The 144,179-nt window shown below is 46.6% G+C and overlaps 3 protein-coding genes and 3 pseudogenes across 4 annotated transcripts; all 6 read right to left on the bottom strand.

Moving 5' to 3' along the window:
* Positions 1–32,774: 32,774 nt before the first annotated feature.
* Positions 32,775–34,285, bottom strand: LOC136453928 (uncharacterized protein At4g15970-like). Its single transcript, XM_066454477.1, has 3 exons — positions 33,974–34,285; positions 33,505–33,873; positions 32,775–33,365 (listed from the first exon to the last, which is right to left on the bottom strand). Exons 1-3 carry the CDS (start codon positions 34,178–34,180, stop codon positions 32,865–32,867), a joined length of 1,077 nt encoding a protein of 358 aa, XP_066310574.1. The 5' UTR covers positions 34,181–34,285; the 3' UTR covers positions 32,775–32,864.
* A 31,481-nt stretch (positions 34,286–65,766) lies between these two features.
* On the bottom strand, positions 65,767–81,855 carry LOC136455526 (uncharacterized protein At4g15970-like; annotated as a pseudogene).
* Positions 81,856–95,253: 13,398 nt separating this feature from the next.
* On the bottom strand, positions 95,254–96,969 carry LOC136453927 (uncharacterized protein At4g15970-like). Of its 2 annotated transcripts, none has more exons than XM_066454475.1 (3): positions 96,750–96,892; positions 96,080–96,659; positions 95,254–95,993 (listed from the first exon to the last, which is right to left on the bottom strand). In XM_066454475.1, exons 1-3 carry the CDS (start codon positions 96,758–96,760, stop codon positions 95,487–95,489), a joined length of 1,098 nt encoding a protein of 365 aa, XP_066310572.1. In that variant the 5' UTR covers positions 96,761–96,892; the 3' UTR covers positions 95,254–95,486. The 2 variants fall into 2 exon arrangements, with proteins under 2 accessions (XP_066310572.1, XP_066310573.1); XM_066454476.1 differs by having other exon boundaries at positions 95,257–95,993; positions 96,080–96,442; positions 96,750–96,969.
* Positions 96,970–97,226: 257 nt separating this feature from the next.
* On the bottom strand, positions 97,227–99,283 carry LOC136455525 (F-box/kelch-repeat protein At2g43270-like; annotated as a pseudogene).
* Positions 99,284–104,415: 5,132 nt separating this feature from the next.
* On the bottom strand, positions 104,416–126,577 carry LOC136455524 (uncharacterized protein At4g15970-like; annotated as a pseudogene).
* A 7,948-nt stretch (positions 126,578–134,525) lies between these two features.
* LOC136453926 (uncharacterized protein At4g15970-like) lies at positions 134,526–136,282 on the bottom strand. Its single transcript, XM_066454474.1, has 3 exons — positions 135,959–136,282; positions 135,123–135,485; positions 134,526–135,036 (listed from the first exon to the last, which is right to left on the bottom strand). The coding sequence occupies exons 1-3, from the start codon at positions 136,196–136,198 to the stop codon at positions 134,530–134,532; spliced, it is 1,110 nt and encodes a 369-aa protein (XP_066310571.1). The 5' UTR covers positions 136,199–136,282; the 3' UTR covers positions 134,526–134,529.
* Positions 136,283–144,179: the final 7,897 nt, after the last annotated feature.

Here is a 144,179-nt window from a genome sequence, read left to right as displayed (position 1 = left end):
CAGCGTCGATGATGATCAGGTCAGTCCACATACATGCCAATGACTGAGCTCCTCCTTCCCCCATCTCCGTGTGTAGAGCGCATGCTCGGTCACACACCTTTGAAACCCACGCTCGCCTAGCGTGGCGTCAAGCTTGGCGTTCCATGCTCGTGGGGCCTTGTCGCAGCCTGTAGGGCGCCTTGCGCATTCAGAGCACCCTGTGCTCCCCTCCCTTGACAACAAAACCTGGAGGTTGCCTGACGAAGACCGTCTCTGCCAGCTCACCATTGAGTAAGGCCGATTTAACGTCCAATGATGGGTGTGCTAGTCTTTTGCTTGCTACCAAAGCAAGTAGCAAATGGACCGACATCATGCGCGCTAGTGGCGCAAAGACCTCCTCGAAGTCTATGCCCTCACGCTGAACAAAGCCTCGGGCGATGAGGCGCGCCTTGTGCTTGACAATGGCGCCGAGCTCGTCTCGCTTGACCTTGTACACCCACTTTAGACTGATTGAATGGCATCCTAGAGGTGGATCGACGAGCTGCCAAGTCTCGTTTTCTTTGATCGCCTTCATCTCCTCCAGCATCACCGTCGCCAGTTTCCATCGTGCTCGGCTAGCGCAAATGTGGGTGGTTCCTCTGCACTGACTAGTAGCAGCTCTATGTCATTGAGCAGCCAACTAGCTAGTCCTAAGGGTCCTGTGCCGTCGATGATGTCGTCCAGCCTGTGGAACCGCACCTCCTCACCTTCGTGGAAGGCATCCACAAACTCAGTGATGTCACTTGGAGGTGAGGCAAACTCGATCTACGTTGATGGAGTTCCCTATTCCACCGGAGTGCTTGGTACATTACCTAAAGTGCTCGGCACCCTAGGTTTAGTGCTTGGCACCACTTCTGGATTTCTCGTCATTACTCCTGTAGTGTTCGACCACACTATAGGAGTGCCTAGCATTAGTCTTGGAGTGGTCGACACCACTACAAGACGTCTTGGCTCCGCCATGGGAGTGCTCGGTACCCGTCTTGGAGTGGTCGCCACCACTACAGAACCTCCCAGCACCACTCCTAGCATGCTCGGCATCCCTCCAGGAGTGCTCGACACTCCTCCCAGAGTGCTCGGCATCTCTTCTGAAGTGGTCAGCACTGCCCTAGAAGTGCTCGGCTCTACCACCGGAGTGCTCGGCACTCCTCCCGAAGTGCTCGGCATCTCTTCCCGAGCATCTCCACCACCGTGGATGACCAAGTGCTCGATGACAAAGGTGCTGGTGAAGCTGCCAGCTTCCCCTGTGCTCGGACTGCTCTAGTCCCAAGCCACCTCCTCGTCGAACACGACATCGCACGAGACAAGCACCTTGTCTCCACATGGGTCATAGAGCCGATATGCCTTGGTACCCTCTGTGTAGCCTAGGAACACCATCGATGTGCTCCTGTCCTCCAGCTTGGTGAGTTTTGGCTTTGTATTCCTGACGTGGCTGATGCAGTCCGAATGTCCAAAGGAAGGGCACGCTCGGCTTGTGCCCATACCAAGCTTTGAATGGTGTCTTGCCCGTCAGGACCTTGGTCGGAGCACGGTTGAGGATGAACACCGCCATGGTCACCGTCTCTCCCTAGAACCTTGCCGGCATGCCTTTGGCCTTCATCATGGATCGGGCCACGCCGACCACCTTCTGGTTCCATCGCTCCACCACGCCATTCTGTTGTGGTGAGTATGGCGCGGTGTGGTGTTGCCCCATACCCTTGATCCACGCAGTACGCTAGTGAACTCTATCGAAGTGAATTCGCCGCCGCAATCAGTCTTTAGCACGCAGAGCTTCTTGCCTGCTCTTGGCCTTCGCGTGCATCTTGAACTTCTTGATCGCCGGCGTCGCTTCATCCTTGCTCGTTAGGAGTTGTAGCCACATGTAGCGACTACAGTCATCCATGAGTAGGAGGAAGTACCGCCGACCACCATTTGTAGCAGGCATGATCGGACCGCAGAGGTCGCCGTGGACGAGCTCGAGAGTGTCCTTCGCACGATACTTGGCTGCCTTTGGGAAAGGTAGCCTCCTCTATCCCCGGCCAGGTAGCTGTCACATAGCTTGCCTCCGTGCTTGATGTTGGGTAGCCCTCGAACCATCTTTTCCAGCCGACCAAGCGCGTCGAAGCTGAGATGTCCGAACCGGGCATGCCACATCCACGGTTCCTCGGAGTGCCTTGCCATCAGGCACACTAGCTGCTCTACTCCAGGTCGAGTAGGTACAACCGATTCAAGGACCTCTTCACCTTGGTGAGAAGTCACTGCTCCCGGTCCCTAATCCTAAGGACTCCGTCCTTGATCAGTATCTCGCTACCACGCTCATCCAGCTAACCAATGCTGATGATGCTAGAACACAGCTGCGGGATGTAGTATACATCTGTTAGCATGCGGTGCTCTCCATTCTGGCACCTGAAGATGATGGTGTCGCACCCTTGGATAGCCATCCTTGAGCCATCATCAAACTTCACTGTACCGGTAACATCGTCGTCGAGCTTGGAGAAGGATGCCTTGGAGCCCGTCATGTGGTTGCTGGCACCAGAGTCCAGATACCACTACTGCTCCTAGTCGGCACCCACATGTCCGAGGTGAACTTGGGCGCATGGTTCATCGAGGTTGACAGTCTTTAGGGCCTTCCTAGGTCCTTCCACCGTCGTCGCCTCTTCCCTCTCCTTAGCCTCAATGTTGTGCAGTGCACAGAACATCGCCATCAGGATAGTGGCCTCATCCTCATCATCGGCTTGTGCCAGGTGAGCCTGAGTCTTCTTCTCCTGCTTGCGATTTGGGCACTCTCATGCCCAATGGTCCATCTTCCCACAACGCCAATAAGCATTGGGGTCGACCTACTTCTTCTTCTCCAAAGAAGCCCTGCCGGGGCGCTTGCCATTGCCACCACGGCTGGAGGAGGCTACCTTCCTAGAGTTCCTCTGACCAGCCCACTCCTCTTCTGTTAGTAGGAGTTTTCCGCTGTCCTTCATTGCTGTCGCCTACTCTAGGCGCTCGTCCACCGCCCGTAGACGGCCTGTCACATCCTCAATGGCGAGGGTGGACAAGTCCACCATCGTCTCTATGGAGAGAGCGATCTAGATGTACTTTACCAGCACGGAGTGGAGGTACTTGGAGATCGCCTCCTCTTCGTCGATGGTGATGCCGTGGCTCTTCAGCTTGTTGATGAGTGTCTGCAGGGGGAGGGAGAAGTCCTCCACTATTTCACCATCCTTGAACTTGAGGTTTGCATACTCCTGCTTCAGAAACTAGGTCGTCGCCTTCTTTGCGTGGTCGAAACCGACGCGCATCGCCGCAATAGCCTCCCACTGCCTCCTTAGCCGAGCTCTTCGCCCCCAACGGCTCCCTGTACTCTGTCAGTACAGCAGCGAGGATAGCCTCCAACACTGACATGTCATCCTCCTCATTGCCCTTGTCAACAACATTCCAGAGCCGTCGGGTTCTGAGCTTGACCTTCATGGTCATCGACCACTCCATAGTTGGTGCGAGTTAGCGTCGATCAACTAGTGCTGCTGACCTCTCACACCGTGCGAACAACGACCTCCCATCGTGGCTAGATAGCCACAGCAGTGCCACTATTGTCGCCCATCTCTGAACCACCCGTCATCGCCAACGGTTAGTCTGGCGATGGCACTTGTACGGCTCCGATACCACTTGTTGGCCCACAGGATCACCGGCTTAGGTGAGTGAACCACTCACCAGTCTTGCCGAGCACCCGCTAGTATTGCCGAGCACCCACTAGCCGTGCCGACCATGAACAAGCGTTGTCTGTCCCCACACACTATGGCTAGAGCTAGAGGAAGAAGGGAGAATAGAGCATGCATACACAATACAAGACACCAGCGTTGGCCGAAGCCCTACCTGTGAGATGGTAAATCTGAACTCTTTTTATTGAGTTGTCTTGGTAGTCTATTTATACAACTCTATCTATCTGGTCCTAGTACAACGCACATGCTGTTATAGTAACTAGATAACATACAGAGCTGACTCTACGCCAGCCTCTGCATGTGCCTACAGTGCTACAGGTGAGCCGTGCGGTGCCTGTACCTGCAGCGGCTATAGTATCAAAGCAGGGGGCCTTTAGACACCTCCTTCCCTTGTTGTGTTCACACAAGGTAGCAGTAGATAATCTAACAATCACATCCTGTTTTTTCCTACTCAGTTCATGTATTGTCTCATGCAGTATAACCACTCCTTCCATAATGTATCTACCAGGCAAGAAGGCTGTCTAGGATGGTTTTATCACTTTATTAGTCACCAGGGAAAATCTAATAGCCATTACCTTCGTAAAGATTTTGAAGCTAACATTTAACATGCGGATTGGCCTATATTGCTGGATCATCTTGACTTCCTTCAATTTTGGGATTAAAGTGATAATTCCAAAATTTAAACTATACAAAGGTAACTTATCCCTATGGAAATCCTCAAACATGGCCATTAGGTCACCTTTGATGAGGCTCCAAAACACCTGATAAAACTCAACTGGGAATCCATCTGGACCTGGGGCTTTGTTATGATTCATTTGGAAAATGGCTTCTCTAACTTCTTTTTTTTAGAGTTCAAGGGCAAAAACGCCCTGGCCTTTCAACATTATCAAAAGACCAAAGTTTCACAGCGCAGTTAGCTCAAAGAGCATCTAATCCCCAACTGGCAGACGGTGAACACTCACCCAGCCACTACCAGGCAACCAACCAAAAAAAGACAAAGTACAAAGAAAACTCCAGAAGCAGACACTAAGACCATTACTAAAGACCCACACCCTATTACATCTCTAAAAGATTTTAGCTCCTTCATCAGGTAAGACTCGGCAGCACCAGCAACCTTGAACAGTTCCCTAGGTAACTGATCACCTTCAACATTGGCCACCGATGTCATGCTTCTGAAGAACTTGGCATTGCGTTTTTGGTGAAATCGGGAAGCCAGTAAATCATCTTTGCTGCAGTCTTCAAATCCTCCAGGAAACCATCCAGCCGCTTCTTTTTGTTCACCGGGCATAAAACTATCCAGTTCTGTAGCAGCCCCAAGATCTTGTAGAACAATACCTTCCATACTTTTCCACCCAGACCTTTGAAAACAAAGCTCATTCCTGAGTTTCCAAATCGACCACAACACAGCAGAAGTTATCATGTTAATAACACTATACTTTTTTTCACTCAACCACAACTGCCCTACACTAACTATGTCTCCACCTACTTGTATTCCTAACAACTCAGTGACAACTGACCAACATCTCCTAGCAACCACACAACCAAAAAATAAATGATGGCAGCTTTCATTCTCCACATAGAAAAGACAAGAAGCATCATCTACTTTTCTACGCTTGGCTAAATTATCTCTAGTTAAAGTTCTATTATTAATCAATAGCCATAAAAACATATGGACTCTAGGAGGAACTTTAATCCCCCAAACAGCCGATACATGCACTTGCTTAATCCCTCTAAAATTAATAACTTTGTACAGCGATTGAGAAGAGTAAGATCCTTTAGAAGAAAACTTCCAGATCATCTCATCTTCCTCATCCGAAAGATTAACTGTTGAAACTAGTTCAACTACTTCTAACCATAACTGATAAAGATCATCACATACTAGTTCTCCTAAAGGTACATTTCAAATGTGATCCATCCCACAAATCTGCAACTGTCTTCCCATGTTCATTGATGATTCGGTAAATAGGCCAAAACTGTATGGCCAAACTAGACGAACCTAACCAAGTATCCTCCCAAAACCTAACCTTCCTCCCATTCCCAACCTTCCATAGAAAACCCATCTTAGCAGCCTGTGCTGCCCACATAAAACCCTTAAAAAACTAGAAGCAAAAGAGGATCTAGTGAGCAGAACATGAGGATTCAAAGTATCATACTTGAAATCTATTAACTCTTTCCAGAGTTTATCTCTATCTACATTATATCTCTTAAGCCACGAAGCCAAAAGACACAGATTTAGATCTCTCAGATTAGGGATCCCAAGACCACCAAAATCCTTATGCATAGAAACTAACTCCCAGTTGGCTAAGTGATATCTATGGTTATTCTCACAATCATCCCATAGAAAATTAGCCATATGGGTATTTAACATTTTAATAGCCCATTTAGGAAACTTGATAAAAGATAGAAGATAAACAGGTATACTAGAAAGACAGGATTTGATTAAAACTACCCTAGTAGCCTAGGGACATCAGCTTTCCTCTCCACCCTGCAATTTTATTCATCATTTTATCCACTAAAGATTGTATGTCATCTCTGGTCAGAACATCAAAATGCAGCGGAATACCTAGGTACTTAAAAGGGAATTTGCCAACAGGGCAGGAGAGAATATGGGCTAAACTATGTACTTCATGATCTCCTAAGTTGATTGGGATCATTTCACTTTTGTTAAAATTGATCCTCATACTCGAAATTTGTTCGTACCACATAAGAATACATTTAAGATTTTCTAACACAGCCTCCTCAGCTTTGGAAAATAAAATAGTGTCATCTGCATACTGCAGAGCCACAATACCCCCTTGCCTAAATCCCTCTAGGAGCCCTGTCACAATCCCTGTATGAACTGCTTTTTTCAACATTCTAGACAGACCATCTCCCACCAAGTTGAAAAGAAACGGGGACAACGGATCTCCCTGTCTTAGGCCCTTGCCAGGCTTGAAATAGGAACTTTCCTCCCCATTAACCATAATACCCAAAGATCCTCCCACCACAACTTGTCTAATCCAGTTTATCCAAACTGGATCAAAACCTCTGGCTTCTAACATATCAAAGAGAAAACTCCAAGACACTCTATCATAAGCTTTTTCATAATCCACTCTAATGCACACTATGAACCAACTCATGAGCCACTACTACACTTTCTAAAATAAATCTTCCTTTTATAAAAGCTGATTGAGTTGGAGCCACTATCCTTTGAACCACAGAGTTCAACCTAAGAGTTAGCACCTTAGAAAAATTTTGAAGCTGCAATTTAACAAACTGATAGGTCTGAATTGCTTCATATTTGTTGCCTCCCCTACTTTTGGAATTAGAGAAACCAAGGCAAAATTAAGTCTCTTAAGTTCTAAGTCACCCCTATGAAAAGCATCAAAAAGATGCATCACATCATTTTTAATGAGATTCCAAAACTTTTGGTAAAAGAAAAAGGATAAACCATCTGGCCTAGGAGCACCTTCTGCATAACAGCTAAAAATAGGCGTTTTTGATCTCTAACTCAGAAAAAGGTGCTATGAGTAACTCATTTTCATTCCTCGAGACCTTATCCTCCTCTTCCCAAAAATTTTGTCCCAACTTAAAGCCAGGCTCAGAGTCCTTAGCAAATAAACCTTTGTAAAAATCTACTGCCACTCTTATCATCCCTTTCTGATCATAAACCAAACCAGTAGGGCTTTCAAGGCATTCTATTTTCTTTTTTCTACTCCGTTGGTTAGCAACCGCCTGAAAATATGCCGTATTCTTATCACCCTCAAGAATGTTTCTATCCCTAGAACGTTGTCTAAGTCTAATCTCTTCTAAAGACCAAATCTTTTCTAACTTATCTTCAATGTGCGCTAACTCTTGTCTCTCAACACTAGACAACTCCCTGATTTCAGCTAGACTTTCCAGTCTAGTGAACTCTTTAGACAAAGCCACTTTATCTCTATTCTGGACAGCTACCTCATTTGCTGCCCACCCCCTAATCATCCTTCTTAAGGTCCTCACTCTAAATTGCCATCTGTCCATACAGTTAGACATGGTGCAAGGGGTTCCCCAAGCTTTCTCCACTATACTATAAAAGGACTCCTTTTCCAGCCACCATTTCTCAAAATGAAACCTCTTTTTGCTAAAGCAACTATTCATCCCAGAATCTAAAACTAGAGGGTTATGATCACTTGGAAATCTATCTAGAGTTCTCTAACTTCTTTCTCTGTAAACTTTTCTGTCAATATCTTATTTTCCTCCCTTGTTACTTGAGGAATATCCTCTACCAAGGACTCATTCATAGAACAATTGTTACTCATTTGTGGTCCAAATAAACTTTTATAGTACTATGTGATATACTTTTTAAGATTCTCTTCCCCTTCAATAATCCCCTCTTCCTGTTCAAGCCTGAAAACTCTAGTTTTTCTATGCTTGCCATTAGCTATCATATGGAAGTATTTTGTGTTGTTATCACCTTTCAGCATCTTAGTACTCTTTGCTCTTTGATACCATTTGACTTCTTCTTCTCTCAGAAGTTGAACTAACCTATCATGGATACATTGCTTTAAATCACATTCTTGCTGACTTAGCAGCTGTGATTCTGCCTTTTTGACTAATTCATCTGCCCTTTTAAGGAGCTCCTGTTTAGTGGAAGACCAGTGTTTTTCTCAGTTGGCCGCTCTTTCAGTTCATCGTCAAAGTCACTGTGTTTTTAGGAAATTTAGATCTCAGGTACTTTGGTTCCATTATTTCAGGTACTGGGGTCTCTAAGGTAGACCTTCCAGAAGACCAACCCCTGCCAAGAGCTAAATATTTACATGTTTCCTTGACATAATATGTAATTTTTGGACAGTGCTTCTTATATAAGTTTCTTTGAATTAGAGTTTTATTACAACCTACATAGGTTTCTGCAGTTGCATGTAGGCTAGCCACCTACCAACAAAATCAGCAAAAAAAAAAAAGTTTGCATTAAGAAAGAATCTCATCAGCTAGAAAAAATGGTCTTTTTCGTAGAGGAAGAAACTTGTCTTTTTGAAACACAACAAAGTCTTAGAAACTTTCACATGATGAAATCCATACCCTTGAGCACAGAGGACAAGCTCTGCACAAGCTCTGCTCAGAAGCCGCTCCCAAGTACGGGTGTTGTCGACAAAGCTGACAAGGGGGGAAAAGCTGGAGGTAGAAGGTGATCTCATTCTGCACTTCACGGAGCAGATCAGCCTGCTTCCCTCCCATACAGCAGCTATGCAGGTAGCCACTATCACGACAGGACACGATGAGAATGTATGCTTGCCGAAGCGTCTCCTCCAGCTACTCAACTGGGTTCCTCGTCTCCATGTGCTGCATCAGCTGTGTCCTTTTGAGCTGCTGCAGAAGGTCCCCGATCATCCTTGCACGGCGTGCAAGCAGCTGGCAGGTCTACCGGTTCCTCTTAACCGTCCGCGCAGCCTCCACAATCATCGAGATGAGCCCATAAGCATCCACCCCTGCAAGCTGCGCGACGCTGGCCAGCTGACTATCGTCCACAATGTATGCACAGTTTGTAGCGTGATATGAGGCAACGGGGCAGGTGAACTGACTTAAAGAAGTTCATACCCGGTTTGAAGGTGGTTGAGTTATACTGCGATTATAATCTGACAGTACAGTATGCTCACAATATAATTCAAGTGGTGCTGCCAAACACATTGACACAGAGTATTATGTTGTGATAGATAAAGTCCAGGATCAAGTCATAAGTCTTGAGCATATAAGTATAGAAAAGATGTTCGCGGATCCATTTACAAAAGGCTTACCACCTAACATATTCAGAGAACTATGGTGTTCAGAGAACATGTAGCTAGCATGGGTTTAAGGGAAAGCCTAAAATTCCTGGACAAAAGAAGGTCCAAAGATAAGTATCTATTTCAGAACAGAGTACTATGTTGTAGCTGTTAAATCTATCGTGATGTGCACCAGCGGGTTCCGGAACCACGCCACGTCCATGTCCTGCGTGAACGGAACGCCTCGTGAAGCACTCATCGATTAGATATTGATTGATTGATGCATTCATCGATGAATGAATGGTGACGGAAATAAAAATACTGCGTGCGTTGTGTACGGGGTTTCGTGCCGTGAAGAGCAGGTTGTAGCCAAGCTCGAGGATGCGCTGCTGCAGCTTGAGCTTGCTCCACATGAGGTCGAGGTAGTAGTCCTTGGTCATGTAGCTCTTGGCGCCAGGAGAGGTCGAGGACCCTCCTTCTCCGGTCGGAGGAGTTGGCACTGCGGGTGTACGGCCTGGCACCGCCAGAACGCGTCGCCGTCCATGACCACCACCACGATGTGCTTCACGAAGTGCGATACGTTCTCGCCCACGCGGAAGCTCTCCAGGAACGAGTCCAGCAGCAATCCCTGGTGCCGCTCACGCCTCGTTCACCGACGTCATGATCACCGTCCGGTCCTCCATCGCCGCCCGACACAACATCTACTATTTTCTCATGCGAACACACAGCAAGAGAAGACGATGCCAAAAAGGCTCCCTGCTGTGATACCGTAACCGCTGTAGAGGCACGCGCCGTAGCCACATGTAGGGACAGGCGCTGAAGTCAGTCCTGCTGTGTTATCTAATCACTGTTACAGTAGTGCAACTGTACTAGGACTAGATGGATACCACTATAACTCAGTAAAGAGTGTTCAGATTTGCTATCTCCTATATAGGGCTTCGGCCAACGCTGGTGCTTGAACTGTGTGCGTGCCCTGTTCTCCCTCTTCTTCTACCTTTGACCATAGTGTGTAGTCGAACAACGTCTATCGTGCTCGACCGTACTCGGTAAGACTGGTGAGTGGTCTACTCACCTGAGCCAGGTGATTTTGTGGGCTAACAAGTGGTAGCGGAGACGTACAAGCGCCGTCGCCGGACTAACCACTAGCGATGACGAACGGTTCAAAGATGAACGATAGCAGTGGCACTGCTGTGGCTACCCAACCACGACAGGAAATCGTTGTTCCCATGGTACAGGAGGTCAGCGGCACCAGTTGGCCGACGCTGACTCGCACCAACTATGAAGAGTGGTCGGTGACCATGAAGGTCAAGCTCAGAGCCCGACTGCTCTGTAATGTTGTTGACAAAGGCACCTGACAATGAGGAAGATAACATGTCAGCGTTGGAGGCTATCCTCACTGCTGTACCGACAGAGTACAGGGAGCCAGTTGGGAGCGAAGAGCTCTACTAAGGAGACATGGGAGGCTATTGTGGCGATGTACGTCGGTTCCGACCGCGCAAAGAAGGCGACGGCCCAGCTTCTAAAGCAGGAGTATGCCAACCTCAAGTTCAAGGATGGTGAAATGGTGGAGGACTTCTTCCTCCGCCTAGTAGACGCTCATCAGCAAGCTGAAAGAGCCACGACGTCACCATCGACGAAGAGGAGGCGGTCTCCAAGTACCTCCACTTCGTGCCAACAAAGTACATCTAGATCGCTCTCTCCATAGAGACGATGCTAGATTTGTCCACCCTCACCATTGAGGATGTGACAGGCCGTCTATGGGCGGTGGACGAGCACCTAGAGCAGGCGATAGCAATGAAGGATAGGGGCAAACTGCTACTGATAGAGGAGGAGTGGGCTGCTTGGAGAAACCTCTGGGGTAGCCTCCTCAGCCGTAGTGGCGATGGCAAACACCGCAACAAGGTTTCTTTAGTGAAGAAGAAGCAGGTCGACCCCAACGCCTATCGGCGCTGCGGGAAGACGGGTCATTGGGCACGGGAGTGCCCAAACTACAATTAGGAGAAGAAGGCTGAGGCTCATCTGGTGCAAGCTGATAATGATGATGAGGCCACTATCCTGATGGCGACGTTCTGTGCACTACACGACAGTCAAGGCCGAGAAAAAGGAAGAAGTGACGACGGTGGAAGGACCTAGAAAGGCCCTGAAAGCTGTCAACCTCGACAAACCACGTGCCCAAGTACACCTTAGACATGTGGTCGCCGACCAGGAACAATGGTGGTACCTGGACTCTGGTGCCAGCAACCACATGACAAGCTCTAAGGCATCCTTCTCTGAACTCGACGACGATGTTACCGGTATGGTAAAGTTTGATGACGGCTCAAGGGTGGCTATCCAAGGGCAGGCACCATCATCTTTAGGTGCCAGAACGGGAAGCATCGTGCGCTAACGGATGTATATTATATCCCACAGCTATGTTCCAGCATCATCAGCATTGGTCAGTTGGATGAGCGTGGTAGCGAGGTACTGATCAAGGACGGAGTCCTTAGGATCAGGGACTGGGAGTAGCTACTTCTCACCAAGGTGAAGAGGTCCCAGAACCGGTTGTACCTGCTCTACCTTGCCTGGTGGCAAGGCACGCCGAGGAACCGTGGCTGTGGCATGCCCAGTTCGGATATCTCAGCTTCGACGCGCTTGGTCGGCTAGAGAAGATGGTCCGAGGGCTACCCCACATCAAGCACGAAGGCGAGCTATGTGATAGTTGCCTAGCCAGGGAAGCAGAGGAGGCTACCATTCCCAAGTATCACATGCAGGACGCTCTCGAGCTCATCCACGGCTGACCTCTGTGGGCCGATCACGCTAGCCACAAACGGTGGTCGGTGGTACTTTCTCCTGCTCATGGATGATCACAGTCGCTATATGTGGCTGCAACTCCTAACGAGCAAGGACGAAGTGGCAGGTGACGATCAAGAAGTTCAAGATGCGTGCAGAGGCCGACAGCGGCAAGAAGCTCCACACGTTGAGGACTGATTGCGGTGGTGAATTCACTTCGGTGGAGTTCGCTGTATACTGCACAGATTCAGGGTGTGGTGCGACACCACACCGTGCCATACTCGCCACAATAGAATGGCGTGGTGGAGAGGCGGAACCAGACTGGTGGTCGACATGGCTCAATCCATGATGAAGGCCAAAGGCATGACGACAAGGTTCTAGGGTGAGGCTGTGACCACGACGGTGTTCATCCTCAACCGCGCTCTGACCAAGGCCCTGATGGGCAAGACGTCGTTTGAAGCTTGGTATGGGCGCAAGCTGAGCATGTCCTTCCTCCGGACATTCAGCTGCATCGGCCACGACAGGAAGACAAAGCCGATCCTCACCAAGCTGAAGGATAGGAGCACACTGATGGTGTTCCTGGACTACGTGGAGGGTATCAAGGCATACCAGCTCTACTACCCACGCGGAGACAAGGTACTTGTCTCGCGCGACGTCGTGTTCGACGAGCAGATGGCTTGGGACTGGACCAGTCTGAGCACGGGGGAAGCTGGCGGCTTCACCAGCACATTCATCATCGAGTTATCCATGGTGGTGGAGACGCTAGGGAAGAGGTACCGAGCCCTCTAGGAGGGGTGTCGAGCACTCCAGCAACAGAGCCGAGCACTCCTAGGGTGGTGCCAAGCACTTCAGGAGAGATGCCGAGCACTCAGGGAGGAGTGCTGAGCACTCCTAGAGGGATGCCGAGCACTGCCAGGAGTGGTGCCAGGGAGGTTCTGCAGTGGTGGCGACCACTCCAGGATGGGCGCCGAGCACTCCCATAGCGGAACCGAGGGGTCTTGCAGTGGTGCCGACCACTGCAAGACGTGTGCCGAGCACTTCGAGAGGGGTGCATACCACTCCAGGAGTGGTGACGAGCTGTCTAGGAGTAGTGCCGAGCACTACAACCGAGGGTGCCGAGCACTCCACGTACTGTGACGAGCACTCAGGTAGAACAGGGAACTCCATCGATGCCGATCGAGTTCGTCTCACCTTCAAGTGACATCACTGAGTTCGTGGACGCCTTCCACGAAGGTGAGGAGGTGCGGTTCCGCAGGCTGGATGACATCATCGACAACACAGGGCCCTTAGGCCTAGCTAGTCGGCTGCACAATGATCAAGAGCTGCTACTCGTCAGTGCAGAGGAACCACCCATATTCGCGTTGGCAGAACACGACGGAAACTGGAGACGGGCGATGCTAGAGGAGATGAAGGCGATCGAGGAAAACGAGACATGGCAGTTCATCGATCCACTTCTAGGATGCCATTCGATCAGCTTGAAGTGGGTGTACAAGGTCACACGGGACGAGCTCAGCGCCACTGTCAAGCACAAGGTGTGCCTCGTCGCCCGAGGCTTTGTTCAGCGCGAGGGCATCGACTTCGAGGAAGTCTTTGCGTCAGTAGCGCGCATGGAGTCTATTCGTTTGCTACTAGCCTTGGCAGCAGCAAAGGACTGGCGCGCCCATCACTTGAACGTTCAATCGACCTTCCTCAATGGTGAGCTGGCAGAGATGATCTTCATCAGGCAACCACCAGGTTTCACCGTTAAGGGAGAGGAGCACAGGGTGCTCCGACTGCACAAGGAGCTCTACGAGTTTCGGCAAGCCCCACGAGCGTAGAAAGCCAAGCTTGATGCCACGCTGGGCGAGCTTAGGTTTCAACGGTGCGCAACCGAGCACGTGCTCTACACGCTGCAACGGGGGAAGGAGCTCATCGTTGGCGTGAATGTGGACGACTTGATCATCACGGGTGCGCGTACGGAGGATATCAACAGCTTCAAGCGCGAGATGACGGCTCGTTTCCTAATGAGCGATCTTGGCGCACTCTCCTACTACCTCGGCATCAAGGTGAGACAGGGGAAAGAGGAACTCACGATCGATCAGAGCACGTATGCCTCGAAGCTGTTGGAGCGGAGCGGCATGGCTGAGTGCAAGCCATGCGTGACTCCGATGGAGGAGCGGCTGAAGCTGACGAAGGCCAGCACCGCGGCGAAGGTGGATGCAACACTCTACTAGAGCATCGTCAGCGGTCTGCGCTACCTAGTCCACACGAGGCTAGACATTGCGTTCGCCGTGGACTACAGTCAGTCGCTTCATGGAGGATCCTAGAGAGGATCACTGGGCTAGCAGTGAAGCGGCTACTGCACTACGTCAAAGGGACGGTGGATCAGGGGATCGTCTTTCCCAAGACCGGCGGGAGTAGACTGCAGCTCACTGTGTTTAGCGATGCAAACATGGCGGAGGACATCGACGGACGGTGAAGCACCTCTGGAGTGCTCGTCTTCCTCGGGTCGGCTCTAATTTTATGACAGTCGCTGAAACAGAAGGTGGTGGCGCTATCTACGTGCGAGGTAGAGTACGTAGTGGCGGCCATAGTGGCATGCCAAGTTGTGTGGCTGCGCCGGCTGCTGGGCGAGCTGACCTGGTGTGGAAGCTCACCCACCAGCACTGATGGTGGATAACCAGCCCGCCATTGCCCTCGCGAAGAATCCGGTTATCCACGCTCGGAGCAAGCACATCGACGTGAAGTTCTACTTCCTCAGGGATTGTATCGATGAAGGGCAGATCGTCATCCGAGTTCGTCGAAAACTGGTCAATAACTCGCGGACGTCATCACCAAGCTGCTCGACGTCCTCGACTCACGGAGCTGAAGAAGATGATCGGTATAGAGGGGTACAAGGGATAGCAGTAGGATTAGGGAAAAAATTGTTAGATAATCTACTCCTTTCTTGTGTGAACACACAGGAAGAGAAGACGACGCCGAAAAGGCTCCCTGTTGTGGTATTGTAGCCGCTGTAGAGGCAGGCGCCGAACGGCTCACCTGTCGTACTATAGCCACATGTAGGGACAGATGCAGAAGTCAGTCACTAGGACTATATAGATAGAGTTGTATAAACAGTTTACCACTGCAACTCAGTAAAGAGAATTCAGATTTGCTATCTCCTATATAGGGCTCCGACAAACACTGGTACTTATGCTGTGTGTACGCTCTGTTCTCTCTCTATCTCTGACCATAGTGTGTGATCAGACAACATCTGTCATGCTCGGCCGTACTCGACAAGACTCGTGAGTTACCTGCTCACCTGAGCCGGTCTATTCCGTGGGCTAACAGCATCCGTGCAAACTCATCCGCATCGTCATCGGACGCGAGCGTCTGGAAGAAAAACAACGACGACATCAGTTGATCATTTATGATCGACCGAGCATGTAGTATATGCTCTGCTCGGCCCCAAGAACAAGGAAGAATGGAGGAGCTCTTACTCCGGCGTGTTGCTCTGCAGCGACGACGACCGTGCCTTTTGCTCCTGGAGTACTGCAGCGCATGTTACCTGAAGCAGGCACCTCCCCACTTATTTGAATACCGGTCTCCAGCACAGGTCATGCGGGCCTCGCCGTCGCCGACAGGAAGAAGAGGAGCAGCACGGTGGCCGAAGCCGCCCCGAGGAGGAAGACAACCAGCGGAGACAGAGACGGGCTGTTCTTGGAGGTGGCGATGCCTGGCGCGAGCGAAATAATGCTACTACTACTGGGCACTAGCTAGCTTGTCCCGAATCCCAACTTGCATATACTAGTAAGCCTAAAATCTCTACAATCATGCCAATCTGTTCCGAAATTGACTTCTCTTGGAGATTGATGATGACGATGGATGTGCCAGTTTGTGCTGCCCAACTCTCGTGTTTCATGCAACAATTTTCTTCAGTTATTCTACCTGTCTGGTATCACTTGTGCTTGTTGTGCCAAACGCAGGTAGGTGTATGTTTTAGGACCTTTGTACTCGCCAACATGAACAGGGAAAGGATCTGGATCTCATGGCTTTGAATTTTACATTGCGGAGCGTTTGGAACGCAAGAATTTCACATAAATCATATCATATATGGAAATTTCACACTAATCAGTTCAGTTTTATATATAGAAAAAAAATGCATGAACACACAAACAGACACTAAGTGATACCATATAGGCTATAGCAGATTCTGCCCTCCAGAGCACGTGTTCGTGTGTTTCACCGTTAGATTTGTTTTGACCTTTGAGTGCATAAAAACAAGAAACACTTTGAGCACACGAATGTAGTATGCAGATGTAAACGGTAAAAATTGTAAGAGCATCAGTCACCCCCACGCCCCACCCCCTAGCCGGAGCTGTTAATCAAGCAAAGAAAGGTAGAACTTCAATCAATAACTAATGACCTAGACATTGCTACGGAGACTGAACCTGAACAAGAAAAACTTGCTCAATCTCAGAATCAACTGACCTAATTACTTAGAGAAGAGGAAATCAAGTACTATCAAAGGGCAAAGGTAAAAGATGTCCTTTTGGGAGATAACAACACTAGATACTTTCAAATGGTTGCCAATGGTAAACATCGGAAAAAAAAGAATTTTTTTCCTTGACCATGCAAATGGCATTGTTGAGGGTCAGGGAAACCTAAAAGCCTATATCACTAGGTTTAATAAGGAACTTAAAACCTATATCACTAGGTTTTATAAGGAATTTTTTGGAGAACCTGAGGTTAGTTCCTTTACTCTGGAGGAGGACAGGATCTTCGATATTCCTCAGGTTACACAGACTGAGAATGACGTTCTAACCGCACCCTTTACCGAGCAAGAAGTGATTTTTGATATGGAACATAATAAAGCACCTGGTCTAGATGGTTTTCCAGCTGAATTTTATCAGAAATTCTAGAATACCATCAAAGGGGATCTAATGCAAATGTTCCATGACCTATATGCAGGGGATTTATCGCTTTTTAGTTTGAACTTTGGGGTAATTACCCTTATCCCAAAAGTCCAAGAAGCGAATGTGATTCAACAATATTGGCCGATCTGCGTGCTTAATAGGAGCTTCAAAATTTTCACAAAAGTTGCAGCCAATAGGCTAAATTCAGTGGCAGATCATGTTATTAGTCCAACTCAAACAGTGTTTATGCGAGGACGAAATATTCTAGACAGTGTTGTCATCTTGCATGAGACTGTTCATGAGTTGCATCAAAAGAAACAGAGTGGGGTAGTCCTCAAGATAGATTTTAAAAAGGCGTATGATAAAGTTAAATGGCTCTTTCTCTTTCAAGCACTACGAATGAAAGGGTTTCCTCCCAAGTGGATAAATTGGGTTAAAACTTTCATTTCGGGTGGGAGTGTAGCAATTAATGTTAATGACGATGTCGGGCATTTCTTTCAAACTAGGAAAGGTCTTTGACAGGGCGATCCTTTATTCCATTGCTTTTTAACATTGTAGCATATATGCTAGCTATTCTTATGAATATGGGCAAAGTAGATGGGCAGATTAGTGGAGTAGTGCCTCGTCTCATCGATGGTGGATTATCTATTCTACAATACGCTGATGATACAATTCTTTTTATGGATCATGACCTTGAGAAAGCCCGAAACATGAAGCTGCTGCTTAGTGCCTTTGAGCAAGTATCAGGTTTAAAAATCAATTTTCATAAGAGTGAATTGTTCTATTTCGGAAATGCCCAAGACCACCTTGATCAATACGTCGAACTTTTTGGCTGTAAGTCTGGTGATTTTCCAATTCGGTATTTGAGAATTCCTATACATTTTAGGAAGTTTAGGAATGTTGAGTGAAGGAAGGTTGAGGAACATTTTGAGAGGCGACTGGGTAGTTGGAAAGGAAAACATCTTTCAATTGGGGGATGCTTAACATCGATAAATTCAGTGCTTAGCAGCCTAACAATGTATATGATGTCCTTCTGTGCCTTGACAAAAGGAGTCCAAAAGAAATTGGATTATTTCCGGTTTAAATTTTACTGACAAGAAGATAAGCAAAAAAAGAAATATCATTTAGCTAAATGGAGCATATTATGTAAGCCCAAAGACCAAGGAGGTCTTGGAATTCATGATCTGCATATTAAAAATATTGCTCTACTTAGTAAATGGTTGTTCAAGTTACTTACCACAGAGGGGACTTGACAGCAATTACTCCGCAATAAATATTTAGGATTGAAACCATTAATACAAATGGTTGTTCAAGTTACTTACCACAGAGGGGTCTAGTCTTATGAAGGTGAAGCGAGACTTTTTCCGCTTTGGATCCTTCATTGTAAAAGACGGAACACAAGTATGTTTTTGGAAAACAAATGGCTAGAGAATTCGTCTTTATAGGAACAGTACCCATATCTTTACAACATTGCTAAACCTAAACACGTTACCATTGCGGAGGTTCTTTCTGGTCCTTCACCAAACCTATCTTGACGAAGAGACCTCATTGGTCCCAAATTAGTAGCGTGGAACAATTTGTTGCCCCGTATTGCTAATATAGAGTTGGCCCATGAACAAGATGAGTTTCCCTGGAATTTAAATCCAAATGAAAAATTCTTGGTGAAGTCACACTATCAAGCGTTATTACATATTGATATCCCAAATATTAACAAACTCATTTGGAAAGTGAAAGCCCCACTGAAAATAAAAATTTTCCTGTGGTACCTAAGACGAGGAGTTATATTGATAAATGATAACCTAGTAAAGCGTAATTGGCAAGGTAGTAAAACTTGTTGCTTTTGTTACAAAGAAGAGACAATTAAGCACTTATTCTTTGACTGCCGGTTTGCTTGTTCAATTTGGTCTTTTATTCATGTTGCGACATGTCTTTTAAAAGCCCACAGTATAGGTCATATGTTCAATGGCAAGCTAAGAGGTGTCAACAAAGATGTCAAGCTTTTACTCCTGCTAGGAGGAGCTGCGACTTGTTGGTCTATTTGGCTCAGCAGGAATGATATTGTTTTTGAAAAGAAACAAATTGTTTCTCCTGTGCAGGTTATCTATTTGGTGACCCACTGGCTACGTACTTGGGCTATCCTGGAGAAGCCTAATTTACAGGATACAGTTGTAGCGGTATCACAACATTTGACGCAGGTGGCCAAGGATTTTTTTTCTCCCAGGCACATGGGTGGCGGTCTAGTTTACGAATTAATAGTCATTAGATTGTGCTAGGTTTCTTCTCTTTCTTTGGCTATGTGCCTCATGTTAGGCAGAGGCAGAAGTTGCCCTCTTTCGCTTTGTATCAACTCGAAGTATTGCTTCTGAGGTTTTAATAAAAGCTTCCTTTATAAAAAAAAGTGAATGACTCGAGCATTGGGCACATAAAGAAGGGATCGGGTACAGTACAGATTGCAAGTGTTTAATAATTAATTTTCTCTCTTTTTTAAGTATGCAGAGGAGATAGACCTATGACCTATCGGTCGAATCACAAGCGATCAGTTTCATAATACATGAGAGCTCCATCATTAGCATATGGTGCCCTTTTCTATTCTACTTTTATATAGCTGCGATGAAACTTCTGCAGCGGAGACTATAATACGCGTCTCAAATATTCAGACTTCAAATTGCAGGGTTGTTAGAGATTTATCTATGCCTGGAATCCATACGGAAGAACAGAAAAATAGAGATCTATCAGCATCAAGTGAGATGCTTGACGATTTTGACGTGCAACTACTCGAATTGAAGCGCGATACACGTGCATAGGTCAGATGGTCACTCCGAACAAGAAACCTCACCAAAAATGAAGGCCATCCGTCCGTTGTTCCGGAGAGGAAAGAAACTGACGCGAATAAGGCTTGAGCTTGACAATGACAAGTGTTCCCCTACCCGGCCCATTCTTCGCTTCCATTTAAAGCGAGAAAGGTTTCTGAAAGAACCTGTCGGTTTTGCACCGAAACTGCAATGTTTCCCCCTCTGAAACAATGGGGTGATCAAACAGCACTACAGTTAGCAGTTTGGGGAAGGACAATGGACAACATGGTCACCCATTCTGACCTCTTCATAAACTGTAATCCTGCTTCAGTCATCAGCTAAACATATATGTACTAGTATTTGGATTTTTTTCTAGATGATCGAGGTAACCTCCAACCTTTATTTGGACTAAGCCACAAAGTAGGGATACACACGCCCCATTTTGTCTATCTAACTGTAAGACTGATGAGCGGAGTCGTGTAAGAACATTTCGTGGATCCTGCAAAAATTGGGCGAGAAACTATTTAATTTTCGAAGGAATAGGAAATCCAAATAGGCCTAGCTTGCCGGCCTTCGCCCATGGCACCATAGGCCCGCGAGTAGTTTAGGTTGATCCCAATGGATCCCAAGGTAGTCATAGTCAAAATGTAGCCCCTTTGTGGTAACTACCTGGCCAGGAACGATTTCTCTTGTATTTTAAAACTTCTATCACATTTTGAATTTTTTTTAAAAAAATTATTTGCCGAGCGTCAACCCGGAAGGCACTCGGCAAAGAGCTTTTATTTTTTTTGGAAATTTTCTTTGCCGAGTGCCAACACGGCAGGCACTCGGCAAAGTTTAAATTTTTTTTTAAATTTCTTTGCCGAGTGTTATAGTCACAGCACTCGGCAAAGCTGGAAAATCTATTTTCTGGTCGCCCATTTTGCCAGCTTTGCCGAGTGTTGTGACCATTGCGCTCGGCAAAGGGGTCCTTTGCCGAGTGCAACACTCGGCAAAGTGACCCAAAACGGCAAATATTTTTTTTTACATTCCATCATGACAAATACATTCATACAAACATATATCACATATATATCTCATCCAATCACATATATATCTCATCCATCGCATATATATCTCATCAACACATATATATCTCATCCATCCACACATCCATCCGCCCATATCACATCCATCACAATATATAATAATAAGTGCTCAAGTCCATCCAATAAGTTTATAAGTCCATCAAAGTCCACAAGTGCATCACAAGTCCATCACCAATGAACAACAAATGTAAAAAATACAACATGCACTCATCTCAGCCACTGCGACTGTGGTGAAGGCCCAGATACATCATTCGTAGGTGCATGAGGTGGATTATTCGAACCACCGTCAGATGGAGACTGCACAAAGGAGAAAAGATTGCATGTGAGACAAGATTATTTTGATAGCTAATCTAGGACGATAGAGGCCATACAAGCAAAGCACAAGTGAAAGTAAAAAACTTTGATACTCACAGGAGTAGCTGCAGCTGCAGGACGCGGAGGCGGAGGTGGAACCAACAGCCCAGGTGGCAGAGACAAGCCCATACGTTGCCCAAGCCCTTGTAGGAAATCTGTAATGTCCATCAGCCTCTGCGCCTGGGCCTGCCGCTCGGCCTCCAACTGGGCCCCCAGCTCCTGACGTTCTTTCATTTCTTGTTCCAGCCAGGCCTGCAATATTTCACTCCAATGTTTCAGTAATGCAAAGCTAATTAAGGTGTGTAAAGATCAATGTATGACGAGTAAAACAGGAATAACCTCGAGTGCGTCGACCTGGTGCTATGCAACGGTCGGCCGTGTGCGAATGGCCGGGCTCTCGCTCGTGCTCCATGCTCGGATCTGGGAGAGAGAGGGAGTAGAGGCCATGTCGATGACGCCGTCGCCAAGCCAGAACCGTCCATGCTTCTTGCCTTGCCCCGCCCTCATGACGGCCTCTCCATCGAAGTCCTGGATGCTCGGATCGTGGTCTGCCCCATAGAGCGACCTCGCCACCTCAGTGTACTCACTGATGCGGGAGTGGACGCTCGGGTTTGTGTATGCCTCGGGCAGGTCCTCCAGGTTGAAGGAGACGTCGGACGTCGCCTTACCCTTGTGGGCCATACACCATGCCTGGAAGTTCCGAGCAAGCCTGGCCACTATGTGACGCCGACTGCGAGAAAGACAGCACGATGATTAGAAATCAGACTAGAACTGAGCGTGACAATAGATAAATCAATTCGCGTACCCATGCTTGTTTGTATCCGGCGAGGTTGCGGCTGCCTTGATGGTGTGCTGGACCTTGCATCAGTAAACGACAGTCCCAGGCATCCCTGTGCATCTTGAGGTACTCCTCCAGTGAACCACCTGTCCACCATCATCGCCAGCACTCGGGATACGCTTGGCACCACCAGGGAATCACCTACACATCATCAAGTATTGGACATATAAGAAGATCAAATTAAACCAACTTAATCTCAAATCGAATCAATGTTGATGTTCTTCATTTACCTTAAGGTACTGCTCCCGGGTCAGCTGCATCTCTCTTGCGTCTTTCTTGGTTTTCCTCTCTCCAAGCTTCGACCCGTAGTAGGTTATGATGGCCTGGATGCGCGCCTCGTGATGCATGTCGGTGATGAGTTTTTTACAGGCTTTGGTAGTCGCCTGCTCTGCCCTGGCCTCAAATCCCTCCTCGCATCTGTAATAAGTCTGCATACAAAAGCGATGTATCGATTCATTATTTCAAGAAAAGTCTAATGAATGCGACGTATTGAGCAATATTGTGCAAGGGAGACTTACCCAAAACTCTGCCTTCACCCGCGCCGCCTTATTGGGGTACTCCGCATCGGAGGCGACGACGTAGTGGTCAAACGAGTAGGCCGGCTCCGTCTTCAATGCGTACGTGACAATGCCGGGGAAGTGCTGCCTACACAGAAGACCCAGGATGCCATTGACTAGCCATGCGCTACCACCCAACACAACCACCCAGTTCCTGCACAAGTAATTAAGAAAAATTATTAGTTTTTTTCATCATATCATATGAAGTAGTGGTGATAACATATACAGTTACTTACTTTTGTCCTTCGGGGCGAATCAGTGGGCATTGGTGACGAAGCGGAACCTGTGGGAGGCTCACGGGACCTCGCAAGTAGACACTCGAAGAGGAGTTGGAGGAAGCGGAACCCGTGCCTGCCGCCTCCCCCCCTCCTCCTCCTCCTCCACCTCTTGCATCTCCTCCTCCTCCTCCGTCTGCCGAACCAACTCCTCGTCTGACTCGTCCACGGGCGCCACCTCCTCCTGCGGCTGGCGGTCCTCCTCACGTGGAGTGGGAGGAGATGGCCCCCTCCTGCGGCTAGCGGTCCTCCTCCTCCTGTTCAATCCCTCTGCTGCCCCCTCCGCCCCTCCTGCGACCGGCGTTGTCTTTGGTAAATCGAGTTCACAGACCTATGACGGTCGTCCGCCATCTTTGTTCAATCACCTGCAATAAAAAAGAAAAAGAAGACGTAATTAGAAATAGGTGCAAAAATAAACAAAACATAATTACAAAAAATATAGTATTACATGTATTAGAAATATATGCAAAAATGAACAAAACATAATTACAAAAAATATAGTATTACATGTATTAGAAATAATCTTCATAATTAAATTAGCTGGATCATAGGTCTCGTCATCACTATCAACATTGTCCAACTCATCAACACTATCCGAAGGAGGAATGTTGTCTTCATTGTCATTGCCGAAATGTAATCGGTCAAGCATTTGTATGTCCTTCAGATTTCGCACCTCGTCTCCAGCGTCCTCGTCATCATCCATTTCATTATCTACTTCCATTCCTATCTCTTCGGTTAAGTCTATGTCAAACCTCCCTTGTAGCCCCTCTTTTTGATAGAACTCTCCATCATATATGTTTGGGTTGAAGTTATAATCTTCATCGTTTGGGACAGGTAGTTTACCGTGTGGCGATACCTTGTGCACAATAGACCAACCCTTAAGATGCTCGACGTCTTTGCACACGTATGACGTATAATAAACCTGGACGGCCTGTTGAGCCACAATGTAGACATCTTTTCCTGGATAGACGGAATCCTGTCGAATCTCGACTAGCCCAAGCTTAGGGGTCCATCTCGTTACACCAGGATGAAACCAGTGGCATTTGAATATGACAGGAGTAAGAGGTTTGGAACCATAAAATGATAGTTCGTAGATTTCTTCAATTCTTCCATAATAGTCGAGTCCATCAGTGCCGGGCGTAACAACTCCGCTGTTTGTGGTTTGTCGATTGGGCCGACTCTGCTCGTAGCTTGCTGTGTGAAAACGATATCCATTCACGTCATAACCAGTAAATGACTTGACCCTAACGGCACAGCCATTTGCAACCTGTCTTAACTCATCACTTATAGGTGCATCAGTTTGGGCTTTCTGTTTGAACCAACAAATGAAATCGGGGCTCCCTAGTCCCGCACCCTGTGAAAGAAGGGTATCATTTTCTTGCGGGGTAGGTTGCCTTGATCCATGCCAGGATTGACGAAGAAATTCCCTGTACCAACGAGAAACAAGGGGGTTGGACGACGAAATAAGGACATACGGCGAAATGAAACAAGTTCGTTTAGAACTTACCGAATGAACGGTTGCACCTCGACAAGGTTGGTCAACACATATAGCATGATACTACGCCAATCTTCATTTTTCAATTGCTTAATGGTCGATGCACTTGCGCTTCCAAGTTGCCCTTGGAAAAGGCTGAGGTTCGATTCATTTTCGCCAGCATTGTAACGAGGGGGTGGATTATGAACATTAGGAAGTTTCTCAGTGTAGTATTTCTCTATGAAGTTTGACACCTCCTCTAGAATGTATGCCTCTGCAATGGAAGCCTCAATTCTGGCTTTATTTCTACATTTTTTGCGAAGAGTCTTCAGACATCTCTCGATTATATAGCACCAACGGTTCTGCACGGGCCCCCCATCCGTGCCTCATACGGGAGGTGCACAATCAAATGCTGCATCAACAAGAAGCAGGCGGGTGGAAAGATCTTCTCTAACTTACAGAGCAACATGGGTGCCGCTTTTTCTAAGTCATCAATGACGGTCCGAGAGAGCTCCTTGGCACAAAGCTGGCGGAATAAGTAGCTCAACTCTGCCAGCACTTGCCAGACATGCTCCGGGACATAGCCTCGAACCATCACTGGAAGAAGCCGCTCAATCCATATGTGGTAGTCATGACTCTTCATCCCGTTGACTCGCAGAGTGCCTAAGTTAACTCCCCTCTTTAGATTCGTTGCATACCCATCAGGGAACATTAGCTTCTTGATCCATTCAAGTACTTCCCTCCTTTGGTCCTTTTTCAACACGAAATCAGCCTTAGGCCTTCTCCAGGTCTTGCCACGACTAGGAGGTTGCATCTCTTGATTTGGTCTATCGCACAACGTTGCCAGGTCTACTCTAGCCTTTGGGTTGTCCTTAGACTTTTCAGTGTCCATGAGTATTGCCCAAAGTGCCTCGGTGACATTCTTTTTAGTGTGCATTACATCAATGTTATGTGGTAGAAGAAGGTCATCGAAATAGGGGAGCCTCGTCATGCCCGAGATATGAGTCCACATATGCTGCTCACCATATCCCACAAAACCACCTTCTTCATTGGGCACGAGAGCACCTATCTGAGCATGAACCTCGGCACCATTCATCATCCACGGTGCAGGGTTTGTCACTTTGACGCCTTTCGTAAAGTTCTTAATGTCTTGTCTGAATGGATGGTCAAGAGGTAGGAATTGACGATGTCTATCAAACGACGAATACTTGCCACCCTTCTGCAACCAAATAAACCTCACACCTTCCTTGCATATTGGGCATGGGAACTTCCCATGAACACACCAGGCACAGAATATCCCATACGCCAGGAAGTCATGTAGGGAGTAGTGGTACCAAACGTGCATTTTGAAGGTTGTCTTTGTAGCTCAATCGTATGTTCATACCCCTTCGTCCCAAGCACGGACCAATTCATCAAATACGGGCTCCATGAACACACCCATATTACTCCCTGGGTGTCCAGGAATTATCAACGACAAGAATACGTTATGTCATTGAAAGGAGACACCGGGGGGGGAGATTAAGGGGGATAACAAAGACGGGCCAACATGTGTATGGGGCAGCCATCATTCCATAAGGATTGAACCCATCTAGTTGCCAACGCGACACGTACATTACGAGCCTCATCTGCTTTGATCACGATGTTTGTCATTAAAGTGGATCCAAGCTTCACCATCGGATAGATGTACCATCTTGTCAGGATTGTACCGTTTGCCATTTTTGTGTCATGTCATCTGTTTCGTGGATTCCTCGGTCATGTATAGCCTGTTGGATCCTCGGTAGGAACGGAAGGTACCGTAGGATTTTCATGGGGATCGTAAGTTGCCTCTTCTGGCCATCATCAGAGTCTACCTCCAGGTACCTGGAGGATTTACACTTTGGAAAGAACTTTGCATGCTCGTGTTCTTTCCTAAATAGGAGACACCCTTTCGGACAAGCATATATCTGCTCATATGGCATCTTAAGTGCTCGAAGGAGTTTCTGTGACTCGTACATGCTCTTCGGCAGAATGTGGCCCTCCGGAAGCAAGGTGCCAATCACGGCCAACATCTTATCGAAAGCCAGGTCGACTTAAGTTTAACTCGGACTTCAACCCCATTAAGCGTCCAATGGCATCTAGTTGAGACACCGTTGACCGATCGTGAAGGGGTTTCTGTGCCGAGTCCATCATATCGTAGAACGCCTGTGCGCTGCTTCCATCTCCTCCTTCTCATGTCCCTCATCGAACTGTCCTTGGTGAAAGTCATCTAACATGTCTGCTACCCCGGCATCAGCATCAAAAGCCTCCACCCATGGTCTTCACCACCTCCTCTCTCATACAATGGGCTTCACCATGGTGGACCCACCGGGTGTAGTCCGGCGTAAATCCATTCTTCACAAGATGTTTACCCATTTCCACCTTGTTTACCCTTCTCCTGTTTCCACATTTGTTGCAGGGACACAAAACTAGGCAATGTCCGTTAGCAGCGTTGCCAAATGCACTGTTCAAGAAAGCATCGGTCTTGTTCATCCATTCCGTGGTGTAATCACTCTGACTTCTCCAGCCCGTGTACATCCACTAACGGTCATCCATCCTCTAACATATGTATCGGCGAGTAATGTAACCATTAATTGCATGTACATGGTGTTCCTACTGTCTAATAGGTGAGAATAGGTCCTAATCCCACCCGCAGATGTGTAGATGATGTTAGTTTCCATGCTCTACTCCTATCCGAGACATAATTTCGGCAGCACCTCCCCGCTGTTCTCTAGATACACGTCCTGCCAAAGAAGAGTGTGTATCCGGAGAACAACAGGGAGGTGATGCCGAAACCCTGTCTCGGACTAGAGCAGAACATGGAAACTAACCCATCTACGCATCCGCGGGCTGTCCAAAAAGCGTCGACAATCCGAAATAGATACGGTCATAGATATTCAAAGATCTGCATACCTCCAACCGTATCTCTTTGAACGGGAGACGCCTAACTGGGTTACGCGATCTACGACAATGATACAAAAAGAGGGGTTATACCTAGGGTGGCGACGGAGTCAGGCTAGCAGGGCCGTGACGGGTCGGTGCAGTGGCGAGACGACGCGGTGCAGGCAGACCGACACGGTGGCGAGAACTCCGACTCAACTCTGATGGGCTCTTCTCTACAATAATGGAACAAATACTGTTATTTACAAAAAAATTTTGGCAGAACCTCCCCTGCACGGTGAGGTTTCCAAAACCTACAAAAAACAACGGCACGATGGCCGACAAGCACATATGGCTCAACAGAAGCCATGTAGTTTGGATATCAATCCATGCAGAAGAATATATCCATGTAGTACCACTACTTGTACTACTACTTTCACTATTGCTACTACTACTACCATTGGTTCTTCTTCTACTACCACTATTGCTACAACTAATATCATTAGTTGTACTACTACTACTACCACTACTTCTACTACTACTACCACTAATTCTACTACTAATACTACCACTAGTACAACTAATACTACTACAACTACCACTACCTCGACAATAATAAGTGAGAAGGCATACCTGACGGGCGACGGGGTAGGGGCGGGCGGCGTCGGGATCGGGCGGAGTCGGGGACGGGGTCGAGCACGGATGGCGTCGGGGCGGGTGGTCCACGGGGCGCGGCCGGGGCAGGGCAAGGCCGGAAAAAAGGCGGGCCGGGCGCAGGGCCGGCCGGGGCAGGGCGGCCGCCGGGGGAAGGGCCAGCCGGGGACGGCGGCCTAGCGCGCGGGCACGGCGGCGGCTGGGGGAAGGGCCGGCCGGGGCACGGCGCGCCGGCGGCAGGGCACGAAGGCAGCGGGCGGCGCTGGCCGGGGCAGGGCACGGGCCGGGCGGCCGGGCGCGTGGGCAGCGAGGGCAAGGCGGCGTGGGCGGCCGAGCGCGCGGCGCGCAGGCACACGGGCGCGGGCTGCGCTGCGGCCGGTGGCGCGCGGGCTTAGGCACTCTTGCCAGGGCCCGCGCGCACGCCCGGCGGCGTGTGGCGCGCGGGCGCCTGTTTCGGCGCGGGCGGGCGGGGCGGGCAGCGTGGGCGGACAGGCGTGGGCGCGGGATGGCTGGCAGTGACTGCCCGGCCGGTCTAAAACCGCTAAGTCCGCGGCTTTGCCGAGTGCCGGATCAGGGAGGCACTCGGCAAAAGATTTGTTTTTTTTGTTTTTTAATTTCTTTGCCGGTGCCCCAGATCTGGCACTCGGCAAAGATTTAATTTTTTTTTAAATACTTTGCCGAGCGTCTCAGATCTAAAACGTGTTGAGATGTCGTGATATCATATGTGGAGGCTATGATAAAATTTTTCAGAAGATTTCGTGCATGTTGTCACGTACGATGCTTACAAACCAGGACATCTCCACATGTGATATCAGATATATGCACATGTGATGGAGATGTTCTGGTCTGTAAGCATCGTACGTGACAACGTGCACGAAATTTTTTGAAAATTTTATCATAGCCTCCACATATGATATCACGACATCTCAACACGTTTCATGATTTTCGGACTTCGTTTGCTTTTTATAGAATTTATAAACACTTCACACGCAATTTCGCGGACATGTTTCGTGAACAAGATGTCCGAAATTTCGGGTCCGTTCCTGGATACGGCCTCTCATAACACTCACTAACATGACTATCAATTTTCGAATCATTAAACTCCATTATTCGTACCACGTGCAGTTCAAATTTCTAATTTCCGGAAAAATTCAAGTAAACGAATAAAGTAACTAAATATAACAAAAAGCCACAAACAATCCCCAAATTGTAACTAGGAGTTCCTGGTGCTTTAAAAAGGCAGCACAAAAAATTGGAGGCCAAAAACTAAAAGAACTAAAAAACTTTGCCGAGTGCCGGGGCATGACACTCGGCAAAGGGTGTCTTTGCCGAGTGCCAGCCATCAGGCACTCGGCAAAAAATGTTTTAATTTTTTTTTAAATTTCCTCTTTGCCGAGTGCATCCACAGGAGCACTCGGCAAAGAAATAATAATAAAAAAATTAAATCTTTGCCGAGTGCCGTCCAGGGGGCACTCGGCAAAGTATTTTAAAAATAAAAAAAATTTCTTTGCCGAGCGCCAGATCTGAGACGCTCGGCAAAGAATTTTTTAAAAAAAAATAAATCTTTGCCGAGTGCCAGATCTGGGGCACTCGACAAAGAAATTAAAAACAAAAAAAAAACAAATCTTTGCCGAGTGCCTAACCGCAGGCGCTCGGCAAAGAAGGCCGTGGCAGGGCGCCGTTTCATGGGCAGCCTATGCCGAGTGTAGAGATTCTGCCGAGAGTCTGACACTCGGCAAAGAAGTCCTTTGCCGAGTGCCTGTGTCGGCAAAGAAATCTTTGTCGAGTGCAATTCTTTGCCGAGTGCAGCACTCGGCAAAGAAGATCTTTGCCGAGTGTACCGATTTTTGACACTCGGTAAAGAAATTTACACTTGGCAAAGTCTCTGTTTCCAGTAGTGCCTTAACCGCGCCGTCTTTTCTCATCAAACCAGCCAAAACCCTAACCAGTTCAAAAAAAAGCCAAAACCCTAACCTTGGGAGCCATGTCTTCCCTATCTTGGCTCAGCCCGTTGCCGCCACCCCTCGGCCGCGGACGAGGCTGTGGGCGGAGCTCACCGCTGGTCGCTCGACACGGCTGGCAAGTTCGCTCACTTGGCGTATGTGCTCAGGGTCGGGGCGGAGCGTACCGCACATGCGCCTCGACTTGTCTGTCTTGGGCACTAGACCCCGGCGGCCTCTGTGACCTCAATGAACCCGCATGGATCTAAATCAACAACAATCGTGAGTTCTCCCGCTGTCTACTATAGGCCACTGCCTCCTTCAAATCTCATGCAAGCTCACCTCCTCCACGAGTCCTTGCCTCCATGGTTTTCTCCCTCCATGGTTTTCTCCTCGTGACTGCCACACTCTAACTGCAGCAGGTTCGTGTCTCGTTGTTTTTCGATTTTGATCTCCTGGTTCTCACATCTCGTATCGCGTAGTTTTAAGTTTGCAGATTCTGTTCATGTAATCGTCTATCTTTTATAGTTATCCTCTTCTCTTGTTCATCCGTGCTTCCTTCGGGTACAACAGCTGCTTTTATATAGTTCTGTTGTTGTGTCTTGAGTTGTTTTTTTATTTTTATCTTATGGTTTGCATATCTTGCGTCACGTAGTTTTATGGTTCGAGGATTCTGTTTGTGTGGGTCTTTTTTTCTCGATTCTAATCTATAGAATCCAAACTGTTTGTACCTTAGTTTTTTCCACGAACACCTGTTTCGCCTGTTTTGAAGTACAAAACTAATATAAAACCTAATGTCTTTTGGTATAAGTTGATTTGATTTTTCCATCTATTTACCTAGCAGTTTTTTTCAGAAGCAGTTATGTGTGTGACCTAAGAGAAAATCATGCCTCTCTAGCCTAATCTCTCTAAAACATTGAAGCACTTGGCTAATCCTAAGGAACAGAACATAGGGTGAAAGAGATGCTATCTTGGGCAACCACTATTCTTATTTATAGGCTTATTACACATTTTCAAGAATACCCATATGTTTAGACTTGAACCACACTTAGCCACTAGGGCAAAATTATCCAATTTGTCTTTCGTGCATTGGACGACTACGTGTCCTTCATGAAGTCGCTTTGCCTTGACACAAGCTCTTCGATGATGCTATGTGCCGCCCTGAGATCCTCCCTAGGTTTCGAGGCCCAAATCTAAAACCACTACGCCTGCGGTTTTGAGGCCAAAGTCGGCATGGCCTGCAAGTTGCATAGCTACTATGCAAAACCTCCAACGTCAACGCGTGTCCTCCATGCTCTCAATCTAGCAGTTCACCAAGTGTTCGCAACACCTTGCCTTGACTTGATCCAACACTGGTTTAAACTCCGGTCATGCTGTCTTCATCACCATCTTGCATGTACTCTTGCTTATTGACGTGTCCAATGCAAGTGTTGGCCATCCACAATCCATCCTCCGGCCCTTGATCCCTGGGCTTCGCACGTTTTTCTCCGTAGTTGCAAGATTACAAGTGTGGAAGTTCATATACTCCATAGCTCATCACTATTGCCTTACAAGTTTGCGTCGATCAAATTATATCCTCTTAAAATCCCCACTTTAGAGCATCTCCAAGAGTATCCAAAAGAGTCTTCCAATCTAGGAATTTTGGCAAGATTGAAAAACTCATCTACAACAACTCTCAAACCCACCTCTCAATCTTTTGGCACTTGAAAAAAAAACCATACCCACGCTCATAAAGTTACTCGCGCGTATCGTCGTGCCAATCCGGAGGTGGAAAGACGTGGGAAAGAAAAAAGTAGGATAGGGTTCCTGATACAAATTTACAAGAGAGAAATAAAGTACAAAGGTGGTTAGTGTGATTTAGAAATAGTTTAGGATTCCTGATGTAAAATTACCTTCTATCTCTTTAGCGCGAGATTTTGGAAGCTGTTGGAGTTGTAGCTTTTTTTTGTCTCCCGATATATTTTGCAAAGGTTGGAAAAACTATTTTTGGGAGTATTTTTTAGATACTATTGGAGATGCTCTTAGGGCTCCTTTGGAATGTAGGAATTTCATATGATTTGTACAGGATTTTCATAGGAATCAGATCATTTTTTTAATAAGTCAACGGGAGGGGAGAGGGTCCCCCACCTAGGTCTCATTGCATTGGTCGGCTCTGAAAGCCATAGTTTGAAACATTACAGGGTTTCAGGCATTCCTCGACGCACACATCGCGCTGCCTGATGAAACTGAAAGTAACTAAACATAACATAACATAGGGAGCGTAGGTTGTTACATTGCACTTGAAAGGATTGAGCACCATGTTGTTGCGATGTGTCTATCGTCAGGTTTTAGCCTTGCTCCCCAAATATATGCTTCCAATTTGCATGCTAAAAGGACACCCGTCAGAGTCATTTGTTCCTTTCTGATAGCAATGGTGTTGCGCCATTTCCAAATATGCCATGAGCAGAGCAGCACGAAGGAGCCAAAGTGTTTCTGTGGGATGTGGTCTGGGCATTATCTCTTTTAACCTTGCGATAGGCCAATCTTCGTTAGGCCTTGTTCGCAGTATTCCTCCTGGAATCAATCCAGGTGATCAAAACTTATACAAATTATGCAAGCAAACCGGGTAGGAATGATTCCAGGCCACAGTTCCCCTTGAAACGAACGGGCCCTTAGTTATAATGCCGACTGCATTCCAAAACTGTTGTGCATTGGTGCAGCCGAAAATGATGTGTGCTGTGTCTTCAGGGCCTGCATTGCAGAGGTTTCATTGTCAACTATTCTTTTCTTCACCAAATTCAGTAATTCACCTTGCCCTGAATTCTGCTCTGGGATAGGAACCATGCAAAGAACTTTACACGCAGGTCATTTTCACAGGTAAAACGCAGAAACAAGAAAGTTTGCTTTGTTCCAAAAGGGCCTTACAATGAAACCCATACCCATCGATCGATAACAATTCACACGTTCCAACCTATTGTCTTCCAGCACCTAGCCGGGGGCGTCCACTTGAAACCCCCCTTCTTCCTCTCCTCCTGCGTCAGCCTCGTGTAGTTCCTCCAATCCACGGCAGTATCCTTGAGGTCGAGCACCTTGTTTGCCAGCCCGATGCAGCAGTTGGCGTGCATGGTACAGGCTCTGTTCAGGTCGTGGTACTCGCAGAACCCGCTGAAGTACACCGTCTCGACGGCCTCGATCCTCGCCCGCAGCTTGGTGGTGAGCTCGTGCTTGATCTCGTTGAACACCCCCTGCTCGCTACCGCCGGGGAACCTCGCTCTCGCCGCCCGCCAGTACCTGAGTATCTCGATGCTCCGGTTCGTCGACCTCATGTAGTAGAGCCCCGTGTTGAGCGTGTTGTTCAGGGGAGCAAACGCGTCCCTGAAGTAGTCCGTCGACAAGCTCATGTCGGCGTAGACGGAGATGTGGTGGAACGGGTTGCGAAGCCATATCATGTCGGCGTCCTGCAGTGCAGCAAGCGGCGGCAGGCCGAAGCAAAGCTGATGAGAAACGAAGCTAGCTAATAAATGGTAGCTAGGTTAGGTCAAATGAGCTAGTAAGCGCGCGCGATCGACGCGAGGCTTAGGAGATCGATCATCTTGCCGTGAAGAGGAAGCTGTAGCCGAGCTCGAGGATGCGCTGCTGGAAAGAGAGCTTGAGCCACACCAGCTCCAGGAATTCCTTTGTCATGAACCTGTTGGCCGAGCTCAGGTTCGCCGTTGACTTATTCACCTCAAGGAGGTAGCAATGAGGGTGAACGGCCTTGCAGCGGCCGAACCCGCCGGCGTCGATGGCGATGACCAGGACGTGGTTGAGGAAGTGCTCTATGTCCTCGCCGTTCTTGAAGCTCTCACGGTAGATGTCCAGCAGTGAGCCGGGCTGCGCCCATGCCTCGTTCACCAACGTGAGTATCACCGTCCTGTCCTCCATGGCCACTCTCGGCAGAAGCTCAGCTAGGCCTGCGAATCCCACCTGCGAATGAAATGTATACACGCACGATCGATATATATACACCAGTACACCACACTATTCATCAGACTATTGCATTTACGTATCAAACATATATATATACCTCTTGATCATGAGTAGTAGTGTTGTCGCTCTCCTGAGCCCGCGGGCCAGCCGACTGCCGGGTTCCACTGCTTCCCCAGCTCATGGAGATGCTTGACAAGCCGTCGCCGAGCCGGTCGGACGCCAGGAAGAAGAGAAAGGCTGTGGGCAGAGCAGCGCCGATGAGGAAGGACACCAGGTGGCTGCTGTCCTTGCCTCCAAGCCCCATGTTGGTTGTTGCGTCTCCGAATTCAATCTGCAACGACAACGCTAGTCATGTTCTATATCTCTGGCCCTGCGAGCCTCTGGATCTCCAATGACAAGGCCAGATCAAATGCTGCTTTGCTACTCCTACTAATCCATCGTTCTCTTCTCCCAAGGCATGGACTTCATTTCCGCACTTCCTAAACTTCGTCTCGTTGGCTAAATCTTGGTTACACACGGTCAAGGTCAACTTTTGTCCAATGGTCCAATAAGCATGAATCGGTCGAGATTACCGGGTCATAATTTTCCTCTGACTCAGTAATATCCTCTACGGAAAACAAATAATTCGTACTGTTAGAATATTTCTAACCTTGAAGCTGGGATATGTTTTTGGATCTTCATCATCCAATGGTTCATCTCACCAACTGAATAAAACTTCCATTTTTTGCCAACCAAGAAAAGCTCTTTAATTTTCTTTTTCCCCATCTTTCTAAATCGTTTTTTTGAGAACTATCTTTCTAAATCGTCACAAGGCTGTCGTACGTATTTCTTTTTGTCATCATATACGACTACTGCGCAGCGGTTAGCCAATGGTCATAGGGGACAACTACCTCTACCTGCCGTGATGTCTGATCACTAGTAGTATTAGTTTAAGCACAAGTACGATTTTACACGTACGCACGCATGTGCTAACCCCGCGCGCGATGGGAACAAGCTGTACCAGCGGTTTTCCTTGTCAACCACCGTTGTGCGATGGTTTAGAACAACGCAAGTACATTTTCTAGAAGTACTCCTACACCGATATATATACAGCCACCGTCTGCTCACCTTTGGAATTTCTCTAGCGGTGATTAGTCTTTTATGGTTATTAGAACAACCGACAGGATAATTAATATTAAACTATCGGTTAAACATCACATAGGAAAATTAAAACCGATAGGAAAATATATAATTATTCTGTGAGATTACCGATGGGAAAATTAATTATCTTATCAGTTTTTAATTAGCACACAGAGAAAAAATATACTTATAGTACGGAGGTCATTTTTTCTATTGGCTATTGATGACAGAGATAAATTTCGAGACCAGTTGAAAAATAATTTTCCTATCGGGCTCTAACTGATAAAAAAGTCCTTTCTAACGGTGGGCCATCAACAATTTTTAATTTTATACTATGAGTAACGGTTACTGATAGGAAAATTAATTATCCTGTTTGTATTTAAATACCCCACAGAGATAAATTATCCTTACGGCCATATTTGTGTCGCCGTTGATGACAGAGATAAATTCCTAGACCCCTCGAAAAATAATTTTTCTGTGGCTCTAAATTGATAGGAAAGTTTCTAACGGTGGGCCTTTATACATTTTTTTCTCTATATTGCTCTATCCATGTCGGTTATTTCCAGTAGGTTCATGGTCAAAGAAATTGATTTTTAGTTTTCCTATCAGTAAATTGCACAGTAAAGAAAAATCTCGTTTCTAGTAGTGAGTGATACTGAGCCATATGACCGCACCAAGACCAAATCATCATTATAGTAAGTTAATATGGCATGAATATTGGATAATGATATGAAGTGAGCCTCGTGGGCGGTGACTAGCCTTGCACGACAAAGGCTACCTTGGTGCATGGCAAAGTTGGGAACGGCGGTGTAAGTGGTGACTTCGGTGTTTTGAATTGATGAGTTTGTCATCCATGTGTCACTGCCCCAGATCTGGACATCACTGCCGGTTCAAAAATCCCATTCATTGCCGGATTTTGAACCGACAGTGGCATACCGACAGTGATGTGGGGTTGATATCACTGTCGGTTCTTAGGCCCCGTTTGGTCGGGCTCCGGAGGCTCCGGCTCCCGCCTATCGGCTGCTGGGTGGCCGACACCCGGTTACTGTTCACCAGAGTCATTTTTCTCTCTCCTCCTTTTCTCTCTCACTGACACAACCGGAGCCGGAGAAGCCCATTTTTCTGGCTCCGCGACTCCGGCTCCTGTAGGCACCTGTCGGCTGCTGGGCGGCCGACACCCGGCTACAGTGCAGGGGCCAGAGCCCGCGGGAGCCAGGCCAAACAGGGCCTTAAAAACTAACACTGATCTATAGGAAACAGTGTCGGTTCCTGCCTCCACCCGATAGTGTCTAGTTGAACAACACTACCGGTTTGTAGTACCAACCGACAGTGATGGTTGCTTCAAGAGTGTCGGTTCATGGCTCAAGCCGGCAGTGTTGAGAAATCCAACACTGTCGGTTCATGGCTCAAGCCGGCGGTATTGAGAAATCCAACACTGTCGATTCATGGCTCAAGCCGGCAGTGTTGAGCAAGAAAACACTATCGATTCATGGCTTAAGCTGGCAGTGTTGAACAAGACAACACTGTTGGTTCATGACTCAAGCCGGTAGTGTTAAGAAATCCAACACTGTCGGTTTGTTGATAACCGGCAGTGATGGTTACGACAATACGGCCGGTTCGTCGCTAACCGGCTGTAATGGCTCATTCGTATTTTATTGTTTTATAATTGATTTTAATTTATATTTTTTTGTGGAATCGGGTTTCGCTTTATATACGCTACGTAGACGACATATCCATCAAATTAAACATTACAAATGTTACTGTTACAGTTCAAATGTTCTTATCCAGATCTCGATCCCTCAAAACAAAAAAGAAATGTTCTCGGACTTCACAGATTGTGCAATACTTCTCGGACTTCTTACAATAATCTGGTGAGCTGCTCTGGGCCATACTGGTCTTTGTACCTCACGGATTGTGCAATGGAAAATACTCCATCTTTTTCTAATACCTCAGCTAAGATGAACTTTGCGAGCTCCGATTGCAGTGCGACGATCTCCATGTCTAATAGCCTTTGGTGGTTATATTTCTTGCGCTGTCGTTCAAAATAGATGATATCCAAAGAGGAATAGTAAATCATTTTATTGAATTATTAGCAGACATAAATGAAATGGGAATTATACACACCAACTTATCGGCTTCTTCTGATTTCCCATCGATGTAGCGAAGCATTGCCCACATTACATAAAACCCGCATTCATTGTTTCCCGCCGGCTGTGACAGGTACTTCCCCTCCATTTCGACAACCTTGAATGGGACCGGCATCCCACCGATATATCTTTTTTGGACACTGAGCAACATTAAAGGGAGAAACATTAGAAAGCGGTATGTGTGATTATAAAATAATATGTTATTAGGATTGCTTACTAATTCAGCACTGTCACCAATGCATCCAGATGATGAAATGGTTTTTTCTTCGAGTCCCACACCTTGATCAGATTTTTGGCAAGATTGACATAAATGAAGATGAAATGGTTGCTACAATCACAGAATCCTAATTATCGAATAATCTTAACGAACAAAAAAGCATAAAATTAAAAGCCGAGAACACATACTCGCAGTTGTATGCTAGAAGTATGTGGGTTTTCTTCTTCATCGTGAATTCATTGAAAACATCAATCAATCTTTGTTTTAGGTCTTTCACATCACATCCATAGAGGCCTAGACATGTTCTCTCATTGACTCGCAAGGGGTCCAAGAAGCCTATGCAATCCCATTTGCTTTTTACAATACAAAATTTTGATATACACCTACATAAAATCATGGGAAGTGCTCAAAAGTTAACAATTTGTCTCGAGAGAGTAGTTAATTGTAATATCGCGCGTGTAGGGTACTTACATAGTCCACAGCGTCAATATTTGAACATCGAGATCGCGTTTCTGGTATAGCTGGAACAAGCACTCCCACTCGACATCAAACTTCTCTTCTTCAGGATAATGGAAAATATGTGGCGAACGGATAATAACCTCAAAACCAAAGTCGTCCGTCTCTGTTGCTTGAGCCATGTAATATTCATGCAACTGGCGCATATATGTTGTCAGATTTTTATACTCGTCATCGGGAACCAAAAGATTGCCCCTTTGATACTTCATTGCCGGTGTTCCCGTCCCTTGTACATCATAATAGATGTTCGCAACCTCTTCCATGGTTAATCCTGGGTTGTCTTCGACGTACTTCTGTATGTTCTTTAAATCTTTATTGTGTATTTCTTCGTCTCTGGTTGTAGCGTATTTATTCTGTGTTTGCCTTTTGAATTCGAACTTCAACATATACGAAGGCAGTGAGGCACAGAGATTGAAGAAGCTAACACAATCTTCCTTCGAGATGTGTGCTGTAAATTTTTCTTTCATCAAGGTGGTAACGCTGCCACTGAACGACCTTTTTCTTTTCTGTTGGTCCACTTTGGGAGCATTAGCAACCGAATCCAAGGACCTTTTCTATGACTGCGAGGATGTCCTGGATCTTGTTTTAGGCTGAGGTGGAGGAGGAGGAGGATGACAACGAGAATTCTGTTTTCTCGGCGCTGATGAAGATGGAGGAGGAGGGGGAGGAGGAGGAGGAGTCTCTTTTCTCGGGGCTGATGAAGATGGAGTCGGACGAGGAGGAATAGAAGGAGACCTCTGTCTTCTCGGGGGTGATGGCTCCGGATGAGGAGGGGAGTGATCTCTGTTGGGAGATGGTGAGTGATCATCGCGGGTGGGCAAAGACTCACAGTCATCCTCATTATTAGAGGACAATTGATGGTCAAGCTTAATGAAGCGCTTGCGCTAGGCCACTTGATTTTGACCTAGTTTCGGCCTATCTTCCTCTATGGGGTACTCAATGGGTATCTTGTTAAACTTCTTATCAAGTATTCTGTCAATGGGGACACAAGCATACCCCAGTGGAATTGGGCGGCCATTAATTGTCCTGTCTCCCATAGGCTAGGCCTAGCCGAGCGCCACCTTGTCCTCTATCCATTCCTGACGGATGTACAACCTGACATTGATGGGTTCAGTGATGTCGTCCACCGGATGAGGCACATTCACCTCTTCTTCATCGAGCAGGGTCGATCCGCAGCTGTTGTGACCCCCTAAACTGTGGGCTAAAGGCACTAGAAGTAGGGTTTTGTGGTACTACTAACCACTTGGACAGCAAAATTTGCTCGACTCACGCTTCAATGGTCGCCTCAATCCGTGCTTCCATTCTATCTTCCATCTCTTTTAGTCTCCTCAAATACTTTGCCTCATGTTCCGCTCTACCCCTCAAGCGGCTCCGGTAAGTGTTAGATTCTTGGGGGAATGCTAGTTTCCAAGGAACAACACCGGTTCCTCTAGTGCAACCAGGATGCTCCTTGGTTTCGAGTGCTTGGGTGAGCACGTTTTTCTCCCTATTAGAAGTGCGAGTTCCTTGCCTCACCTCCTCAGTTACCCAGGAGATCCTCTGGATGAGTTCGCTCATGGGTTGATTTGAGGAGCTAAAGCTCCCGTCCTTGGTGTGCCGTACATTTCTCCCCATATAGTATAATACCGATCTGGGCTCCCAATCGATGGTCTCAACCTAAATGCCTTCCTCAGCAAGGTGATCCATCTTTTAAAGTTCTGCTTCAAATTCTAGCATCTTTTTGGCGTAGCCACGAGAGCTGAGATGATGAGGATTCGTCGCTTTCTACGAATTCTCCTTATTCTTCCTACTCAGTTCTAAGTACTCCTCGGATAACTTGTATTCCTTGAAATTCTACCAGAAGTCCTTCTGCTTGCTAAACTATCCGCCATCAAAATCTGGCTCTTTATTTTGGAGGACAAAATTCTTGTACAATGTCCCCTTAAAATTCTTGAAGCATGTCCCCATGATTTCTTTTGCTTTTTTCTTGACTAACTCTCTGTCATACTCGGCTGGGAAAGTGAAATACTCTGGGATCTTGACATCCCAGATGTAATCCTTCTCGCTTTTGAGAACCCTCCACCGGTCATCATCTTTCCTAATCCACTTCCTGTACTTAATCAGGATGAAGTCCCTAACAAGTAACCTGAGGATAGTCCTGTATTTGGTCAAAGCTATAGGTGGTGAGAGTGGATCCCCGAATTCATCGAACTCAGTAATGTGCCAGTGTGCATTCCTACCAACAGGAATCTTTGACATGTCTTGCTTGGACCTAGCCTTCCTGGTACCCGAACCCTCTGGCTCCTCGGCCGGCGGAGGCTCCTACTAGAGACACCAAGTAAGCTATGACCCTCTCAATTGATTAGCGTGTGTGGCTACATAGTGACATGATACCAAAGTTACCTGGCCATCTTGGTCATTTTGACCTAGATCAAGTAGGCCGAACGGGGTCCATGGCTATTCGTTCTCACCAACCTGATTGACACCGTCACCGTTTGTCGGATCATGCGGCTCTCCCATCCCAGCGATATCAGCCGCTTCTTGTTGCTGATCAGTTCTTTGGCGATGGGGTAACAGGCGACGATGAGTCATGACTGTGACATGATTGTGGTTAGTTTTGGCCACGGACAACTACTAATAGCATATGTTCATATATATATAATATGTTTAATGCAAAGTCTAATAATAAGTCCACATACAACAAAGTCAAATAATAACATATGTTCACCTAGAACAAATTCATTGTTTGATTGACCACATACAACAAAGTCCACCTACTCTTCTACGAAACTAAGCCTACATCAACTTCTAAATAAGAAAAGCGATGACCATAGCCATAAATAAAAGCATGACATCTTTCCAAGACCAAGGAGCAATTCTCCTAATCTTCACATCTCTGACGGGTGGCTTCTCTTTGATCTCCAGTGCTAGCGGATGGCCATGGTTTGCATTCATTAGACCATAGTAGGCCAGTTCGCCATGGTTTGCATGGTAGGCCGGATGACTATAGTAGGCCCTCAAAGCTTCAGCTTCTGTGTTGTATTTTTTGTGCAAATTACCAGGGTAGCGATTAACTTGAGCATAGCAATCTTCCCAGGTGTAACAACCCGGGTTTTTGGAGAAGCCAAAAATACAAACTTTTTAAAAATTTTGAGCCAATGTGTGAATCATGTAGTTGCTAGGTCAAACTAAGGACAATTTATAAATAAATTGTTGCATACATATAGTGATGCTGTAGGAGCTTGCCAGAGTTCCTTATTTGGTTTAGGGTTTTGTGTTGGAGAGCACAAGTCCATAGCGAATCCTTTTGACTCCTTCTGGAATCTCTCATGAACCCCTTGACCTAAATTCTATAATCAACCAACAATCCTTATCAACTCAATGCCCATGAATTACCAACCCTTGACTGGACCCCACATAGAAGCCCTTGGTTTATTTAGAAGGTAGAAAATAGGAATAGAAAGGGATAGAACAGGGGGGAGAAAAAGGAAATGGCCAAACCAGCCCAAGCAATAGAATCGACCCAGCTCGCCTCCTCGGCCCGTGACCACCTCAGCCGGCCTCTTCCACTTGCGCTGGAGGCCCAACCCGCTCACCCCTTCTCTTGGCCCAACCGGCGCAAGCAGGCCCAGCTAGCCTCTCCCACTCAAAGCCATGGCCTGCTTGGCCCAACCGGCGCAGCAGCCCGGCCAGCCCCTCTCTCCTCCCTTCGGCCCACCCCGCTAGCGCCTTGGCCCAACCAGGCCACTGCCACTGCACGGCCTGGCCTGCGCTGAACTATGAGCACGTGCGTACGGTATCGATGCAACCTCGGCGCTGCCTACACCGGGCCTGACCTGCACCACACGACCTTCCGCCGATAAGCCCCCAGTGAGCATCTCCTGTTTCACCTCCTGCCTACCCGTCCTTTGTGTTGTTCTCCTTTGTCCAGCCATCGCGCTGCTCTGGTCGTATTGCGACAGCCGGTAGCCACCCACGGCCGCCACATGACCTCAGCGCCGCCACACCGTGCTTGCCACGCCGCCCTCGTGGCCAAGGCATAGCCTTGCATGTGCCTAGACCCCGTAGCGCCTCACGTCGCGACGAGCACCAAGCTGCACTGCTTGACCACGTGGACGGCGAACATCGGCGCACCCCGCTGCGTCACCAAGCCTTCGCCGTCCAGGGGCCCTTCCTCGTCACGCAGCCCACGACCACCACGCTAGAGCGCCACCCATGACGAGCCAAGCACCAAAAGTGCTGTAGCACCGCCGCACGACACCGGCCTGTTGCCCCGCGTCACAGCGATCGCAAGCGCACGTCGATGCCCCTACCGAACCGCCCGACCACCGGCACGAGCATGTTGCCTTGTCGCTGCGCACCTCCGCCTGGCTACGGACGCGCATGTCGTGAGCAGCCCTAGCCCTAGACCCTGCCTTGCTGAGTTGCCGCACTGTCAAAGCCTGGAAGCCGAAGTCGCTCGCCCGTGAGACGTGTGCCACGATCGAGGCAGCTGTTTAGCCCCCATTCATCTCTCGCCGCCGTGCGCCTCACGCTGGCTGACACGCACATCGCGCCGGCATGCCCTAGACACACCCACGCGCACAGCACGCCCGCGCCTACACATCGCGCCGGCACTGCCCCAAGCCACCGAGCACCAGTAGACTAAAGCCGACGGCCTCCTCTTCTTCATGTCTTGGGCCTCCTCTCTTCTTGGGCTGTCAACAGCACCAGGAGCCCAAGTGCTGGCCCCTCTACTCCTTTTCCTCCCCGTGGGTGGGCCGGCCAGCAAGCCAACCCAGCCCACTCTGGCTTGTGGCCCGCGCGTGAGCCCCTGCCGTGGGCCACCAGCAGGGAGAAGCAGCCCAACTGAAGCCTGCCCCTTTCTATCCTTTTTCTGATTTTAAGAAATTCTTGGCCACATTTGGAAATTCGCCAAAAATTCATCTTAGCTCCTAAAATTATGAAACCAGTTCCATGATTTTCTAAAATCAAGCCCTACGTCATGGACCCATCCTTGAGTATTTCTAACCCCTCCAAATGGTAAGCCATCACAATGCTTGCGCTCACTCACGTTCGCGTAGCTCACAGACTAACCTTGGATTGCCACCGCGGGACCCTAGCACCTGACGGCCATGACATATGCCTAAGCCAAAGACTCGATGCTCGTAGCCAACCCTTGGCCACCTATAGCCATGACCGGCCAACCACGGCCCACTGTAGCCCTACGAGACTGGCTAACTAAAGCCGTATCGAGCCATAGCGGGCCATTATTGGCCAAATGCAAGCTGTGACTTCGTCTACTGCGAACCGTTACCTCTAGATCTTTGAGTTATCGAACCTTAGTCGATGCCTTACCATGACGATGGAAAGCCCTGTCTATTATCTTCCCGTATATGCACATCTACCTTGTCGGACCCCAATTTCACAGCCAATCTATTTATGCCTATCTTACAGGACCCTTCATCTCCCAGCTATGGAATGTGCTACTCCGCAGTCGTGTCGAGTCGTGTTGCCTTTTTGGTCATGTTTGGATCTTATCATGGTTGTTTGAGTTGTTGCCTGTGTGCCGTGCTTTGAGCCGGCTGAGGGATCGTACCTCATTCGGACGTTACGATCGTGGGATTCATCTCCCCATGGCCATGACACCGAGTGTAACTCGGCCCCTCACTTTTTAGTTGACTTCATTGCACTGTGAGTGTTAACTCCTACCTTCGGCCCTAGGACATGGTCGTGATGGATACAATATCGATGGCGATATCGATGCGGATATTACCCGCACATTTTGAGCCCTTCGTGACCAAGTTCTATGGGAGATAACCTGGGAGTAAACAATCGTGGAACGATGGATGCCAACTCATTGGCATAGCTTGTGGCCGCGAGTTCACCTCACCATAACCATGGAGCTACGCCTCTCTTTTGCTTTTAGTTGCTTCTTCGTGCTCAAGCCCTGGTATGCTTGTACCCTGTTTGACCATCACGTTTCTCTGATTCTTGCGGTGACAACCATAGCACTTCGAATCCGAGAGGTATCTTAGTGCTAGTGCACCTAGGTCAGGTACCCTACGAGTGGCTTACGCACTTGGTGTTCTTGAGTGTCGCTCTCCTTCCAATGCCCCGTCTTTGTCATAGCGTGTGCATTAGAAGAAGTGGACCTTGCTCTTGGTTGTTCTTACTCTTATTGCCCGATAGCCCGCTTTGTTCGATCTCGTCCTGCCTGTGATGATTGGATCAAAGACCGGACTATTCCCTTTTGTTAGCAAAGCTATGGTCTATGTCGTACCTTGGACCCGTGCATGTCGACCCGATCGACCGTCTAAAACCATCTTTCCCAAAGATGTGTCTGAGAACATAACATGGATGTGCCTAGCTAACTCCCGCATCTTTTGCCGTGTTGAGCGACCCTCTTCTCGGCTCCCAACGTTATTGTGTCGTGTGGATCAAGGGGAACCGTTGATGTCCAATCTCTTTGCGCTACTGCTTTCTACTATAGCGGGCGAGCCAAAGTACGTTGGAGCCAAGTCACAATAGTGTTAATCGTTCTTGTATGCTACTCGTGTCCAATTGTGACTTGCGGGATAAGGCTATAAGAGCCAAACCCCATCGTTCTTCTTTCTTGGGGCCCGACTTCCAATCCCCGTCAATTCAATGACACCGGATCGAAAGGTCATGAGCCGTGGTGTATGCTCTGGATAAGCTCTGGCTTAAACCGTTTATCGTAAAGCCATACTGGCCTGGCCATGACTTAAGCTGGTGCTCAGCATACCACCACTCGTGTTTCTTTGGCCCGAGGAAAATCGGACAACCGCCGAGAGGGCTGAGCCGTGTATCTTTTATTGTCTCGTTGGTGATATTGGATCTTCCTGCGTCTCGTCGTCTTTTCGAGTGTTGAGTGCTCTCTTGCCATGCGTGTCGCTTCGTGGAGTAGCTGACGATCAGACCAAGAGAACGTGGATGACGACAAGGACTGCGGAATGGAGTCAACGCAGGAGGAGGTGACCCCGCTAATGGAACACCAACGAATGGAGAATTGTACCACTACTACCTCTACATCGCAGGTGTCATGGCAGCACCCTCTTTTAGAGAATCCTATTAGACAGTACATAATATCTAGAACTGCTAGCGCTTTATAATTATTCCTTTGCTAGTACTTTGATGCATGCTACTACCTGAAGCCATTATTACCCTGATGCAACCCACTCTACCACGTCACCCTGCTTTACGCATTCGCTTGCTTATATATGCTTACTTGCCTGCTTGCTTGCATATTACACCACTATACTTATTATTAACTCCACTTCGCATTATATTGGGGATGTGATGCTGGTGGTGAACCCCCTGGGAATGGTTTGGCTTTGGGTGCCAGACTTGGTGGTGTGTGAGTGTGCTGCGTGTGTCTTGGGTGCGTGGAGAGTGAGGATTGTGCAACAAGCCTGGGGCGAGTCTTGCCATGTGGTGCTACCTGGGCACTTGGATATGGAATACCTATGGTGGGTAAATGGTAATTGGAGGTGGCCTTGGGTGTGAACCTCGGAGAGGTGGAGCCTAGGGTAGAGGTGCTGTGGTGGCACATAAAATGGAAACCCTGATGAAGACATTCTAGCTTGGTCAATCCCTAAGGACTTACTAGTACTCAGACTCACCAGGAATCCTCTACATCCCACTCGCCCTATATGGTGCGGGACGGTCGGACTACTTGGTAGAACAATGCCACTAGTGCTAGGCGAACGTGTGCAAGGAGGTACGGGGCGCGCGGTTTCCCCCACACCCTTTCGAGACTTTAGGAGGCCTTGTGGACCTGGCTCTTGACATCCGAAGGGCCCCGGCTTTGTCTACGACTCACAATATCAGCCATCCCAGACTAGACTTGGGATGTTCTAGGGCTGAGAGGTAGGGTGGCATCGTTCTAGGCTAGCAAGCGGCCAGAATCTGCCTAGACGGGGCACCATCGAGGATGGCTATCTTGTGGGTATGTAAAACCTCTGCAGAGTGTTGGTTGATCGATCGATACATATGCCAACTTGTCGGCTATGGACCTTTCCTGGGTTTCGCTTAAACTAGATAGGAGATGAGTCCTTCTTTCCTCCCTCTAGGGTTTGGGGTATTTTCCGGTCGTGAGCCTTGGGGTTGCGGGCCGTTGAGACAAGGCTGAGAGGGAGTTGGCCTGTCGACCCGAGTGTGTGAGACAAGATATGGTGTGGTGGTGAATGTGTTAAAAATTGGATATTATTATTATAATACTATTGTTATTTACTTCTCATGCGCTAAGAATGCAAACCACAGCCAAATATTAGGATCGCCAGATCCCTTGTTTATCTTTTTCCACTAAAGCTCATCAGTGCTGACCATGGCCTGCACACATCTAGCAGTGTGCAGATTCCCTGCTTCTCAGAGATGCTGACTTTAGAAGGATTAGGAGGTCTCGTGACTATGCTCAAGTTTGGTTCGGAGATGGAATCTACGCTGCACTACGCCAACTCTGATGATGCCCGTGAAGGAGGAGCCTTCACTCGATAGTCTTCCGCCAGATTAACTCTGTAATAGGTGTGTTCCCCAGTGATGTAAAATCTTGTATTCTTATAATCTTACGATGTATGACTGTGACATCGACTGAAATATGATAATATGATGGAATCAGTTCTTGGTTTCATCATATTATAATTCATTCTGTGGAATTTTCCCTTCGTGGAAAATTGAGGATGTTTCAGTTGGTATTAGAGCCATACTTGACCTTAGGACGAGACCTTAGTACCAAACATCAGTTTAGAAGCCAAACATTCTATCTGTAGTGGAGTCATAGTTACTAACACTTGATTCCCCGTCTCTACCTTGAGTTCTACTACTAACTGACCATCCCCGATCTAAAAAGTTGACCACTAGGAAATGATTCCCTATGTCGCCCACGCAAGATCGATAGATGTGTGAGACTCAAAGGCTTAGGAGTCGCCTTAAGTCAACACTATGCATATAGGAGTTGTAATGCTGCTTGAGTGCTTGGATCTTTTTGCTCCTTATGCTTCTTGTGATTATATTGCTTGAGTGAAGAATATAGAAGCTATTTTATTTACATGTGACTCCAGGACCCTGGCTAACCTAGCAGGCTATGAACCAAGACCGCCATATGACTAGATAGAACCTCTAGAGATCCTTGGACACCCCGTACAAATTTGGATTGAGTTATCGAAGAAAACAAAAGGACAACAATTCCTTTTGCAAGGTTCTATGGAACAACTACCCCGATCAAGAAGCAACACCCTACCTCTTGACCGACAGAGCAACACCTTAATCTTGGGGACAAGATTCTTGTAAGAGGGGTGGACTGTAACAACCTGGGTTTTTGGAGAAGCCAAAAATATGAACTTTTTAAAAATTTTGAGCCAATGTGTGAAGCATGTAGTTGCTAGGTCAAACTAAGGACAATTTATAAATAAATTGTTGCATACATATAGTGATGCTGTAGGAGCTTGCCAGAGTTCCTTATTTGGTTTAGGGTTTTGTGTCGGAGAGCACAAGTCCATAGCGAATCCTTTTGACTCCTTCTGGAATCTCTCATGAACCCCTTGACCTAAATTCTATAATCAACCAACTATTTGTATCAACTCAATGCCCGTGAATTGCCAACCCTTGACTGGACCCCACATAGAAGCCCTTGGTTTATTTAGAAGGTAGAAAATAGGAATAGAAAGGGATAGAATAGGGGGGAGAAAAAGGAAATGGCCAAACCAGCCCAAGCAACAGAATCGGCCCAACTCGCCTCCTCGGCCCGTGACCACCTCAGCCGGCCTCTTCCACTTGCGCTAGAGGCCCAACCCACTCACCCCTTCTCTTGGCCCAACCGGTGCTAGTAGGCCCAGCAAGCCTCTCCCACTCGAAGCCATGGCCTGCTTGGCCCAACTGACGCAGCAGCCCAGCCTACCCCTCTCTCCTCCCTTTGGCCCGCCCTGCCAGTGCCTTGGCCCAACCAGGCCGCTGCCACTGCACGGCCTGGCCTGGCCAGCAGCCGAAGCCCCAGCCTCCTTAACCATAGGCAGCACCCTGGCCTCCAGACGCTGCCACTGCTCGCATGCTAGCGCCCCTGCACCCGTGTCCCGACCGCACCCTTGGCTCAGGTGCCTGTGATTCACGCCGCGTGTCCCTCTCCCTGACATGAATGTCGAGGATGGATGGCACCTCCTAGAAGCCCTAGCTGGCGTGCTATAAAGACCCCCGACGCCACCTCGCTCTGGAGCTCCTTCCAGCCACCGCTGCTCCATCCCTCTCCCTCCTTGCTCTGCCCTGCCCTGCCGCACAACCACGCCAGTCAACCGTTGCTGGCCGTGGCCCTCTACTACCTCGCCGCGTGGTCGGTCCTAGCCGAGCGCCATGGCCACTCGAACGCCGACCTCGACGCCGTCCGTGACGTCGCCCGAGCCAGCGTACACGGCAACGCCACCAGCACACCTAGCCGAGCCACTCCACTCCGACGTCAAGCGTGTCCACCACCATGGAATCAGCCTCTACCATGGCGTCGTGCGCATCGTGTGCCACTGCTTCCCCACCATGGTCACACAGTCACCGTGGCCACGACATGAAGCCGTCTCGAAGCCCCTCGTCACCGGCCGGAGCCCTGCGTTGAACTGTGAGCACACGCGTACGGCATCGACGCAACCTCGGCGCTGCCTACACCGGGCCCGACCTACACCACGTGACCTTCTGCCAACAAGCCCCTAGTGAGCATCTCCTGTTTCACCGCCTGCCTGCCTGTCCTTTGTGCCGTTCTCCTTTCTCTAGCCATCGCGCTGCTCTGGTCATATCGCGACAGCCGGTAGCCACCCACGGCCGCCGCACGACCTCAACGTCGCTACACCATGCTTGCCTCGTCGCCCTCGCGGCCAAGGCATAGCCTTGCACGCGCCTAGACCCCGTAGTGCCTCACGTCACGACGAGCACCAAGCCACACTGCTTGACCACGTGGACAGTGAACGCCGGCGCACCCCGCTACATCACCAAGCCTTTGCCATCTAGGGGCCCTTCCTCGTCGCGCAGCCCGCGACCGCCACGTTGGAGTGCTACCCACGACAAGCCGAGCACCAGATGCGCTGTAGCACCACCGCGTGACACCGGCCTGCTGCCTCGTATCGCAGCGACCGCAAGCGCACGTCGACGCCCCTGCCGAACCGCCCGACCACTGGCATGAGCACGTTGCCCTGTTGCCGCGCACCTCCGCCTGGCCATGGACACGCACGTAGCGAGTAGCCCCAGCCCCAGACCCTACCTTGCTGAGTTACCGCACCATCAAAGCCTAGAAGCCGAAGTTGCTCGCCCGTGAGATGCGTGCCGCGGTCGAGGCAGCTGTTTAGCCCCCATTCATCTCTCACCACCGTGCGCCTCACGCTGGCCGACACGCACGTCGCGCCGGCATGCCCCAGACACACCCACGCGCACAGCACGCCCACGCCTACGCAGTGCACCGGCGCTGCCCTAAGCCGCCGAGCACCGGTAGACTAAAGCCTACGGCCTCCTCTTCTTCAAGTCTTGGGCCTCCTCTCTTCTTGGGCCGTCAACACACCAGGAGCCCAAGTGTTGGCCACTCTACTCCTTTTCCTCCCTGCGGGTGGGCCGGCCAGCAAGCCAACCCAGCCCACTCTAGCTTGTGGCCTACGCGCGAGCCCCTGCCATGGGCCACCAGCAGGGAGAAGCAGCCCAACTGAAGCCTGCCCCTTTCTATCCTTTTTCTAATTTTTAGAAATTCTTGGCCACATTTGGAAATTCGCCAAAAATTCATCTTAGCTCCTAAAATTATGAAACCAGTTCCATGATTTTCTAATATCAAGCCCTACGTCATGGACCCATCCTTGAGTATTTCTAACCCCTCCAAATGGTAAGCCATCACAATGCTTGCACTCACTCATGTTCGCGCAGCTCACAGACTAACCTTGGATTGCCACCGCGGGACCCTAGCACCTGACGGCCATGACATATGCCTAAGCCAAAGACTCAATGCTCATAGCCAACCCTTTGCCACCTATAGCCATGACCGGCCAACCACGGCCCACCGTAGCCCCACGAGACTAGCTAACTAAAGCCGTATCGAGCCATAGCGGGCCATTGTTGGCCTGATGCAAGCTGTGACTCCATCTACTGTGAGCCGTTACCTCTAGATCTTTGAGTTATCGAACCTTAGTCGATGCCTTACCATGACGATGGAAAGCCCCGTCTATTATCTTCCCGTATATGCACATCTACCTTGTCGGACCCCAATCTCACGGCTAATCTATTTATGCCTGTCTTATAGGACCCTTCATCTCCCAGCTATGGAATGTGCTACTCCATAGTCGTGTCAAGTCGTGTTGCCTTTTTGGTCGTGTTTAGATCTTATCGTGGTTGTTTGAGTTGTTGCCTGTGTGCCATGCTTCGAGCCGGCTGAGGGATCATACCTCATTCGGACGTTACGATCACAGGATTCATCTCGCCATGGCCGTGACACCGAGTGTAACTTGACCCCTCACTTTTTAGTTGACTTCATTGCACTGTGAGTGTTAACTCCTACCATCGGCCCTAGGACGTGGTTGTGATGGATACAATATCGATGGCGATATCGATGCGGATATTACCCGCACATTTTGAGCCCTTCGTGACCAAGTTCTATGGGAGATAACCTGGGAGTAAACAATCATGGAACGATGGATGCCAACTCATTGGCATAGCTTGTGGCTGTGAGTTCACCTCACCATAACCATGGAGCTACACATCTCTTTTGCTTTTAGTTGCTTCTTCGTGCTCAAGCCCTGGTATGCTTGTACCCCATTTGACCATCATGTTTCTCTAATTCTCATGGTGACAACCGCACCGCTTCAAATCCAAGAGGTATCTCAGTGCCAGTGCACCCAGGTTGGGTACCCTACGAGTGGCTTACGCACTTAGTGTTCTTGAGTGTCGCTCCTTTCGATGCCCCGTCTTTGTCATAGCATGTGCGTTAGAAGAAGTGGACCTTGCTCTTGGTTGTTCTTACTCTTATTGCCCGATAGCCCGCTCTGTTCGATCCCGTCTTGCCCGTGACGATTGGATCAAAGACCGGACTATTCTCTTTTGTTAGCGAAGCTATGGTCTATGTCGTACCTCGGACCCATGCGTGTCGACCCGATCGACCGTCTAAAACCATCTTTCCCGAAGATGTGTCTGAGAACATGACATGGATGTGCCTAGCGCTACCGCTTTCTACCATAGCGGGCGAGCCAAAGTACGTTGGAGCCAAGTCACAATAGTGTTAATCGTTCTTGTATGCTACTCGTGTCCAATTGTGACTTGCGGGATAAGGCTATAAGAGCTGAACCCCATCATTCTTCTTTCTTGGGGCCCGACTTCCAATCCCCGTCAATTCAATGACACCGGATCGAAAGGTCATGAGCCATGGTGTTTGCTCTGGATAAGCTCTGGCTTAAACCATTTATCGTAAAGCCATACTGGCCTGGCCATGACTTAAGCTGGTGCTTAGCATACCACCACTCGTGTTTCTTTGGCCCAAGGAAAATCGGACAACCACCAAGAGGGCTAAGCCGTGTATCTTTTATTGTCTCATTGGTGATATTGGATCTTCCTGCGTCTTGTTGTCTTTTCGAGTGTTGAGTGCTCTCTTGCCTTGCGTGTTGCTTTGCGGAGTAGCTAACGATCGGACCAAGAGAACATGGACAATGACAAGGACTGCAGAATGGAGTCAACGCAGGAGGAGGTGACCCTGCTAATGAACACCAATGAATGGAGAATTGTACGACTACTACCTCTACATCGCGGTGTCATGGCAGCACCATCTTTTAGAGAATCCTATTAGACATTGCATAATATCTAGAACTGCTAGCGCTTTATAATTATTCCTTTGCTAGTACTTTGATGCATGCTACTACCTGAAGCCATTATTACCCTGATGCAACCCACTCTACCATGTCACCCTGCTTTGCGCATTCGCTCACTTATATATGCTTACTTGCCTGCTTGCTTGCATATTACACCACTATACTTATTATTAACTCCACTTCGCATTATATCAGGGATGTGATGCTGGTGGTGAACCCCCTAGGAATGGTTTGGCTATGGGTGCTAGACTTGGTGGTGTGTGAGCGTGCTGCGTGTGTCTTGGGTCCTTGGAGAGTGAGGGTTGTGTCGACCGAGCTGGAATAACGACAAGCCTAGGGCGAGTCTTGCCATGTGGTGCTACCTGGGCACTTGGATATGGAATACCTATGGCGGGTAAATGGTAATTGGAGGTGGCCTTGGGTGTGAACCTCAGAGAGGTGGAGCCCAGGGTAGAGGTGCTATGGTGGCACATAAAATGGAAACCCTGATGAAGATATTCTGGCTTGGTCAATCCCTAAGGACTTACTAGTACTCAGACTCACCGAGAATCCTCTACATCCCACTCGCCCTATATGGTGCGGGATGGTCGGACTACTTGGTAGAACAATGCCACTAGTGCTAGGCGAACGTGTGCAAGGAGGTACGGGGCGCGCGGTTTCCCCCACACCCTTCCGAGACTTTAGGAGGCCTTGTGGACCTGGCTCTTGACATCTGAAGGGCCCCGGCTCTGTCTACGACTCACAGTATCAGCCATCCCAGACTAGACTTGGGATGTTCCAGGGCTGAGAGGTAGGGTGGCATCATTCTAGGCTAGCAAGTGGCCAGAATCTGCCTAGACGGGGCACCGTCGAGGATGGTTATCTTGTGGGTATGTAAAACCTCTACAGAGTGTTGGTTGATCGATCGATACATATGCCGACTGGTCGGCTATGGACCTTTCTTAGGTTTCGCTTAAACTAGATAGGAGATGAGTCCTTCTTTCCTCCCTCCAGGGTTTGGGGTATTTTCCGGTCGTGAGCCTTGGGGCTGCAGGCCGTTGAGACAAGGCTGAGAGGGAGTTGGCCTGTCGACCCGAGTGTGTGAGACGAGATATGGTGTGGTGGTTAGTGTGTTAAAAATTGGATATTATTATTATAATACAATTGTTATTTACTTCTCATGCGCTAAGAATGCAAACCACAACCAAATATTAGGATCGCCAGATCCCTTGTTTATCTTTTTCCACTAAAGCTCATCGGTGTTGACCATGGCCTGCACACATCTGGCGGTGTGCAGATTCCCTGCTTCTTAGAGATGCTGACTTTAGAAGGATTAGGAGGTCTCGTGTCTATGCTCAAGTTTGATTCAGAGATGGAATCTACGCTGCACTACGCCAACTTTGATGATGCCTGTGAAGGAGGAGCCTTCACTCGATAGTCTTCCGCTAGATTAACTCTGTAATAGGTGTGTTCCCCAGTGATGTAAAATCTTGTATTCTTGTAATCTTACGATGTATGACTGTGACATCGACTGAAATATGATAATATGATGGAATCAGTTCTTGGTTTCATCATATTATAATTCATTCTGTGGAATTTTCCCTTCACGAAAAATTAAGGATGTTTCACCAGGTTTGATAAATCCCAGGCATGTGATGAACATGCACTACATACCATGCCATGGTTGCCTATACATTTAAGTAAATTAGACATGTGGTAAGTAGTAATGGTAACTCACTGAACAAGAGTTATTATTCAAGTTATATGGTCTCTGAAAATAGCATTATTTTTAAAATATACTAAAACTTATACAAGAAATAAATAATTTGTTGTAGTATATATAAGAAAATATTAGATGAAAGGTCAAAGCAAAACATCTACAATAGAAAGGAAATAGGCAAGTCATTGTAATTAACCAACATGACCAGTCAAATAAAGTAGGACCCTATCAAAACACCAGAAAGTTTCTACAAACGTATTTCAAGGACCATATCAGGGTCAGATCCTAGCTAGGGATTCAATAAACCTAAGGATTGTAAAATTAATTAAGATGAGATTGTAGATAACACCATAACTAGATTAGCTATTGCGAAGTGAGATTACAAAGTGAGATTAGATTGTAGATGGTAGTGAACCTGTTTTATCTGACTGTGGACTAGCTATTACAAAGTGAAATTGTCTCAAAAAGCAAAGGTGATTTTAATAGCCTGCAGACATGAGGAATAAAAAATGTGTTTGGATCAGTGACATTGCATAGCCTGTAATGGATAGAGTTGCATACATTCTTCATCTTTAAAACTATTTAAAAAAAATAAGTCCATTTCTTGTGCCTCCGAAAACAATAAAAAGTATACATGACAACTTACTTTCTCATATTGTTTGTCAACGTAAAGTCCATTTCAGCTGCTATTGGGAAGACAACAACTGCGGGGCATTTCATTACATCAAACACTTAGTGGGCAGTGAGCCAACACTCACCGTGGGGGTGGGAAAGCAGCTGTCCACGCGCTCCTAAAGGCCTCGACGGTGCTCTGGCGTGGGGCGGTGGACGGCATGGGGAGTGCTCCGGCGTGGGGCGGTGCACGGGCGTCGGCGTCGAAGAAGAGGAGCGCGTGGCTGGGAACAACAGTGCAGGGGCCGGTGGATGGGTGCTCCGATGTGGGGCGGTGCACGAGCTTTGGCATCGAAGAAGAGGAGCACAGGGCTAGGAACGGCGGTGCAGGGGGCAGTGGACGGGTGCTCCGGCGTGGGGTGGTGCACGAGCGTCGGCGTCAAAGAAGAGGAGCACGGGGAACGGTTGACGCGGGGTTGAAATTTGGATAATTTCAACCTGCGGTGGTCTTTTATACCAGACCTCTTCACTGCCGGTTGTAAGTAGGAACCGATAATGATGGGGGTACATCACTGTCGGGCCATTCTTTAAACCGACAGTGATTTCCGTGTAGCGGTTATAGCATAAGTAACTTATCTTTTCCACTTCTTTCGAATACCTCCTACTGGCTCAACGGTTAAGACCCCGTAACTTAGCCCCCGATACCCGTGTTCGAATCCCGGGTAGCCCAATTTTTTTGGTTTAATTTTATAATTTATTAAGCGGTGTAAAGGTCAAAAAGATAAAATAAATAAACCTTGGCACACATCCTATACTAGCGCAGCGGTTAAGTGTCTGAACTCTGTAGCCCGAGACCCGAGCTCAAACCCGAGGGCTGGCACATTTATTTTTAAATTTTTTTATATATTACTACTGGTTTTCAAAATAAACCGACAGTGATAACAAGCATCACTGTCGGTTTTTTCTCAACACTGCTGGTTTTTTGAAACCGACAGTGATGTTTATATATACTAAAAAATTCTTTTATATACTGAATAAATAGAAGCATACGTATTCCTATGTCGAAATGGCTTGAAATTTTTTGGTAAGCGTGTACAACCAAATTAAGATCCCACACAGGATCTTAGGTTTTTCTAATCATTTTTTATTAATTATATTTTTATGTGTGCCAAATGAGACAAAAGAGGGTGAATTTCATCTTGGACCCAATAGATTTTTTCATCCACCTCCATAAAATTCTTATCCCTAGGGCACATTAGAGCCTGTATAAAAGTTTGGCACCATTCCGGATCTTTTTGTGGGTAGACTCAGTTCAACCTATAATTAAACGGTCTCGTCGCACGAAAATTCAATTAAACCTCATAAAGTAGTAAACCATCTCTGAAAAATCCCAAACTTGGTGTTTCCTTCACACATGGCACGTGCAAGCCTAAGAAAAAGTTTGAGACCAATATGACACCGGAATGCCTATGAACAACAGAAACCTTAATGACCTATGTGTATAGTCATGGTTCGATGAAAGGGCACATGTACCTCTATAAAGCATGTATACTCCGCCTATGTTGAAATGGCTTGAAAATTTTTTTGGCAAGCATGTACACCCAAATTAAGACCCCACACAGAATCTTAGGTTTTTTGTTCATTTTTTTATTTATTATATTTTTCTCTGTGCCAAATGAGACAAAAGAGGGTGAATTTTATCTTGGACCCAATAGATTTTTTCATCCACCTCCACAAAATTCTTATCCCTAGGGCACATTAGAGCCTGTGTAAAAGTTTGGCACCATTCCGAATCTTTTCGTGGGTAGACTCAGTTCAACCTATAATTAAAAGGTGTCGTCGCGCGGAAATTTAATTAAACCTCAGAAAGTAGCAAACCATCTCCAGAAAATCCCAAACTTGGTGCTTTCTTCACACATGGCACGTGCAATCCTAAGAAAAAGTTTGAGACCAATACGACACCGAAATGCCTATGAACCACAGAAACCTTGATAACCTATGTGTATAGTCATGGTTCGATGAAAGGACACATGTATATCTGTGAAGTATGTATACTCCGCCTATGTCGAAATGGCTTGAAATTTTTTTGGGCAAGTATGTACACCTAAATTAAGACTCCACATAGGATCTTAGGTTTTTCTGTTCATTTTTTATTTATTATATTTTTTTTTCTGTGCCAAATGAGACAAAAGAGGGTGAATTTCATCTTGGACCCAATAGATTTTTCATCCACCTCCACAAAATTCTTATCCCTAGGGCACATTAGAGCCTGTGTAAAACTTTGGCACCATTCTGGATCATTTCGTGGGTAGACTCAGTTCAACCTATAATGAAACGGTGTCGTTGCACGGAAATTCAATTAAACCTTAGAAAGTAGCAAACCATCTCTGAAAAATCTCAAACTTGGTGTTTCCTTCACACGTGGCACATGCAAGCCTGAGAATAATTTTGAGACAAATACAACACCAAAATGTTACATGAATTACATGCATGACAATAATTAAACACAAAAAGCCGTACATATTAAAATTAGAACCCGATTAAACTACAACCTTAAAAACCTAGCTAAATAAACATTAATTACTATCGGAATCACTACCGGAATCGATCGGGCCACGCACACTAACATGCCTCTGTAGCCATATATGGTAATTGATGTCACGGATCATGTATCCGCTTGTATCGATAAAGTCCAATGCCTGTATGAGTGCACTCTCACGTGCCTCACAATACCGAAAGAATGGTCAGCCATAGATGTAACCTACCAAATGACCACTGCCCCTGTTAGTAATCCTTATGCCACACTGACGTCCTTCTATAGTGAGCTAGCCAAGGTTTTCATTGTAGAAGTCCTAATCGTGCCCGAGTTGCTCCATAGCTTGGTCTAGAACGGCCCACAAGCCACATGCAGCATAGGTAAGGTCCTGTAGCGCAATCTGCATGCGGAGAAAAAGAAAAAAATAGAGAATGTTATTACAATAATAAATAACAAATAACCATGACTCAGGTATAAGTGACCATTTTACCACATTCGCATGGTTGTAGCTCGCAAACCATTCGCTTGCTTGCGGGACGGGGATATCACTAGCATTCAAAGCAAGTGCCTTGAAGTGCGAGAAATCAGGCACATCAGAGCAAATACGTCGAAGTGCCTCTAAACAAATGTGCACGACACTTAATTGGGCGCTTATCATGTCCGGGCTCTGTATTCCCGTCCCGTGGATATGGTTCCGATGATTTGAACCCCTCACAGAGATAAAAAAACTGAGTTCACATGTCCATAGCCGACCACTTGCATTAGATGTCGTGTTCTCGACGATGTCCGAGATAAAGAACCAGCTAAGTGTTATTCGCAACTAATCTATTGGGGATATAGTCTGCGACATATATGCATGCAACAATGATATTAAACTAATTATAGTTATTTGTTAGCATAAAAAAATAAAAGATGTTGGAAAATATTTCATACAATAGCTGGAATAGGGAACCGTAGAATGGCCACATTAGGAGCGAATGGCTCATTGCCAGGGTGGAAACCTGGTTGTTGTGGTGGGGGAGGTCCGTTGTTCATACCACCTGATCGATAAAATACAAAAAAATATGAACATAAAATATATGCACAAAAAATTCTTTCAAGTAAAATGTGGCAACATAATTAAATATAGATCGAATGTAAGGAATAAGAATATATATAAATGTAGAATACAAAGAAACGTGAATATAAATATAGATCAAATGAATATAGATAGAATATTAGAAAAGACAACATATCAATACCATTGAAAAATGCAGGAGCCATGACCAAATCACGTAGAGAGAGAGTGGATGTCTTAAGAAGTGAGAGTGAAATATGAGAAATGAGACTGAGAGAGTTCGTGGGTGGGTGAGATCGATGTATATGGCCGGCAGTTTGTTTTATATAGGGGGCATGAACATCACTGCCGGTTTTTAAATAGAACCGACAGTGAAAGTTACTATCACTATCGGTTTTTAAATAGAATCGACAGTGAAGGTGACTATCACTGTTGGTTTCTAAATAGAACCAACAATGAATGTGTATATATGTAAATGATATATTTATTTAGATACTACAGTGGGAAAGTTTTAACAACAATGATATATTTATTTAGATAGTAATGAAATACATCAAAAAATTACAAAAATTAGAAATAAGTTACATATACGATAACAAAGACCTTACACTAAAATTCCATATACAATAACAAAGACCTATTTGCATACAGGTCAATGTTACCATCAATGTGTATCAACACATTATAATTTAACCACCTCAGTAGCATTCTTCAAGCACCAACTAGGGTAAAACAACAGCACCGAGGTGGTCTACGAGCTATACCGGTTGGAGATGATAAGTGGCAACGATGAATCCATGGCTCTGCTGTACATGGCCTTTTTCTTGGTACAGTCCAGAGCACATCGGATTCAGCTCGACACGACAGCGGATGGCTCTGTGAACCTCGTGGCATCTCCAATCTTCGGCGTTGCTCTATTTTTAGTAGCATTCTTCTAGTACCTCATGTGTGCACCATTTTGGTGGACTACGATGCATAACGATATCTATGGTTTATTGTGAAAGGAAAATATTGTATCATGGCTGATAAGGCCTGGCTAAAACCAACATGCATAGAGAGGCTAGCTCCTGACCGAGGGCCATTTTATAGGGGCTAGCAGTCGTGGTACATTTTTATTTTTGAACTAAAGTTGTCGGGGTAGGTAAGAGCAGTGTTCCAATAGTTGTGGTCATGGGAGCACTGTTGGCATGTGAGGAGCCTTATGTCAATTTTAGTTTAAAAACCGACAGTGAATTGAGCCTTCTGTGTCGGTTTAAGTAACTGACTGTGATAGAAGATACCACTGCTAGTTTTAAAACCAAAACCTACAGTGAAGGGCCCTGCCGCAACTTTAGGTAAAAAAATAAAAAAAAATAGTGTCAGTTTAGAGCCCGCCATCGCAACCTTTTGTAAAAAATATAAAAAGTTTGGCCCGCGTGAGATTTGAGCGTGGGTCATGGGGTCGAGAGTGCGCGGCCTTAATCGCTGAGGTAGGATAGGGAGTTCGGTTAGAATGGTTTAATTTTTTCTTTTATCCCATTGTAATGCACTACTAAATAATAAATGTAAAATCAAAAAAGTTTGGCCCACCTAGAATTCGAGCGCGGGTCTCAGAGTACAGAGTGCGTGGCCTTAACCGCTGAGCTAGGATAGGGAGTTCGCTTAGTTTGCTTTTCTTTATTTATTTATTAATAGAAATAATGCAGTTAGTTTATATTCTAAAATAACACAAAAAATTGTGTCTTGATTATTTAATTCTATGATAATTAATTAATGGTCTATAATTATCAAATAATAGTGTTTGTGAATATCATCTTAATATTTGATTACATAGTCAATAATTAAATTGTAGAGATGCGTACAAAATATAAATTAAATATTCAGTGAGAATTACTGATACAACGTCTACATAATAATTACATAGTTAACAATAATCTAACTATCTTTAGGTGCATCAACAATGAGGGCCTCATTGTGATCAATTCGTATGTAAGCAGCTTCGTCACCCTCTTGAAGGATAGGTAGGGGTACGTTCGCCACGAATGGAGACATTTCCTGATAGCCCCTATAGTCTTCTTTATCCGTCACTCCATCGACACCAACAATCTTCCTTTTCCCTTCTAGGACTACTTTTAGCCTTCCTTTTGTCTTGTTGTCCCTTGCATAGAAGACTTGCATAACATCTCTTGCAAGGACGAAGGGGTCGTCTCTGTATGCGGTCTTAGTGAGATCAACGGTAGTGAACCTTTCGCTATCAGTGTTGATTTCCTCGAGCCAGACCCACTGGCAGCGAAAAAGAGCTACCTTCAATAGATCGTAGGATAGTTCCCATATCTCCTCTATGAAACCATAGTATGTCGCTTGCACTTTACCGTTCTCGTCGTGAGCATCAAAATAAACACCATAATTTTGGTATGTGCTCTTGTCATCTTACTTTTTTGTGTAAAATGTGAATCCATTGATCTCATACCCTTGGTACTTAAGATATGTACTCAAAGGTCTTTTGGCTAAGGCATCCAGTTCATTACCCAACTTTATTCCTAGCAAGCGACGTCGCAACCAGCTGATAAATTCCTCATGTTTTTTATCCAGCCAAGCCTGTGATCTGCTCGGATACAGAGTTTGCAGTGATTGCCTGTGCTCATCAACACACCCTTGGCTTGCTGGAGAACAACGAACTGTGCCTGTCTGAAAGAAATAGGGTCATCTACTTTAACAGATTTCTCTCCGATCGTTCCTTTGCCACGTAGTCTTCCCTCATGATGAGATTCTAGAACTCTAACCCTTTTGATATCCAGATAATATGTGCATAACTCAATGACCTCTTCTGTTGACCATCCTTCAACCAAGCCCCCTTCTGGCCTGAATCTGTTCCTAACATACCTCCTAAAAACTTTCATCAATCTTTCGAAAGGAAACATCTGATGCAGATACATTGGGCCAAGGGCTCTAATTTGGTCAACAAGATGAATGAGCAGATGCAATGAGATAACAAAGTAAGTCAGCGGGAAATACATCTCAAGCCTAACGAGAGTTTTGGCTATGTCCTGCTGCAGCTGCTCTAGCGTGGACACATCAATGACCTTTTTTTAGATTGCGTTGAAGAATGAGCAAAGATTTATGATTGGAGCGTGGACCTTTGGGGGAGGATACCACGCAGGGCAATAGGGAGCAGCTGAGTCATAATGACATGACAGTCATGGGCCTTCATAGGGCCATAGTTGAACTTGAGTTCTCTCATGTTCACTAGCCTCTTCGGGTTCGCACAGTAGCCCATCGGGACTTTGAGTTCATTGAAGAAAGAAATAAGCACATGCCTTTCTTCCTTCTTCAATGTCCATGACGCAACTGGAAGTTCGAACTAGCCATTCTCTAGCTCCACGGGATGTAGCTCCTTCCTGATTCCCAAGTGTTGCATATCCAGGCGTGTGGCTAGTGAATCCTTTGATGTCCCCTCGGTGTCCATTAGTGTGTTAAGAGTGTTAGCGCACACTTTTTTAGTGATGTGCATGCGATCAAGACAGTAGCGTACACTCAAAAATGGCCAGTAAGGTAGTTTTCAAAAAACCAAATTTTTTCTTCCAAACGCTCCCATCAGGCGCTGCTACTGCATTGTCCCCCTTCCCAAGGACAACCTCCAGTTTGTTGAGTTCTCAAAGTATCGCAGGCCCATCTTGATATTTTGGAGCTAAGCATTTCTCAATAGTACCATTGAAATCTTTTCTGTTCCTGTGGTAAGGGTGATCCTTAGGTAGGAACCTATAGTGTCCCATATAAACTATCTTTGAGTTATTTGGCAGATTTACCGCATTGGTGTCGTCCAAGCACTCGACACATCCAGTATAGCCTTTTGTCTTCTCTCCAAACAACGAACCTCGACCTGGTAGGTCGGTGATTGTAGCGATAAGTACTTCCTTGATCGTGACATGTTCCCTTTTGTACTCGTCCTAAACATCCGTCACACCCTTTTCAAACATCTCCACTAGTTCATCGATCACTGGTTCCAGAAACACATCGATGTCATTCCCAAGCTGTCTTGGCCCTTGGATCAGTAGTGGCATCTGGATGTACGACCGCTTCATATAGACTCAAGGTGGAAGGTTGTATATACAGAGCGTCACTAGCTAGGTGCTATGATTGCTTCTAACCTGGTCGAAAGGATTCATCCCATCTGTGCTCAAAGCAAACCAAAGGTGCCTTACCTCTCCACCGATGTCCTTATAGAACATAGTATTGACAGTCCTCCAGTCATGCCCATCGGTGGGGTGTCTCATCATTGTATCTTTCTTACGCTCTTTGCCATGTCAGCGCAACAGCTTGGCTGACTTTGCACATGTAAACAGCCTATGCACCCGGGGAGCTATAGGGAAATACCAAATAACCTTTATGGGACATCCTCTGGTCTTGGTACCCTCATCTTACGGCCCTTCCTTATACCGTGGAGCTTCACACTTGGGGCACTTGTCCAAGTCTTTGTATTTTTCTCCACGGTATAATATGCAATCATTAGAATACGCGTGGATTTTTTCAACCTTAAGGCCGATGGGGCAGATCATTTGCTTGGCCAAGTATGTCTTTTCTGGCAACTTGTTTTTTTCTAGGAGTATTTTTCTTATTATACCTAACAACTGATCGAAGCCTTTATCGCTCAATCTGTTTGTCGATTTGAACTCTAACAGCATGATGTCACCTTCCAGTTTGCTCATTGGACAATTCCTATACAATGGTGTTTTGCCATCTTGTCTTATTTTCTCTAGCTTTCTCAGTTGTCTTTCACTAAGACATTCGGTCTCTACATTACGTAGCAATTGAGAAATGTCATCGTTATCCTCAGTGTCGTTAGCTAGCGTGTTCCTAAACACATTATTAACTGTGGCCATAGGTTTCATGTTGACACTGGGTTCCTCGTCAGCATCGTGGATGGCTACGTCAGGCATGTCCACATCATCATCGTTTTCCTGTAGAACATTCACACCAACCTCGCCATTCATAGTCCATATCGTATAGTTTGGCACGAACCCCCTGGTAATCAAGTACGATCGTATAGACTTAATTTGATGAAAGTTCCTATGATTCTTGTAATCTTTGCATGGGCAGAAGACAGGGTTCCCATTCCCTGCATGGGCTTTGGCATCAGTGATAAACTGGTTGATGCCATGCATGTACCGCTTGTCCGTTCGGGACAGATGCATCCACTCTCGATCCATCTCTGCACAAAAAAATACTGAGACAGTAATTACAAAGAATTAATAAGAAATCGAGCTTCATGAACAAAAATTGTAGCTAAAAAGTACCATTTTTTAAAAACATTATTGTACACTAATTATTGAAAAATTGAAATTGGTAGCCCCGACCCTGTTAATTAAAAATCATAGTAAAAACAATTATTGCACAATATTGAAGAACAACTATTCTACTCTACTTTTAAGAACTAATTATAGCATCACATACTAACAATGATGATCTTGACCACCATGGAATAATTAGCTAGGAATTTAAATGTGTTCATAGACACCAACCTTTTGGATGATGGATTCACCACAATTTGAGCCTTGCATAAATGTCCAATTAGAAAAATGCTCTCTAGAATGGAGAAAGAACTAGAATGAGAATCAAGCAATGTAGCCATCAAAACGAAGCTAATTAAGCAACAAAATCAAAGGAGTGGATGTTTGTTACTAACCTTAAAGCAAAAAGATCAAGCCATTATTCAAAATTCAAGCACTAGCTTCATGGTGAAGAGCAGCCGCAGCAATGGAGGGAAGGGTCCAAACGCGCGCCTCTGTTCTCGGGATGCAAGAGAGGAGGATGGAGAGGACTGCTGCAGCCTTTTTGTGTTGTAGGCTTATCACCATCGGTTCTTGGCTAGAACCGACAGTGATAGAGCACAATCACTGTCGGCTCTTGGCTTAAACCGATAGTGATGAGTGGCCGCCAAAACACTATCGGTTCAAGCCACAAACCGGCTGTGATGTGGTCCTTCACTATCGGTTTTAGCCCAGCCCTAATCATTTTTTCATTTTCAAGCTTATAACCGGCAATGAAGATACATCACTGTCGGTTCTCACAAATCCGGCAATGATGATGCCGGCAGTGATGTGCAAATCTGGCGTAGTGTGTGGTAATCGGCTTGCTATTCGGGGGAGCATGTTGTGGAGGGTTAGGTCTTTGGTGTACAACAATGGTGAGTGCAAGTTGATGTTTCTAAGGCTCATGTTGAGGTCCCATTCTAACCCGCCTTTGTTGTTAGTTGTTTCAATTGTTTTGGTTGCTTCAATTGTGTTGTTGCCGCAAGACCCTTTAGGGTTACTGTTGTTTCATGATATTACCAAATCTAGAATTATTCTTTTTAATATAATCGACGACTCTCCTACTTGATTGTTTAAAAAACAATATAGTATACATGACAATTTAGATTTCAACTTGTGGAGGGTTAGGTCTTTGGTCTATAGCAGTGGTGGGTGCGAGTTGCTGCTTCTACTGTGTGTGTTGATGTCCCATTCCAACCAGCAATTGTTATTAGTTGTTTCGGTTGCTTCAATTGTGTTGTTGTTGCTAGACCCTTCAGGGTTACTGTTGTTTCGTTGTATTACCTAGCTAATCTGGGCTTCTTATCTTTTAATATAGGCAGCAGCCTGATTTGTTTCAAAAACAATGTAGTATATATATGGCAATTTAGTTTTCAAGCTACTTCTAAAGAAAGGGGTAGAAACTAATTAATTATAATTGGAAGCCTTCATAATAACTCCCTCAAGACATGATAGGATAAATATAAATTCTATTTTTCAAAAAATGTAGAAATATCCCATCATCGGTTCAGTAGATTCTAATCATCATTAACAATAATAGTTATTGATCTATTCTATATTTTCTAAAAAGTTACCCATACATGCTACTTTTGGAAAATAGATAACATGAAATTCGCATCTAAGTTACATGCACATACTACTAATAATTACCTATATTTGAACAAAGACTTCAATATTTGATCTAGAATCTATTTTTGAATAGAATACAAAGGTGATGGTGACTTATTTTAAGATTACCAAAAAAAGAATATAATAAGCACTAGTGTTTTAACTTAAAATACAGGCTTAAATTCTGGCAATTAATAAAATCAAAATTTGAAAGCTAAACTATAGATATCACAACATGGCTACAACAAGAGCTAATATAACATAGGTTAAGCTTCACTTGACCACATATACACGAGACATGGTGCACCCACCTAAACTAGTTAAACTCTGCGCCCCATGTGCTATCATTCTGATTACTGTATGTGATTCATATGACTACTCGTCAATCGTAAAAAGCATTGCCAACACAATCACAATTTCAGACTATAGTATGTCACTTAATTTTTGACTATGCCAAACATCTCTAATTTTAACCAATTGTTTTAGAAAAATGTTAACATGCAGGAGTGTCAGTTAAAATAAATGTTGTAATTTATTGTCGTAGACGTTAGTTCTATAAACTTAATTAAAGTTTTGATTTACTCACAGTACATTTGGAACATAGGGAGTAGATAGGTAACTACAATGCTGATTTTTGTACTTCCATGAATCCATGGATTATATTTGAAAATATCATATAAAAAAGTGTCCCTTTAACTAGGGTAGAATACAATTCTAATATTCAAATATTACGCAAAAAGGATTCAACTCTAGCTTTAATTTGGGATCCGCAACTCTAGTTTTATGGTGCCCTAAAAAAAGGTTGTCACATATATGTGCTCCCTTCGTCTTCGAATAAATCAGTTTCTAGAGTTGTCTTAAATTAATTTTTTTATATCTGTCCAAATTTATAAAAGAGCATAAATACAAATTTATAAAAGAGCATAAATATTTATGACACCAAATGAGCATATTGTAAAATATATTTTATAGTGTATCTAATAACACTAATTTGGTGTCATAAATCTTAGCATGATTCCTTTTCTATAAATTTGATCAAATTTAAAAATATTTGACCTAATAAGACAACTCTAGAAATTGATTTACTTGGGATGGAGGGAGTACTATAATAGTAATAAAATATAGAGTTTGTGGATGTGATCACTTGACTTGCCTTGGTCCAACCAACACATGTACATACAGATAAAATAAAGTCTGTGTAGGGATACATATACCATTTTATTTGTTCTTCACTAATTTGTCCTTGAAAATTGAGAATTGTATTCTTCGTGGGACGCAGCCCAGTTGCCTCTAGGGATGCATGATCATGTATTTATCGACCAGTTCTTTTTGTCCGGCGTTTCGCACTTGGCAGGATCCTTCCATATGAACTTTCGGCTCATCTTCTCCTGCGGCGTCAGGCCAGTGTAGTTCCTCCACTGGCCGAGCACTTCCCTGAGGTCGTGCAGCTTGTTAGCGAGGCCGAAGCAGCAGTTGGCGTGCATGGTGCACGCCGCGCCCATGTTGCTGTGGAAGATCCGGCAGAAGCCAGCGAAGCGCGCCGTGTCGAGGCCGGAACTGGATGCGCACCCCGAGGGCGGCGGCAAGCTCGTGCTTGATCTCGTTGAAGATGGCCTGCCCGTGGTTCGGCGGGAACCTCCGCCGCGCAGCCCGCCACTGCCGCAGCATCTCCACGGTCCGGTTCGTCGCCTTGACAGTAGAAGCCGGTGTTGGACCAGTTGTCGTCAAGGCTGTTGGCGTCGTCGCTCGACGTCGTCATGTCCGCGAAACATGCTGATATGCCGGAACGGGTTGCGCTTGCGCATACCACACGACGTCCACGTCCTGCATGCAGAGAGACGATCTCAGCCGGACGTGCAGCCATGATGCATCTTCAGGTCATAATCTAAAATGCGCTGCATCCGTGCTTAAATCGTTTGAGCTTCGATGGATGGCTGATGGCGTACCGTGAAGGTGAAGAAGAAATGGTAGCCGAGCTCGAGGACGCGCTGCTGCAGCGAGAGCTTGGCCCAGACGAGCTCCACGTAGGCCTCGCTCAAGAAGCTGTTCTCGGAGCTCAGGTTCGTGGAGGACTTCACCTCGAGGAGGTAGCAGTGTGGGTGCACGGCCTTGCAGTGGACGAACGCCACGGCGTGGACGGTGACGACAAGGACATGGTCAAGGAAGTGTTTGGTTCCCTCGCCGGCCCGAAAGCTCTCGCGGAACAGGCCGAGCAACGAGTTAGGCCTCGCCCAAATACTTCGTTCTCTGACGTGATGATCACCGTCCTGTTGTCGGTGGCGATTTCAGGTAGCAGCTCAGCCAAACCTTTGTGTTCATAAGGAGAACATTCATAAGGAGAACACAAAGGTTTGGGTGATGGTGCACCTGCTATGCTTCCTTTGGGGGCATCTCAGAAGATGACTTTTTGCGCCTGCCAAGCCATCATTTCGGAAGCCTCCTCAGATGAAGTTAGGGATAGCCTATGGGGCACATGTCATGTGATACTTCGGTCTGCAGGTTAAAACATGCAAACTGAGGGATATGCGCCACCCCCCACCCCCACCCCCACCCCACAACATTCGCCTTACTTCTGTCTACCGCCCGGGCACTGAATCAACTCCCTTAATTTCTTCCTTGATTCACCTCCGAGTCTCGAAAGGACGCATCGACGTCATCTAGAGTAGCTTAACATTTTGTTTATTGAAAATAGGTTGTTTGTAAACTTTTTTAAACCATGGACCTTTTGTACTTGAGGAATTGTGATCCGCTGCTAAAGTAACAATAAAGAACCAAGTAAGATGGTATTCACAAGCAACATATGCATTGACAGCAAGTAGTGGTGATCTGACAGTGAAAATTTCAACTTGAAAACCATCAAGTACTGACTTCAATCTATCATGTGTACTTCATGAAAAATTGTCATTTTTACATATTCATATTTAAGTGTAACTTACAGTTGAAGGATTTGGATCAGAATTCTAGTGATTAACCTCTTTGCTCAAGCAGAAAACCAAGATGGACAAGTAAATTGAGCGCCTGAGACAAATTAGTTCAAGATTGTGGTGTAAATTGATGAAATGCAGTGAACCAAAAAGAAATAAACAAAGAAATAAAGTGCAATAATTTCTTTAATATCTTGTGTGATAGTACCTTCACATGGTCCTATAAAGCACTTAACCACATGGGCAACAATTGTGTTCATTAGTTATTGTCAATTGATATCCAATACTTGTACTAACAAACAATGCATTGGTTAGTTGAGACCCCACCTAACCTAGGTTGATAATCTCAATTTCTAATCCATGGACAATAGATCAATTTTATATAGTCCACAACCATAACATGAATATGCTCTATGGATGCATGAAAAATAGAAAATATTTTGAACTATTGATCAATATCATATTCGAAAAGATGGAATCCTCAATTCTTAAGAGTATCAGCTTTTTCATTTGAATTCATTTAGGACCCCAAATATTCATTTCAAAATTAGATAACAATATAATGAGGACGAGTATCTCATATGGACACAACAAGTGACTTATGAGTGGAGTGACGCGCGAGGCTTGAGGTTGCAGATTTGATGAGCCTCTGCAGCAGTGAAGGTGAGCGAAAAATCACGTGCCTTGTGTGGCCCAGCCACCCCTACAAACTATCTATAGCCGCCAGCCATCCCTACAAACCATCTGTAGTTGTAGTTGCCCCTAGAAATGTTGTATATAGCAGTATTTATAGGGGTGGATACATGTGCATATATCTATGAATGTCCGTATTATGTTTAAAAAATATTAAAATGGTCATGTTACCCACTTGAGATTGCACTTCTCAAGGCCAGGCCAGTCTTGAAGGGAGGGCAGGCAGTGCGACGGGCGGGGGCCCATAGCCGCTGGGAGGCCATGAGTATATGTATCTATAGCATATGTATTCGGCTCAGAAACAGTCTAGTTTCCTAAAAAAAAAAAAACAGTCCAGTTTGCGTGACGAGTCGGCGTATTCGCGCATGCCTGTCTACGATCTTCGTATTCACGCGTCACTCAGCGTGGTTGCCGTTCCCGTTCGTATCTATTTATCTTTTAATTTCTTTATTTATTGTACTATCGTTATTTTTGTGAACTAAATATATATGCAATAAGTTAACTCTTTTTTTTTTTGAAGATTCAGAGGAGCCAGAGGCTCCTACTGCAAATTATTATTAAAAAAAGGTAACAGAGTGACAATAATACAAAGGATAAGAAAAGAAAGCTAACATCCTATGCCCATCCCCTTTCTAACTGGGAGCCTCAGGGTACAGAGAAAGAGGAGTAAAAAATCCAAAAGATTACAAGTTGGAGTTTAGCCATGATTCAAGGAAGGGGGTGATTCTTGACTTTGTTCTGTGCAACAAGAGAAGAGAGAAGAGAGAAGAGATTCCACCATGACTACCCTTCTGCAGTCCTCAACTGAGGGATTTTTGTTTCTAAAAATAACATCATTCCTCATTGTCCATGTTGCCCAGCAATCAGAATGAAAATGTCAAGTGCAAAGCTAACATTCTGAAGAGTTTTCCAATCTTGAAAGATCTGAGGCGTAGTGAGCTGTTCTGCAAACTGAAAATTCCAGGCCCCCAACAATCCTTAGCAAATGGGCAGTAGAAGAGAAGATGCATTAAAGTTTCTTCAGAAGATTGTTGACAGAGCACACAATGATAGTCATCCAAGTTAACTCTTATTAATAGTACTAGTATATTGCCCGTGCTAATACTACGGCAACATTCAGATACATGCAAATTAGAACTGAAATATATGCAAACTAAAACACAGTACTTGTTGACAAACACAAACAAGAGCTACAAAGCCTACAAGTTCGCTGTCCTCGTTGTCGCTTCCCACTATGTCCAATGTCCTTGTTTTCATCTTGTAGGCAGCACCGCCAGCAAAGTCATCAGGTTAATAAGCCACCACGACTAAAAATTTGAAGAGGAACATAGCAAAGTCAGTTCCATAGGTGCGGGTTTTATAATAATAATAAAATTATAAATAGGCCGATGCTACGAAGAGATGACAGAGACTGCAACTTTTATCATGATTCGGCGGGCGTACCGCAGAAAAATGACGCAATCGATAAAGAGAGTTCAACGCGGTCAAATTGTTCATGGACACCACACAATACGGAAGAATTGCACAATTTATATAGTAGATAGCTACATTATCAAATTATCTAAAAAAATATATTCTTCGGTCAGGCCAGCCCATCTAACAATAAGCAAGAATACAAGACGATTATCTACTGCAGGAACAAATATATTCTTTGCGCAGCTGCTCCAAGATCGGTATCATAAAAACACGTGACTATCAATGTATCAACTGTAGGAACAAACATATTTTAGCAAGGCCAATAAAATATTCTAAATGTATCTAGTAGCAAAAGAACTTAAGTTCAGTAGCCAGAATACATGTACACGGGAGAGGGAGTATTATAGCTTACTGAGCAGCAGTTTTTTTATTTTCTTCTTTTATAACAGCAGCAGTTGGTTTAACTTATACAGAGCTACTTGTGTGCTGATTCAAGTCCACCAGCAGCAGCTGTCCGCCACTGCCAAATTTACAAAGCATCTGACCATTAGTCGTTGTCACTCAAAATAAGTACTGCATGCTACCAATTTCATTGGTTGAGGATCAAACGCAATCATCAGCGCATTCCATAGGCAACGAAGGGGAGGAAACAAAAGGAAAGGAAAGACCGCATACCAGCACGAACTGGTTAATGCTCATCTCGCCGGCCTCTTCATCCTCGTGTCCACTCAGCAGGTGCTGCCTCTCGCCATCCAGGAGCCGGATCCAGGCTGGCCACGCCGGATCAGCCCTGTGCGCCGCTTGTCGCCATCCCTTAGCCTGGCCGCACCATGGCTGCGGCTACTGTCGGGGCAGCGCACACGCGGGAGGGTGCATCACCCCCTACACATATAGATGAAACACAGCTAACTAAAGTCATGAACACCAGATTTTTAATATAGTGATACACCTTTATTTTCTAGCAAGGAGATGAGAAACATATACTACAACTGTACAACATTCTAGCCAGGCAGTATCCTTCACCATGCTACCATCTCCACTGACCCAAGAAAAATAGAGTTGAACCACTCTTGCGCAATCATTAGGTGTCACAAGAACCAAGAGCAACAAAAGAATTTTGTTGAGGAAGAAAAATATTTCATGAGAAATGTATACCTCATCATCTTTCATAAAGATAGCCGAGGATGGATATTTGACATTTTCTCCTGCCCTTCTTTAAAACCAGGAAGCATATCTGCATTTAAGGTTAGGCGAAAAGTACATGCTCCACAAACAAAGCAATGAACAACCACTTGTTATGAATTCCATCACTGTAGACACGTGACCATGACAAACACATATGTCCCAGAAAAAAAGAGAACAAGATCAAAATCACTAATCAGGATAAGATGTGAAAGAATAATTGGTTTGTTCTTCCTTTTGATGTCATCGCAGTACTCCCTAGCTAGCACATTGACCTTCCTTTGGTCCATCCCCAACTGGCATATGTCAGCCTACAAAAGAAAAAGGATAAGGAAAATGATTTGTATGCAGAATTCTTGTTTCTAGATTAAAGGTGCACACCACTCTGAAATATCAAAAGCCTTTCAGTCTTCATTAATTAATGAGTAAATACAGTCAGAATGGAAATATCAAAAGCCTTTTAGAACTCAAAGAGAATTCAATAAAATTTCTTTTGGAATACCAAGGAATGCAATAGCGCGATAAATACTTGCCTTCAAGAAAAATATATCAGCACATTGCATGCAAGGGTAGAGAATTTGGGCAGCATCTTCAAGTAAAGGAAAAATGGAATTACTTACACACTTCATAATAAGCACATGGAGCCATGTTCATGGTGAAGCTTTCGAAGAGAATAAGGCTTTTAATGGAAACACAGTGTACCAAAAGTGACATGTCCTGTATTTTGTCAATATTAACATATTGTAAAATCATCATGGAAATTAGCGTTTGGTCAATATTAACAGATTGTAAATACAGATTTAATAATCGTGAGGGTACACATGAACTGTAATTAGTGAGAAAAAAAGTAACATATGCCCATAACCAAGATGAGGCTCAAATTCCTACTCCAGTTTGCTCCTTCTTAAATCTACTTACTTCAATTAAGTCTATCAGATGTATGCAGCTAAATCGAACTCCCAGATCCAGTTGATGCAATTATCTGTAAAATTGGTTTGCATACTATCTATGAGAAACAAACATAACAATTATGAAGATAAACATACAGTTTTTATAACAACTTTGAACTGTAAAGAAAATTTTCTCTCTAATAATAATCTGACTAAAACATAATCCAAAGGGAGTTCTCACACCTGATTATTTCCCACGATTCGCAATACAGAACACATCTCTTTTTTTTGATGAAACAGGAGGGGTTGCCCCTTACTGGATTTTATTAAATTTTGAATTACAGTATGTACAGAGCTCTACAAAGGAGACTTAAGAAACAAAAAGGAAGTAAAGAAGTTCATGAAAATTATACATAGCTGCTGAGCCATTAATCAAACATTGGTTGATAAATGCCTTAAGCTCTAAGCTTAACTACAGCTAATTCCTTTCTAAATGTGAACTTGCAGAGGGCCAAAAAGTGTTGAATGTTCCTGAAGATGCTATCATTCCTGGAAGACCAGATGGCCCACACACATGGATATAATTATCTCCATGAAAAAGGCTTCTGAAGGTGATCTCTAAAAGTTGTAAGTGTCTGAAATACATCAGATTGCACAAGATTGGCCATCCCCAAAGTATTCCAGCAAGCCAAAGCAAAAGGACAGTGGAAGAAAAGATGTAGGAGTGTTTCATCAGTATCCAATAGACAATGTACACAGCTGTAGCATTCTAGTTCCATATTCTTTGTTCTAAGAAGAGCTCTTGTACTGACCCTGTCTTTAAGCAGTAGCCAAAAAAATTTTCTTCTCGGCTGACAATAGGATTTCCAAAGCCATTTATAAGCAGGGTGAACATTCCTTGTGCCTGTAAGATGTAAGTAGGCCTTGCTTGAAGTGAAAATACTAGAACCCCAGATGTATGTCCAAGTATCATTACCCATTTGTACAGTGACATCTTGTAAAATGGAGACCAACTGTTGGTATTGACTGAAAGCCTAACTTGAAAGAGGCAGGTGGAAGAGATCTGTTATATCTTCAGAGTTGAACACAGAGTGCACTGAAGTATTAATATCTTTTGCAAATGAACATAGCTCAGGAAACTGGACACTTAATAATCTGCCATTACACAAGTCATTCCAAAAAAAGCAGGTAGAGCCATCTTGGATTGTTGTTGTTGCCATACCTTTAAAAGAGTTTAGAGTCTTGAGAATGTCTTTCCACCAAAAAGAGCCTTTATTGCTAGAGATTGGCAGGCTTCCATTAGAAAAGTGACAACTCCAAATCAGCTGGACCCAGGGTATATCCATCTTGTTGAAAAACTTATGAAGATGTTTAAGAAGCAAGCTCTCATTCTATATATAAAGATTTAAGGCCCCAAGACCACCACAATCTTTTGGAAGAGAGACTAATTTCCAGGCAGCTTTAGATGGCTTTTTTCTATTTATGTCTGAGCCTCTCCATAAACAGTGCTTCTTAAACTTGTCAATTTGCTTAATAACAGTCTTTGGTAAGAGAAAAGTACACATTGTGTAAGTTGGCAGGGCAGCGAGAACTGCATTGGTCATCTGGAGTCTACCTGCCTCACTTAGAAAAGATGAAATGCTTGTAAGCCTTCTCTCAACCTTGTTGACAAGTGGCCAAAAATTAGCAACGGTTGGTTTGGTTAGACAAAGGGGAAGACCCAAATATGTAAAAGGCAAGGTCCCCTTAGAACAACCAAAGGTCTGAGCTAGAATATTAAATCTCTCTTCACTTATATTTAGAGGTATCATCATTGATTTTTCATAATTCACCTTAAGCCCAGTGGAATCAGCAAATGAGTTAAGGATTGCATTGAGAAAGAATAACTGTCGGTCAAGAAAGTGACCAACTAGTGAATATTTGTAGTTTTGCTGTACGTTGTGATCGGATGTGGCCTAGCACTCAATGACACAGGGTTTATACTAGTTTAGGCAACGTGCCCTACGTCCAGTTTGAGTCGGTTGGTGACTTTATTCCTGAGCCCAAGTGCTCAAAGTCTGCAGTGGGGTTACAAACGAGAAGGAGAAAGATGGGGTGTACAAGAGGTCCGGTCGGCTCCAGTCGGAAGGGCCGAGAGCGACAGGAACTTTGCTACGAGCTAAGTGTTCAAGCGTGCGCTTGAAGTTCGAACCTGGTGGTTCTACGGTTGTGGACTAGTGAACTTGGTCGATCCAATGAATCTAAAGGGACTGAGCTTGAATCAACCTGGGTTAACTAGCTCTATTGGGAGAGAGCGCATCCCCTTTTATAGATGAAGGGGATGACCTTACAAGTGAGAGGGAGAGAGTACGAATGCTTCTAGCCTTGTTGCCCACGCGCGATGGGTACAAGATGATGGTAGGCGTCCACAACACTGTTGGATGTCAGATGCACATGGGAGGTCCGTCCTCTTGTTTGGGTATGGCAGATGTCGGTACCTGCATATACTATTGATGCCCAGAGGCATGCGAGGAGTTTCACCATGTGCACTCGGTACGGTAAATCCCGGCGCCCACAATACTATCGATGCCTAGAGGCACGTGGGGGAGCCTTACCGTATGGGAGTCAATGGCGCCCACAATACTATAGAGAAAATGTCGGCACCTACAACACTATGTGTGTCAGGAAGGTTGTAGAGTACTGTTCCTATAGGCGTTCAGGGTATGGTCCCTGGTATCGTGGTTTGATTTATGCGCACTGCCTAGCTTTCTCCGTTTGTTCCCTGGTCCTTTCTGAGAGGGCTCCCCGGTCGGTTGGTCCCAGTCAGCTCTGGTTGTGCCAGTCGGAGAAGAGCGGTGAGCAGGGCTTCTTCGAACCCCGGTCGGAGACGCGGGGTCAGAGTCGAAAGTAGTCCTTGGGCCTGGCCTTCCGATCGGAGAGGTTGTCGGAGGTGACTAGAGTCCAAAGTGAGCGCTCCGGTCGGAGAGGTGGGCCGAAGGAGTCGACAAGCGGGCGTTGTTCCTCCTCGGCCAGACCTTCCGGTCGGTGACTGGACCACCCTTCTAGCCTGTTATTTTAGACTCTTCGGCCGACCCATGAGTTGCCTGCTGTCTGCTTGGGCCGAGCCTTGGCGTGGAAGCTGATCCCCGAGGGACCCCGGGTTTATGAACCCGATAGGAGCCCCCAAGCCCCTGGGTGATTCGAGCAGAATTGTCCGGGGGATTTTTGTCTTGATGGTGGGTGCGCGCGAGCGCACCCGTGGGTGTAGCCCTCGAGTCCCTGGGTGGTTCGGGCAGAATCATCTAGGGGTGTTTTTTTAGCGAGCGTGTGTGCTTGTTTTTAGTTGAGACGGAGTTTTGTCGACCAAGGCGTCGTTGTGCAGCCGAGGCGGTTAGGCGTGGGGATCGGGTGAGACAGAGCTCATGGATCCTAGCATCGATGCGCGCCGTGGGATCGGGCGAGGCAGTTAGTTCATTAGTTTTAGGGATCAGGCGAGGCGACAAGGCGGCGTTCATGGATCCTGGCCTCGGTGCAGCCCGCGCAGCCGTGGTAGTTAGTTTGTTAGTTTAGGGATCAGGCGAGGCGATAGGGCGGTGCTCGTGGATCCTGATGGGTCAAGATCGTGGTCACAGACCTAGGTCGTTTTTGGAGCGCAGTCGGAGCGTAGCCGGATGGGGCAAGATTGGGGTCGCAAACCTAGGCGTTTGGAGCATAGTCGGAGCATAGCTAGATGGGGCAAGATTGGGGTCGCAAACCCAGGTGTTTGGAGCGCAATCGAAAGGGTCAAGTTTGGGGTCGCAAACCCAGGTGTTTGGAGCGCAGTCAAAAGGGGCGAGTTTGGGGTTGTAGACCCAGGCTTTTTGTGTCTTGAGCCCCAAGCCCCGTTGGGCCTTAGTAGGGGTCGATGTGAGTTGTGTGCATTATCCCATCCTCGGTTCCTCACAACCGGAGGGGCTGAGTTTTGTCACTTGTCCCGATCGCTCGAGCTCGAGTGACGCGCTTGGTGAGTTCGCTAACAGGTATGATCGAGTGGAATCCAGGTCCGTCATTCATGACGGGGTCGGCATAGCCCTCTTGTGACATTCCACTACTCCTTTACCTGCAACCTGGCAGATGTCTAGGTCGTTCCGGAGACCAACCTGGGTGGCCTAATGGCCTCCCCTCGATGGAGATTCTATAGGCTTGGCGAGAGGTTCAGGATTGAACAAGAAGGTTGAGATGACCCGGTCTGCCAGACTAGGCGAGGGCCGCATAGGGCTCATCTACATTTTTCTCCCCTGGCTCTGTTGGTTGCTCATGTCGAATGAGGCAACCGCCGCTTCATGACGCAACACGGAGCGTTGTAATGCATTTCGTTGCACGTGCGATGCTTAGTTCTCGAGCCCTCGGGCGGTTTAGGGCCTGAATCATCCGGGAGGCACGAGCGTATAGAATAAATGCGTGTATGGATGTATGAAATGATTATAAAGAAATAGAGAGGGTTGGTAGTGTTTACCTTGATGATTTAAGTGACAGGGTTTGGAAAGCTTCAGTCAGAAATGTCCGATCGGGACCCGTGCTCGTCGTTCATGATGGAGTTGGCATGGCCTACATGGGGCGTCCCTTTGCTTCCTACCTATCTCTCAGTGTGTTTTTCTGAGCCGTTCGATCGACTGAGGAAGCCCAATGGTCTCTCCCGACAGAGATCCCGCTTTGGGTTTTTCCAAGTTCCACCTGGGGGTGCGGAGAGCTGCCTACGTGTGGTGACATTTTGGTTTTCATGCCCGGTCGTGCGATAGTGGTGGGTCATACCTAGGCCATGTTTTGTCTCACCAGGCGGCGTTCCGTCTGACCCAGCATCATTTCGTCAGCCAGCATGCGTCCCATCAGCCAGGGTGTGTCCTATCATTTCCCATCCGCATTGAATGGGGGAAGGGAGAGAGTTTTTCGCTCTGATCTTTTGCCCCTCTTTAGCTGCCATGTTTCTTCCTTAAATAGAGGGAGGGAGAGGGCTCTCCGTCGTAGTCCTTTGCCTATTCTCCAACTATTGTCTCTCCTTCTTCCTCCTCACCGAGAGTGTCTGTATGCCGCGACGGTTCCTAAGTGAGAGAGATGGTAAGCGAGAGGGAGGACTTACAGATCCTTTCATGAATCTAGAGCATGATGTCGAGCTGGAGGCCGCCTGGGGCAGTGCTGGCCTTCTTTGCCTGAGAAGGGGCGGCTTCCGCCGAAGGGGGTGGCGTGCTGGATTTGTCTGTGAGGCCTTCTTTGGGATGGAGCCATATGCAGAGGGGAAGTTGCCTAGGATCGTGCTGGTGGAGGGTTCTGCACCTGCAGCTGCTCAGGTTGACCAGTTCATAAAGTTTGATGAGATCTCTTTCATCCATGGTGGCCATACTTCGGTGGCGGCGTCCCTGCCCAAGAGTTGCCTCGACTGCATGAGAAGGTCCGGAGCCCCATGCTCTTCTGCTGAGCATTTATGGGTGCGGCGCCTTTGAGGTACCCGTTGCACTCATCGAAGTCGAGGGAACAAAACTAGATGGGTCCCTTGAGGTACCCATTGTGCTCACCGAAGTCGTGAGCAGAACCAGGTAGGGGCCCTTGTGGCGGTGGTTATGTCTGGCGGTGAGTGTTGTTTTCCTTTGGCGTCATGCACACTACAAGAAATTCTTCTTTTTATGACAAAATCCCTCATGACGAGGCCTGTTTTCGTCATATAATGTAACATAATATGACGAAAAGTTATGTGTCGTCATAAAATTATGAGACCCAAAAGTATTTATGACAACATCGTTTCTTGTGTCACATAAAGGTAGCAAGTTTCGTCACAAATTGTCAAGCGGCAGGAGTCGGTTGACGGTTGTGAATTTTTGACGATTTAGACAGTTTTTATATGACGACAGTAGACCGTCACTGAATGTTTTATCAAATATGACGACCCCCAATGTCATAAAATACCCCAGTACGAGGTGGAGCCTTGACCCATGACAGTTGGGCTCGGAGCTTGGCCTAGGCCCATGTAAAAAATGTAGAGGGGGCCCAGGTGGAAGGAGGCAGGCCGAGCCTAAAATAAAAGGCCCGAGAGATGTCTTTTTCTTTTTCTTTCTTTTTTTTAATTTATAAATCACTTGTTCATCATGAACAAGAACGATTTCTCTTTTTAATTTCTGGTTAAAACTTGTAACTAGTCTTTCTCCCACATATTAACTCCAAATGTGATGATTTTTTCCTAAATTTTTCTAAAATCATTATCTATCAAGTTAATGTATTGATTTTGGTCATCTTTTCTTGTGACAAAGTTTGACCAATTCAAATTTTAAATTTAAAAAAAATAACGACTTCAAACTAGATTTTGAAACCCGAAATGATTTCAAATGAAAAAGTCATAAACATAAAGGTTGTATAATTCATCAAGATCTACACTTTTTATTTTGGTCATTTGTTCATCCGATAAAGTTATAGTAACGTTGTTCACAAATTTTACACATCTCTCTCATAGTTTATGAAACTATAAGAGAGATCTGTAAAATTTGTGAACAACGTTACTATCATTTTGTCGAATGAACAAATGACCAAAACGAAGTTTGTAGATCTCAATGAGCTTTACAATCTTCTTGTTGATGACTTTTTCATTTGAAATTACTTAGTACCCTAAAATTATGTTCGAAATTCTGATATTTTGAAATTTAAAATTCAAACTGCTCAAACAAAGTCATATGAAAAAATAACCAAAACAAAGAAGGTAGATCTTGATGAGTTGTACAAACTTGGTATTCATAACTTTTCTAGTTGAGACCATCTAGGGTTTCGAAAACTGGTTTGGGGCTGTCAAAATTTAAAAATCCAAAATTTGAATCGTTCAAACTTTGTCAAATGAAAAGTTGACCAAAACAACAAATGTAGATCTTGATTAGATTAACAAACTTGGTATTCATGAATTTTCTATTTGAAACTATTTAGAGCTTCAAAAACTGGTGTCAAAGTGTCATTTTTTTAAAATTTAAATTTTGACTCGGTCAAACTTTGTCAAACGAGACACTAAATGACCTCAGATGAAAAACTTTTGAATACAAAGGTGTTAGAACTCATCAATATCTACAATTGTTATATAGGTCATTTTTCCATTTGAGAAAGTGTTAGTAAACACTAGTCACAAAATCATGAATCTCACATAGAGTTTATGAAACTATACGAGAGACTTGTCAATTTAGAACTAAACTTTCCTAACACTTTCTCAAATGCAAAAATAACCTATATAACAATTGTATATCTTGATGAGTTATACAAACTTGGTATTCATGACTTTTCTAGTTGAGACCATCTAGGGTTTCAAAAACTGGTTTGGAGCAGTCAAAATTTAAAAATCCAAAATTTGAATCGTTCAAACTTTGTCAAATAAAAAGTTGACCAAAACAACAAATGTAGATCTTGATGAGATTAACAAACTTGGTACTCATGACTTTTCTATTTGAATCCATTTAGAGTTTCAAAAACTGGTGTCAAAGTGTCTTTTTTTTAAATTTAAAATTTGACTCGGTCAAACTTTGTCAAACGAGACACTAAATGACCTCAGATGAAAAACTTTTGAATACAAAGGTGTTGGAACTCATCAATATCTACAATTGTTATATAGGTCATTTTTCCATTTGAGAAAGTGTTAGTAAACACTAGTCACAAAATCATGAATCTCACAGAGTTTATGAAACTATTGTCAATTTAGAACTAAACTTTCCTAACACTTTCTCAAATGCAAAAATAACCTATATAACAATTGTATATCTTGATGAGTTATACAAACTTGGTATTCATGACTTTTCTAGTTGAGACCATCTAGGGTTTCGAAAACTGGTTTGGAGCAGTCAAATTTTAAAAATCCAAAATTTGAATCGTTCAAACTTTATCAAATAAAAAGTTGACCAAAACAACAAATGTAGATCTTGATGAGGTTAACAAACTTGGTATTCATGACTTTTCTATTTGAAACCATTTAGAGTTTCAAAAACTGGTGTCAAAGTGTCATTTTTTTAAATTTAAAATTTGACTTGGTCAAACTTTGTCAAACGAGACACTAAATGACCTCAGATGAAAAACTTTTGAATACAAAGGTGTTAGAACTCATCAATATCTACAATTGTTATATAGGTCATTTTTCCATTTGAGAAAGTGTTAGTAAACACTAGTCACAAAATCATGAATCTCACATAGAGTTTATGAAACTATACGAGAGACTTGTCAATTTAGAACTAAACTTTCCTAACACTTTCTCAAATGCAAAAATGACCCATATAACAATTGTAGATCTTGATGAGTTGTACAAACTTGGTATTCATGACTTTTCTATTTGAAACAATTTAGAGTTTCAAAAACTGGTGTCAAAGTGTCATTTTTTTTAAATTTAAAATTTGACTTGGTCAAACTTTGTCAAATGCGACACTAAATGACCTCAGATGAAAAACTTTTGAATACAAAGGTGTTATAACTCATCAAGATCTACAATTGTTATATAGGTCATTTTTCCATTTGAGAAAGTGTTAGTAAACACTAGTCACAAAATCATGAATCTCACATAGAGTTTCAAAGTGCTCCTGTCTCCTCCCGAGCCACTCCGCAGCAAAATATATACTGGGTCCAAACCCTAGCTCTCCCTCCTTTCTCGCGGTGGCGGCGCGGCTTCCAGGCGAGGCCGGGCACGGCGCCCCGGCGAGGCCACCCCCAGGAGCGGCCGCAACCCGGTGCGGCGGCGCCCCGCGTGGCGGCGGCCACAGCCGCGAGCACACCCCAGCAGCGAACGCAGGCCTGGGCGAGCACGCCCGGCTCCTCCCGATCCCTCCTCCCGATCCTATAATCTAAGTTAGGGTTTCATGAACTAGAGGTGAGACATGTATTTTTTGTGAACAAAATTATCGTCACTTTGTCGGATGACCGAATGACCAAAATAAGAATTGTTGCTCTTGATGAGTTGTTCAACTCTTGTATTCATGACTTTTACAGATGAAATGATTTGGAGGTTCAAATTTTGGTTTGAAGTTGCAAATTTTAAAAGTTGAACTTGTTCCTTTGATCAAACTTTGCACCATAAAAATATAAGCGAATACAACTCAATATTTTGATACATCATGATTTTAGAAATTTTTAGAAAAAAAAAACCGTCTGATTTGGAGGTAGTATGTAGGAGAAAAACTTGTTACAAGATTTTGCCACAGATTTAAAAAACAAAACGTTTGAACAAATGGTGGGAGCTGATGAACATCTGGACCCACATGTCACATGCCACCGACAAATCGGGCCCATGCGTCAGCCCAATTTTTCACGGCCGCACCCGCGCTCTCTCCCGCGCTCTCCTTGTCGCCGACACATGGGCCCCTCCCCGCCTCCCGCTCAAGCCATCCAAAACCCTCCTTGCCTTATCCCCTCGCCTGGATAGCACACGAGGCAAAATGTCATCGAGTGGCCATAATAGTATTTGGAATGGAAGTAGTTTTTAGCAAAAAATGTAATAGTTGAGTTCGTGGGTGAGCCCCTGTGTGAATAGTTTTTGTATCAATGAATACATCAGCCCTGTTCTTTGTGATAGAATCACTATCCATTCCTTGTTTTTATCCTGGCGTAGCTATTGTTTTTGTCCTTTCTTTTTTGCACCTGCCTGTTAGTTCCGTAGGCTGTAGCTTTTTAAGAACCTAGGCATGGCCCGCTGGGCTCAGCTACTTGTAACCGCAGGTCATGGCGGGGTGCATTCGGTTAGGAGTAAGAACAAAGTTACATAGGACAAACAAAGGAAAAGGAATGCGCTTCCATTCGGGGACAAAGTTGTTTACCACGTGACAATAAAAAAGAGAGGTAATATTCGGTATTATACCCTCATGTAGCCTCCGAGCAACCTAGGCTGAAACTGTTCAGGCCAGGGAGCTTTACAGGAGCAAGTGTTGACTAAAAAAGTGGTAACACCAAATTTTTAGGGGAAAAAACGACGTAGCTGTTCAATGTTCCAAGTGTTGGTGAGAACGTTGCCATTGTCCTCCTCCAGTCAGTAGGTGTCCGGTTGGATTACTTCGGTCACCATATAGGGTCCTTCCCATGGTGGAGAGAGTTTGTGTTTTTCCTTTGTTGACTGGGTCCTCCGGAGTATGAGATCGCCGACTTCGAGGATTCTCCCCCTGATCTTTCTTTTGTTGTACCTACGGAGAATTTGCTGACAGCAAGCGGAGTGGATGACGGTCGTCTTGCGGGCTTCCTCAAGCAGGTCGATTGTGTCTTGCTGAGCCTCCATGGCTCGGTCGCGGTCGAAAGCCTTCACTCTTGGGGCACCATGGTCGAGGTCAGAGGGCAGCATTGCCTCAGCTCCGTAAGCTAGGAAGAAGGGTGTGAACCCTATGGATTGGTTCGGGGTCGTTCTTAGGCTCCAAAGGATTGCTGGGACCCTCTGCCACCCATTGTTCGGCGTATTTGTTGAGTCTGTCGAAGATGCATGACTTGAGTCCTTGGAGGACCATGCCATTGGCATGCTCGACCTGACCGTTGGTTCGTGGATGTCCGACCTAGGCCCAGCCGATCCTGATGCGGTATCCATCACTAAAGTCTAGAAACTTCTTTCTGGTGAAGTTGCTTCCGTGGTCAGTGATGATACAGTTAGGAATGCCGAACTGGTAGATAAAGTCGAGGAAGAATTTGACCGCCTCTTCTGAGTGGATGTTGGTGATGGGCTTGGCCTCTATCCACTTGGTGAACTTGTCGACTACTATGAGTAGGTGAGTGAAGCCACCTAGGCCCTTTTGAGGGGTCCCACCATGTCGAGGCCCTAGACCTCAAAAGGCTAGGTGATGGGGATGGTTTGGAGCTCCTGTGCCGACAAATGTGTTTACCGAGCGTAGAACTGGCATCCTTCACATCTATGGCCGACCTCCTCTGCCTTTCGTAGCGCGGTGGGCTAGTAAAAACCTTGGCGAAAGGCTTTTCTAACCAGCGACCTTGGGGCCGCATGATGTCCGCAAATCCTGGCATGGACCTCGAGGAGGAGCTGCTTCCCCTGGTCGGTGGGGACGCACTTCATGAGTACTCCTGATGGACTCCATTTGTAGAGCTCGTCACCAAGCGCAACGAAGGTCTTGGCGCGTTGAGAGATCCATTGGGCTTTAGTCCTTTAGAGGCAGGAGAACCTCCTGAAGGAGGTAGGCAAGTAGCGGCGCTCGCCAGTCGGTTTGATCGGGTGCTAATACAGCGATGTCGGTGGTTGACGCCGTCATGGAGGTACTGGGATCGGAGCCCCCGAGCGTTGGCTTGGCGCCAGGGTCGGAGCCCTCGGTGCTGGCCTGGCATTGGGGTGAGTCTAGGTCAGACCTTCTAGGACAACGGGCGGATGGCTCGTGGAGGTCGTTGATGAATATCCTGCTTGGGGATGGGTCTCTCCTGGCGGTCAATTTTGCAAGAAAATTGGTGGCATCATTGTCCTTTCGGGGGACATGGTGCAGCTCGATCCCCTAGAATTTGTCCTCGAGCTTGCGCACCTCCTGGTAGTACGCTACCATGAGGGGGCTTTTGCAGGAGGATTCCTTCATGACCTGATCAATGACTAACTCCGAGTCATCGCGAACATAGAGTCGCGTAGCGCCGAGCTTGATGGCGATGCGTAGTCTGTTGATGAGGGCCTCGTATTCTGCGGTGTTGTTTAAGGCCAAAAAATGGAGGCAGATGGCATAGCTGAGTCTACTCCCATCTGGGGAGATCAGAACTACTCTAGCCCCTGAGCCGGGCGCCATTACGGACCCATCGAAGTACATTGTCCAGTACTTGTGGGTGACGTCTGGGGTCGGTAGCTGGACCTCCGTCCATTCAGCGACAAAATCCATAAGAGCCTGAGACTTAATAGCAATATGAGGGGTATACCTAATGTCATGGGCCCATGAGTTCGAGTGCCCACTTGGAGATTCGCCCCGTGGCATCGCAGTTGCGGATGATGTCTCCTGTCGGGTATGAAGTGACGACCGCAACTTCATGGTCGGTGAAGTAGTGCAGGAGCTTCCTGGTCACCATTAGCACGATGTATAGGAGTTTCTGCACCTAGGGGTACTGGACCTTGGGGTCAGTAAGTACCTCCCAATGAAGTATATAGGTCGCTGTACCTTGAGTTGGTGTCCCAGCTCCTCCCTTTCGACGACCAGGGCGGCACTCACCACATGGTTGCTTGTCGCAATGTAAAGGAGGAGGGGTTCTCCCGGTTGTGGAGCGACGAGGATTGGGGCCGACATCAAGGATGCTTTGAGGCTTTCTAGAGCCTGCTGGGCTTCCTTAGTCCAAACGAAGGCGTCCATATTTTTGAGGAGTTTGTAGAGTGGCATGCCCTATTCGCCGAGCTAGGAGACAAAGTGGCTCAGGGCAGCCAGATAGCCGGTGAGCCTTTGTACACCCTTGACATTCCGTATGGGGCCCATGTTGGAGATGGCCGTGATCTTTTCGGGGTTGGCCTCGATGCCGTGCTCAGACATGATGTATCCAAGCAGCTTCCCCTTCGGAACCCTGAAAACACATTTTTCGGGATCCAACTTGATTTGAACTTTTGGAGGTTCATGAATGTCATGGCCAAGTTTGTAATCTGGTCGCAAGCTTGAGCTGTTTTGACCACTATGTCATCAACATAGATGACAATTGTTGGTTTTGGCCACTCGGCTTGATCAGGCTGATCGAGCGGGTCGATTTGGTCGGCGAAGCATTGCTGCATGCAACTTTGGTAGGTGGTGCAAGCGTTCTTTAGGCCGAAAGGCATGGTCATGTAGCAGTATGAACCATATGGGGTGATGAATGAGGTTGCAAACTGATCGGATTCTTTCATCGCGATCTGGTGATAGCCTGAGTAGGCATCTAGAAAGGAGAGGATCTCGCAACCCGAGGTAGAGTCGACTATCTGGTCTATGCGCGGCAAAGGAAAGTGATCCTTTGGACATGCTTTGTTGAGGCTAGTGTAATTAATGCACATTCTCCACTTCCCGATCTTCTTTTTAACAAGAACAAGATTGGCAAGCTAGTCGGAGTGGAATACGTCTCTGATGAATCCAGCTGCTAGGAGTTTGGTGATCACTTCACCTATTGCCCTACGTCTCTCATCATCGAAGCAGCGCGGAGGCGCTGCTTGGTGGGTTTTGAGCCTAGGATGAGACGTAGTGCATGCTTGGCAACCTCCTACGGTATGTCCGACATGTTAGAAGGCTGCCATGCGAAGACATCGTGATTGGTGCGCAGGAAGTCGACGAGCTCGCATTCCTATTTGGCCGGGAGCTAGGTCCTGATCCACACTGTCTTGGTTGGGTCAGTGGGGTCGACACCCACTGCCTTGGTTTCCTTGAGCAGGTGGAAGGCCGTCGAGGAGGTCAGTTTGTTGCAGTCTGGGACTGCTGGCGGGAGCTCGGACAAGTTAACGACTGCGGTGGCAAGCTCAAAATGCTCGCGGTCGCACGTGAAGGCGTGCGAGAAGGCACTGCTTACAGTGATGACGCCGTTTGGTCCTGTCATCTTTAGCTTGAGGTAGGTGTAGTTGGGGATCACCATGAATTTGGCGTAGCATGGACGCCCCAAGATAGCATGGTAGGACCCTAGAAAGTCCACCACTTCGAAGGTGAGGACCTCCGAGCGGAAGTTGGCTTATTTGCCAAATGTGACGGGAAGATCGATCTGCCCGAGTGGGTATGCCTACGCTCCTGGGATCACCCCGTGGAAGGGGGAACCCGCCAGGCGGAGTTCCGACTAGGGAATGCGCCGACTAGGGAATGCGCATAGCATCAAGGGTGTCGATGTAGAGGATGTTGAGGCCACTGCCTCCATCCATCAGCACCTTGGTGAGGTGCTTCTTACGGATGATAGGGTCGACGATGAGTGGGTAGTGTCCTAGTCTTGCAATGTGGGAGGGATGGTCCCTCTGATCAAAGGTGATCGGAGACTCCGACCAGCTGAGGAAGGAGGGGACGGCCATCTCGGTGGCGCATGCCTCCCTGTAGTTCACCTTGTGTTGGCATTTTGTCCAGATGGCGTCGGAGCCGCCAAAGATCATGATGCACTCCTCAGGTTCAGGGAAGCCATTTCTGTCCTAGCCTGTCGTGCCTCCTTTCTGGGCTGCCACTTCTTTGTCGTCTCCCTCCTTTGGCCCGCTGACCTATTGGAGGAAACATTTGAGGAGCTCGTAGTCCTTGTAGAGGTGTTCGACGGGGTAGGCATGGTTGGTGCATGGACTGTCCATGAGTTTGTTGAAGTGGTCAGGCAGCCCCTGTTGGGGCTGCTTGCCCGTGCGATCAGCCATGGCGACCATCATGGTGTTGTTCGAGCGGCGCCGATCCTTCTTGTTCTTCTTGCCCCTCTGTGAGCAGGGGCCCTCATCTTGGTCTGCGTGCTTGGCCTTACCTTTGTCCTGGCCTTCGTTGAAGACCGCTCCGACCGCTTCCTCACTAGAGGCGTGGTTAGTGGTGACATCGAGCAGGTTGCGGGTGGTATGGGTTTTTAGGCAGTCAAGCTTGTGGATCAGGGACTCGCAGTTCATCCCAGAGAGGAATGCGCTCATGATGTCTGTGTCGACGACATCAGGGAGGGAGTTGCATCGTTGGGAGAACCTACGGATGTAATCCCATAGGGACTCGCTAGGCTCCTGCTAGCAGCTCTTGAGGTCCTAGGAGTTTCTAGGGCAGACATACATCCCCTAGAAATTCCTAACGAAGACCCTCTTGAGGTCCGCCCAGTCGCACATGCTATCGTGCAGGAGGAATTCAAGCCATGCCCGAATATGTTCCCCTACGAAAATGGGAAGATACTGAATGATGAAATAGTCATCATCCACTCCTCCGACTCGGCAGGCAAGCCGGAAGTCTTTGAGCCAAATGCCTGGGTTTATCTCCCTAGTGTATTTGGTGATGTTGGTGGGTGGTCAAAAACGCTACAGGAACGGTGCTCTCCAGATACACCGACTGAAGGCCCGTGGTCTTGGGCCCTCAGGGCTGGGACTCCGGTCACGCTAGGGTCATGTTTCACCACTCTCCTCGATGGTTTGGTTGAGATCTGTGTCACCTGCCGCCGTACGGTGGACATCATCATCGTGTCGGGCCTGATGCCGGTTGCTGATGATGCTACGAGTGTCCTGGTGTGGATCGGGCCGCTTGTGTATCGACGGTTGGTGTGGAGCAGGTGCTAGGTCCGACCATGGCGTGGCTATAGCCCCCCAAGCCGCACTTGATGGCTGTAGTGGTGAGCGAATGGAGCGATCCATCTAGCGCATCCCCGTTCCCCAGGTGGGGAGAGAGGGCGCTGAGTCAGAGTCATGACGCGGAGCTTTCTGCTTGTTGAATGGTGGACGGCTTCTACTAGAACCCTAGAGGTTCCGGTAGACTGCCCGCTCCTAGGGGTCGATGGGCTCAGGAATGCCACGTAGAAGCATTACCAGTAGCAGCAATGTTCTGGTCAGCCCGAGCGAACTGTGGGAGATCAGTTTCCCTCGTTCATGATGTTGTGTTGGACTTGACGGGGCACGACCCCGGGTGCCACCCACCGGGCCATGCTGTATGGGGCGCAACGGGCTATACCGAATGCGTTGGCATAGGCGGTGGCTGGTTCTACCACCGTTGTCGTAATTCCTCAGCGTGCGCTTGCACAGACGTGAGGGCCCCCGCACGTGGGTCCGGAGGGGTGTGAGTCTGCGCAGACTACACAACCACCAGTGGCTGTCTTAGAGCATCTGCCATACAGCACTCCTAGGATGGACGGTGGTAGGGTGCCACATCGCCGATGCTGGAATCATCGCTCTCACCATTGTCATCTGAAGAGTTCGTGGAAAGTGGTAGGAGAGTAGCCTGCCATTCCCACGAATTCGGATGAGAGGGGGGATGGCGCCAGCATCCTTTGGAGTCCCCGAGCGTATGCATCCATAGAGGATGCGAGGCCATAGGGGAACCGATTGTACGGTGTTTGTGGCATGGGTGATACGGTCCCTTCGGATGATCGATCGGAGATAGTAAATAAAGAGTAAATAACTATACACATATTACTTACAGTGGGGTTTGAGCAGATAGTTTGCTCGGAATGAAGCGCAAATGTCGCGTCATCGAAGTCGTGCGTCCTGGATTCGATGGAGGGCGCCCCTCCGACGAGTGCCGGGACATGAGCCTCCTCGCGGAGGTGTAGTACGCTGAGCCGGTCGGCGACAAAGTCTAGGCTTCCAAAGAGGAAGGCCTAGGATGGCTTGAAGATGGGCAGAGCCACATCCCAACAGGTGAGAGTGCATGAAACTCCAGCGAGCCAAAGCGAATTGTATCGCCCGAGCCCGCCACAGCGAGGGTGGCAGAAAAGTGGACCATCCAATGATCAAAAAGTGTTGAACGTACAACGTCTTCCCCATGGACGGCGCCAACTGTCGGTATAGAAAGTGACCAACTAGTGAATATTTGTAGTTTTGCCGTACGTTGTGATCGGATGTGGCCTAGCACTCAATGACATGGGGTTTGTACTGATTCAGGCAACATGCCTTACGCCCAGTTTGAGTCGGTCGGTGACTTTATTCTTGAGCCCAGGTGCTCGAAGTCTGCAGTGGGGTTACAAATGAGAAGGAGAAAGATGGAGTGTACAAGAGGTCCGGTCGGCTCTGGTCGGAAGGGCCGAGAGCGACAGAAACTTTGCTACGAGCTAAGTGTTCAAGCGTGCGCTTGAGGTTCGAACCTAGCGGTTCTACGGTTGTGGACTAGTGAACTTGGTCGATCCAATGAATCTAAAGGGACTAAGCTTGAATCAACCTGAGTTAACTGGCTCTATTGGGAGAGAGCACATCCCCTTTTATAGATGAAGGGGATGACCTTACAAGTGAGAGGGAGAGAGTACGAATGCTTCTAGCCTTGTTGCCCACGCCGATGGGTACATGATGAATGTAGGCGCCCACAACACTATTGGATGTCAGATGCACATGGGAGGTCCGTCCTCTTGTTTGGGTATGGTAGATGTCGGTACCTGCATATACTGTTGATGCCCAGAGGCATGCGAGGAGTTTCACCATGTGCACTCGGTACGGTAAATCCCGGCGCCCACAATACTGTCGATGCCCAGAGGCATGTGGGGGAGCCTTACCATAGGGGAGTCAATGGTGCCCACAATACTATAGAGAAAATGTCGGCGCCTACAACACTATGTGTGTCAGGGAGGTTGCAGAGTACTGTTCCTGTAGGCATTCAGGGTATGGTCCCTGGTATCATGGTTTGATTTGTGCACCCAGCCTGGCTTTCTCCATTTGTTCCCTGGTCCTTTTTGAGTGGGCATCCCTGATTGGTTGGTCCCAGTCGGCTCTGGTTGCGCCAGTCGGAGAAGAGCGGTGAGCATGGCTTTTGCGAAATCCGGTCGGAGATGCGGGGTCGGAGTCGGAAGTAGTCCTTGGGCCTAGCCTTTCGATCGAAGAGGCTGTCGGAGGCGACTGGAGTCTGAAGTGAGCGCTCTAGTCGGAGAGGTGGGCTAAAGTTAGCACTCCGGTCGGAGAGGTGGGCTGAAGGAGTCGACAAGCGGGCGTTGTTCCTCCTTGGCTAGACCTTCCGGTCGGCGACTGGACCGCCCTTCTGGCCTATTGTTTTAGACTCTTCGGCTAGCCCATGAGTTGCGTGATGTCTGCTTGGGCCGAGCCTTGGCGTGGAAGCCGGTCCCCGAGGGGCCCCGAGTTTATGAACCCGACAATAACTGTCTAGCATTCCCTTGCATGAAAATTAGTGTGTCATCTGCATGTTGCAAAATTGGGAAATCATGGTCATGTGGCAGATTTAGAGGAAGTGAGAGAAGACCTTGTTCTTGGGCTGCATTCAGAATACTTTGCAAGAAGTCAGCTGCCAAAACAAAGAGAAGAGGAGACAAAGGATCCCCTGCCTGACCCCTCTCTTGCAATGCCAAGTTTTTCCTAGTACTCCATTTAGAAGAGCAGATGATGTCCCAGAACCAAAGATCATGTTCATTCATTTAAGCCATTGTTCATGAAGGCCCTTATGCCTCATAATTTGAATCATTAGGTCATGATCCACTTTGTCAAAAGCTTTTTCAAAATCTAGCTTCAAGATTATAATCTCCCTTTTAGACTGATGGCAAAGATGCAAGAATTCCAGGGACCATGCTAGGCAGTCTTGAATTGACCTAGCCTTAATAAAGCCATATTGGTTCTTGTTAATGAGTTTGGGTAAAACCAGCTGCAATCTGTTGGCTAGAATTTTAGTGATAATTTTGATAGAAGTATTGAGCAGTGAAATAGGTCTGTAATCTGAAACCTTCAGAGGGTGGTCATGCTTAGGATCCAAAACAATATGTGAGTCATTGAGACTTTTTAGGAAAACATCTCCATGGTGGAAAGCATTGCAGAGATTATAAAAATCATCAGAAATAATATGCCAACATTTTTTGAAAAAATATGTGTTAAAGCCATCGGGGCCAGGTGCTTTGTCTGATGGCAGGTGTTTAACCACAGTATCAATCTCTTCCTTTTCAAAAGGTGACACTAAAGAGGACAGATCATTAACACCTTGCAAAAGGGTAGGCAAATTGAAATTGATCCTAGTGAAAGATGATATTCCTAGTCTTTCTTTGAAAGAGGTCCAAATAAGTTGAGCCTTTTCTTCATGAGAAGTAACAGATTGTCTAGAAGAATCTTGCAAACTTGTAATAAGGTTTCTCCTCTACTTAATAGTGGCATGAGCATGGAAGAAATTAGTACTTGCATCACCTAAGGTAACCCACTTTATAGATCCCCTTTGTTTCTAGTAAACATGTTGCTGATATAGTAGTGAAACAAGCTTTTGTTCCAAAAGTATTTTAAAATTCCATTCTGGTATAGTGAGGTCTTTGAATTCTTCTATGAACAAAAGAAAATAAAGAATGAGCTTGACATTGTCAATTGAAACTTTGAGATTAGAGAGGCCTCTTTGCCATTCTTTCAAAGTTCTTCTCAGGTACTTGAACTTGGCAATGATCACCTTGGCAGGGTTAGAAATGTGGTGAGGTGCAACCCAACCTTGCTGAACTATACACATGAAGTCTTGATGTTCTAGCCAAATATTTTCAAATTTGAAGACCTTACTTTTGGGAATGGAGGTTGAGATAGACACCACATAGGGTACATGATCTAAGGTTTCCATGGCTAAAGAATAGACAAAAGAGTTTGGATAACTGACAGTCCAATTGGTAGATGTAAAAAACCAGTCCAAACGTTCAAACAAAGGTTGAAACTGTTTATTTGTCCATGTAAACCTCCTACCTTTTAGAGGTAATTCTACCAATCCCAAGGCACTAATAGCTTCATTAAAAAGGTACATTTCAACATGATCACCCCTAGACTTGTTTCTGTCATCAAGACTCCTGTAAAGGTTAAAATCTCCCACCAACAACTAGTTAATGTGAAGAGGCATCTGAATGTTTTTGAACCAGCTCAAAAATTCCCTCTTACCAACATATGTGCAGGGGGCATAAATATTAGAAAGGATTCAAGAGTCATTATTGTAGTTAGAACAAAACTCAATAGAGAGGCAGTATTCATTCTAGAAAATCTTAGAGCCAGAGAAAAGATTAGATTTCTAAATAACAATTGAGCCACCAGAAGCACCTATGGAGGGAATGTATTCAAAAGCAATAGGACAAAGGTTTCTGATAAACTGATGGTCAAAAGACTGCTTTTTAGTTTCCTAAAGACAAACAATGTCATAGGAACTTTCTATTATTCCATCCCTAATAGCTTCCCATTTCTTGTCTAAATTAAGACCCCTTACATTCCAACTTAACACTTTCCAATTTCTAAAAGCCATTAAACACAAAAGATATGGAAGGTCCTAGACTACTGAGGACCTGAGCTGGCCTCCTCATCTTCAGAGGCTTTTGCAAAAGACTGAACACCAAAGTTTCTTTTCTTCTTGGTTTGTTTCTTGGCAATAGGAGCCTTCTTCTTGGGATTAGCATTCAACTTGCTTGGGGATAGATCTTCAAGGTTGAGGCCACAGAAAGAGGCTCCTAAGTTCCTGGTGACTTTTTGTGGAGATGGTTGGGGGAGTGGATGAGCAGCCCAAGAAGTTTATGTCCTTGCAATAGGAGGACTTGAAGCCTTTGTTCTGCTTCTTTAGCCTTGTGCTCCTCCTAACTTCATCTTCACTGAGGGGTGCCTTTCCTTTTGCCCCACTCTTTCTCTTCTTTGGTGTTGACATCTTTGCAGAGTTGTCCAAATTGTTGTCCTAGTCATCTTCAAGCAGTTCTAGGACATGAGCAAAGCAGTCAAAGTAACTGAAGGACATTCATTTGGCAAAGAGAAGAGTGAGCCATTACTATTGTCTGTTGTCCCAAAATAGTACCAAGCACTTGACTGAAGAAACTCTTTGGCCCAGTCAAAGGTTGGGGACTGCAAAAGAAGGAAAGAGAAGAAATTCATCCAAGAATCAGGGATAAAGACAGAAGAGTAATTAGAAGATTATTGGGAGAAGAATTTTATCCAAAGTCCGATGGCTTCTGGAGATGGCCCAAGGAGAGATGGATTCCCAAAGATTGGGTCAACAATAGGCTGAGCAATTTGTATGTTTTGTTCAAAAACTTCATTTTATGGAGCATTGTTATCCACAAACCCTTCAGGGTTCCCATCATAGCCAAGGAGGTCTTCTAACTGAATCTCATGTGGCATAAGTGGTTGTAGATTATTGAAATCAGGAATCAGAGCAATCTCAATAGGTGGAACTGGTAACTGCACTAGTTGTGGCTCCACATTAGAGTCAGTGTCAGTTAAATCATCCATAGCCAAAATCTGCTCTTGCTAGTTGTCCACAATATCAAGAATGTGTTCTGCACCTGGGGGTTTATGATTTCTTCCATCACAGGTTCAGATTGGAGGGGAATGAGAGGTGGAGCTTCATCTTGGGCTTGTGTAAAAGCATTGTTATCAACCTGGGCTTCAAGAAGAAGCTGTTGATTCTGAACTTGGGCGACATTTAGGTCATTGTCCTGATGTGGCCAGGGGGCCCAAGAAACATTCAATCCATTTGTAGCATTAACATCAAAAGGGTTATGAGGCCCATTGGGATGGTTATGGGGTCCCTGACCAGGCTTAGCAGGCTGACCATAGCCATGGAAATCAAAATGGCTAGGATCAATATCATCTAGGTCTTCTGGAGGAAAGTCTTCATCCTGGGCCTGAGCTCCCAACAATCTTGTCGGTAGAATCTCACACTAAGTAGTCCAACAATCTGACTCAGGGTCTGATCCTTCAGTGAAGTTAAAGAACCAAGGAATTGTATCCAGTCCTAAGACTCTATCTTTGACTAGAATAGTGGCTAAGTGATTCTGGTCCTCTTCCCTAAACGATTAACTTTCCAAATTGGGAAATAGCTTTATCCACCAGAGGATGAGTCCCAAGATCAAGATTGAGACCAATAAGCAAAAGACAAACCTCATGTGTAAAAACAACTATTATGTTGTTCCAGACTCTATTGTGTGCAATAAAGGAAATGGTACCACTTCCAAAATGATGAGGACTATTCTGAATCAACAAGTCAGTGGTGAAAAAGATAAGAGAACATTACATAGGCCTGACCATGGGGGCATGGCTGCATTGTCAGAGTGGGTACGCCCATCTGCACATTCAAAAAATCAACCAAAGCATTTCTGATGTCCTCAAAGTTCAGTTGTTCTGCTGGCAACGGATGAAGGACCACAATGGCGACATCATTGTTGTGCTCTTGCATTCTGCCCGTCACCACTCTCATCGACGGTAGGCGTCCAGGAACCATGACCTCTGCGCATGGAGTGGCATGAAAGGCCGGGGGTCGACGAAGTGGTAGGCCATCGCCGACGAGGGAGGTTGCACTGTAGCAGAATTTGGGGGGTTTTCAGACCAAGTGATATGAAGAGATGCAGGGATACTTTGAATGCCAAGAATCTGAGAAGCAAAGTCATGAAAAGAAGGACAGACAATGCTTGGGGTCACCTTCGATGAAGTCGACAACGACAGGGATGATGGTTCGTCGTCAAACTCCGGCGCCTGGAGACTCCAGGTTCTGCTCCAAGGCACGATAATGGGGGGAAGGGGAGAAATGCTAGATACTTCTGTAAAATATTTAGTGAAGGATTTGTAGATCCTTGGCCCACCAGTCATTCACTGGCCAAGGTTCTGAGTCCCCGAAGTTGAAGGGCCGCTCTGGGAAGGTTGGCGCGCCAATCTAGGCGTAGCGACACAGTGAATAAATTTATGACCTAGGCGGAGACATTTCCAGCAGCGGACAGGGTTAATGCAAAAGGGCTGGTCATGGGCCGGCACAAGACATCTGGGGCAAAGATTTGGTAATGGCCTGGATCCCGGTAAAAGCTTTGAAACATCAGGCACTGGGCCTAAAATACCAGCATTCGAGAGATTATGCATGCTAGGGGACTTTAAGACGTGCAGGGGACGTGTCCCTAATTGAGCGTAATTAGGCACATATGAATGAGGGAAATTAGTCAGACGATTAAAAGCTGACCTTCGACCATTAATAGGAGGTTTGAAATTTGAAAACGCCATGGCAGGAGAGCTACGAGGAAGACGACTGATCAGAGATTGGAATTGCATTGGCACCTGTGAGACGAACCGGAGCTTGACCTTGCTGGTGAGAATGCAGTCCTCCATGATTGTCCCGTATGGGAACATAGGTCCATTCAGCTGCTTGTTCAGCCTCCCATTGTTGTAGCTCCTTTCTGTAGTTTGGACCTCCACCATGCCATAGGTGAAAGAAGACCTTGTATTCTGAACATTCAAAAGAACAGAGCTGGGCAACATGGAAACCAACCAGCTTAGAAAAGACCAAGAATCTGAAAACTCGAACATCCAATTGAAGCACACGAAAAGCATCAGGAGTACCACCAAGCACAGATTGGAGGAGAAAACCCACCGTCAATGGTGAAAGACGGAATTTACATCCGCCCACTAACACGACAAGGAGGAATTCTTGAGGAGAGGAGACAGGATCAAAACAAACCGGAGTGCCATATCAGCGTAGGATCTCAGCCTCAACCACCTTGCCAGGGCGGCGATTGAGGATCGGGGGCTCCATGAATGAAAACTTTAGTCAGAATCGCTATGGGAGGAGAGCTCCTTCAAAGATCGCCATCTCGTGGCTGTTACTGGTGTTCTTAGAACACATCTCTTTTTGTAGCTCTGTGGGAACAAGGAAGTATTTGAAGCAAAATGCTCAAACAAACATACCCTTAGTTCGCGCATGTGGGCGACGGGCGGAGGGAGACGACGCTGGAGAGGAGGATGCGTGGGTGCTGCACGACGACGGGAGGCAACGGAAGGAGGACGGGGAGGGAAGCGAGTAGGGGATCCAGCTCACCGACCGCTGGGGAGCTCGCCCATCGCAGGGGCCAAACCCCCTCGCCGGGGTAGACGGAGACCTAGGGCGGAACCGGCGCGGCCACGGCAGCAAAACCCTAGCCGCGTCTGCCACGCCACCGCGTGGTCCGCTTCCGCTATGCCGGTGCGTGCTCTGCGTCCGCCGCACGCCCTAGGGTTTGTCCGTGGGGGAGAGGAGAGGAGCGCGCGAGTCAAGAGTTGGGGAGAGGGAGAGTCACGAGGCACGGGTGCGGAAGAGGAGAGGGCATCGAGGGAGAGGGAGAGCCGCGCGTGCCATGCGTGGGGTGGGCGCAGGACGGGACGAGGGATGAGTGATGAGGTTTGGTCAAAAGAACCTTGACCGTTGGATGTGAGTAAAAGAAATGAGAGTCTGGGGTGAATCTGGTCCATTCGTTTTAAAGGTGGCTGGTTTTGGGTACAGTTTTTTTTTTGTGCATGTAGAAAATGTCATAACTGTTGGGGACAGTTTTTGACGTGGCTTTAGCGAAATTTATATTGGTGCATTAATTATATGTGGTAGAGATTGTGTACTTCAATCATTATATTGAAAAAAATTAGATTGCTAGGTTCTTACTATCTTGCTCATCCAAGGACCTTGAAAATTGTTGAGACGGCCCTACTCAAGGCTTACGCCAACCTATGGAATCCCGGCACCTAGTCGGGTACGTCCACTTGAAAGCACCCTTCTGCCTCGCCTCCGGCGTCAGGCTCGTGTAGTTCTTCCAGTCCGCGGCGAAGTCCTTGAGATCGTGCACCTTGGTGTCCAGCCCAACGCAGCAGTCGGCGTGGACGGTGCAGACCTTCTCTGGGTCGTCGTGGTACTCGCAGAACCCGCCGTAGTACACCGTGTCCAGCGGCTCGATCTTGACATGCAGCTTGCCCACAAGCTCATGCCTGATGTTGACGAACACCGCCTGGTCGTGCTGCCCCGGGAACCTCTCCCTAGCCGCCCGCCAGTACTTCATCATCTCGATGGTCCGGTTCGTCGACTTCATGTAGTAGAGGCCGGTGTTGAGCGGGTTGTCCAGCGGCGCGCGCGACGGCTTGAAGTCATCCGACGAGCAGCTCATGTCGGCGTACACGGGGAAGTGCCGGAACGGGTTGCGAAACCATACCATGTCGCAGTCCTGCAGACCAGTCAGTGTAGTCATAAATAAGATTGTTGGTTAAAGATATCGAAGAAATTGCGAGTCTTGGTGAAGAATGATCTTGCCGTGAAGAGGAAGTTGTAGCCGAGCTCCAGCACGCGCTGCTGGAAGACGAGCTTGGTCCAGACGAGCTCCAGGTAGTCCGGGCTCATGAACGGCTTGGCGGAGCTCATGTCCACGGACGTGGCGTTGAGGAGGTAGCAGTGAGGGTGCACGGCCTTGCAGCTGTCGAACCCTCGGGCGTCGAGGGAGACAACGAGGAGGTGGTCGAGGAGGTGCGCGGTGTCCTCGCCGTTCTTGAAGCTGTCGAGGTAGAGGTCAAGCAGGGAGCCCGGCTGCGCCCATGCGTCGTTCACCGACGTGATGATCACTGTCCTGTCGTCCATCGCAACTTTCGGTAGCAGGTCGGCTAGGCCCTTGAACATGACCTGTGCATGATCGTCACGCTTAAAGGTTAAAGTCTCTGTTAGATTGGCAGGTACACGTACAACCATGCATACAATTTTTTTTTCTCGAAAGGGCGGCAAAAGCTTTGCCGTGGATTTTATTAGACGATATAAAGAGAAAAAAAAGAGCAAATACAACTCCCTATTTACACCCAGCGTCCCCATGCATACGATTTGGGTGAAGAGTTTTGGGCGATGCCTGCACAATTATAGCAAGCTTACAAGCACACTACAAGCAGAAGGCTGCAGCAGACAGCATGGCTCATGAACACATTTACGTGCGCGTTACCTCATTTGCATCGTCGCCGCCCGCCGGCCCGTTCCCCCAGCTGCGCGAGATGCTGGACAAGCCCTCGCTGAGGCGGTCGGACGCGAGGAAGAAGAGGAGGGCAGTGGGCAGCACCGCGCCGAGGAAGAACGACACCGCGTGGCTGCCCGCCGCCTCCTTGCTCATCCGAAACCCCAGCCCCATGGCCATGTCTTTGCTGGGCTACTGTTCCATATGGACGTGTCTACTTAAACGCCGGGCTTTGCTTTGGTCAGGTCGTACGTGGACTTGTTGTGTCAAGGAAGCCAATAAGACGAGTGCTCCGCCATGCCACGCCACGGTTTGACGCGCGAGTGCAACCAGCGCTGTACGTCCACACGGATGTGCGTTTTTTCCTCGTGCCCAGCTGGTGTAATAAACGTAGACCGGCCGGCGCAGGCGAAGGTTGCCGGATTGCTATATGTTGTTTCAACGATCCAGGCAGTCCGGCTCTAGTTGTCAACGATCCTGGCAGTAGTTTCGAAGAATTGCTAGCTGAAGCTTCACCTTTGGACTACCCTGAAAAAGTGTGAAAAATGGTTTGTATAGTACAAAGAAGAAAATCCCAGGATTTGACGTGTAAGTTTATGGACTTACAATACAGGCTGCTAGGATGATTAGTCTCCCACAACAAAGACTTGATGACAACGTTTATTTCCACGACGAAATTTATTTGCCACTCAGAGTTGAAATTTCAAAATTTTCATCTGAGTAATTTTTGACATACTATACACGCATAGGTTTTCGCTAAGGGCTCGTTCGGTTAGCTCATTCCAGATCCAAGAACCAATCTAGGTTTACTATACTAACTAAGCTAATTGTTCCAGCTGGATTCGTTCCAGGGAGTCATTCTCTGATAACTAAACGGGCCCTAAGCAATAATAATCACCGGGAGCACCCACGACTCGTTCACCGACGTCACGAACACTATCCGGCCGGGCATGGTGGCCACCTCCGGCAGCTGCTGGGCCAGGCCGGGGAACTCGTCTGGCTCCTGGTTCCAGTTCAGATCAATCCCAAGTCGTTCAGGTTCAGAGCCATAAAAACTGAGATTCAGGCACCGTACCTTGCATTGCTGGTTATTAGTGCCCGAAAATTAGCCCGCTTACTACACTAGAATGGATCACATGAACGTTACTTTTTGGTCCACCATTTATCCACAAGGGCTGTCACCAGGGGCTAGTAAAAACATGATAATCAGATGATACTGAATGCAAAGAAATGGAATGTAGGTACAAGAATCAACATAAGTAAATCTAGATTAATAGTAGTTTTCATACAAACTCAGGTTACAAAGACTCGCACACGAAGAATTGGGCACCAAGGTGCATCTGAGCTTACAGCCATTATTGATCCCATACAATATCTGCCCGCTCATTATTATCATGGTCTAATGCGCAAAAGCGATTCCACACAGGGAAGCATGTTGGGCAACAGGGCGGAAACCAGTGCAGAATTTTGTTCCATTCCGATGGTCATACAACAAGTCCTGTGCCATGTCGATTATTTCCTCAAGAGATCCATCACGCAGAAGGCGTCAATAGACAGGAAAACTGAATCTGTTGACTTGCTTTTATCCTGTGTTTGAGAAGCTTTAGCTCACTGCCAACCAAATTTCCACATCCCACGGCGAGGAAGACTCGACATAGCATAGTTTGCCACCAAACTCGCACAGCGTGTTGTTGCTTAGAAAACCACTGCATGGTGGGTTGGGATGCACGGTGAATGTTTCATCGTGCAAGCTAAACTGAAGGATAACATGTGAGCTGACCTCTTGTTAATACCATGGCCGGTGACGTAGTGGAGAGCGCCAATAGAAGAACCCGGGCAGACAAATTGGAGACCTGGCGTTGATAGCATAAGGTGGATCCACTGTCACCTTCCATTTCCAAGCATCTACTCCATCACCAATGGTCAAGATCTCATGCCCAGCGCTGTATTCCCGAACCGTGCCTTCCCCATCTTCCTGTAGCATTTCGGCGTATGAGCGGAAGAAGTGCCTAGAGACCTTATACTTGCCAGTACAAGGGTCGACACCAAAGGCGACCCTGCTATCCCCGGCAACATTATGGCTTCCGTGTGGCAATTCAACAAACTCCCTGGTTGCCGGGTTACACACAAACATCCGTCCCATCAAGCAAGGGATCAGAATGAGTCCATCACAATGCAAAGGAATGGTGAAGATCGGGATTCCACCGGGACACCTCTTCTCTAGGATGAGCTTGGCAACCTTGCTTTGCCCAGGCTGGAACTGTAGAAATTGACACCCTGAATGCCAATGTTCCTATAGTCCTTCTGGTACTTTAGGGAACGACAACCATTGACAGCCTAGTCATCCTAGAATGCTCCAGGTGGCAGCGGATAAATTGAGTGCTAAGTATAGTGGCACGCCAACTCTTGCATAAGCACTGGAAGCGCAAAAGGCACTTGACAGGAAGCAGTATGAAAATTTGGAAGAAGATTATGTCATCAGGGATGTGGCTGCTGCTGCCAGCCGAATCTTGCACCGGCGCCATCCGAAGGAACCGTTTGGGTTGCGTGGATCATTACCGGACGACTGTTTGCGCTAACCGTAATGCTTACATCCATCCATGGCTCCGCGCTGGACACTCTTTTTGGTGGACCTGAGGTCTAGAAGGCTATCTAGACTATCTGTTCCGATCCGCTCCCTCCGCTCTCCGCCAGTCGCCGCAAATTAAAAAAAAGGAAAGGCTAGCGTCCAGATGCTCGCGCCACATGTCTGCTTCACGTGGGGTCCCGCGTTGCTCCGTGTCCCGTGCCCAATCCATGTCCCGTGGCGCTCTGGCTTGATCTGTGCTCGCACGGTGTCCAGCGCCTACCGCTCCGACCCCTCCACACCCACACGCATGCAGGCGGACCTAGTAGTGGGGTCCACTGCAACATGTGCAAACACTAGATATATTTTTGCAACATCTAAAGAAAACATTTGCAACATACGTCCGAACAGTTGAAACACTTGCTACATATATCCAAAATACGAGGAAAACACGTGTGTAGCCATTGCAAAACATAAGCAATATCAAGATAAAACATTTGAAACATACTATCTCTGTTCCTAAAATGATACAACTATGGTATGCGTGTCAGTTTAAGTATTTCACGTTTGACCAAGATTTTAGTAAATAGTATTCACATTTATGGCTCCAAATCAATTTATTATGAAAATACATTTCATAATTAATCCAATGATATTTATTTGATATTATAAATATTTATACTTTTTTCTCTATATTTGGTCAAACTTGGTATACTAAAACATGATACTATTTCAGAATTGCATTCTTTCGGGGACAGAGGGAGTAAGCAACGTCCAGATAAAACATTGCCACATAAGTGTGTAACATATGCAATACCTAGATAAAACACATGTAACATCCGTCTGAAACAGCTAAAACATTTAGAACAGACGCTTGCAACATACGTGTATAGCCATTGCAACATATGCAACATCTCGATTTAATTTTGCAACATCCACATCAAACACTTACAACATGCATATAAAACACCGGAAACACTTGAAACATACACTTACAACATGCGCTTGCAACATCCGAGGAAGGAAGGGAGCGCGAGGTGCAGTCGAAGAAGCTCGCTCCGGGTCTGGCCACTCCGGATCTTGTGATGTCGCGAGTTGAGGTCAAGCGTCGCGGTGGCACCGGCGTCAACAGCGGTCGCGACCTCCTGGTGGGGAACGGCGGTGTCGGTAGCACGTTGACATGGCGAGGGACAGGGCACGGCACGCAGGGCAGGGATCGGGCACGCTGCGATGAGGCAGCGTGGACACGACAGTGGATGGAGCACGCATGGCAGCAGATGTGGCGTAGCTCGATGCAGGATGGGGGTGCCGCCGCGAGGTGACTTGGGGTGGGCAAACGGCCGGTGAGCCGCGATGATCGAAGCGAGGAGTTGGAGATATCTATCGGCTGTCGCAGTGTAGATAGAGTAGATAGAGGAGAGAGCATAGATGGGCCTGTTAGGTCGCTCGCAATACTGGAGCGAGCGTGGAGCAGAACGTTCAATTTTTTTTAAGATTCTGGACATATGTTTTGTAGCATTACCATCCAAAAACACTCAAAGTGATACTACGCTCCGCCGCACCTCCCGCACGCCTTCCTCTCCACCGCACCTTCCATTGGCCTTCCTCTCCATCGTCCGTGCCCGCACCGCCGTAGTGTGCTCCTCCAAACCACACAGCCACTGCAGCCTCGCCGCGCGTGGTCGCACCCACCCGACTGTTGTTGTTGGCTCCACAATGGGCGCCGCTCGCTGGGGCCACTACGTGCGCCCTTATCGTCGAGGGCAGCACCGCTGCTCACCGGGGGCCGTGCAACCGCCCGTCCGCTGTCATCCTCCTTCTCCACCGTGGCTGCACTGCCGGATCCCGCTATGCATAGTGCTTTGCCCACCCCAGTTGCCAAGTTTGCTGAAAGCACATGTTGCAAGTGTATGTTTCTAGTGTTTCAGATATTTCAGAGGTATGTTGCACGCGTTTCAGATGGATGTTGCAAAAGTAGATCGAGATGTTGCATATGTTGCAATGGTTGTACACGTATGTTGCAAAGGTCTGTTATCAATGTTTTATCTGTGTTTTTAGACGTATACAAATGTGTTTATCTGGATGTTGCATATATTTCACACATATGTTGCATGTGTTTATCTGGGTGTTGCGTATGTTTTAAAGGTTTTCAAGTGTTTCAAAAGCATGTTGCAAGTTTGTGTTTCAAATATTTATGTCGTTTTAGACATATGTTGCAAGTGTTTTCATCTGAATGTTGCATATGTTGCTGTGGCTACACACATATGTTACAAGAATATGTTCGAAATGTTTTATCTATTTTAGACGTATGTTGCAGCAAGTACTCCATGTTGCAAGTGTTTCATGAGGTGCAGGCGGTCCCTATGGGGCGGGCGAGCGCCGGGAGGCGCAACAGGGCGAGTAGACGCAGGCATGTAGCATGGTGCGCGCGAGCAGTAGGGCGCAAACGACCAATAGGGCATGGGCAAGCGACGGCAGGGCGAGCCCGACGCGGCGAGCAACAGGGCGGGCATGCATGCTCCGATGCGCGTCCATGTGTGGGGGCAACCAGAGGGAAGCGCGTGGGAGACAGTCACCCGACGTGGGACCCCTCATAGAGGCAGGGGCGCTGGAATGTTGTTGTTTTCTACCGGTCAATTTTGGCCACTAGCGGGCCAGCTGACAGCCTAGGGAGGTGAGATCTGCTGGCTATTCGGCCGCACGTCCGCTAGTGAGTGCGCGCCACGTGGGCCGCACGGGCAAGGATGCGCTGGGCTGAGCGGCGGCCGCGACGCGGGCATCCATACGTGCGCTTCTGACCGGACGTTCGGGCACTAATAAGTCCCGCGTGCTAATCGAATTTAGTCTGCCCTGGCCCTGTGTATTCAGATGAATATATAATTAGCTATGAGCGCCCGATTCTGCCATACAATAAGGGATATAACATGGAAAACATATATAGAGGGAAAAAATTGTATCCTGATCGGATTTGAATATATATGAACTTTAAACCGATTGGAATTTGTGGGATCTTCCCAGTGCATCGTCCCAGAAAGAAAATTTATTAACCCGGCAAGCAACGGCCTGCAGATCAAGAACTCCGCCCACCAAACTACTTCCCCCGTTCTAAATTACAAGTCATTTTGACTTTTTTTTATAAATTTAGATATAATAATATATCTAGATACATGGTAAAGTGAATGGATCAAAAAAGTCAAAGCGTCTTAGCATTTGGGACGGAGGGAGTAGTTCGGAAAAAAAGTGATGGAAGATTAGAGAGGAAAACATGTCTGAGGTCGGCTTCCAAACCCGCCGGAAGGTTCGCGGTGGTGCAAGCGAGATGAGAACTGAAGTAGAGCAGCGTTACAACGACAACAAAATAGGGTTGACATCGTGAAGTTTTACTGTCGCTCAGCGGAGGGCAGATGCCTGATTTACTGCTCCCTGCTCGCCACAGCCGATGACGGTCGCATACTCACAAGTCACCGCCGCCGTTGAAGGGCAGAACGACTAAAGAGTGGGAACGTGTGCGTGACCCGAGGATTCCGTTGGGCCTCCGCGGGCTGCGAATTTGGCCCACTAACGTCTTTAATTTATAACCTGACGTCAAATCTGTTTTATTCGCTGATTGTGTCTTAATCTTAGTCATCCAGTACCAATAGTGTGTTTTCAATATTCTATTTTGCTATAAATAGATATGTCGGTTAGCAATCTTTAATTTATCACTCTGCTGCCAACGCTGCATCGCTTCGACCTGATTGGTGGTGACGCTAGATTAGATTTTGTTAGTTTTTTGGATTTCTTTATAAGGAAAACAGAGGATTGTTTACACTCTATGACTCATCGGATCTGTAGCCAATGACTTGTGCTTTTATATTTATTCTCATGATATATCCATTGGATGTTTTAAGTTGACAGTTTTATTTATTTAAATATGGATATATTCTGCTGTCATCGGCTCTCTAGCCGATGGTGTTCATTTAAACTGTTTTATTCAAAAAAGTGCTAAGTATTGGCTTCATAGCGATAACTTGCTCTATCGGTTCTTTAGCTGATCATGAAACTGTCTGGATCAACAGCCGATATGTTCCACCTTAAACTACTAACTATTTTCTCTTGTTAATTACAGATCAAATTGATTGCCACGTCCACTATCTTAAAATCGACAAGACATGCATTGGAGTTAAGCAGATCTCCCATGCTTGTCGTGTGTCCTGCCATTGACCAAAATTCTGCGGCGACATTGCACTTTCTCTAAGTTTAGGCCCAGTGTTTAGTGAGGTTTTGCACACCTCTCGCCACTCCGTGCGTGCGTGCAACATTGTTGTACTTGGAGACAGGGCAGAGCCAAGATTTAGAAAAAGGGGGCGTTCAATACATACACAACAAGAGTATACATAACAACTAAATAAACATTTATGTAACATACAAAACAAAGCTAAAAAATTTAAAAACATCAATTATTATGGAGAAAAAGAAAGAGAATATAACCTTAGTCTCTAGTCTTTACCTAATCAGTTTAATTCTTATGTCAGAAAAAGAATCATGGTATAATAACAAGAATAAGAAGATAAGGAAGATAATAGAAAAATAACAATTCTGAATAATGTAGATGTCATTAGAGAGCAATTTAGAGAGAGAAAACAAGCATATTAACTAGTTAATTAGAGAGTGTACAGTGGGGACAAACTAGATGTTTGTAAGGATGCAAGGCTCACGAATCCATAAATAGGCTTAATTTTATAGGTTACACGCATGACCGGAAAATTAAGCTTATTTGCGGGTTCGTAGAAACCTTGCATCCCAAGATGTTTGGTAGACAATAATAAAAGAAACAAAAGAGATAAAAGAATAATAGAAAGAACTAATTAATATGGAGGGAAAACAAGAAATTAAAGTACAAATAGCATCATTAATTTTGTAGTCCACGACCTTTTTCATTTGAATTCATTCTAAAACCATTGATTTCTAGAGACGGATGTGTAGGTCCGGGACCGCTCCTACGAACCCATCTGTAGCCGTCCCATAGAAATACTGTATGCGGTAGTAGTGTTGATAGAGGTGGACACGCGTTTTATAAAGGCTCATGTTACCCACTTGAGATTGCGCTTTTCAAGGCTTACGCCAACGTACGGAATCCCGGCACCTAGTCGGGTACGTCCACTTGAAAGCACCCTTCTGCCTCGCCTCCGGTGCTAGGCCCGTGTAGTTCTTCCAGTCCGCGGCAAAGTCCTTGAGATCGTGCACCTTGTTGTCCACCCCAACGCAGCAGTCGGCGTGGATGGTGCAGACCACTGGTAGAGAACAGAGCTTTACTCCCGGTGGGGAACCCCCTTTAGTCCCGGTTCCCCACCCGGGAGCAAGCATCCGGGACTAAAAGGGGTCCTTTAGTCCCGGGTTAGGAACCGGGACTAAAGGAGGACCTTTAGTCCCGGTGGGTAACACCAACCGGGACTAAAGGTGCCTCCTGACATGCCACGATGGCCGGCACCTTTAGTCCCGGTTGGTAATACGAACCGGGACTAAAGATTTTTTTTTCTTTTCTTTTCATTTTTTTGTTTTCTTTTCAAAATAGGTTTTCGAAGTCATATTGTACGCTGCTAATTATACATTTATACGCGCGTATAGTATGTTTCGGTTCAAGCACAATGAATGTATTAAATCACACAATTCAAGCATAGAAAAATATATATATATATATATATATATATATATATATATATATATATATATATATATATATATATATGCATGCATGCATCATATATATATTTACATGCATGCATGCATATGTGTATTTTACATTATATTATTTCATGTGTATATATTACAAAAGATTGCATTACAGTTGTTGTGACATAACAAGTTTCCTCTCATCCTCTAGCTTGGCTTCAATGGCAGTATTGGGTCGAAATAGAACTCGCCCTTGGAATCGTTGACCTACTCATTAAAAAATCCGGCTATAGACTCTTGAATTGCTTTGATTTGGTCTTGCCGTATGACCTTTTCCTCCAACCATCGAGTCTATAGGTTTGAATTAAAGGAAAATAAATTAATATATGTACATATATATATAAAGACATAGTAACACAATCAATAATAATAATTAAATGAATATATAGTGTATTTTTAACGTACTTTGAGTCTCTCTGTAGGAGTTCTTTGGGAGACCACCTTGATAAACTTGCAAACATAGTAACCACAGTAGTTGTTCCCCTGTTCCTGCCTCAGACACCACTTTACGAGAAAAAGATTTGTCATCCAATCTGGTGATCCGGTGAAAGCTATATGTTTAATTAATAAAGATGATGCGATTCAGGGGACTTACTTTCAAAGGGATTACATTCAGTGGCGCTTTGCATTCTTCCATGTGTTGCTTCTCAATAAAGGTTTTCCAAACACTGCCCAATAAAAAATTTGCCACGTCATCAGATATAGTTAATCATCATGTTTGTGTGTATATATAGGTTCTAGAGATCCTGAAATTACCTCTGGATAATATCTATCATATCTTGGTAGTCTTGTTGTGGTTTTCTCATCGAGTCATAGATTATCAAGTGACTTTTCACCAGATCGATGTCCATCAATATCCAGTGATTGTTGCATGTGTTTATAGGATATAACGCATAACACTCATTAATTAACTAGAATCAACATATAAGCCATTAAGGATGATCGACATGATAAACACTCACTTGAAGTTATAGGGAAAGAGTATATCCTTCTTGTGGCGTTGGTTCACTAAGAAGTTCATGAGGTTACTCTCTGACTCAGACTTCCAATTAGTCTTTGGAGTAATTGGGTCTTTGAATACTATATGGGGATCAACAAAACCAATTTCATTGCAGCCTTCCTTTCTGAGCTCTGTCATTGTAAATCTACATATATATAGTACTTGTTAGGATAATTTATATGCATATACACACATATGATGAGTTTAATAATAGATCGAAAGAATTATTACTTACAGGCAATAGCAGCTAATGATAACTTTGTCTAGAGAGGTCAGGTGGCATAGTTGATGAAATTATGCAAAGTCAACATACATAACATCATCGCCACGGAACCAATGTTCGTCTCTAATTCTGACACCAACGCAGAAGTCTCCACTGGTAGACGTCTGCATGTACCACTTGTTTAGCAGGTATATTTGCGTCCCCAGATCAGATAAGGCTTGAGGGTTGTATAGACTCTGGCCTAGTACAAATTTTTTCTTCCAAATATCAACCTCCGTCGCACTCTCAATGTTTCCATCACCAAACATCTGGTAAAGGTCGAGACCAGTCTCATCAAGAAATTCACCAAGGTGATCCAAATCGACATCCGGAGGTATGTTTGCCTGATGCATTAATCCAAAATTCGAACCATATTCATTACCAACAACTAGCGGGGGGATTGATTGGTGCGCTTGTTGTCCGAGTTGGGCAACTCCTTTCCCTACCCGCTTCTTTTTCTGTGCCGCCTCAATTGACTTGGTGATAGTGCGGTCATAGTCCGATAACGTTGATTTGGACGGCTTACGAGATTCCGCTGTTGTTACTGGTAAGAAGTCACCTTTTTTCTTAGAATATCTGGAGCTACGAAGAAGTACGGTTTCTCTAGGTTTCTCCTTGCTTCTTGATTCATTTTAAGTTTGTCATAGAATCTAGACATGTCTTTTTTATATGCATCAGTTCCTTCTTCCTTCTCTTCAGATATTATTTTAGGAATAGCCCTTGGTTTTACGGTGGCTTTCTTTGCAGGCGGGGACTGGTTCTTCATTTGAGGGGCTAGCCTCTTGCTAGGCTTCTTGGTAGGCGGAGGCGGGGGAGGCGTTGGAGACCTCCTTGGAGGTGTTGGCAGCGGCGTTAGAGACCTCCTTGGAGGTGGCGGCTGCGGCGTTGGAGACCTCCTTGGAGATGGTGTGGATACAGCCTCGCCTTCCAACACAATGTCATCGTACAGAGCACTATGATGATCTAGCGATTGAACAATTGGATTTAGGTTGGGGGAGGATCTGCTACAAAAAAGGAATGACATATTATTATGAGCAGATTATTAATTATTTAAGCCAATACAAATTAATGATGTAGTGTTTTCATCCGCACGTACCTATGGTGAGGTAGTTCAGGAGGAGGTGGAGCCGACATCCCTGGAATGATGATGTAGCGCTTGCGCCATAGAATGAATGTCTTCTCCGCTTCTCCTAGAGTCTTCTCACCATCACCTCCAGGAATGTCAAGAGGCAAATCACAAACCTTTTTCAGCTTTATCTACCGAGATGGTAGCATACCCTTCTTGGATTATATTCCCATGAATCCTTGGTGTCTTGGTTCGGTCGATAGGATTAACAAGACCGATAGCCACCTTGATTGTGGAATTCTCCTTCGGAATGTGTAGCTCACATGTTGTACAAGGTTCAGTGACATCATCCACAGGGAAGCGTAGTCCTGTGTCCCCTTGATTTGGTATCTCCATGGAAGTGCAGCTGCTTTTCAACTGAACAGATTGGCTAATGTTGATTCCTGGCTCTGATGCCTGCTTGCTTGCACTCACTGCTATTTGCACTTGCCTTCTGATTTCCTCCTGCATTCTCGCTTCAAGGTTTTTTTCCCGCTCCTGTGCTTCACGCACCGCTTCCTCCAACCTCTGGAGCCGCTGTGCCTCTTCTTCCTTCTTTCTCTGGCGACTTCTATAGGAAGGTCTGTCCTGAGGGAATCCATGCTCCCACGAGACACTTCCTTTGCCTCTAGTTCGGCCACCATGTTCAATAGTCCCGATGGCGTATGTCAGCTCATCCTTCTCTCTATTGGGCCTGAACGCACCACTAGCAGTAGCTCTCTGAGCATAAAACAATCTTTCTGCTGCTTCTTGCAGTCTTGCGCCATAAACGCACTTCCCTGTCTCCTGGTCTAGTGTTCCCCCATGACCGAAAACCAATTCTTTGCACGTTCTCCCCACTCGAGTGATTCTGGTCTGATACCCTTGGCAAGAAGGTCTGCTTCTATTTTGTTCCACTTCTTAATGGCAGTCGGGTAGCCACCTGATCCCAAGTTATGGTGGTATGTCTTCTGTTGGGCATTACGTTGGTTCTTTATCACCCGACTCACACCCTCTTTCGAAGTCTTGTACTGTACAAACTCATCCCAATAGGGCCTCTGCTTTGAGATCAGGCCTAGGACAGTAAAATCTGGTGCTATGTTCTTCTTGACATACATCGTGTATAGGTGTTTCTTCTAAGTCTGAAACTGGGTGGCCATCTTCTTCATTGCCCAATCCCTAACTCGCTCCTTCAATTCATCACCATCTATTATATCATCATAACCATCTGTTTGGAGCGTGAAATGTACCAAGACATCTTTCCAAATTAACGTCTTGTCACGATCGGAGACAAAACTGATATGAGGAGCATTGCTTCTTCTTCCATTCACGGGTACTAATCGGGAGCCGGTCCCATATAAGGTAACCACAGTGGTGCACAAATTTCATTTTATTCGCCCCCCCTGGTTCTCCTGTATCCACATTGAACTCCGAGATGATGAAGCGGCCCTCCAATGGCTTTTTGGGACCTCGAACATTTTTACTCTTCGTTGTAGTTATTGATGTCGATCCAGAGGGCTACAAAACATAAACATTATTTTTAATGTCATGAGCACACATAAGACATATGATAATATATATAGCTAATAATAAAAAATATATACTTGGTCAATATGTTGTTGCTCATTTTGTTCAAGAGCTAAGTACTGACTCCCGTCATCTGCATCCTCTTGCATGTTATTTTTAGCACCATCATCGCCGGCAACTTGAGTGCCAGTGTTGATCAAATTCATCATCAACTCCTCCTCATCCATGTTTCTCGGGTCGGCCATCTAGCTTCAAAAAACAAAACCAATATATAGTACGTCAAATCTTTGCTTACATGCGTAAAATCTATGAACAATATGCATTATTAAATCTTGCCCCTCGGTCACGGACGCAATTCGCCACACTAGGGCGAACTACGTCGGTACTAGGGCGAATTAGGGCTATACATAAACGGTCGAGGGCAAATTGCGTCGGTGACTAGGGCGAACCACGTCGGTGACATCAACAGCGCGGTTCGCCCTGGTGTGATTGTTTAGCATTAATGATAACGATAATACGAATGTTGATCAACTAGACCACGAGAAAGGGCGGTGTGACAAGAGTGGCGGTGCTCCACTCCGCCGTATATATGTTTGTACACATGGGTGAACGAGGGCGGCGGTATACATAGAAATGCATGGGCGAACGAGGGCGGTGGTGCTCCGCGACATATATATACATGCATATGAATACAAATGATGTATATATATACGTGTCGGCGCGGTGGCCGGTGTGCTGACGACGACGACGTGAGGCGGGCCAGCGTGCTGACGACGACGACGACGTGAGGCGGGCCGGGGCGGTGTCGGTGCGTGATGTTGTGATCCTATGTACCATGTGAACCATGTAGTCATTCATCATATGAGAAAATTCTATGCTGATAATGTAAGTATAAGTCATTATGAAATGTAAGTATATGTGTCTTATTGCTAATATAACCATTACTATTTCCGAAATGATAAGAATTTATTTTCTTCTTCTACAGGCGAACTCTGATGCTATGATATAAAGTTTGAAGATAGTCTTTCCGGAAAAAATATGTAATGCTCATATTACTTTAGCAACATTAATATATTATATCTGTATATTCAAAGTTCACAAATGAAGAAACGTTGAAGTTTTCCTTCATTGTCTGTAGCCATGCATGCAAGTCCAACCAAAACTGCTTACATCATCACATGTGATATTTTTTATAAACTAAAAAATGCTTAGTTTATAAACTGGGTATCCAAATTGAGTTCCTATTTGACCATTATATATCCTACAACAAATCCTTCAAAAAAAGACCCTACATGAATATATTTGGATAAAATTTCATTAACAAACATTGATCTATGAAGATAGAAAAAATTCTTCTATTGAGCAAAGGCAGTGTTCTAGATTCATGAAACAATATTCAGTTTCCGGCCACCGTCTGAGAATGTACAAAGAGATCGACGAACATATCACCTTGAGCTCGGCAGTGGAGGGCCTCGGGCGCGGTGGAGGGCCACGGGCGCGGTGGAGGGCCTCGGGCGCAGAGGAGGGCGCGGTGGAGGGCCATAGGCGTGTGCGGAGGAGGGGCACGGGCGCACACGGTGGAGGCCGCATGAGGAAGAAGAGGGCGGCAGTGTCACGGAAGGCGAACGGATGGCGGCGCGAGGAAGAAGAGGGTGGCGGTGTTCGACGAGGAAGAAGATGAGCGGATCGATCTGCGCCAGGCGCTGGAGGTTATATATCAGAGAGAATTACTCCTGATGCCAGCCACCAACCAGGAGTAAAAACCCTTTACTCCCGGTGCGTGTTACCAACCGGGAGTAAAGGTATACCTTTACTCCCGGTTGGTAACACGCACCGGGAGTAAAGGGTTTTTTGGCGGGCCACGAAACTGCAGCCCACCTTTACTCTCGGGTGGGCTTCCCACCCAGGAGTAAAGGTGGCCTGCAGTTTCGTTTCCCGCCTGTTTTAAGCAATAGTCTTGTTAAATACAATAGAAATGCAATAGTTTTTGTTAAATACATAGTAAATTAAATAAAAGGCATAAAATTATTTTGTTAAAAATATGGATTTTCTTTTTGTTTATTGCACATAGGAAAAATCTATAACCTAACTTTTTTTTTTTGTTAGAATTATAAAACATAATGTAACTAATATTTATTATTTCGTTAATGCAAAAATATAGTGTTTAATTAAAATTATTAAAACTATTGGTTTTGGACAGAAAATTTGTTTTCACATCATTTTAACATTAATATTTTAATTTTTCATCACTCAGTATCCTAATTTACCTTTTTGAGAGAGAAATCCCACCAAATCAAACATTGATTTAATTTGAAACATGACATAATAAACATCTGAATTCACAATTATTACATAATATCTCAAACACACTACATTAAATCACTATATCATCAAGTGGGCACAGCAGTGAACTTCTTCTTTATGTATGTCCCTTGGTTATGATCGCTTCGTAACCATGGAGTGTCCTCATCATTTACCAAGATGCTAGGGTCTTTGTTCACTTTGAAGGGCGGAATTCGGTCATTCTTTTCATAATCTTCTGACATGTCCGACTTGTCCTCAATTCCCACGATGACTCTTTTCCCTGAAAGAACTATGTGGCGCTTTGGCTCTTTGGTTGAGTCATTATCGTTTTTCCCTCTTTTTGGTTTGGTAGACATATCATTGACATAGAACACCTGATTCACATCTTTGGCAAGGACGAATGGTTCGTCTTTGTACCCAATATTACTAAGGTCTACTGTTGTCATTCCATACTCGTTGTCTACTGTTACCCCGCCTCCGGTCACCTTGACCCATTGGCACTTGAACAATGGGATCTTCAAAGTAGGTGCATATTCTAGTTCCTATATTTCATCTATGCGTCCATAATATGTCTGCTTATTCCCATTTGGGTCTGTGGCATCTATGCGGACACCACTGTTTTGGTTGGTACTCCTTTTATCTTGGGCTACTGTGTAGAATATGTTCCCATTTATCTCGTACCCTTTGTATGTGATGATATGCCATGATGGTTGCATAGCCAATAAATACAGTTGCTCATAGATGCTCTCATCACCTTGACATTTTTTTCGCAACCAATCACCGAAAGTTTCCATGTGCTTACGCGTAATCCAAGCTTCAGTCATCCCTGGAAACTCGGATCGTAAGAGATCCTTGTGTGTCTCAATATATGGATCTACCAAAGAGGAGTTCTGTAGAACTGTGTAGTGCGCTTTATTGAAATAATCATCATCCGTACCAATATATGTTTTCCTCCCTAGTGTCCCCGTTCCGCTTAGTCTCCCCTCATGTCTCGATTCAGGAACACCAATCGAGTCAAGGTCGGGAATAAAGTCAACATAGAACTCAATGACCTCTTCTGTTCCATAGCCCTTGGCGATGCTTCCTTCTGGGTGAGCACGGTTGTGAACATATTTCTTCAGGACTCCCATGAATCTCTCTAAGGGGAACATGTTGTGTAGGAACACAGGACCGAGAGTGAAAATCTCCTTGACTAGGTGAACTAGGAGGTGTGTCATAATATCAAAGAAGGAAGGAGGGAACACCAACTCAAAGCTGACGACACATTGAACCACATCATTCTGTAGTTTAGCTAGATCAGTTGGATCAATTGCCTTCTGAGAAATTGCATTGAGGAATGCACATAGCTTCACGGTGGCTAGACGTACATTTGGAGGTAGAATTCCTCTTAATGCAACTGAAAGTAATTATGTCATGAGAACGTGACAGTCATGGGACTTTAAGTTACAGAATTTCTTCTCTAGCATATTTATAATACCCTTTATATTTGAGGAGAATCCAGATGGTACCTTGATGTTGTTTAAGTATTCAAACATGATTTCCTTCTCCTCTTTGCTTAGAGTGTAGCTAGCAGGACGTAAGTAATGTCGTCCATCATCTGTCTTCTCTGGATGTAGGTTGTCTCTTTCTCTCAAACAACGCAGGTCCTATTGTGCTTCAAATGTGTCCTTAGGCTTTCCATACACACCCATAAAGCCTAGCAGGTTCACACAAAGATTCTTCGTTAGGTGCATCATGTCGATCGAGCTACAGACCTCTAGCACTTGCCAATAGGGTAGGTCCCAAAATATGGACTTTTTCTTCCACATGGGTGCGTGACCGTTAGCGTCTTTCGGAACAGGTTGGCTTCCATGTCCTTTTCCAAAGACGACTTTCACATCATTGACCATATCGAGTACATCCTCACCGGTTCGGTTGTGAGGCTTAGTCAGGTGGTCTGCCTTCCCTTTAAAATGCTTGCCTTTCTTTCTTACGGGGTGATTTGCAGGAAGAAATCGATGATGGCCAAGGTACATGACCTTTCGACATTTTTTCAAGAATACACCTCTAATATCACCGAAGCAGTGTGTGCATGCATTATATCCCTTGTTTGACTGTCCTGAAAGATTACTTCGAGCAGGCCAATCATTGATTGTTATGAACAACAATACTCGCAGATCAAAGTGTTCCTGTTTGTACTCATCCCACACACGTACACCTTCTTTATTCCACAAAATGAGAAGTTCGTCAATAAGTGGTCTCAGGTACACATCGATGTCATTGCCAGGTTGCTTCGGGCCTTGGATGAGCACAGGCATCATAATGAACTTCTGCTTCATGCATAACCAAGGAGGAATGTTGTAGATACTTAGAGTAACAGGCCAAGTGCTATGACTACTGTTCTACTCTCCAAAAGGATTGATACCATCTATACTTAAAGCAAACCTTAAGTTTCTTGCGTCATTTGCAAACTCCGGGAATTCTCTGTCGATTGCTCTCCACTGGGACCCATCAGCAGGGTGTCTCAACATATTGTCTACCTTACGGTCTTCTTTGTGCCATCGTAACAATTTTGCATGTTCTTTGTTTCTAAACAGACGTTTCAAGCGTGGTATTATAGGAGCATACCACATAACCTTGGCAGGGATTTTCTTACCTGATCTTATACCGCGACGCATGGCATACCGGGCATGTATCCAATTTCTCGTACTCTTTGCCACGGTACAGGATGCAGTCATTAGGACATGCATGTATCTTCTCTATTTCTAGCCCCATAGGATAGACAACTTGTTTTGCTTCGTAGGTAGTGGTGGGCAATTCATTGTACTTCGGAAGCATCTTCTTTTGGATTTTTAGTAACTCTCCAAATCCCTTGTCAGATACACCATTCTTTGCCTTCTATTGCAGCAATTCTAGTGTGGTTCCCAACTTTTTCTGCCCTGCATCACAAGTTGGGTACAATAATTTCTTGTGATCTTCTAGCATCCGCTTGAACTTGACCTTCTCCTTTTCACTTTCACATTCTCTTTGTGCATCACGAATGACCTGAGAAAGATCATCAGCCGGCTCATCTTCTGCGGCTACCTCTTCTTCAGCTTCTCCCATTGCAGTATCATTGAAGCACGCACCATCGGGAATAATATCATTGTTGTCCCATTGTTCTTCTTCACCTTCTTCCATTACAACACCGGTTTCTCCGTGCTTTGTCCAACAAATATAGTTTGGCTTGAAACCCGACTTGAACAAGTGTGAATAAAGAGTCCTTGAGCAAGGATATTCCACCGTATTCTTACATATGGCACATGGGCAGCACATGAAACCGTCGCGTTTGTTTGCCTCGGCCGCACGTAACAAAGAATGCACGCCGTCAATGAACTCTTGGGAGCGGCGATCAGCATTATACATCCAATGACGGCTCATCTGCATTACATGACATAAATATCATATTAAAACCTAGATCATAATTAATTATTTATACAACATGCGTGCCACCACAAAAGATACAAATTTATGAAAGCATCGCTACAATGTAGACAATCCCAACTACCACTAAAAGAACTAAAGCTAAAATACATTTCAGGAGCACAAGGATTTCACGACCAATCTCAACTAAAACAGACAGATCCCCCGATTATGCAACATCTTTGGGCTTCTTCGGCTGGATCACTGCCTCATTAGCCGCCGTATCTGCCTGTTGTGCAATATATTTTTGCACGAGTTCAACATACTCTTCCTCCCAGTAGAAGCCTGAACATCGTCCACTGCCATCCCACTGAAATTAAAACAAAAAATTAGAACTTTAATCACAACCATCATGAAAATAGGTATAAACTAACCATAATCATTAAATACGATAAAATAACTCACATTGTGATCCGGACACTTGTAGAAGATACGATCCTTGTTGGAACCCTCCTTCTTCACTCGGTACTCCATCACAATCTTTGTCTCATCATGACACTTGCCGCATGGAATGAGAGGGAGGCCCGGCCTAAGTCGCTTTGGAAACCCATGAGAGGCCGAGGACCTGGAAGCAGTTGTCATCTACTCTCTATACTCATTTTTTAATACACTATAAATTTCTCCTTTTATAAACAAATAAAATTAAGAAACTATAAAATTATCTAGATCTCTATACTCATTTTTTAATACATTATAGCTCAAAAACATGTTTTAATAAATAACCATCTGTACTAGTTGACCTTGCTTACGTGATCATCTCGGCGAGCATTTCTCCACCGGACGGCACCGTACTTGGTCAAGGAAGAGCTCCGATTCTACGAGAAAGGGAACACGGTCTTCCACGACCATTGTCGCTCTCCCTCGTAGAATCAAAGCTCCTCCTTGATATCCGTTACCGCTCGGCAGAGAACATGATCGCCGAGATGAACACGGTCCGCAAGTTCAACTAGTATGGATTTTCTATAATTTTCTAACTATTTTCTAAGTTTATATTTATATATACTACGTTTAGGTACGGTGATTGATAGACTACTGCGACGATATCGGGACATGTGAATAAATAACCATCCGTACTAGTTGACCTTGCTTACGTGATCATCTCGGCGAGCATTTCTCCACCGGACGGCACCGTACTTGGTCAAGGAAGAGCTCCGATTCTACGAGGAAGGGAACACGGTCTTCCATGACCATTGTCGCTCTCCCTCGTAGAATCAAAGCTCCTCCTTAACGTCTGTTACCGCTCGGTAGAGAACATGCTCGCCGAGCTAAACACGGTCTGCAAGTTCAACTAGTACGGATTTGCTATAATTTTCTAACTATTTTCTAAGTTTATATTTATATATACTTTAACCTTCTTTCATGTAAATATGCAAGCTTGAAGTGATTTTGAGCTCAAATTGCTTACAAATGAAAAAAACCACAATAAAGAACCATAAATATATATAGTGAACAAAATGGCATAAGAAAATGGTGAAAAATGAGAGTATGAGATTGGTAACCTTTACAACTGAAGAATCGACGGAGGAATCGAAGAAATCGACGGAGGAATCGAAGAATGGATGGAGGAACAATGGAGGGAGGGAGGAAGCAAGAACACTAGTGCAGTGAGCTTCAAAATGTGCTGAGCTCGGGCTCGGGGAGGAAGAAGGAGACGACCGATATATAAAGGGAGAACATTTAGTCCCGGTTGGTGGATCCAACCGGGACTAAAGGTAACTTTCCAACCCCGGGCGCAGCCACAGCCTGGGAGTAGACTTTTACTCCCGGTTGGATCCACCAACCGGGAGTAAAAGTATACCTTTAGTCCCGGTTGGTGGCTCCAACTGGGACTAAAGGTCCCTGCCACCTCTGTCTGGCGCAGTAGTCGTTGGGCAGGGACCTTTAGTCCCGGTTGGAGCCACCAACTGGGACTAAAGGTATTTTTAGTCCCGGGGGCAAAAAATTCTGGGACTAGAGCCCATTTTGGCCGAGGATCAAAGGTCTGTTCTCTACTAGTGGACCTTCTCCGGATCGTCGTGGTACTCACAGAACCCGCCGTAGTACACCGTATCCAGCGGCTCGATCCTGACCTACAGCTTGATGACGAGCTCGTGCCTGATCTTGACGAACACCGCCTAGTCGTGCTTCCGCGGGAACCTCTCCCTGGTGGCCCGCTAGTACTTCATCATCTCGATGGTCTAGTTCGTCGACTTCATGTAGTACAGGCCGGTGTTGAGCGGGTTGTCCAGCGGCGCGCGCGACGGCTTGAAGTCATCCGACGAGCAGCTCATGTCGGCGTACATGGGGAATTGCCAGAATGGGTTGCGAAACCATACCATGTGGCAGTCCTGCAGACTAGTCAGTGTGGTAGTACTTTATCAGTCATAAATAAGATTGTTGGTTAAAGATAATTATCGAAGAAATTGCGAGTCTCACAACTGCAGACGCCCTCTTTGCCGAGTGCTGGGGGGCACTCGGCAAAGCCAGCCAAGCACTCGGCAAAGGCTTTGCCGAGTGCCGCACTCAGCAAAGGTCTCTCGGCAAAGACTTTGTCGGCAAAAATTTCTTTACCGAGTGCCAAAAATCGACACTCGGCAAAGTCTTTGCCGAGTGCCAAACCCGCACTCGGCAAAAAAATACCTGCCGTCAACATTTAACATCGGCTTTGCTGAGTGCCTAGGGACTGGCACTCGGCAAAATTTGAATGTTTGCCAAGAGCCAGGGCTGAGCACTCGGCAAAGAAACAATTTTTTTTTAAAAATCTTTTTAAAAATAGTCTTTGCCGAGTGGTACCTTCTGGCACTCGGCAAAATTGACCTCTTTGCCGAGTGCCAGGCTGTGGCACTCGGCAAAACTGGGGAAGTGGCTGTTTTTGCAGCATTTTTTCCTAGCTTTGCCGAGTGCCACACCCTTGGCACTCGGCAAAGACTTCTTTGCCGAGTGTTGGCACTCGGCAAAGCTGGGAAATTTGCAATTTTTTTTTGTTTGTTGCTTTTCTTCGAAAGCAAACACGCAAAACTCAGATATAATACATGAGACAGCACACAGGCATTTAGCATCACACAAAACGTATACATAATCCATAATACATCACAAGCACATCCAACATCCATCACAAGCACATCCTCCTGCATAATCCATCACACGCACATCCAATGTGCAAATCCATGACAACATCTAAGAAGTCTTCATCCAACACAAGTCCTAGATCAAGAAAAGTCAATGAAACATGAAGGGGCACCACCTACTGCCACTGATCCCAATGGGAGCTTGAAAGGGCACCTCCGTGCGGTGGTGGACCTATCTAGCCGGGGGTGTGTGCTGAGGCGAAGGAGTCGGGTTCGAACCCGACGACTGTTGCACAAAGGAGAATTGAATTCATTAGTATCTACACAAGCTAAAGGACTTGATCAACCATATATATATACTCACCGGAGTGCCTAGAGCCAGAGGAGTAGGAGGCACAACTGGAGCGAGCAGCGACTGGGGCACCACCACACCCGGGAGAGTGGTGCTGAGGCTCGACATGAATGGGAACATGTCCTGCATCCTCTGCGCCTCGGCCACCCTCTGGGCCCTTGGGACCTCCCACTCGGCCCTCTTGGCCTCCCTTTGGGCCCTCTCCCTCTCCCTCTCGATCCTCTCGGCCTCCCTCTCGACCTCCATCCTCTCCACAGTGGCCTGCAATATTCAATCACCAACGTTTAAACAATTCAAATGCAAGGTATATGTGTAAAAGTAATGAACGGCGAATGAAATAGAACTAACCTAGAGTGCCGCCATCTACTACAGTGTGCTCGCCTGCCGAGGTTGAATGGGGACGGAGGAGCTCATGCTCTGTGCTCGGATTTGGCCGAGGTTGGGCACAGAGGTTGAGTCGACCATGTTGGAGGCCATCCAGTACCGGCCGTGCTGCTTCCCTCCTTCGAGCCTCATCACGAGGTCGGTATCAAGGGGCTGGGTGGTAGGGTCGAAGTCGTCCCCATGCCACTTGCGGGCCGCCGAGGCGTAGTCGGTGAGCTTGCTGTGGACGCTCGTGTTGCTGTACGCCTCGGGCCCGTCCTCTGGGTTGTAGACGATGTCCGGGGCTGTCGCCTTGCCCTTGTGTGCCATGGCGTACGCCATGAACTCATTGCATTCCTAGCCATCATGCGACTGGGACTACGAGGAAAACACAAAGACGATTAGAAGTAATGAGAATTGAGCATTAGAACAAATAAATAAATAAGTGCGTAGCGTGTACCTAGGCCTGGGCGTACGAACTGAGAGTCCGGTTGCCTTGGTGGTGCGCCGACCCACCCATCTACAGGTGGCACTCCCGACGGAGGGCGTGCCTCTCCCTCCACTCATCGGAGACCCACTTGTCCACGATGGTCGCCCAACAGTCTCTGTGCCTGGCGCACCAAGAAGGACACATCTGCATGCCATCAAGTATTGTATTAGAAATGTTAGAATATAAAATGAAGGCTACCTATTCTTCATGGAATGAGTCAGTAACAATGTTTTATAACTTACTGCGAGGTACTGCTCCCTGGTGAGTGTCATGGTCCTAGCCTCATTCTTCCCCGGGTACCGACCAAGGACGTCGCACGAGTGGTTGATGTGGCACTGCAGCCTCGCCTCGTAGTACAGGTCCGTGACTCGGCCCCTGCATGCCCTGTCCTGCACCTTCATCACCCAGGCGGGGTCATGCCCCTCCTCCAACATGAAGAAGTCCTGCATACAGACATCATGTGTCCTTTCATTATTTCAAGAACGTCTAATGATTCCATAGTATTGAGCAATGTAGTGTGATGTAGACTCACCCAGAACTCACGCATGATCCGCTCCTGTATGGTGCCGTACACGACGTCCACGGTGGAGTTGAAGTGGTCCCACGTCTAGGGAGGCGACTCAACCTGGGCGTGGGTGACCAAACCAGGGTAGTGCAGGCGGATCAGGCCGCCGAGGATCCCATTGCACTGCCGATGATCACCCCCGGACACAAGTTCCCAGTTCCTATAGGAGTCAGTAAGAAGAATTGTTAGTCCGCAGTTTGGTTTTCAGCATATGAACAAGAAGAGATGCAAAATGAACAGATACTTACTTGTCGCCCTTGGGACGAATCACCAGCCTCCTCTGAAACGGGATCGGCCGCGTTGGGAGCTACGAGGACCCGCGCAAGTACGGTGCCGATGAGGTGCTCGAAGTGGAACCCCCCGCCACCCCCTAGAGGAAGTGTCACCCCCTCCTGTCTGGTCGTCATCAGTGGTCGTCGTCCGGTCCTCCTCGGGCGGGGGGGACGGTAGACGACTGCACCGCCCTCCTCGGACGGCCGTGGGGGCAGCGGGCCGAACAACTCCTCGCCGACGCCTCCGCCTCTGCCTCTACCTTCGCCTCCTGAGTCGTCCTCGCGTAGAGCGAGTTGCAGGTCCGAGTCCGGCTTCTGCCCGACATTTTGTCGATGCCTACAAATACAAAGAGTAGACCAGTTAGCACAATATAGACAAATATAGAGATGCAAAACGAACGAAACATAACTAGAAAATAATAATAATATAGTATTACATGAATTAGAAATAATCTTCAGGATCGGCAGCGGCCGGATCATAAGTGTCGTCATCACTAACAATATTGTCTAACATTTCCGCCTCATCTCCATCGTTGTCATCAATGGCAACGCCAAACCGTAATCGCTCAAGCAGTGCTAAGTCTTTGGCATTTTGCACCTCTTCTCCATCATCCTCATCTCCATCATCCTCATCAATGTCATTGTCTACTTCCATGCCCATCAGCGAAAACATGTCTATGTGAAACATGCCATCTAGCCCCTCGGGTTGATAGAACTCCCCTGTATATGTGTTTGGGTCAAAGTTGTAATCCTCATCGTTTGGGACAGGCACTTTGCCATGCGGTGATACCAACTGCGCAAGGTACCAACCCTCAAGAGTGGGATCTTTTTGGCACGCCCATGGAAGATAATAAACTTGCATGGCCTGTTGAGCCACAATATAGACATTGTCTCCTTGATCGAGGGAATCTTGTCGAATTTCAACTTGTCCAATCTCAGGGGCTCTTCTCGTGACATTGGGATCGAACCAATGGCATTTGAATACGACTGGCTTATGACCTCCGCGAAGCTCAAAGTTGAGCTCGTATATTTCTTCGACTATGCCGTAGTAGTCACGGTCATCGGTGCCGGGCGTACGAACTCCAGTATTCGTGGTTTTCGATTGGGCCGACTGAGCTCGTGGCTTCTTGTGTGGAAGCGATAGCCATTCACATCATATACGGTGAATGACTTGACCCAATAGGGGAAGCCTTTGACAACCTATTTCAACTCTTCATCCATTTCCGCATCTGTGCGTGCCTGTAAGGTGAGGGCGGATAGATCATTACTCGCTCGTAGGAGCAAAGTGGGATGTCACAGATGGAACGATGTAAATTGGATGGTACCTTCTTTTCAAACCATGAAATGAAATCGGCCACACCACCTTTGAGAAGACTATCTTGTTCTTGAGGGGAAGGATCCCTATTTCCTGTCTAGTATGTATTCAGAAATTCCCTGAAAAAGCAAGAGACAAGGGGGTTGGATAGATAGACGATAGTGACGGCGTATGTAACAAGCTCATTGAGAACTTACTGCACATAAGGGTTCACTTCGTCAAGGTTCAACAACACATACAACATGATAGTGCGCCACTCATCATTCCGCAAGGTCTTGGTGCTTGAAGCGCTTGCCCTGCAAGTTGACCTTTGAAAAGGCTGAGATTTGATGACCTCTTGTCGGTGTTGTAACGAGGGATTGGATTGTGCACGCTGGGAAGGCTATCCTTATAGTATGATGTTGTGAAGTTTGACACCTCCTCAAGAATGAATGCCTCTGCCATGGATGCCTCAATTCTAGCTTTATTTCTACACTTTTTCCGAAGAACCTTTAGACATCTCTCGATTGGATAGCACCAACGGGCTTGCACGGGCCCCCCCCCAATTCGTGCCTCGTGAGGCAGGGGCAAAATTAGATGCTGCATTGAGAGGAAGAAGCCGGGTGGAAAGATCTTCTCCATCTTACAGAGCAACACAGGTGCCACTTTATCTAAGTCATCAATCACAGCCCGAGATAGCTCCTTGGCACAAAGCTGGCGGAAGAAATAGCTCAACTCTACCAGGACACGCCACACATGCTCGGGGACGAAACCTCTGGTCATCGCTGGAAGGAGCCACTCAATCCATATGTGGAAGTCATGACTCTTCATCCCTAACACTCGGCAAGTGGACACATTCACTCCCCTCCTCAGATTCGCCGCATACCCATCAGGGAACATTAACGACTGAACCCACTGACATACTTCCCTCCTTTGGTCCTTCTTCAAAACGAAATCGACCGAAGTCCTTTTCCATTTCTTGCCAGGCGCGGGAGTCTTCATCACTTGCTTTGGTCTATCGCACAGTGCTGCCAGGTCCACTCTTGCCTTAACATTGTCCTTTGACTTTTCTGTGTCCATGAGTGTTCCCCAAAGTGCCTTGGCGATATTCTTCTCTGTGTGCATTAAATCAATGTTGTGTGGAAGAAGAAGATCGTTGAAATAGGGAAGCCTAGTCAAGCCCGACTTATGAGTCCACATGTGGTACTGACCATATCCATGAAAACGACCTTTCTCTTTATCAACTTTGAGAGCCTCTATCTCAGCGCGGATCTCGGCAGCGGTCATCATCTGAGGTGCAGGATCGGTGACTTCAACACCTTTCGTGAAGTTATTGATGTCTCGTCTGAATGGATGGTCAAGGGGGAGGAACTGACGATGTTGGTCGAACGAAGAAAACTTGCCACCACTCTTCAGCCAAGTGAACCTCACACCTGCCTTGCATATTGGGCATGGGAACTTCCTGTGAACACACCACCCGCAGAACAGGCCATACGCCAGGAAGTCATGCAGGGAGTAGTGGTACCACCATGCATTATGAAGTTTCTCTTTGTAGCTCGGTCATATGTCAGTACCCCCTTTTCCCAAGCATCGATCAAATCATCGAACACAGGCTCCATGAACACACCCATATTGTTCCCCGGATGTCCAGGAATTATCAGCGACAAAAATACGTTCTTGGGTTGAAATATGACACCGGGGGGGGGGGGAGATTCAGGGGTATCACGAACACGGGCCAACAAGTGTATGGGGCCGCGGACAATCCATACGGGTTGAACCCATCTGTTGCCAACGCTACACGTACATTGCGAGCCTCCTCAGCTTTAACACGATGTATGCCATCGAAATGGGTCTAGGCATCACCATCCAATGGGTGTACCATCTTGTCCAGATTGTACCTTTTGCCATTTTTGTGCCATGTCATCTATTTCGCGAACTCCTCTGTCATGTACAGCCGTTGGATCCTCGGTATGAAAGGAAGGTACCGTAGGACCTTCGTAGGGATACTCAGTTGTTCCTTCTTGCCATCACTAGTGTCGACCTCCAGGTACCTAGAGGATTTGCACTTTGGACAGTGTGTTGCTCCCTCGTGATCTTTCCTAAAAAGGACGCATCCATTCGGACAAGCATGGATCTGCTCATACGGCATCTTAAGTGCACGAAGAAGTTTCTGTGACTCATACAAGTTCTTCGGGAGGATGTGATCCTCCGGAAGCAGGGATCCAAAAACTGCCAACATACCATCGAAGTTGTCCCGACTCATGCTAAACTATGACTTCAACCCCATGATGCGTCCAATTGCATCCAGCTACGATACCGTTGTCTTTTCGTGCAAGGGCTTCTGCGCTGAAGACATCATATCATAGAACATCTTTGCGCTTTCCTCTGGCTTCTCCTCCAATCCTTCACCGAACCGTGCCTGCTGAATGTCATCCATCCAGTCTGTTACCCCGCCATCTCCATCATAATCCTCGAGACGCTGTCTCACCACCTCCTCTCTAATACGATCGACTTCACCATGGTGGATCCAGCGGGTATAGTTTGCCATGAATCCATACTTGATAAGATCTTCCCCCACGAGCCTCTTAATTTTTCTTTTCTTGTTCCCACATCTGCTGCACGGACACGGCATCCGGGCTGACCCTTTAGCAGACTCACCAAATGCATGCTCCAGGAAAGCATTGGTCTTGGTCATCCATTCTGAGGTCATACTTGCGTGGCCCGTGTACATCCACTCACGGTTATCCATCCTCTGGCACATGCATATGTAAGCGAGTAATAAAAACTGCAGGTAAATCCACAAGGCGTTCCTACTATACATCTAATAGGTGAAGGATAGGTCCTAATCCCACCCAAGGATGCGTAGATGAGGTTGGCTTCCATGGTCCGCTCCTATCCAAGACAGAATTTCGGCAGCACCTCCCCGCTGTTCTCCCGATACATGTCCTGGCAGGGAGATTGTGTATCAGGAGAACAACGAGGAGGTGGTGCCGAAACTCTATCTCGAACAGGAGCGGGCCACGGAAACCAACCCATCTACGCATCCGCGGGCTGTCCAAAAAACGTGGACAATCCAAAACAGGTACAGAATTTGGTATGCAAAGATCTGCATACCAACGACCGTATCTCTTTCGGACGGGAGACGCCTAACTGGGGTTACACGAGATGCAAGTATGCAAGATGGGTTATACCTAGGGTGTCGGTGAGGTCAGGCTAGTGGGGCGGTGGCGAGTCGCTGCAGTGGCGAGGCGACGCAGTGCAGGCAGAACCGCAACGCCAACAAAGACGATCGGGGTCACCGAGTGCCTCCCAACGGTCCACGTCCTGCAAAGAAAAGGCAAATGGTTAGACTCCATTGAAAATTTCGGCAGCACCTCCCCTACATGGAGAGGTTCCCAAAACCTGTAGAAAACATTGGCACGAAGGCCAACAACCACATGTATACCAAACATAGGCACGAAGGCCATCAACCACATACATACAACAATAACTACTACTAACACTAAAACTATGAACAACAACTATAACTACTACTGTCACTACGACTTACTAACTAATACTAACACTACTAATTAACTACTACTACTAACACTACTACTTACTAACTAATACTAACATTAGGGCATACCTTGCCAGCGAGAATGCGAAGACCGAGGGCCGGCGACGACAACAGGGACGACCACTACGGCGTGAGGGTTGACGAACCGAGGCGGCACCTTTCTTCTCCTCTTCTCCCCTTCTCCTTCTCTCCTCCCTTCTCTTTCTTCTTCCTCCTCCCCTTCTTCTCCTTCCTGCTTTCCTTCCTCCTCTTCCTCCCACCTCCTCCTCCTTCATACAGCGGGCGCGCGGGCGCATGGGCGCGGCGGGCGCGGGGCCGGAGGCGTGCGGGCGCGGCGGGCGCGAGGCCATGTGATGATGTCCTGGTTTGTGAACACCATACGTGATGACGTCCTCCAAACGTTTTCAAATTTTTACCACCGCATATGCATGTGATATCACGACATCTCGCCAAGTTTCATGATTTTCGGGATTCGTTTGAATTTTATAGAATTAAATAACCACTCGCACGCAAGTTCGCGACGTTGCCCCGTGAGCACGTTGATCGAAATTTGGAGACAGTTCCTAGATTTAGCATAAAGTGACACTAACAAACAAGAATAACATTTTTGGAATGGATCAAAACTATTATTCGATGCACCTACAGTTCAAACCTATATTTTTCGGAAAATTGCAAGAAAACGAAATAAAGTGAAGAAATATAGCAAACAGCAATGAAATTGTGCCAAATTTGAACATGTTGTTCATGGTACAAATACAAATCTAAGAAAAAAAGTTGGTGGCAAAAAACAAAAAAAAAATTATTTTGCCGAGTGCCAAGGTTTGGCACTCGGCAAAGTGAATATTTTGCCGAGTGCTAGCCCTAGGCACTCGGCAAAGCCAATATTTTGCCGAGTGCCAAACAGCAGGCACTCGGCAAAGAGGCCGGCGTTGGGTGCCGTTATCCCGGGCACCTCTTTGCCGAGTGCCCAACTTTGCCGAGTGTCTGGCACTGGGCAAAGTTTGCCTTTGCCGAGTGTCAGACACTCGGCAAAGCCCTATTTGCCGAGTGCCAAATTTCGCCGAGTGCGGCACTCGGCAAAGGTGGCCTTTGCCGAGTGCCCGATATTTGGCACTCGGCAAAGATTCCAGCACTGGGCAAAGTCCCGGTTTCCTGTAGTGTCTTGGTGAAGAATGATCTTGCCATGAAGAGGAAGTTGTAGCCGAGCTCCAGCACGCGCTGCTGGAAGACGAGCTTGGTCCAGACGAGCTCCAGGTAGTCCGGGCTCATGAACCGCTTGGCGGAGCTCATGTCCACGGACGTGGCGTTGAGGTGGTAGCTGTGAGTGTGCACGGCCTTACAGCGGTCGAACCCGCGGGCGTCGAGGGCGACCACGACGAGGTGGTTGAGGAGGTGCGCGGTGTCCTCGCCGTTCTTGAAGCTGTCGAGGTAGAGGTCCAGCAGGGAGCCCAGCTACGCCCATGCCTCGTTCACAGACGTGATGATCACCGTCCTGTCGTCCATGGCAACCCTCGGTAGCAGCTCGGCTAGGCCCTTGAACATGACCTGTGCATGATCGTCAATTAAAGTCTCGGTTAGATTGGCTGGTACACGTACAACCATGCTGTTTGGGAGAAGAGTTTTGGCCGATGCATGCATATAAGAGCAAGTATAGTAAAAGGTCGTGAGTGGACTGTAGGCTGAGGTGGAGGACAGAAAAGAAGGAGAGAGGAAGCGGAGGTAAGGTGACCTATCGTGGCTGTTGTGAGCACTGAAGCCTACAAACTACCTGGTCGTCTTCTCTGGCACCGGCAGGCGCTGAACCGCCGTGGCTTGTGAGGTTGCTACGCAGCCCATTCCCCAACCCCAAGCTCGACATGCTCGACAAGAGCGCTCCAGCCCTGTCGGAGTCCACAAAGAGCAGGAAGGCAGTGGGCAGGAGAGCCCCGAGCAAGAAACAACCCAGATGCCCGGGCCCGTTCCGCTTGTTCAGGGTGCCCATATGCGTTCTCAATCGGTGTTCAGACATCGCCACCGAGATCCAAATCCATGTTGCTTTGCTTGTTCTGTAATCGTGTCAACGTGTATCAGCATATAGTTGCATTGATAGGCATAGTTTGTTTTACATTTGAACACATGTCTATTTTGGTTGGCGTAGAATCGGATCAGGAACGGAGACTGCACGTTCTGTGGTCTGACCGCTTCATAGGGAGACTCCCCGCCATGGCCGCACGCCGTGCATGTCGCACGGGCTCCGGAAATAACGGCGCACCGTGCAGCTGTGGATCGTGGCGGGGTGAGCGGGCATGAGCCCGTTGTGTATCCTTTATCAGTCAATGAAAAGCAACAGAAAGCGCTGCGTGTTGTGGCGTGGAAACCATCCTCTGTTCTTACTCTCACCTGTGTGTGTGTTCGTCTTGTTCGTGGTGACCGCGGCGACTGCGATCGCTGTGACCTCGTCGGAGCCCGATGGTTGAGATCGCCGGCGTTCCAACAAGTGGCATCAGAGCCGGTTGATGTTCTATGGTGGCTCGGTGAGCCCACCGCGTGAACCGGCGAAGAAGAAGCGGGTGATTCCCAGGCGTACAACGACGGAGAAGAAGATGGGCGACAACGGCGCGTCGGGAAGTGGCAACCATGGCGTGCGTGAGAGCTCGCTGGTCTGGCCGATGCTGGACCAGGCGAACTATGCGGAGTGGGCGATGCTCGTCCAGTGCAACCTGGAGGCGTTGGAGATCTGGCATGTAATTGATCCGGGCACCAACGTCAAGAGATCGCAAGATCGCCAAGCGATGAGCGCGCTCCTGCGCTCGGTGCCGAAGGAGATGTGGCAGATGCTCGGCAACCACAAGACGGTGAAGGAGGCGTGGGAGGCGGTGCAAACCATGCGCCTTGGCGCAGATCGGGTGAAGGAGGTGAACGCCCAAAAGCTGCTCCAGGAGTTCGAGAACATCGCCTTCAGAGATGGCGAGACCGTCGATCAATTCGGCATGCGCATCACCAACCTTGTTGCCAACCTCCACACGCTGGGTGAAACGGTGGAGGATGCCCGCGTCGTCAAGAAGTTCTTGCGCGTGGTGCCTTCACGTTTCACGCCGGTGGTCGTGTCGATCGAAATGTTCTGCGACATGAAAACCATGAAGGTGGAGGAGCTCGTGGGGCGTCTGCGTGCGGCGGAGGACCGGCTCGACGTCAAGGTCGAGCACATCGTCGACAAGACGGGGCGGTTGCTGTTGGCCGAAGAGGATTGGCTTGAAAAGCATAAACATCGCTTCTAGGCGGATCGCAAGGATGGCGGCGGCAGCGGGTCCGGTGGCGGCAGTACTGGGGCCACCAGCGGTAGTGCCGGTCACTGGAAGGCCAAGTCAGTGGCGCACTCTGATGGCGGCAGCTCGGGATCAGGTAGACTAACCTCCGAGGGCAAGCCACGGCGGAAGGGGCGCTGCCACAACTGCAATATCTATGGCCATTGGGCCGAGGATTGCAAGCGCCCAAAAAGAGAAAAGAAGAAGAAGGAGGCCAAACAACCTGAGGCGAACATAGCCGTGCAAGGAGATCATGGGGCGGTGTTGCTGATGGCGGCGGTGGCCGGCGTCGAGCAGGCATCCATTCAGGTCGTCCACCTGGCGGAGAAGAACGTGGTGCCCATCGAGTGCCCTGACGGAGTGTGGGTGCTGGACACCGGAGCCAGCAACCATATGACGGGGACTCGATCGGCGCTACAGTACCTCGATGACAAAGTTCGAGGAACAGTGCTCTTCGGTGATGGCTCCCACGTCGAGATCCACGGCATTGGGTCCATGGTGATGCAAGGGCGTCATGAACAGCATAAGGTACTCACTGATGTGTATTATATCCCTAAGCTTAAAAGCAATATCATCAGTTTGGGCCAATTGGAGGAGAAAGGGTGTGAGGTTTCTCTGAAAAATGGGAGGCTAAATGTGCTTGATCCAGAGGGCACATTGTTGATATCAGCACCTAGAATAGGAAATAGGTTGTACACAATCAAATTGGGGCTTGTTAATCCAGTCTGTCTTATGATGAAACATGATGATGAAGCATGGCAGTGGCATGCTAGATTTGGCCATCTTAATTTCAGAGCCCTCAGGGACTTGGGCAGGAAGGAGATGGTGGTGGGGATGCCGACCGTGGAACATGTTGAGCAAGTGTGTGATGGGTGCACCCTAGGGAAACAGCACCGCACACCTTTCCCACAAATATCAAATTTCAGAGCTGGCATCGGCCTGGAATTAGTTCATGCTGATTTGTGTGGTCAGATAAGCCCAATTACACCAGGAGGTTGTTCATATTTTCTGTTGGTTGTGGATGATTTCAGTAGGTACATGTGGGTTGAATTTCTTAAGACAAAAGATCAGGCACTTGACTACTTCAAGAAAATCAAGCTCAGGGCTGAAGTAGATCATGGAAGCAAACTGAAAGCTCTTAGAACAGATAGGGGAGGAGAGTTTGTGTCCAATCTATTCTCTGTTTTTTGTACTGAGTCAGGCATCAAGCATTACACAACTACTCCATATTCACCTCAGCAAAATGGAGTGGTTGAGCGTCGAAATCAAACTGTGGTGGAGATGGCAAGGTGCATGATGAAGAGCATGTCTGTTCCTTCAAAATTCTGGGCAGAAGCTGTGGCAACTGCAGTATATGTCTTGAACAGATCACCCACGAGAAGCCTGAAGAACAAGACTCCTTTTGAAGCATGGCATGGCAAGAAACCAAATGTGGGTCACCTGAAAACATTTGGGTGTACTGCACACGTCAAGTTGATTGGTCCAGGACTGACAAAACTGACAGACAGGTCAAGGAAAATGGTGTTTTTGGGTTATGAATCTGGAACTAAAGGCTACAAGCTATTTGATCCAAACACTAATAGATTGACAGTCAGCAGAGATGTACTGTTTGAAGAAAATATTCCCTGGGAGTGGAACAAGGCCACGGAAAATAGCCACAGCGATCCAGATACTTTCATTGTTCAGTATGAAGACACTGACCAAAATCCGACAATAGGTACAGTGCAGGCAGATCCAGACAATGAAGGTTTTTTGGGTGATCTAGGCAGTGTGGGTCAAGGTGCTGGTGATCATCAATTGTCACCAAATCCTATTAATACTCCAGGAAGTGCATCTGCAGGTCAGAATCAAGCTGGTACACCATCAACTAATGCCTCTGAAGAAACTTGGGGAGCACCACTGAGATTTAGAAGTCTGAATGACTTGTTTGACTCCACTGAAATGATACACGATTTTGAACATAGTGGTGTGTGCATGCTGGCTGCTGATGAGCCAGTAAGTGTAGAGGAAGCCCTTGAACAAGATTGTTGGAAAAGGGCTATGCAAGATGAATTGGACTCCATTCTCGAGAACAAGACTTGGGAAGTTTCAGAACTGCCAAGGAATCACAAAGCCATTGGGCTAAAATGGGTCTTCAAGGTAAAAAGAGATCCAGCTGGAAATGTGGTAAAACACAAGGCCAGGCTTGTGGCAAAAGGGTATGCTCAGATCCAGGGGGTGGATTATGATGAGGTTTTTGCTCCTGTAGCAAGACTAGAGACTGTCAGGCTTTTGCTTGCTCTAGCTGCTCAAGGGGAGTGGGAGGTGCATCATATGGATGTCAAATCTGCCTTTCTGAATGGAGATCTCATGGAAGAAGTGTATGTACATCATCCACCAGGGTTTGCTAGCTCCAGTGCTGCAGGAAGAGTACTGAAATTGAAAAAGGCCTTGTATGGCCTAAAACAAGCACCGAGGGCCTGGAATTCTAGGCTTGATCAGGAGTTAGTGAAGCTTGGCTTCAGGAGAAGTGAGGAGGAGCATGCTGTTTACAGGAGAGGAACAGGTGCATCTTTGTTGCTAGTTGGGGTGTATGTAGATGACCTCATTATCTGTGGGCCAAACAGTAAGAGTATTGTTGATTTCAAGCAACAGATGATGAACAGCTTCAACATGAGTGATCTAGGCTTGTTGAGCTACTATCTTGGCATGGAAGTGAAACAACAACCAGGAGAAATCACCATCTGTCAAAGCTCATATGCAGAGAAAATTCTTGAAATCTGTGGTATGAAAGGGTGCAATCCAGTGGATACCCCAATGGAGCAGCATGTAAAGTTGCTGCCTGGGAAACCTGAATTAGTGGTCAATGCAACAAAATTTAGAAGTGTGGTTGGGAGCCTGAGGTATTTGGTGAACACTAGACCTGACATTGCCTACTCTATTGGAATGGTAAGCAGGTTCATGGAGTCACCTAATGCTGATCACTGGGCAGCCATCAAAAGAATCATCAGATATATTGCAGGCATAACTGGTATCGGTTGTAAGTACACCAAAGGGGAAAATTCAGAACTGCTTGGCTATTCTGACAGTGATCATGCAGGAGACCTTGAGAAGAGAAAAAGTATTACTGGAGTTGTTTTCTTCCTTGGTGGCAATCCAATTACTTGGACATCACAAAAACAGAAGGTGGTCTCATTATCATCTTGTGAATCTGAGTATATAGCTGCTGCAACTGGAGCTTGTCAGGGTGTTTGGTTGAGCAGGCTGTTGGCTGATCTGACTTGCAGTGCTGTGAAGAAATTCAAGCTTCGTATTGACAGCAAGTCAGCACTGGAATTGAGCAAAAACCCAGTATACCATGAGAGGAGCAAGCATATAGACACTCGGTATCATTTTATCAGAGAGTGTATTACTGATGGTGCGGTGGATGTGAGTCACGTTGGGACTGATGACCAGCTAGCAGACATTCTGACGAAACCACTTGGAAGGATCAGGTTCGTGGAGATGAGGCAGCGGCTGGGTACAATCAGAGTTGATCACGATTAAGGGGGTGAAATGTTGCTTTGCTTGTTCTGTAATCGTGTCAACGTGTATCAGCATATAGTTGCATTGATAGGCATAGTTTGTTTTACATTTGAACACATGTCTATTTTGGTTGGCGTAGAATCGGATCAGGAATGGAGACTGCACGTTCTGTGGTCTGACCGCTTCATAGGGAGACTCCCCGCCATGGCCGCACGCCGTGCATGTCGCACGGGCTCCGGAAATAACGGCGCACCGTGCAGCTGTGGATCGTGGCGGGGTGAGCGGGCATGAGCCCGTTGTGTATCCTTTATCAGTCAATGAAAAGCAACAGAAAGCGCTGCGCGTTGTGGCGTGGAAACCATCCTCTGTTCTTACTCTCACCTGTGTGTGTGTTCGTCTTGTTCGTGGTGACCGCGGCGACTGCGATCGCTGTGACCTCGTCGGAGCCCGGTGGTTGAGATCGCCGGCGTTCCAACAATCCAGACGAAGATGGAGATGGACGTGGATGGCCGACGAGGATACGGAAGAGTCGGAGACGATGACTAGTAGATCGATATAGATGGGCGCAACTGCGTCATTGGGAACCGGCCGGGATATGATGTTGAAGAATTGACCTTTGCGTCGGCGTGCATGAGCAGGAGCAGCAGGTTCTCTTGCCGGGGTAGTAGGAGCCTCCTGGACGGGAGCATCGTCGAAGCCCGTGGTTCCATTTGCCCAGCTCGATATCCCCGTGAAACGCCCTCCGCGCGCTCGTCGCGGACGCCCCGAGGATGAAGGACACGAGCTGGTGAAGCACGTTCTGCTGGCTGCCCATCGGAACACCGCTGCTGCCAAGCAACAACGCCGGTCGCCTGCAGCAGCAGCCCCGAAGCCAAGAACAGAGACGAGGCGATCGAGGAGTGTCGTAGAGGGGAATTTGGGGTTTGCACTGTAGCGGTAGGCAATCACCGATGAGGGAGATTGCACTGTAGCAGAATTTGGGGTTTGTTCAGACCCAGCGATATGGAGAGATGCAGGGATACTTAATGCCAAGAATCCGAGAAGCAAAGTCATGAAAAGAAGTACACACAATGCTTGGGGTCACCTTCGACGAAGTCGACGACGACGGGGATGATGGTTCGTCGTCAAACTCCGGCGCCTGGAGACTCCAGGTTCTGCTCCAAGGCACGGTAATGGGGGGATGGGGAGAAATGCTAGATACTTCTGTAAAATATTCAGTGAAGGATTTGTAGATCCTTGGCCCACCGGTCATTGACTGGCCAAGGTTCTGAGTCCCCGAAGTTGAAGGGACGCTCTAGGAAGGTTGGCGCGCCAATCTAGGCGTAGCGACACAGTGAATAAATGTATGACCTAGGCGGAGACATTTCCGGCAGCGGACAGGGTTAATGCAAAAGGGCTGGTCATGGGCCAGCACAAGACATCTGGGGCAAAGATTTGCAAACGGCTTGGATCCCGGTAAAAGCTTTGAAACATCAGGCACTGGGCCTAAAATATCAGCATTCGAGAGATTGTGCATGCCAAGGGACTTAAAGACGTGCAGGAGACGTGTCCCTAATTGAGTGTAATAAGGCACATATGAATGAGGGAAATTAATCAGACGATTAAAAGCTGACCTCCGGCCATTAATAGGAGGTTTGAAATTTGAAAACGCCATGGCAAGAGAGCTACAAGGAAGACGATGATCACAGATTAGAATTGCATTGGCACCTGTGAGACGAACCGGAGCTTGACGTTGCTGTTGGGAATCCAGTCCTCGGTTGTCCCATATGGGAACATAGGTCCATTCAGCTGCTTGTTCAGCCTCCCATTGCTATAGCTCCTTTCTATAGTTTGGACCTCCAGCTTGCCATAGGTGAAAGAAGACCTTGTATTCTGAACATTCAAAAGAACAGAGATGGGCAACATGGAAACCAGCCAGCTTAGAAAACACCGAGAATCTGAAAACTCGATCATCCAATTGAAGCACACGAAAAGCATCAGCAGTACCACCAAGCACAGATTGGAGGAGAAAACCCACCGTCAATGGTGAAAGACGGAATTTACATCCGCCCACTGACACGACAAGGAGGAATTCTTGAGGAGAGGAGACAGGATCAAAACAAACCGGAGTGCCATATCGGCGTAGGATCTCAGCCTCAACCACCTTGCCAGGGCGGCGATTGAGGATCGGGGGCTCCATGAACAAAAACTTCAGTCCGAATTGCCATGGGAGGAGAGCTCCTTCAGAGATCGTCATTTCGTGGCCGTTACCGGTGTTCTTAGAACACATCTCTTTTTGTAGCTCTGTGGGAACAAGTATTTGAAGCAAAATGCTCAAACAAACATACCCTTAGTTCGCGCAAGTGAGCGGCGGAGGGAGGGAGACGATGCTGGAGAGGAGGATGCGCGGGTGCTGCACAATGACGGGAGGCAACGGAGGAGGATGGGGAGGGAAGCGAGTAGGGGATCCAGCTCACCTACCGCCGGGGAGCTCGCCCGTCGCAGGGGCCGAACCTGCTCGCCGGGGTAGACGGAGACCCAGGGCGGAACTGGCGCGGCCACGGCCACGAAACCCTAGCTGCGTCTGCCACGCCAGCGCGTGGTCCGCTTCCGCTGTGCCGGTGCGTGCTCTGCGTCCGTCGTGCCGCCGAGTCCGCCGCGTGCGCGTGCCGCCGCGCCATCCGCCCTAGGGTTTGTCCGTGGGGGAGAGGAGAGGAGCGCGCGAGTCGAGCGTTGGGGAGAGGGAGAGTCACGAGCGGTGTGGGCACGGGTGCGGGAGAGGAGGGGGCATCGGGGGAGAGGGAGAGCAGCGCGTGCCACGCGTGGGGTGGGCGCAGGACGGGACGAGGGATGAGTGATGAGGTTTGGTCAAAAGAACCTTGACCGTTGGATCTGAGTAAGAGAAATGAGAGTTTTGGGGTGAATCTGGTCCATTCGTTTTAAAGGTGGCTGGTTTTGGGTACATTTTTTTTTGTTGGTGCATGTAGAAAAGGTCAGAACTGTTGGGGACACTTTTTGGTGTGGCTTTAGCGAAGTTTACATCGGTGCATTAATTATACGTGGTAGAGATTGTGTACTTCAATCATTATATTGAAAAAAAATAGATTGCTAGGTTTTTACTATCTTGCTCATCAAAGGACCTTGAAAATTGTTGAGACGGCCTTACTCAAGGCTTACGCCGACCTATGGAATCCCGGCACCTAGTCGGATACGTCCACTTGAAAGCACCCTTCTGCCTCGCCTCCGGCATCAGGCTCGTGTAGTTCTTCCAGTCCGCGGTGAAGTCCTTGAGATCGTGCACCTTGGTGTCCAGCCCAACGCAGCAGTTGGCGTGGACGGTGCAGACCTTCTCTGGGTCGTCGTGGTACTCGCAGAACCCGCCGTAGTACACCGTGTCCAGCGGCTCGATCTTGACATGCAGCTTGCCCACAAGCTCGTGCCTGATGTTGACGAACACCGCCTGGTCGTGCTGCCCCGGGAACCTCACCCTAGCCGCCCGCCAGTACTTCATCATCTCGATGGTCCGGTTCGTCGACTTCATGTAGTAGAGGCCGGTGTTGATCGGGTTGTCCAGCGGCGCGCGCGACGGCTTGAAGTGGTCCGACGAGCAGCTTATGTCGGCGTACACGGGGAAGTGCCGGAACGGGTTGCGAAACCATACCATGTCGCAGTCCTGCAGACCAGTCAGTGTAGTCATAAATAAGATTGTTGGTTAAAGATATCGAAGAAATTGCGAGTCTTGGTGAAGAATGATCTTGCCGTGAAGAGGAAGTTGTAGCCGAGCTCCAGCACGCGCTGCTGGAAGACGAGCTTGGTCCAGACGAGCTCCAGGTAGTCCGGGCTCATGAACCGCTTGGCGGAGCTCATGTCCACGGACGTGGCGTTGAGGTGGTAGCAGTGAGGGTGCACGGCCTTGCAGCGGTCGAACCCGCGGGCGTCGAGGGCGACCACGACGAGGTGGTTGAGGAGGTGCGCGGTGTCCTCGCCGTTCTTGAAGCTGTCGAGGTAGAGGTCCAGCAGGGAGCCCGGCTGCGCCCATGCCTCGTTCACAGACGTGATGATCACCGTCCTGTCGTCCATGGCAACCCTCGGTAGCAGCTCGGCTAGGCCCTTGAATATGACCTGTGCATGATCGTCAATTAAAACCTCGGCTAGATTGGCTGGTACACGTACAACCATGCAGTTTGGGAGCAGAGTTTTGGCCGATGCATGCATATAAGTGCTTGTTTAGTTCCCAAAATTTTGCAAAAATTTTCAAGATTCTCCGTCACATCGAATCTTTGGACGCATGCATGAAGCATTAAATATAAATAAAAAATAAAACTAATTACACAGTTTAGACGAAATTCACGAGACGGATCTTTTAAGCCTAATTAGATTATGATTGGACACTAATTGCTAAATAACAACGAAAGTGCTACAGTATCATTTTCTAAAAAAAAAATCGCCAACTAAACAAGGCCTAATAAGAGCAAGTATAGTAAAAGGTTGTGAGTGGACTGTAGGCTGAGGTGGAGGAGAGAAAAGAAGGAGAGAGGAAGCGGAGGTACGGTGACCTGTCGTGGCTGTTGTGAGCACTGAAGCCTACAAACTACCTGGTCGTCTTCTCCGGCACCGGCAGGCGCTGAACCGCCGTGGCTTGTGAGGTTGCTACGCAGCCCATTCCCCAACCCCAAGCTCGACATGCTCGACAAGAGCGCTCCAGCCCTGTCGGAGTCCACAAAGAGCAGGAAGGCAGTGGGCAGGAGAGCCCCGAGCAAGAAACAGCCCAGATGCCCGGGCCCGTTCCGCTTGCTCAGGGTGCCCATATGCGTTCTCAATCGGTGTTCAGACATCGCCACCGAGATCCAAATCCAGACGAAGATGGAGATGGACGTGGATGGCCGACGAGGATACGGAAGAGTCGGAGACGATGACTAGTAGATCGATATAGATGGGCGCAACTGCGTACTGGCCTAGCACGTTGACAGTGCTACATGTATAGTAAGCACCTCCCGATCGCCTCGTAAAACGCATCGACGACGATTTCATCAGCGCGGTGCTGCAGTGGCGCAGGATCATCCATGTGCATTCGACTATATAACGTGCATCGACGGGAAGCTCGCTCGCCTTTGAGTGCGTTTTTGTTTCCTTCAAGTGAACTGCATCCACGGTAGGCTTTGACTCTCTCTCTCTCTCTCTCTCTGTGCTGCAGTGGCGCAGGATCATCCATGTGCATTCGACTATATAACGTGCATCGACGGGAAGCTCGCTCGCCTTTGAGTGCGTTTTTGTTTCCTTCAAGTGAACTGCATCCACGGTAGGCTTTGACTCTCTCTCTCTCTCGCGCGCGCGCGCGCGCGATGCATTAGCCTTTTGAGACTACGGGTGTTCTTTGTGGGGCGATAGTTTAGGCAAGTGTCACCTAACAGGCGAGCTACTGGAGGGACGAAAAACAGAAATTCGCAGCAAATTCGTGATAAAATCTTAGTATTGCTGTCAGGATGGAAACCCTGACATTCAGAAAACTGACCAGGAAATGGGTTGGTCTAAAGTAGAAAATAGGAAGAAAAACAAGAAAAAAGGAAAATGATAGGTATGTTTTGGAACATTAGAGGCTTAGGGAAAATTGGTAGATTACCTGCTTTAAGGAGTAGAATTAGATATAATCATCTTGATTTTGTTGGCATTATGGAAACCAAGAAGAACAATTTGTCTTCTGGGCTTTTAAAATCCCTGACACATAATATCCCTTTTGATTGATTTCATTTAGAAGCAAATGCCTCAGCAGGAGGAATCCTGGTGGGTGCAAATACAGATCTTTTTAACATGGTTATAGGAGAGATGTTGAACTACTCTGTTAGTGTAATGATGACATGTAAGAAAACAGGGTTCTCCTGGAAGTTAATAGTGGTGTATGGTCCTGCCTATGATGAACAGAGGCAAACCTTTCTAGATGAGTTAGATTTAGTGATGAATAGTTGGCAAGGTCCAATTCTTATTGGAGGAGATTTTAACCTAGTTAGATTTCTGAGTGATAAAAATAATAGGATCATCAATCACAGATGGGCTGATGGTTTTAATGAGTGGGTAGATAAATGGGCTTTGATTGAATTGAGTGCTAGTAATAAGAAAGAAAAAAGTCTACTTAACCCCCCACCTTTCATACTTGGTCTACTTCACCCCCCACTATGAAACCGTCTGTTTTACCCCTTGAACTTTCTAAAACCGTCTATTTTACCCTCCCCCGGGCGGTTTTTGACAGCGGTTTTGCTACAGTAATGGTGGGTTTGAATTTTTTTATTTTTATTTTCGGTGAATCTTTAAAAAAATCACAGTAAATCATAGAAAAATCATAAAATAAAAAATCTAATTTTGTTGGACTCTACATGAGTAGATCTACATAGTGAATATATAATACGGTATGCTTTAGTACAAAATTTTTACTGTAGCCTTAGATTAATTGGAAAATCTAATTTTGTCTGTAATTAATTGGAATAATTCATAGCTGCAGCTTCTATGGTCCAATTATGGTGAAAATTTTATGGTACGCTAATTATTGTATGCTTGAACTATAGTAAAAATTCCATACTCATTGGACTATGTATAACTTAGTTATAGATAAATTCTAATTAATTACAGACAAAATTGGATTTTTCAATTAATCTAAAGCTACAAAAAAAAATTGTACTAAAGCATACCGTATTATATATTCACTGTGTAGATCTACTCATGTGGAGTCCAATAAAATTAGATTTTTTATTTTATGATTTTTCTATGATTTACTATGATTTTTCAAAAATTCACCAGAAATAAATAAAAAAAGGAAATTCAAAACCACCGGTACTGTAGCAAGCATACTGTCACTGTAGCAGACCCGCTGTTACTGTATCAAACCCGCCGCTGAAAACCGTCCAGGGATAAAATAGACGGTTTTAGAAAGTTCAGGGAGTAAAACAGACGGTTTCATAGTTTGGGGGGTGAAGTAGACCAAGTATGAAAGGTGGGGGGTTAAGTAGACTTTTTCCTAATAAGAAATATACCTAGACCAACAACCAGGATTTCCCAGTTTTGGCTAAAATAGATAGGATTTTTGTCACAACAGCTTGGGAAGCTGCTTTTCCATTAGTTAGTGTGAAAGCTTTAGAGAGATTACCCAGTGACCACAACCCCCTAATTATTAACTCAGGGGAGAATGCCAGTTTTGGGAAGAAGAGGTTTAGATTTGAAAATAGTGGTTGGAGAAGGACTATTTTAAAAATATGGTGGAAAAGGCTTGGAACACACCTTGTAAGCTAGCTAATGGTTTGGATAGGTGGCAGTTTAAAATTAGAAACCTTAGAAGGATGGTGAGGGGTTGGGCAAACAAAGAGCTTGCTGCTATGAACAAAGCTAAGGTTGTGCTAGTGGATAAGTTCAGTAAATTAGAAATTCTAACTAAATCTAGAGAGCTTAATTCAGAGGAACTCAATGAGTTCAGAGCTGTACAAAAGGAGCTAGAACATATCTGGAATTTAGAAGAGATCAAAGCAAGACAAAGGTCTAGAGATAGGGACTGCATGGAAGAGGATAGGAACACTGCATACCTCTAGGCTATAGCAAACCAGAGGAGTAGAAAGAAAAAAGTAGTTTGCCTTGAAGGTCTAACATGTTTAGTGTATGATCAAAAAGGAATGATGCAAAAAGCAGTAGACTTCTACAAAAAGTTGTTTGCTAAAGAAGATGATGTTAAACTTAGTGCTAACTTTTGGGATGAACAAGACAAAGTTACCCTTGAAGAGAATAGATCTTTAATAGCTCCTTTTTCAGGGGATGAGATTAAAGAGGTCATCTTTAGTTGTTACCTAGAAGGGCCCCCTGATCCTGATGGCCTCCCTTTTCTTTTTTACCAGAAATTTTGGGATTTAGTTAAAAAAGATTTAGTAGATCTCTTTGAAGACTTTCATAAAGGAAAACTAGACCTTTATAGACTTAACTGTGCTTTAGTTACCTTAATCCCAAAAGTTGGGGAAGCCACCAATATGAAACATTTTAGGCCTATTAGTCTTCTTAATTGTAGTTTTAATTTTTTTTTCCAAAATCTTAACTCTTAGGCTTAGCTCTGTAGTCCAAAGAATTGTTGCTCCTACCTAGTCTGCCTTTATTAAAGGTAGATATATCTTGGAAAGCGTTGTTATTGCTCATGAGGTTGTTCATAGCATTAACAAGTCTGGGAAACAAGGAGTTGTCCTTAAACTTGATTATGAAAAAGCATACGATAGAGTTAGCTGGACTTTTCTCTTTGACATGCTTCAATCTAGAAATTTTAACCCTTTGCTGATTAGTTGGATTAAGCAGATTGTGGTAGGTGGTTCAATAGGCATAATACTGAATGGGGAAGATGGTGCTTTTTTTTAAGACCGGTAAAGGACTTAGACAAGGGGATCCTTAATCCCCTTTCTTGTTTAGTTTAGTAGGTGATGGGCTTTCTAAGATGTTGGTTAAAGCAACTAATAAAGGGTTAGTTAAAGGTCTGTTAGAGGATTTTAGGCCTGGAGGCATAGTGTCTTTACAGTACGTTGATGATACTATTCTTTTTGCTAAGGCAGAGGAATTTGTCCTGACAAATCTAAAATGCATGCTAATGTGGTATGAGCAGATCTCGAGGATGACAATTAACTTCCACAAGAGTGGGTTAGTTCCCTTAAATTTAGAACAGAATGAGGCACATAGGTTAGCTCATATCTTCTCCTGCCCGCTTGAATCTTTCCCTATTAAATACCTAGGGGTGCCTCTTCACTATGATAATTTTGACTAGAGAAGATATACAACCTTTGGTGGATAAAATTTTGAAGAAAATTCCAGGTTGGAGAGGGAGGCTTCTCTCTTTAGCAGCTAGGGACATGTTGATTAAGACTTACCTAGCAAGTATACCGGCGTACCTTCTATCCTTTATTACATTTTCTAAATGGGCCATCAAGATCATTAACACCCATATGGGCAATTATCTTTGGAATGACTCTGTAGAAAGTCACAAGTACCACTTAGCTAATTGGGAGTTAGTTTCTATGTGTAAAGATTATGGGGGGGTTGGGTCTTCCAAATCTTAGGGATCTTAACATTAGTTTGATGGCCTCCTGGTTAAAAAGATATAAAGTAGACAAAGACAAGCTCTGGAAAGAGCTTATAGATTATAAGTATGATACTACTAATCGTAACATTTTTAGATCTAATACAGTAGGTGCTTCAAGCTTTTTTAGAGGTTTAATGTGGGCAGCTCAAGCTGCTAAGATGGGTTATAGGTGGAAGATAGAGAATGGTCAGAAAGTTGGGCTGTGGGAGGACAATTGGTTGGGATCTTCAAGCCTGGCCATTCAGTTCTGGCCTATATACAGAATTATTAATGAGAAAGGGAAAACTGTAGTTGAGTTATGGGATGGGGTTAATTTGAAATGCACCTTCAGAAGAAATTTTTCTAGTGAGATGTATCAGACTTGGCTGGAGATAGTAGAGCTTGTAGCAACCATTCAGTTAACTAATGAGGAGGATGATATGGTCTGGCACTTTAGTTCAAATGGTATCTATTCTTCTCAGTCACTCTATAAAGTTATAAATTTCAGATGTATTAATACCGTGCATGTTTAAGTTGTTTGGGGTCTTAAAATCCCTCCCCGAGTGCATTTCTTTTTATGGCTAGTGATTAATAATAGAGCTTTAACTAGACATAACCTAGCGAAAATAAGGAAAGTTGAAGATGAGAGTTGCTTATTTTGTGAAGAAAAAGAGACAATTCAGCATGTTTTCTTTGACTGCGTGGTAGCTAAGCAATGTTGGAGAATTCTTTTAGATCTTTTAGGTTATCAAGTAGGGGGAAATATGATAGATATAGGGAAGTATTGGTTAAGCAATAAGAAATTTTGTATCTTGAATATGATAACCTCAGCTACCATTTGGTCTATTTGGAAACTTAGAAATGATCTCTGTTTTTAGAGGATTGGCTGGAGAAGCATGGAAATGCTCCTTTTCAGGATTACTGGTCTCTTGCTGAATTGGGTGGTACTGTGCCCATCCGACAAGAAGGATTTGCTGGTGGATTACATCAACAAGATCAAGGCCGAGACAGGGAAGACTCTCTGGTTGCCATATGTGAACCAAGACATTACCTGAAGTTCCACAGATGTGATGGTGAAGACAAGTCCTGGGATGTCATGATGGCTGAAGATTCATGGTCTGATCAGGGTTTAAAGAAGATGCCCTGGTGGAGCTCGTTGGATACCTCGCTGAATCTAGTTTGATGCTGTGATATCTGGTCTGCAAGTTGGGCTAGTTGCTAGCTGTTTTTCTGTTAAAGCAGTGCTCGCTGTATCTTTTCCTGGTTTCAGTCCTGGTGGACGAACTTGAGGCTTTGAACTCAATGTTGTAATAACTCTCGGTCTTTTGATGTTAATTGAAAGGCCGGGGCATAATGCCCTTGAACTCTAAAAAAATCTTAGTATTGGAGGTTTAGTCCCCTACCCTCCCCTCCTCGTTGGAAGTGACAAGACCTTAAACACAGCGCCAGCAAATATGGAGGAAGATCCTTAAATCATGTTTGAATTTCCCAACTCGTGCCTGATCACTGCTAAAGCACAATGATATATAAACACCAGGGACATTGATCAAAAGAGTGAAGTAATTCACTAGCGGCTTCTAAACTTGCACCACGGTGCCATCCAGATCATCCACCCTAGATTTTGACATTGAGTCTCTGAAATTGTATGGTGGTATCATTTGTGTCCCTAATTCTCATACTTTGATATTTTGGTCTATGAACTTGCACGTCAAAAAAACTTGCACGACAGTGTCATCCAGGTCAATAAATTTGTCCCATGCAGTCAGGCACCAATATTGGTCCAAACAAGTTCTGATCCGCTCCATATGTTGAAATGACGTGCTAATTATCTGTGATGTGGACCCGACAATTGTCCCATGGCTTCCAATGTGAAATCTAGGGAAGATGATAGCCATCGTGGTTTGCTAGCACAACCAAGGCCGAGAGCAGAGGCACCAATTTGGTGGACAAGCGGCGATCTGATGGCCGAGTCATGGAAGTGGAGGTGTGTGGGGCGATGATGACGGCGCAGAGCGAGAGGGACCGCTATGTTTGCCTCATCCACCCCTTGCCGAAGCAAGGCCATAAAAGTTCGGGGACTCAATTATCAAAAACTGAGATTTAGCGCATAACACCTTCATGCAAATTTAAGAAATTTAAGAATCTCAAATTTTACTCTTGGTAAAAATGATTAGGTTCAAGCTTACACTAATCATGCAACTCTTAGATGCTCTAGGCCGCTAGGGATTAATGCTGGGGCGCCATCCCCGGCCCATACTTTTCCCCTTGGCCTGCTAGCTACCTCAAGGTAGGTCCGCCATAGGGTGAGGAACATAAAGACCCAAGACAATTCTCATATGGGCTTGAGCCACCTTGTAAACCTCCATTATTAGCAAGCCTAGAAGAAATGAAGAGGAAAAACAAGCAAACAAAGAAAATATTTGCGTGCTTTTTCTTGAAAGACCAACTCCACGCACTAGTGACTACCTCCACGGCTCCACCAGTCCACCACGCAAGAAAATTTTGGTAGATTATGTGTGACACCGATGCGTCAAGTGGCAGACCAAACATGTGCACGGATGATCTCAACCATGTGCGACGATCTTAGATGTGTGAAGTAATCACTTTACCTTCGATAATTACACACAAAAGGGACATAAACTGCTGGCAGATGCACTGAGCTCCCCTGCTTAGACTGAGGACATTTTGAATAAATTCCAGGTGGGGTCTCTCGCTGCAGTATAGTTGCACTCAAAAAAGTTCAAATTACCCCCTCAAGTTCAGCTGACATTTGGATAACTCTCTAAAGTACTATTTGGTTCTATTTACTCACGTCACCGTCTATCCAATTTACCCATTAACGAGCTATAGGGTCGTGAAACGGTTTCTCTCGAAACCTCTCTACATGAGAGGCAAAAGAGGGCGACTCCAACTTCCTATTCTCCCGTCGGGCCGGAGCGTCGATCCCCTCCGCCTCCGGCGGCCTCTGGCCTCGGATGTGTGGGGGGTCTACATCTCCTTGCCTGACGGTGTAGATTAGGTCCCTTTTGGGGTTTGTATCCTGGTGGCGTCTACTTGGTGCAGGCGATGTGGCTTATGTGGAATAAGATCCTCCTCGTCCTGATCCACCTCGTCGTCTTCTCCTCCGGGGATGACGATGGGCTAGTGAGGTGGAGGTCAACCGGATCTGCAGCTTCAGAAAATATAAAACTTTACAGTTTAAATATTTTTATTTGATATCATTTATTAGAGGTCATTTATTCAATACAAAATTATTAAATAATAATAATAAGGGTAGTGTGTAGCGTAGTGGTAGAGATGGAGCCACGCGAGGCAAGAGGTCACGGTGCCTATAGCTTGGGGTTCTTTCCTAGGATTTTAAAAATTATCTTGCTATTCTTCAGACTTGTTTTCTCAAAATCATTCATAGAACTAGGCCTCTTAAAGCGCTTACCTTTGTAAGATGGTCTAGCCCGCCACCGCGGCTGCGCTGGTCCCGCGACTCTCGCTGCTACCAGGCTGCGCCACCCTGCTCGTTGGTCCTGCGCTGCCTTAGAGCAAGTGCAATGTATACTACCGGACTCGATAATAGCGTGGGTCCAAGGAACAGAAGGAAGTAGTGATCAATATGGTATACAATGGTCCTGTTCGCTTCTCTTATAATCCGTCTTTTTCAGCTTGTTTTTTCAGCCGAAATAGTATTTTTCTCTCACAACAAATCAGCCAAAATAGTATTTCGGCTTGTTTTTTCAGCGAAGCGAACGGGG

The sequence above is a fragment of the Miscanthus floridulus genome, chromosome 5 (assembly GCF_019320115.1).
Source record: "Miscanthus floridulus cultivar M001 chromosome 5, ASM1932011v1, whole genome shotgun sequence".
In the NCBI taxonomy this organism is placed as follows: Eukaryota; Viridiplantae; Streptophyta; class Magnoliopsida; order Poales; family Poaceae; genus Miscanthus; species Miscanthus floridulus.
The sequence above is the reverse complement of the archived record's forward strand: the minus strand, read 5'-3'. Positions and strand labels throughout refer to the sequence as shown.

Bases quoted from the DNA above. Each gene is read 5' to 3' on its own strand.
- LOC136453928 (XM_066454477.1), bottom strand. From the start codon at position 34,180: ATGGGGCTTGGAGGCAAGGACAGCAGCCACCTGGTGTCCTTCCTCATC. The intron at 33,874-33,973 runs GTATATATATAT...TTTCATTCGCAG, and splicing joins CTACTACTCATGATCAAGAG to GTGGGATTCGCAGGCCTAGC. The intron at 33,366-33,504 runs GCAAGATGATCG...GCTGCACTGCAG, and splicing joins GCTACAGCTTCCTCTTCACG to GACGCCGACATGATATGGCT.
- LOC136453927 (XM_066454475.1), bottom strand. The intron at 95,994-96,079 runs GCAAGATCATTC...ACTGGTCTGCAG, and splicing joins GCTACAACTTCCTCTTCACG to GACTGCGACATGGTATGGTT.
- LOC136453926 (XM_066454474.1), bottom strand. From the start codon at position 136,198: ATGTCTGAACACCGATTGAGAACGCATATGGGCACCCTGAGCAAGCGG. The intron at 135,486-135,958 runs GTAGTTTGTAGG...GATCATGCACAG, and splicing joins GTGCCGGAGAAGACGACCAG to GTCATATTCAAGGGCCTAGC. The intron at 135,037-135,122 runs GCAAGATCATTC...ACTGGTCTGCAG, and splicing joins GCTACAACTTCCTCTTCACG to GACTGCGACATGGTATGGTT.